Source organism: Phyllobates terribilis, unplaced genomic scaffold (assembly GCF_046119375.1).
Source record: "Phyllobates terribilis strain yellow unplaced genomic scaffold, ASM4611937v1 Scaffold_4__5_contigs__length_816908805, whole genome shotgun sequence".
Lineage (NCBI taxonomy): Eukaryota > Metazoa > Chordata > Amphibia > Anura > Dendrobatidae > Phyllobates > Phyllobates terribilis.
Genome location: NW_027362764.1, coordinates 372,810,598 through 372,954,776, shown reverse-complemented (window position 1 = coordinate 372,954,776; position 144,179 = coordinate 372,810,598). Strand labels below are relative to the sequence as shown.

General features: G+C 44.9%; 1 long non-coding RNA gene across 2 annotated transcripts; it reads left to right on the top strand.

Moving 5' to 3' along the window:
• The first annotated feature begins 46,371 nt into the window (after positions 1–46,371).
• LOC141265408 (uncharacterized) lies at positions 46,372–113,834 on the top strand. 2 transcript variants are annotated; one of them, XR_012320090.1, is made up of 7 exons: positions 46,372–46,532; positions 65,934–65,977; positions 101,435–101,600; positions 101,781–101,875; positions 109,947–110,071; positions 110,395–110,583; positions 112,273–113,834. It is a non-coding gene; the product is annotated as an uncharacterized lncRNA (long non-coding RNA). The 2 variants fall into 2 exon arrangements; XR_012320091.1 differs by lacking the exons at positions 46,372–46,532; positions 65,934–65,977 and adding an exon at positions 99,680–101,336.
• Positions 113,835–144,179: the final 30,345 nt, after the last annotated feature.

The window sequence follows — 144,179 nt, the reverse complement described above, 5'->3', positions numbered from 1 at the left end:
GGGGTCCATTATTCTGTATAGAGCATTATATGGGGTCTATTATTCTGTATGGAGCAATATATGGGGTCCATTATTCTGTATGGAGCAATATATGGGTCCTTTATTCTGTATGGAGCAATATATTGCGTCCCTTATTCTGTATGGAGCTATATATGGGGTCCATTATTCTGTATGGAGCTATATATGGGTCTATTATTCTGTATGGAGCATTATATGGGGTCCATTATCCTGTATGGAGCAATATATGGGGTCCATTACTCTATACAGAGCATTATATGGGTTCCATTATTCTGTATGGAGCAATATATGGGGTCCATTATGCAGCATGGAGCAATATATGGGGTACATTATTCTGTATTGAGCATTATATGGGGCCCATTATTCTGTATGGAGCAATATATGGGGTACATTATTCTGTTTGGAGCAATATATGGGTCCATTGTTCTGTATGGAGCAATATATGGGGTCCATTATTCTGTACCGAGCAATATATGGGTCCATTAATCTGTATGGAGTATTATATGGGGCCCATTAGTTTGTATGGAGCATTACATGGGGCTCATTATTCTGTATGGAGCAATATATGGGGTCCATTATTCTGTATGGAGCATTACATGGGGTCCATTATTCTGTATGGAGCAATATATGGGGTCCATTATTCAGTATGGAGCAATATATGAGGTCCATTATTCTGTTTAGAGGAATATATTGGTCCATTATTGTGAATGGAGAAATATATGGGTCCATTATTCTGTATGGTGCATTATATGGGGCCCATTATTCTCTATGGAGAATTTTATGAGGCCCATTATTCTGTATGGAGCATTAAATGGGGCTCATTATTCTGTATGGAGCATTATATGGGGTCCATTATTCTGTACGGAGCATTATATGGGCTCCATTATTCTGTATGGAGCAATATATGGGGTCCATTATTCTGTATAGAGCATTATATGGGGTCTATTATTCTGTATGGAGCAATATATGGGGTCCATTATTCTGTATGGAGCAATATATTGGTCCTTTATTTTGTATGGAGCAATATATTGGGTCCCTTATTCTGTATGGAGCTATATATGGGGTCCATTATTCTGTATGGAGCTATATATGGGTCTATTATTCTGTATGGAGCATTATATGGGGTCCATTATTCTGTATGGAGCAATATATGGGGTCCATTACTCTATACAGAGCATTATATGGGTTCCATTATTCTGTATGGAGCAATATATGGGGTCCATTATGCAGCATGGAGCAATATATGGGGTACATTATTCTGTATTGAGCATTATATGGGGCCCATTATTCTGTATGGAGCAATATATGGGGTACATTATTCTGTTTGGAGCAATATATGGGTCCATTGTTCTGTATGGAGCAATATATGGGGTCCATTATTCTGTACCGAGCAATATATGGGTCCATTAATCTGTATGGAGTATTTTATGGGGCCCATTAGTTTGTATGGAGCATTACATGGGGCTCATTATTCTGTATGGAGCAATATATGGGGTCCATTATTCTGTATGGAGCATTACATGGGGTCCATTATTTTGCATAGAGCAATATATGGGGTCCATTATTCTGTATGGAGCAATATATGGGGTCCATTATTCTGTTTGGAGGAATATATTGGGTCCATTATTGTGAATGGAGAAATATATGGGTCCATTATTCTGTATGGTGTATTATATGGGGCCTATTATTCTCTATGGAGAATTTTATGAGGCCCCTTATTCTGTATGGAGCATTAAATGGGGATCATTATTCTGTATGGAGCATTTTATGGGGTCCATTATTCTGTATGGAGCATTATATGGGGTCCATTATTCTGTATGGAGCAAGATATGGGGTCCATTATTCTGTATATAGCATTATTTGGGGTCTATTATTCTGTATGGAACAATATATGGGGTCCATTATTCTGTATGGAGCAATATATGGGTCCTTTATTCTGTATGGAGCAATATATGGGTCCATTATTCCGTATGGAGCATTATATGGGGACAATTAATCTGTATGGAGCAATATGTGGGGTCCATTATTTTGCATAGAGCAATATAAAGGGTCTATTATTCTGCATGGAGCATTATATGGGGCCCATTATTCTGTATGAAGCAATATATGGGGTCCATTATTATGCATCGAGCAGTATATGGGTCCATTATTCTATATGTAGCATTATGAGGGCCATTATTCTTTATGGAGCAACATACAGGGCCCATTATTCTGTATGGAGCAATATATGGGTACATTATACTGTATAGAGCAATATACAGGGTCTATTATTCTGTATGGAGCATTATATGGGGTCCATTATTCTGTATGGAGCAATATATGGGGTCCATTATTCTGTACCGAGCAATATATGGGTCCATTAATCTGTATGGAGTATTATATGGGGCCCATTATTCTGTATGGAGCATTATATGGGGTCCATTATTCTGTATGGAGCATTACATGGGGTCCATTATTTTGTATGGAGCAATATATGGGGTCCATTATTCTGTATAGAGCATTATATGGGGTCTATTATTCTGTATGATGCATTATATGGGGTCCATTATTCTGTATGGAGCAATATATGGGTCCTTTATTCTGTATGGAGCAATATATGGGTCCATTATTCCGTATGGAGCATTATATTGGAACAATTATTCTGTACTAGATGGTGGCCCGATTCTAACGCATCGGGTATTCTAGAATATGTATGCGGCCGACCGGGCGCAATTAGCAGAGCGGTGTTTAAATTTTGCGCCAAAATTGCTGATTGGTCGCGTTTGGCAACCGCGACCAATCAGCAAAGCGATGTTTAAATTTGGCGGCAATATCGGAGATTGGTCGCGGGCGGTGGCCGCGACCAATCAGCGAACCGTGTTAGTGAGAACTGGAGAGCGTGTTTAAATTTGGCACGAAAATCGCTGATTAGTCGCGACCAATCAGCAGAGCGTTGTTTAAATTTGGCGCCAAAATCGCTGATTGGTCGCGGATGGCGGCCGCGACCAATCAGCAGAGCGGTGTTTAAATTTGGCACCAATCTCGCTGATTGGTCGCTGGCGCTGCCCGCGACCAACCACCGATTTGGGCGCCAAATTTAAATATCGGCCGCGACCAATCACCGATCTTGGCTCCACATTTAAACACCACTGTTCTGATTGGTCGCGGCCGTTATTTAAATTTGGCGCCCAAATCGGTGATTGGTCGCGGGCACCGCCAGCTACCAATCAGCGATTTTTAACACAAATGTCCGGACCTTTGTAACACCATGCGGATACTGTGGGGACATCAGCGGCTAGGGTGTGAAGGGAGGACCGGGGAGCGGCGCTGCGGGTCCGGATATTTCTGCTGCGAGCGCCCGCTCATGTCCCGGGTTCTCGGAGCGGAAGTACCCGCACATGCAGCGCCGCTGACATCCAATTGGTCGCGGCCGCTATTTAAATCTGCCGCACAAATCGGTGATTGGTTGCTGTCTTGGCCCGCGACCAATCACTGATTTTGGCGCCAAAGTTAAACACTATTGTGCTGATTGGTCGCGGACGCTGACCGCAACCAATCACCGATTTGGGCGCCAAATTTAAATATCGGCCGCGACCAATCACCGATCTTGGTTCCACATTTAAACACCGCTGTGCTGATTGGTCGCGGCCGATATTTAAATTTGGCGCCCAAATTGGTGATTGGTCGCGGGCAGCGTCGGCGACCAATCAGCACAGCGGTGTTTAACTTTTGCGCTAAGATCAGTGATTGGTCGGGTCCGAAGACCGCGACCAATCATCGAATCGTCTTGGTGAGGACCGGGGAGCGGCGCTGCCTGTGCGGCTACTTACGCTGCGAGAACCCGGGACATATCCCGACCTGCAGCGCCGCTCCCCGGTGCTCCCTTACGCATGGAGGTCAGCGGCGCCGGCGGTCCTTCCGCTGCTACCGGTCGGGAGATGAGCGCCTCGCGCCGGTCATGTCACGGCTGCATCGCAGCTGAGCTCTGTCCCGCAAATGAGCAGCTAAAGGCCGGCATCTTTTTTCAGAAATCCCGCGGCGCTGATTGGCCGCTAGCGGACCAATGAGCGACGCGGGACTTCCTGGACAGACAGACACACAGACAGACAGACAGACAGACAGACGGGATAAGACGATTATATATATAGATGGAGCAATATGTGGGGTCCATTATTTTGCATAGAGCAATATAAAGGGTCTATTATTCTGTATGAAGCATTATATGGGGCCCATTATTCTGTATGAAGCAATATATGGGGTCCATTATTCTGTATGGAGCAATACATGGGTCCATTATTCTATATGTAGCATTATGAGGGCCATTATTCTTTATGGAGCAACATACAGGGCCCATAATTCTGTATGGAGCAATATATGGGTCCATTATACTGTATAGAGCAATATACAGGGTATATTTTTCTGTATGGAGCATTATATGGGGTCCATTATTCTGTATGGTGCAATATATGGGGTCCATTATTCTGTATGTAGCAATACATGTTTCCATTAATCTGTATAGAGCAATATATGGGGTCCATTATTCTGTATGCAGCAATATATGGGGTCCATTATTCTGTATAGAGCATTATATGGGGTCCATTATTCCGTATGGACCAATATATGGGACCCATTATTCTGTATGGAGCAATATATGAGTCCATTATTCAATATGGAGCAATATATGGGTTCCATTATTCTGTATGGAGCAATATATGGGGTCCATTATTCTGTATGGAGCATTACATAGGGTTATTTATTCTGTATGGAGCAGTATATGGGGTCCATTATTCTGTATGGAGCAATATATGGGTCCATTATTCTGTATGGAGCATTATATGGGTCCATTATTCTATATGTAGCATTATGAGGGCCATTATTTTTTATGGAGCAACATACAGGGCCCATTATTCTGTATGGAGCAATATATGGGTCCATTATACTGTATAGAGCAATATACAGGGTCTATTATTCTGTATGGAGCATTATATGGGGTCCATTATTCTGTATGGAGCAATATATGGGGTCCATTATTCTGTATGGAGCAATATATGTTTCCATTAATCTGTATAGAGCAATATATGGGGTCCATTATTCAGTATGCAGCAATATATGGGGTCCATTATTCTGTATAGAGCATTATATGGGGTCCATTATTCTGTATGTAGCAGTATATGGGTCTATTATTCAGTTTGGAGCAATATATGGGTCCATTATTCTGTATGGAGCAATATATGGGGTCCATTATTCTGTATGGAGCATTATATGGGGTTATTTATTCTGTATGGAGCAATATATGGGGTCCATTATTCTGTATGGAGCAATATAGGGTCCATTATTCCGTATGGAGCATTATATGGGGACAATTATTCTGCATGGAGCAATATGTGGGGTCCATTATTCTGCATAGAGCAATACAAAGGGTCTATTATTCTTTATGGAGCATTCTATGGTGACCATTATTCTGTACGAAGCAATATATGGGATCCACTATTCTGCATTGAGCAATATATGGGGTCCATGATTCTGTGTGGAGCAATATATGGGACCCATTATTCTGTATGGAGCAATATATTGGGTCCATTATTCTGTATGGAGCAATATATGGGATCCATTATTCTGTATGGAGCAATATATGGGGTCCATTATTCTGTATAGAGCAATATATGGGACCCATTATTCTGTATGGAGCAATATATTGGGTCCTTTATTCTGTATGGAGCTATATATGGGGTCCATTATTATGTATGGAGCTATATATGGGTCTATTGTTCTGTATGGAGCATTATATGGGGTCCATTATTCTGTATGGAGCAATATATGGGGTCCATTATTCTGTACAGAGCATTATATGGGGTCCATTATTCTGTATGGAGCAATATATGCGGTCCATTATTCTGCATGGAGCAATATATGGGGTACATTATTCTGTATCGAGCATTATATAGGGCACATTATTCTGTATGGAGCAATATCTGGGGTACATTATTCTGTATGGAGCAATACATAGGTCCATTATTCTGTATGTAGCATTATATCGGGCCCATTATTCTGTATGGAGCAATGTATGGGTCCATTAATCTGTATGGAGCATTATGAGGCCCATTAATCTGTATGAAGCAACATATAGGGTCCTTTATTCTGTATGGAGCAATATATGGGGTCCATTATTCTGTTTGGAGGAATATCTGGGGCCCATTATTCTGTATGGAGCATTGTATGCAGTCCATTATACTGCATGGAGCAATATATAGGGTCCATTATTCTGTATGGTGCAATATATGGGTCCATTATGCTGTATAGAGCAATAAAAAGGGTTTATAATTTTGCATGGAGCATTATATGGGGTCCATTACTCTTTTTGGAGCAATATATGGTGTCCATTACTCTGTATGGAGCAATACATGGGTCAATTATTCTGTATAGAGTATTATATGGGGTCCATTATTCTGTATGGAGAAATATATGGGTCCATTATTCTGTATGGAGCATTATATGGGGCCCATTATTCTGTATAGAGCAATATATGGAGTCCAATATTCTGTATGGAGCATTATATGGGGTCATTTATTCGGTATTGAGTAATATATGGAGTCCATTATTCTGTATGGAGCAATATATGGGGTCCATTAGTATGTATGGAGCAATATATGGGTCCATTATTGTTTATGGAGCATTATATGGGGTCCATTATTCTGTATGGAGCAATATATGGGGTCCATTATTCTGTATAGAGCAATAAACAGGGTCTATTATTCTGTATGGAGCATTATATGGGGCCCATTATTCTGCATGAAGCAGTATATGGGGTCCACTATTCTGTATGGAGCAATATACGGGACCTATTATTCTGTATGGAGCAATATATGGGGTCCATTATTCAGTATGGAGCAATATATGGGGTCCATTATTCTGTATGGAGCAATATATGGGACCCATTATTCTGAATGGAGCAATATATTGGGTCCAATATTCGGCATGGAGCAATATATGGGACCCTTTTATTCTGTATGGAGCAATATATGGGTCCATTATTCTGTATGGAGCATTATATGGGGCCCATTATTCTGTATGGAGCATTACATTGGGCTCATTATTCTGTATGGAGCATTATATGGGGTCCATTATTCTGCATGGAGCATTATATGTGGTCCATTATTCCGAATGGTGCAATATATGGGGTCCATTATTCGGTATGGAGCAATATATGGGTCCATTATTCTGTATGGAGCAATATATGGGGCCCATTATTCTGTATGGAGCAATATATGGGGTCCATTATTCTGTATGGAGCAATATATGGGTCCATTATTCTGTATGGAGCAATATATGGGGTCCATTATTCTGTATAGAGTAATATATCGGTCCATTATTCTGTATGGAGCATTATGAGGCCCATTATTCTGTATGAAAAAACATATAGGGTCCATTATTCTGTATGGAGCAATATATGGGGTCCATTATTCTGTTTGGAGGAATATCTGGGGCCCATTATTCTGTATGGAGCATTTTATGAGGTCCATTATACTGTATGGAGCAATATATGGGGTCCATTATTCTGTATGGAGCAATATATGGGTCCATTATGCTGTATAGAGCAATATATGGAGTCCATTATTCTGTATGGAGCTTTATATGGGGTCATTTATTCTGTATGGAGCAATATATGGGGTCCATTATTCAGTATGGAGCAATACATGGGTCCATTACTCTGTATGGAGAAATATATGGGGTCCATTATTCTGTATGGAGGAATATCTGGGGCCCATTATTCTGTATGGAGCATTGTATGGAGTCCATTATACTGCATGGAGCAATATATAGGGTCCATTATTCTGTATGGACCAATATATGGGTCCATTATGCTGTTTAGAGCAATAAAAAGGGTTTATAATTTTGTATGGAGTATTATATGGGGTCCATTACTCTTTTTTGAGCAATATATGGGGTCCATTACTCTATATGGAGCAATACATGGGTCAATTACTCCGTATGGAGCAATATATGGGGTCCATTATTCTGTATGGAGCAATATATGGGGTCCATTATCCTGTATATAGCATTATATGGGGTCCATTATTCTGTATGGAGCAATATATGGGTCCATTATTCTGTATGGAGCATTATATGGGGCCCATTATTCTGTATAGAGCAATATATGGAGTCCATTATTCTGTATGGAGCATTATATGGGGTCATTTATTCTGTATTGAGTAATATATGGAGTCCATTATTCTGTATGGAGCAATATATGGGGTCCATTAGTCTGTATGGAGCAATATATGGGTCCATTATTCTTTATGGAGCATTATATGGGGTACATTATTCTGTATGGAGCAATATATGGGGTCCATTATTCTGTATAGAGCAATAAACAGGGTCTATTATTCTGTATGGAGCATTATATGGGGCCCATTATTCTGTATGAAGCAATATATGGGGTCCACTATTCTGTATGGAGCAATATACGGGACCCATTACTCTGTATGGAGTAATATATGGGGTCCATTATTCTGTATGGAGCAATATATGGTGTCCTTTATTCTGTATGGAGTAATATATGGGACCCATTATTCTGTATGGAGCAATATATGGGGTCCATTATTCTGTATGGAGCAATACATGGGACCCATTATTCTGTATGGAGCAATATATGGGTCCATTATTCTATAAGGAGCATTATATGGGGCCCATTATTCTGTATGTAGCATTACACTGGGCTCATTATTCTGTATGTAGCATTATATGGGGTCCATTATTCTGCATGGAGAATATGATATGGGGTCCATTATTCAGAATGGAGCAATATATGGGGTCCATTATTCTGTATGGAGCAATATATGGGTCCATTATTCTGTATGGAGCAATTTATGAGGCCCATTATTCAGTATGGAGCAGTATATGGGGTCCATTATTCTGTATGGAGCAATATATAGGGTCCATTATTCTGTATGAAGTAATATATCGGTCCATTATTCTGTATGGAGCATTATGAGGCCCATTATTCTGTATGAAGCAACATATAGGGTCCATTATTCTGTATGGAGCAATATATGGGGTCCATTATTCTGTTTGGAGGAATATCTGGGGCCCATTATTCTGTATGGAGCATTTTATGAGGTCCATTATACTGTATGGAGCAATATATGGGGTCCATTATTCTGCATGGAGCAATATATGGGTCCATTATGCTGTATAGAGCAATATATGGAGTCCATTAATCTGTATGGAGCTTTATATGGGGTCATTTATTCTGTATGGAGCAATATATGGGATCCATTATTCTGTATGGAGCAATACATGGGTCCATTACCCTGTATGGAGAAATATATGGGGTACATTTTTCTGTATGGAGCAACATTTGGGGTCCATTATTCTGTATAGAGTATTATATGGGGTCCAATATTCTGTATGGAGCAATATATGGGTCCATTATTCTGTATAGAGCATTATGTGGGGCCCATTATTCTGTATAGAGCAATATATGGAGTCCATTATTCTTTATGCAGCTTTATGTGGGGTCATTTATTCTGTATGGAGCAATATATGGGGTCCATTATTCTGTATGGAGCAATATATGGGGTCCATTAGTCTGTATGGAGCAATATATGGGTCCATTATTCTTTATGGAGCATTATATGGGGCCCATTATTCTGTATGGAGCAATATATGGGGTCCATTATTCTGTATAGAGCAATACATAGGGTGTATTATTCTGTATGGAGCATTATATGGGGAGCATTACTCTGTATGAAGCAATATATGGGGTCCATTATTCTGTATGGAGCAATATATGGGACCCATTATTCTGTATGGAGCAATATATGGGTTCCATTATTCAGTATGGAGCAATATATGGGGTCCATTATTCTGTATGGAGCAATATATGGGTCTATTATTCTGTATGGAACATTATATGGGATCCATAATTCTGTATAGAGCAATATACGGGGTCTATTATTCTGTATGAAGAGATATATGGGATCCATTCTGTATGGAGCATTATATGAGGCCCATTATTCTGTTTGGAGCAATATATGGGGTTCTCTATTCTGCATGGAGCAATATATGGGGTCCATTATTCTGTATGGAGCAATATATGGGGTCCATTATTCTGTATAGAGCATTATATGGGGTCCATTATTCTGTATGGAGCAATATATGGGGTCTATTATTCTGTATGGAGCAATATATGGGGTCCATAATTCTGTATAGAGCAATTTACGGGGTCTATTATTCTGTATGGAGCATTATATGGGATCCATTATTCTATATGAAGCGATATATGGGATCCATTCTGTATGGAGCATTACATGAGGCCCATTATTCTGTTTGGAGCAATATATAGGGTCCACTATTCTGCATGGAGCAATATATGGGGTCCATTTATCTGTATGGAGCAATATATGGGACCCATTTTTCTGTATGGAGCAATATATGGGGTCTATTATTCTGTATGGAGCAATATATGGGGTCCATTATTCTGTATGGAGCAATATATGGGGTCCAATATTGTGTATGGAGAAATATATGGGGTCCATTATTTTGGATAGAGCATTATATGGGGTACATTATTCTGTATGGAGCAATATATGGGTCCATTATTCTGCATTGAGCATTATATGGGGTCCAATATTCTGTATGGAGCAATATATTGGGTCCATTATTCTGTATGGAGCAATATATGGGTCCCTTATTCTGTATGGAGCAATATATTGGGTCCATTAATCTGTATGGAGCAATATATGGGTCAATTATTCTGTATGGTGTATTATATGGGGCCCATTATTCTCTATGGAGCATTTTATGAGGCCCGTTATTCTGTATGGAGCATTAAATGGGGCTCATTATTCTGTATGGAGCATTATATGGGGTCCATTATTCTGTATGGATCATTATATGGGGTCCATTATTCTGTATGGAGGAAGATATGGGGTCCATTATTCTGTATGGAGCATTATATGGGGTCTATTATACTGTATGGAGCAATATATGGGGTCCATTATTCTGTATGGAGCAATGTATGGGTCCTTTATTCTGTATGGAGCAATATATGGGGTCCATTATTCTGTATGGAGCAATGTATGGGTCCTTTATTCTGTATGGAGAAATATATGGGGACAATTATTCTGTATGGAGCAATATGTGGGGTCCATTATTCTGCATAGAGCAATATAAAGGGTCTATTATTCTGTATGGAGCATTATATGGGGCCCATTATTCAGTATGAAGCAATATATGGGGTCCATTATTCTGTATGGAGCAATATATGGGACCATTATTCTATATGTAGCACTATGTGGCCCATTATTCTTTAGGGAGCAACATACAGGGCCCATTATTCTGTATGGAGCAATATATGGGTCCATTATACTGTATAGAGCAATTAAAAAGGGTCTATTATTCTGTATGGAACATTATATGGGGACCATTATTCTGTATGGAGCAATATATGGGGTCCATTATTCTGTATGGAGCAATACATGTTTCCATTAATCTGTATAGAGCAATATATGGGGTCTATTATTCTGTATGCAGCAATATATGGGGTCCATTATTCTGTATAGAGCATTATATGGGCTCCATTATTCTGTATGGAGCAGTATATGGGTCCATTATTTAGTATGGAGCAATATATGGGGTCCATTATTCTGTATGGAGCAATATATGGGGTCCATTATTCTGTATGGAGCATTATATAGGGTTATTTATTATGTATGGAGCAATATATGGGGTCCATTATTCTGTATGGAGCAATATATGGGTCCATTATTCCGTATGGAGCATTATATGGGGACAATTATTCTGTATGGAGCAATTTGTGGGGTCTATTATTCGGCATAGAGCAATATAAAGGGTCTAATATTCTGTATGGAGCATTATATGGGGCCCATTATTCTGTACGAAGCAATATATGGGGTCCATTACTCGGTAAGGAGAATTTGATGGGATCCATTATTCTGTATGAAGCGATATATGGGATCCATTGTGTATGGAGCATTATATGAGGGTCATTATTCTGTATGGAGCAATATATGAGATCCACTATTCTGCATGGAGCAATATATGGGGTCCATTATTCTGTATGGAACAATATATGGGACCCATTATTCTGTATGGAGCAATATATGGGTCCATTATTCTCTATGGAGCATTATATCGGGCCCATTATTCTGTATGGAGCAATATATGGGGCTCATTATTCTGTATGGAGTAGTGTTGAGCGAGCACTAAAATGCTCGGGTGCTCGAAGCTCGGGCCGAGCTCGCCGTGATACTCGGGTGCTTGACCCGAGCAACGAGCCCAAGGTTAGTCTATGGGAGACTCGAGCATTTTTGCGGTGGCACCCCCGGCAGTCTTTTAAAAGCCTAACAAGTGCCCAAAACGATAGTGACAGTGCTCAAATGACATGGGGACAGCATGGGGATCGCCCCAGGAAGCATTTCTGACCCCAAGGTCACTGCTGTCAACAACGTGGTCAGAGGTATTAAGCCACTTTTACGGGCTCACAATAAAACGTTCAAAAACGAAAGTGAAACTTTTTTCCTGTGAAATATGTTAAGGAACATCCTTTCCAGGGAAAAGACTTGTGTATAAGTTAAAATAAATGACCAAAAACAAAAATACTCCTCCACACCTTCGGCTATGTTCACAAGTAGCATTTTTTATGCGTTTTTGCACTTTTGTATTGCTTTCAACTATGACAAATGCATTCATCGGGAAATGTCATTTTAACATTTTACAACCTTATCTGGCCATGTGCTGTGTGACACATGCATAAAGTGCTGAAAAGACATGGGAACAGCATGGGGAAGACCCCTGGAAGCATCTCTGACTCCCAGGTCACTGTCTAAAAGTGTGCCCATCATAAGTGATCCTTGCCGCATCAGAAGATGCAGACTTGCAACTATCCCCATGCAAGTTCTAGTCCCAGGGCAGTGTTCAATTGTACCTCCCCCATTCCTTGCAATACAAGCGCAAGTATGCAGCCTGCCACCCACCCACCCCCAGGCTGCAATACCATACTGCTTGCTTGCTTGAATTTGAAATTGGGCCTTTTAGGCGTGTGGAGGCGGAATCTGGCCACCACGTCATGGCTGTGTTGGCGGCCTGGAATCCATACTCAGTCCCCAGCCGCCCGGCGGCCGTGTGTTCATATTCGGTCCCCAGCCGCCCCGCGGCCGGGTGTCCACACACGGTCCCCAGCCGCCTGGGGGCAGCCGGGTGTCCATAAACGGTCCCCAGCCGCCCCTATTTCTCCTTGGAACATCCCCCCACACACTTTTCTTATCCCGGCCTGCTTTAGGCAGCATTGGACGAGCCCACCAGAGAACCAGACTCCTCCGGTGGGCCCTGACTTCTCCATCGGTGGAGTTGAGAGTGCCAAGGTGAGGAGCATGATGATGATGACAGAAGTTAGCATCTGCTATGTTTTCTTTTAATGCAAGTGTAAGTGTGCAGCCTGCCACCCACCCACCCCCAGACTGCAATTCCATACTGCTAGCTTGCACTTGAAATGGGGCCTTTTAGTTTGGAGGAGGCCGAAGCTGGCCACTACCTCATGGCTGCTTCGGCAGCGAGGTATCCATGCTCAGTCCCCAGCCGCCCCTATTTGTCCTGGTTTGCCTTATACATAAGATTAAGCGCGTATACCAAAATATTACCTGTGCCCTCCCCAGTGCATTTAGTGGGAAGGAGAGCCTATTCTGCTGTAGTGTGTGCATGCCAAACCCCTGTTCATGGTACATGCGAAGATGCCTCCCACCTTGCACCTGTCGTTGCAGACTTGCAACTATCCCCATTCAAGTCCTTGTCCCAGGGCAGTGTTCAATTGTACCTCTCCCATTCCTTGCAATGCAAGAGCAAGTATGCAGCCTGCCACCCACCCACCCCCAGGCTGCAATACCATACTGCTTGCTTGCTTGCACTTTAAATTGGGCCTTTTAGGCATGTGGAGGCGGAATCTGGCCGCCACGCCATGGCTGTGTCGGCGGCCTGGTATCCATACTCAGTCCCCAGCCGCCTGGTGGCCGGGTGTCCCCGCTTGCTCCCCAGCCTCCAGGGGGTGGCCGGGTGTCCATACTCGGTCCCCAGCCACCCCTATTTTTCCCGGTAACCTTTCCCACACTTTTCTTAGCCTGGCCTGCTTTAGGGCAGCATTGGCCGAGCCCACCGGACTATCAGACTCCTCCGGTGGGCCCTGGCTTCTCCATCAGGGGAGTTGAGAGTGCCAAGGTGAGGAGCATGATGAGGATGATAGAAGTTAGCATCTGCTTTGTTTTGTTGCAATGCAAGCGCATGTATGTAGTAGCGGCTAGGCCTGAGGTGGTCAGCGTTTTGGCGCATATCCTACCTCCTCCGAGGATTGCTGGATGTTTTCCTGCTACTATCCAAGTTCTATGACTCTCGTTAAAACAAAGCTTCAGGTGATAAATGATGGATGAGGTAGTGGCAAAGGAGAAAGAGCAGGAGGAACAGGGACCATTCACATCAATATCAGGCCAGTCAACCATATATGTCTTGTAGGATATGTTTCTGTAACAAAAGGAGCGGTTCGGCTACACAGTTATAGGACATACAGTGAGTGCAATGCCTACCAAAAATTTCGAGGCACTCCAATGCCCCTTGGAAATGACATGGAGGTCAGAGGGCGTTAACTAAACCTTTTTTTCCATTTATAGCAACTGGGTCTCCTGTGCACTGTTGGCCTAAGCAGTGAATGGAAGGCTTTCCAAAAATTATGAGGAACTGCAATGCCCCTTACAAGAGCCATGTCTGGCACCCCAGGTGTCTGGTCACCACAGTAATAGAGATATTACGTCGGAGAGCAAGTGGAAGGTTTCCTGGTCAGGATCCCTTAAACTTGCAACATCCTCCTGCCCCAGTCCTTGGAGGGGAGAATTCTGCCCTTATAAACTGGATCTGGGGCGGGGTTGAGTGAGTCAGAGAACAGAGAACAGTCAGAGTCAGAGTGAGAGGAAGGGAAAGTAACAGCAAGGAGCTCTGTAGGAGCTAGGAGCTAAAGACCAAGGGCTGGAAGCTGAGCAGAGCTCGCCCTGGCAGAAGACAATAGGAACCGGACACAGGAGTCCGAGGCTGTGAGGACTTATATATCCAGCAGCAGAAACGAGCCGGCAGGGGATTCCAGGTCCTCTAGCCATAGAAGCCCGGAGGCTCAGTCACAAGCAAGGGACCAGCACCGCCGTCGTGGAGCGGAGGCTAACAGAAGGCCCCAAGTCACCAGCCATACGGGTGAGCACTACACGGTACACTCAAGGACGTGGGCTACTTCTACCCGCTTACAGCAAGGTAGCCAGGAAGAGTGCAGACAGACGGGGAGGCCTACAACTCCACCTGGCCAGGGGAACTCCTGCTTGCTCACAGACTGACCAGGCCTCTTATGCTAGCCAGTACTCCCAGGAGGGTCTACCTTATAATCATCAGTAAAGACCCTGAACTGCACTGCAAAGACTCTGAGTCGTTCCTGCTGCGCTCGTGCACCATCACCCCCATCATCCACACTCACTGCCCTGAGGCTATACTCCTCCCGTGGGGAGTTATCCCATTCTCTGCTGCGCACACAACACCAGCCTCAGCGGTCTGCCTTGCAGCGGTGGTACTCCCTGACCGCAATCTACGGGTGGCGCAGTCGGACAATTAACCTCAAAACCTAAGAAAGACTGCCACTGGTTTGACCAGCCTGAGCCACGGGACCGGGTCCCCGCCACGGAGACTACAGACCCCAGAGACCCGGCACCGGGTATCCCACACACGTGTACACAAGGCCCAGGGGGCGCGTCACATGCAGTACAGCATATTACAAACATAAGTCCCATTATTGGGGAGTGGGTGTCCCATAGTATTTGCTTATGCCTTGCAAGCAAAAGCTGCCAAAAATTAGGACGGAGCAACTTGCAATGCCCCTTACAAGAGCCATGCAGTACAGCATATTACAAACATAAGTCCCATTATTGGGGAGTGGGTGTCCCATAGTATTTGCTTATGCCTTGCAAGCAAAAGCTGCCAAAAATTAGGACGGAGCAACTTGCAATGCCCCTTACAAGAACCATGCAGTACAGCATATTACAAACATAAGTCCCATTATTGGGGAGTGGGTCTCCCATAGTATTTGCTTATGCCTTGCAAGCAAAAGCTGCCAAAAATTAGGACGGAGCAACTTGCAATGCCCCTTACAAGAGCCATGCAGTACAGCATATTACAAACATAAGTCCCATTATTGGGGAGTGGGTCTCCCATAGTATTTGCTTATGCCTTGCAAGCAAAAGCTGCCAAAAATTAGGACGGAGCAACTTGCAATGCCCCTTACAAGAGCCATGCAGTACAGCATATTACAAACATAAGTCCCATTATTGGGGAGTGGGTGTCCCATAGTATTTGCTTATGCCTTGCAAGCAAAAGCTGCCAAAAATTAGGACGGAGCAACTTGCAATGCCCCTTACAAGAGCCATGCAGTACAGCATATTACAAACATAAGTCCCATTATTGGGGAGTGGGTGTACCATAGTATTTGCTTATGCCTTGCAAGCAAAAGCTGCCAAAAATAAGGACGGAGGAACTTGCAATGCCCCTTACAAGAGCCATGCAGTACAGCATATTACAAACATAAGTCCCATTATTGGGGAGTGGGTGTCCCATAGTATTTGCTTATGCCTTGCAAGCAAAAGCTGCCAAAAATAAGGACGGAGGAACTTGCAATGCTGGCACCCTGGTGGTATAGTGGTGGTGGAGGCTGAGGATAAGAAGAAGAAGATAAAACAGCCGAAACGAGGAAGCGTATACCCATGTGTGGGTGTGAAGCGGTGCATGTGAATACACCTCCCGAAATAACACAGTGGATTTGACTTTATGTTACTCTGCTGTCATTTGGTGGTGATGAGAAGTCTGGCCCAATTCAGCCCTTGTTCATTTTGATAAGGGTTAGCTTGTCAGCATTGTCAGTTGACAGGCGAGTGCGCTTATCAGTTATAATTCCCCCAGCGGCACTAAAAACACGCTCCGATAACACGCTAGCGGCAGGGCAGGCCAGGACCTCCAAGGCGTACAGAGCGAGTTCATTCCAAGTGTCCAGCTTGGATACCCAATAATTAAAAGGCACGGAGGAATCACGGAGGACGCTGGTACGATCGGCAAGGTACTCCCTCACCATTTTTTGAAACTTTCCACTCCTTGTGAGAGTACCCTGCGCCTCAGGGCCTGTAAGCTGGGCGGGTGTCAGAAAACTGTCCCAGAACGTTGACAGTGTTCCCCTGCCTCTGCTGGATTGGAGTTGCATCTCTCTCGCCTGTACGCCTTGGTTGGGCAACGAACTGTGACCTCTGCCGCTAGCGTGTTCAGATGGGAATTTTTTTAAGAGTTCTGCAGCAAGGGCCTTCTGGTACTGCCCCATTTTTGTAGACCTCTCCACCTCAGGAATAAGAGAATGAAAGTTCTCCTTGTAGCGGGGGTCTACAAGTGTCACCAACCAGTAATGACTGTCACCCAACATTTTGACAACGCGAGGGTCACGGTTAAGGCAGCGTAACATAAAGTCAGCCATGCGTGCCAGACTGGTAACGGGCAAGATTTCCGTGTCCTCATCAAGATGACGACTGACCATGCTCTCCTCCTCCTCCTCCTCTTCCTCCTCCCCCCCTGTCCTCAGGCCACCCACGCTGAACCGACGGTATGACACTTGTACAGGTACTACCGTCTACAACGCATGATAGCAGCTCCTGTTCTTCCTCCTCCTCCTCCTCTCCCTCATTGTCCCCCAATGCACGTTGGGATGAGATGAGGCTGGGCTGTGTGTAATCGCCCGCTACGGCTTCTTGATCCATCTCATCATACTCTGGCTGCAATGCCTCCTCTTTAATTCTCTGCAGAGAGCGTTGCAAAAGACAGACAAGTGGGATGCTGACACTAATGATGGCGTCATCGCCACTCACCATCTTGGTGGCCTCCTCAAAGTTTGTCAGGATGGTACATATGTCAGACATCCAGGTCCACTCCTGAGGTCTTATGTGTGGAGTCTGACCTGAATATCGATGGCCTTGTTGCAGCTGGTACTCCACAACTGCTCTCTTCTGCTCACAAATCCTTTGCAACATGTGGAGGGTAGAGTTCCAACGTGTGGGGACATCACACACCAGTCGGTGTGCCGGAAGCTGCAAACGCTGCTGCAACACAGCAAGGGCGGCGGAAGCTGTAGCCGATTTGCAAAAATGAGCTGACAGGCGGCGTACTTTCACGAGCATATCTGGCAACTCGGGGTACGATTTAAGAAACCGCTGAACCACGAGGTTAAGCACATGAGCCAGGCATGGTACGTGTGTGATCTCACCTCGCCTCAGAGCCGCCACCAGGTTACGGCCATTGTCACACATGACCATGCCGGGATGTAGGTTCAGTGGTCTCAGCCACAGATCTGCCTGCTCTTTCACAGCTGTCCACAACTCACAAGCAGTGTGAGGTTTATCACCTAAGCTTATGAGTTTCAGCACAGCCTGTTGCCGCTTGGCGGAGGCAGTACTGCAATGCTTCCAGCTTGTAACTGATGTGGTGATATCTGAGATGGAGGCTGAACATGAGGAGAAGGAGGAGGAGGAGGATGCGCAGGAGCTGTACACTGTGGGGGCAACTCTGACTGACATAGGGCCCGCAATCCTCGGTGTGGGGAGGATGTGTTCCGTCCCAAGGTCCGACTGGGTCCCGGCTTCCACTTTGTTTACCCAGTGTGCCGTCAGAGAGATGTACCGTCCCTGGCCACAAGCACTTGTCCACGTGTCCGTTGTCAGGTGGACTCTCCCAGTAACTGCGTTGTTGAGGGCACGGCAGATGCTTTGGGACACGTGCTTGTGTAGTGCGGGGATGGCACACCGGGCAAAATAGTGTCGGCTGGGGACCGAGTACCGAGGGACAGCCACCGCCATAAGATTGCGGAAGGATTCCGTCTCCACCAGCCTAAAAGGCAGCATTTCCAATGCAAGCAGTCGTGAAATGTGCGAATTTAGGACTGTGGCCTGTGGGGCGTTAGCTGCGAATTTCCGCTTTCATTCAAAGGTCTGGGATATGGACAATTGAACGCTGCGGTGGGACGTGGACGTGGACGTTGATGCTGTTTCTTGAGAAACTGCCATAACAAGTGAAGACTGAGAGGAGGGGGCATCTTTACATGCAGTATGGACAGGGGATTGCCTTGCACACACAACAGGGGGTTCTATTGCACGCACAACAGTGGAAGAAGCAGTGGTGACACCCGCTGACACTGGTCGTGGACCCTGGGTTTCGCCCCACAAAGTCGGGTGCTTTGCTGCCACGTGCCTGATCATGCTGGTGGTGGTCAGGCTGGTAGTTTTGTCACCCCTGCTGATGCTGGCATGGCAGGTGGAACATATGGCTTTTTTGGGGTTATCAGCAGAGTCTTTAAAAAAATTCCAGACTCTGGAAGACCTACCACTTGTACTGGCAACGTCCCTCGTGTTGGTGTTACGGAGAACGGTTGCCTGCCTTCTGTCTGTGGCCACCACACTGCTTCTTCCTGCCTGTTGGGGTACTCTGCCTTCCTCCCCCTGTGTGCTGCTGGCCTCACTCTGCATGTCCTCCTTCCACGTTGGGTCAGTTACTAGATCATCCACCACCTCCTCCTCTTCCACTTGCGCACCACGATCCTCCTCCTCACTTCCTGGCAATTGTGTCTCGTCATCGTCCACCTCTTGTGACAGATTGCCAACGTCGACTTCCTGTGGCCGTGGCTGTTCAAATATTTGGGCATCGCAACATGGGATCTCCTCTTCCACCACTTCAAGCGTATCAGGCGAGGGGCCCAAATATGGAAATGGACCAGTGAACAGCTCTTCAGAGTGTCCAAGTGTGGGATCACTTGCTGTCTGACGACACTCGGCATGGTGGGAGGAAGGAGCATCAGGGTGAGGAGGAGTATGCGGTCGAGACTCACGGCTACTAAGAGTTGACCGTGTGGAATACAGACCGGAGGTGGTGGTGCCCAGGTAACTGGAAGTATTGTCTGCTATCCAATTAATAACCTGTTCACACTGATCAGTTCTCAATACTGGTGTTGTTCTGTGCTTCCCTAGTAATTCGGTCAAGAAGTGGGAGCGAGAAGATGTGGCTGTTGGTTGTGGCACATTTTCACCTTGGCCACGGCCCCGTCCTCTGCACAAACCATCACCAGAATGTCCACTTCCACGTCCCTTGCCACGCGCCTTGCCCATTGTAAATGAAGTAAAAGAGCTTACACTTGCACTATCAATGGAAAAAGGGTAATAAAGAGTAGATTAGAACCGTGGGATGGCAAAACCACAGTTATTGTTTACTGGGGTATACCACACTTTTTTAAATAGAGATATTTGCGGCTGAACAGTGAGCGACACACTCAAACTGCTTTTTTTTAAGATACCAAAGGCCCAAAACTGGATAGTACAGCGATTTGACCCGTGGAACTGCGAAACCACACTGGGATGTCGGGCCTACACAAGACTATTTTCAACAGATATATTTTTGTGTCACAACAGTCAGGAGACACTACTGTTTTTCTTTACAGAAAAAACTACCAAAACCTGAATAATAGAGATTTTTTACCGTGGGATGGCAAAACCACAGTTATTGTTTACTGGGGTATACCACACTTTTTTAAATAGAGATATCTGCGGCTGAACAGTGAGCGACACACTCAAACTGCTTTTTTTTTAGATACCAAAGGCCCAAAACTGGATAGTACAGCGATTTGACCCGTGGAACTGTGAAACCACACTGGGATGTCGGGCCTACACAAGACTATTTTCAACAGATATATTTTTGTGTCACAACAGTCAGGAGACACTACTGTTTTTCTTTACAGAAAAAACTACCAAAACCTGAATAATAGAGATTTTTTACCGTGGGATGGCAAAACCACAGTTATTGTTTACTGGGGTATACCACACTTTTTTAAATAGAGATATTTGCGGCTGAACAGTGAGCGACACACTCAAACTGCTTTTTTTTTAGATACCAAAGGCCCAAAACTGGATAGTACAGCGATTTGACCCGTGGAACTGTGAAACCACACTGGGATGTCGGGCCTACACAAGACTATTTTCAACAGATATATTTTTGTGTCACAACAGTCAGGAGACACTACTGTTTTTCTTTACGGAAAAAACTACCAAAAGCTGAATAATAGAGATTTTTTACCGTGGGATGGCAAAACCACAGTTATTGTTTACTGGGGTATACCACACTTTTTTAAATAGAGATATTTGCGGCTGAACAGTGAGCGACACACTCAAACTGTTTTTTTTTTTTAGATACAAATGGCCCAAAATGGATAATACAGAGGTTTGAACCGTGGAAGTGCAAAACAACACTTCTGTTTCTCTAGCCTACACCAGACTATTTTCAACAGTTATATTTGTGTCTGAAAAATCAGAGACACGCCTTTTTTTTGTGGGGGGGAGGGGGACACACCAAAAGGTTAATAAGACAGGTATTTGTACAGTGTGAAGGAGGAAAAAAAAAGGAGGATTTTGATGGAAAAAAAAGGATTTTTCCTGGCCCCCGACACCTGGTGCTAAGTCCAGCAATTTCAGCAACAGGAGCACACAGGACTGTAATGCAGCGTTTGCTGGTATAACCACTGTGTCTCCTATACAGCCTGCCTGCCTGGTATCTGGGATGGATATTAGTCCTGAAAAGGACTGTTTGTTTGTTCTGGCAGCCTTTACAGACCCTACACTAACTATTTCGCAGTTTATATCTCTCCCTAAATCAGCAGCGCTGTCCCTACACTGTCTAATCCGGAGCGACTGTGTCCAAGATGGCGGCGCCCCGTTTTAAATACTCGAGGTGACGCTGTGCGGCCAGCCAATCACTGTAATGCCCACAACCAACATGGCTGCAGCATTACAGTGACTGGCTGGCAATCCCTGCATGTTAATTGGCTCTGTAAAGAGCGCCAAACATGCAGGGCGGAGACCCGAGCTCCCGCCCGAGGAACCCGGAAATACTCGGTGCTCGCCGAACATCCCGAGTAGCGTGATGCTCGGGCGAGTACCGAGCAGTGTCGAGCATGTTCGCTCAACACTAGTATGGAGCATTATGAGGCCCAATATTCTGTATGAAGCAACATATAGGGTCCATTATTCTGTATGGAGCAATAAATGGGGTCCATTATTCTGTTTGGAGGAATATCTGGGGCCCATTATTCTGTATGGAGCATTGCATGGAGTCCATTATACTGTATGGAGCAATATATGGGGTCCATTATTCTGTATGGAGCAATATATGGGACCCATTATTCTGTATGGAGCAATATATGGGTCCATTAGTCTGTATGGAGCAATATATGGGGTCCATTAGTCTGTATGGAGCAATATATTGGGTCATTTATTCTGTATGGAGCAATATATGGGGTCCATTATTCTGTATGGAGCAATATATGGGGTCCATTAGTCTGTATGGAGCAATATATTGGGTCCTTTATTCTGTATGGAGCTATATATGGGGTCCATTATTTTGTATGGAGCTATATATGGGTCTATTGTTCTGTATGGAGCATTATATGGGGTCCATTATTCTGTATGGAGCAATATATGGGGTCCATTATTCTGTACAGAGCATTATATGGGGTCCATTATTCTGTATGGAGCAATATATGGGGTACATTATTCTGTATCGAGCATTATATAGGGCCCATTATTCTGTATGGAGCAATATCTGGGGTACATTATTCTGTATGGAGCAATATATGGGTCCATTATTCTGTATGGAGCAATATATGGGGTCTATTATTCTGTTTGGATGAATATCTGGGGCCCATTATTCTGTATGGAGCATTTTATGAGGTCCATTATACTGTATGGAGCAATATATGGGGTCCATTATTCTGTATGGAGCAATATATGGGTCCATTATGCTGTAGAGAGCAATATATGGAGTCCATTATTCTGTATGGAGCTTTATATGGGGTCATTTATTCTGTATGGATCAATATATGGGGTCCATTATTCTGTATGGAGCAATACATGGGTCCATTACTCTGTATGGAGAAATATATGGGGTCCATTATTCTGTATGGAGCAACATATGGGGTCCATTATTCTGTATAGAGCATTATATGGGGTCCAATATTCTGTATGGAGCAATATATGGGTCCATTATTCTGTATGGAGCATTATATGGGGCCCATTATTCTGTATAGAGCAATATATGGGGTCCATTATTCTGTATGGAGCAATATATGGGGTCCATCAGTCTGTATGGAGCAATATATGGGTCCATTATTCTTTATGGAGCTTTATATGGGGCCCATTATTCTGTATGGAGCAATATATGGGGTCCATTATTCTGTATAGAGCAATACATAGGGTCTATTATTCTGTATGGAGCATTATATGGGGCCCATTATTCTGTATGAAGCAATATATGGGGTCCACTATTCTGCATGGAGCAATATATGGGGTCCATTATTCTGTATGGAGCAATATATGGGACCAATTATTCTGTATGGAGCAATATATGGGGTCCATTATTCAGTATGGAGCAATATATGGGGTCCATTATTCTGTATGGAGCAATAAATGGAGTCCATTATTCTGTTTGGAGGAATATCTGGGGCCCATTATTCTGTATGGAGCATTGTATGGAGTCCATTATACTGTATGGAGCAATATATGGGGTCCATTATTCTGTATGGAGCAATATATGGGACCAATTATTCTGTATGGAGCAATATATGGGGTCCATTATTCAGTATGGAGCAATATATGGGGTCCATTAATCTGTATGGAGCAATATATGGGTCAATTATTCTGTAAGGTGTATTATATGGGGCCCATTATTCTCTATGGAGAATTTTATGAGGCCCGTTATTCTGTATGGAGCATTAAATGGGGCTCATTATTCTGTAGAGAGCATTATATGGGGTCCATTATTCTGTATGGAGCATTATATGGGGTCCATTATTCTGTATGCAGCAAGATATGGGGTCCATTATTCTGTATAGAGCATTATATGGGGTCTATTATACTGTATGGAGTAATATATGGGGTCCATTATTCTGTATGGAGCAATGTATGGGTCCTTTATTCTGTATGGAGCAATATATGGATCCATTATTCCGTATGGAGCATTATATGAGGACAATTATTCTGTATGGAGCAATATGTGGGGTCCAGTATTCTGCATAGAGCAATATAAAGGGTCTATTATTCTGTATGGAGCATTATATGGGGCCCATTATTCAGTATGAAGCAATATATGGGGTCCATTATTCTGTATGAAGCAATATATGGGTCCATTATTCTATATGTAGCATTATGTGGCCCATTATTCCTTAGGGAGCAACATACAGGGCCCATTATTCTGTATGGAGCAATATATGGGTCCATTATACTGTATAGAGCAATAAAAAGGGTCTATTATTCTGTATGGAACATTATATGGGGACCATTATTCTGTATGGAGCAATATATGGGGTCCATTATTCTGTATGGAGCAATACATGTTTCCATTAATCTGTATATAGCAATATATGGGGTCTATTATTCTGTATGCAGCAATAGATGGGGTCCATTATTCTGTATAGAGCATTACATGGGCTCCATTATTCTGTATGGAGCAGTATATGGGTCCATTATTCGGTATGGAGCAATATATGGGGTCCATTATTCTGTATGGAGCAATAAATGGGGTCCATTATTATGTATGGAGCATTAAATGGGGTTATTTATTCTGTATGGAGCAATATATGGGGTCCATTATTCTGCATGGAGCAATATATGAGTCCATTATTCCGTATGGAGCATTATATGGGGACAATTATTCTGTATGGAGCAATTTGTGGGGTCCATTATTCGGCATAGAGCAATATAAAGGGTCTAATATTCTGTATGGAGCATTATATGGGGCCCATTATTCTGTACGAAGCAATATATGGGGTCCATTACTCGGTAAGGAGAATTTGATGGGATCCATTATTCTGTATGAAGCGATATATGGGATCCATTGTGTATGGAGCATTATATGAGGCTCATTATTCTGTTTGGAGCGATATATGAGATCCACTATTCTGCATGGAGCAATATATGGGGTCCATTATTCTGTATGGAACAATATATGGGACCCATTATTCTGTACGGAGCAATATATGGGTCCATTATTCTCTATGGAGCATTATATCGGGCCCATTATTCTGTATGGAGCAATATATGGGACTCATTATTCTGTATGGAGCTTTATGAGGCCCAATATTCTGTATGAAGCAACATATAGGGTCCATTATTCTGTATGGAGCAATAAATGGGGTCCATTATTCTGTTGGAGGAATATCTGGGGCCCATTATTCTGTATGGAGCATTGTATGGAGTCCATTATACTGTATGGAGCAATATATGGGGTCCATTATTCTGTATGGAGCAATATATGGGACCCATTATTCTATATGGAGCAATATATGGGTCCATTATTCTGTATGGAGCATTATATGGGGCCCATTATTCTGTATAGAGCAATATATGGAGTCCATTATTCTGTATGGAGCTTTATATGGGGTCATTTATTCTGCATGGAGCAATATATGGGGTCCATTATTCTGTATGGAGCAATATATGGGGTCCATTAGTCTGTATGGAGCAATATATTGGGTCCTTTATTCTGTATGGAGCTATATATGGGGTCCATTATTCTGTATGGAGCTATATATGGGTCTATTGTTCTGTATGGAGCATTATATGGGGTCCATTATTCTGTATGGAGCAATATATGGGGTCCATTATTCTGTACAGAACATTATATGGGGTCCATTTTTCTGTATGGAGGAATATATGGGGTCCATTATTCTGCATGGATCAATATATGGGGTACATTATTCTGTATCGAGCATTATATAGGGCCCATTATTCTGTATGGAGCAATATCTGGGGTACATTATTCTGTATGGAGCAATATATGGGGTCTATTATTCTGTTTGGAGGAATATCTGGGGCCCATTATTGTGTATGGAGCATTTTATGAGGTCCATTATACTGTATGGAGCAATATATGGGGTCCATTATTCTGTAGGGAGCAATATATGGGTCCATTATGCTGTAGAGAGCAATATATGGAGTCCATTATTCTGTATGGTGCTTTATATGGGGTCATTTATTCTGCATGGAGCAATATATGGGGTCAATTATTCTGTATGGAGCAATACATGGGTCCATTACTCTGTATGGAGAAATATATGGGGTCCATTATTCTGTATGGAGCAACATATGGGGTCCATTATTCTGTATAGAGCATTATGTGGGGTCCAATATTCTGCATGGAGCAATATATGGGTTCATTATTCTGTATGGAGCATTATATGGGGCCCATTATTCTGTATAGAGCAATACATGGAGTCCATTATTCTGTATGGAGCTTTATGTGGTGTCATTTATTCTGTATGGAGCAATATATGGGGTCCATCATTCTGTATGGAGCAATATATGGGGTCCATCAGTCTGTATGGAGCAATATATGGGTCCATTATTCTTTATGGAGCTTTATATGGGGCCCATTATTCTGTATGGAGCAATATATGGGGTCCATTATTCTGTATAGAGCAATAAATAGGGTCTATTATTCTGTATGGAGCATTATATGGGGCCCATTATTCTGTATGAAGCAATATATGGGGTCCACTATTCTGCATGGAGCAATATATGGGGTCCATTATTCAGTATGGAGCAATATATGGGGTCCATTATTCTGTATGGAGCAATATATGGGTCTATTATTCTGTATGGAACATTATATGGGGTCCATTATTCTGTATGAAGAGAGATATGGGATTCATTCTGTATGGAGCATTATATGAGGCCCATTATTCTGTTTGGAGCAATATATGGGGTCCATTATTCTGTATGGAGCAATATATGGGGTCCATTATTCTGTATAGAGCATTATATGGGGTCCATTATTCTGTATGGAGCAATATATGGGGTCTATTATTCTTTATGGAGCAATATATGGGGTCCATAATTCTGTATAGAGCAATATATGGGGTCTATTATTCTGTATGGAGCATTATATGGGATCCATTATTCTGTATGAAGCGATATATGGGATCCATTCTGTAAGGAGCATTACATAAGGCCCATTATTCTGTTTGGAGCAATATATAGGGTCCACTATTCTGCATGGAGCAATAAATGGGGTCCATTTTTCTGTATGGACCAATATATGGGACCCATTTTTCTGTATGGAGCAATATATGGGGTCTATTATTCTGTATGGAGCAATATATGGGGTCCATTATTCTGTATGGAGCAATATATGGGGTCCAATATTGTGTATGGAGAAATATATGGGGTCCATTATTCTGGATAGAGCATTATATGGGGTACATTATTCTGTATGGAGCAATATATGGGTCCATTATTCTGCATTGAGCATTATATGGGGCCCAATATTCTGTATGGAGCAATATATGGGGTCCATTATTCTGTATGGAGCAATATATGGGTCCCTTATTCTGTATGGAGCAATATATTGGGTCCATTAATCTGTATGGAGCAATATATGGGTCAATTATTCTGTATGGTGTATTATATGGGGCCCATTATTCTCTATGGAGCATTTTATGAGGCCCGTTATTCTGTATGGAGCATTAAATGGGGCTCATTATTCTGTATGGAGCATTATATGGGGTCCATTATTCTGTATGGAGCTTTGTATGGGGTCCATTATTCTGTATGGAGCAAGATATGGGGTCCATTATTCTGTATAGAGCATTATATGGGGTCTATTATACTGTACTAGATGGTGGCCCGATTCTAACGCATCGGGTATTCTAGAATATGTATGCGGCCGACCGGGCGCAATTAGCAGAGCGGTGTTTAAATTTGGTGCCAAAATCGCTGATTGGTCGCGTTTGGCAACCGCGACCAATCAGCAAAGCGGTGTTTAAATTTGGCGGCAATATCGGAGATTGGCGGCCGCAACCAATCAGCAAAGCGGTGTTTAAATTTTGGGCCAAAATCGCTGATTGGTCGCGGGCGGCGGTCGCGACCAATCGGCGAACCGTGTTAGTGAGGACTGGAAAGCGTGTTTAAATTTGGCACCAAAATCGCTGATTAGTTGCGACCGCAACCAATCAGCAAAGAGGTGTTTAAATTTGGCCCCAATACTGCTAATTGGTAGCGGCAAGCGACAGCGACCAATCAGCAGAGCGTTGTTTAAATTTGGCACAAAAAACGAAGATTGGTCGCGGCCGGTGGTTGCGACCAATCAGCAGAGTGAGGTTTAAATTTAGCGCCAATACTGCTGACTGGTCACGGCCGACAACCGCGACCAATCAGCAGAGCGGTGTTTAAATTTTGCGCCAATACTGCTGATTGATCTCGGCCAGCGACCGCGATCAATCAACAGAGCGTTGATTAAATTTGTCGCCAATCTCGTTGATTGGTCGCGGCTGGAGTCCGCGACCAATCAGCAGAGCGTTGTTTAAATTTGGCGCCAATCTTGCTGATTGGACGCGTCCGGCATCCGCGACCAATCAGCAGAGCGGTGTTTAAATTTGGCGCCAAAATCGCTGATTAGTCGCGGCTGACGATCGCGACCAATCAGCAAAGCGTTGTTTAAATTTGGCGCCAAAATCGCTGATTGGTCGCGGCCGGCGGCCTCAACCAATCAGCAGAGCGGTATTTAAATTTGGCGCCAATCTCGCTGATTGTTCGCGGCTGGCGACCGCGACCAATCAGCAGAGCGGGGTTTAAATTTGGCCCCAATACTGCGAATGGGTCGCGGCAAGCGACCGCGACCAATCAGCAGAGCGTTGTTTAAATTTGGCACAAAAAACGAAGATTGGTCGCGGCCGGTGGTTGCGACCAATCAGCAGAGTGAGGTTTAAATTTGGCGCCAATACTGCTGACTGGCCACGGCCGACAACCGCGACCAATCAGCAGAGCGGTGTTTAAATTTTGCGCCAATACTGCTGATTGATCTCTGCCAGCGACCGCGATCAATCAGCAGAGCGTTGCTTAAATTTGGCGCCAATCTCGTTGATTGGACGCGTCCGGCATCCACGACCAATCAGCAGAGCGTTGGTTTAATTTGGCGCCAAGGTCGCTGATTGGTTGCGGCTGGCGTCCGCGACCAATCAGCAGAGCGTTGTTTAAATTTGGCGCTAATCTCGCTGATTGGACGCGTCCGGCATCCACGACCAATCAGCAGAGCGTTGGTTTAATTTGGCGCCAAGGTCGCTGATTGGTTGCGGCTGGCGTCCGCGACCAATTAGCACAGCAGTATTTAAATGTGGCGGCAAGATCGGTGTTTGGTCGCGGCCGCTATTTAAATGTGGCGCCCAAATCGGTGATTGGTCGCAGGCAGCGGCCGTGACCAATCAGCAGAGCGGTGTTTAACTTTAGCGCCAAGATCACTGATTGGTCGCGCTCTCCGCACGCGCCAAATCAGCGAATCGTATTGGTGAGGAGCGGCGAGCGGAATTGTATTAGTGAGGACCGGGGAGCGCCGCTGCCTGTGCGGGTACTTCCGCTAGGAGAACCCGGGACATGAGCGGGCGCTCGGATCAGAAGTATCCCGACCCGCAGCGCCGCTCCCCGGTCCTCCCTTCACACCCTAGCCGCTGATGTCCCCACAGTATCTGCATGGTGTTACAAAGGTCCGGACATTTGTGTTAAAAATGGCTGATTGGTCGCTGGCGCTGCCCGCGACCAATCACCGATTTGGGCTCCAAATTTAAATATCGGCCGCGACCAATCACCGATCTTGGCTCCACATTTAAACACCGCTGTGCTGATTGGTCGCCGACGTAGGGCGCGACCAATCACCGATTTTGGCGCCACATTTAAATAGCGTCCGTGACCAATCAGCACAGCGGTGTTTAAATGTGGAGCCAAGATCGGTGATTGGTCGTGGCCGATATTTAAATGTGGCGCCCAAATCGGTGATTGGTCGCGGGTAGCGTCCGTAGTGTTTAACTTTTGCGGCAAGATCTGTGATTGGTCGCGGGCCAAGACCGCGACCAATCACCGATTTGTGCGGCACTTTTAAATAGCGGCCGCGACCAATTGGATGTCAGCGCCGCTCCCCGGTCCTCCCTTCACACCCTAGCCACATGGATGTCAGCGGTGCTGCCTGTGCGGATACTTCCACTCCGAGAACCCGGGATATGAGCGGGCGCTCGCAGCAGAAGTATCCCGACCCGCAGCGCCGCTCCCCGGTCCTCTCTTCACACCCTAGCCGCTGATGTCCCCACAGTATCCGCATGGTGTTACAAAGGTCCGGACATTTGTGTTAAAAATAGGTGATTGGTCGCGGGCGCTGCCCGCGACCAATCACCGAATTGGGCGCCAAATTTAAATATCGGCCGCGACCAATCACCGATCTTGGCTCCACATTTAAACACCGCTGTTCTGATTGGTCGCAGCCGTTATTTAAATTTGGCGCCCAAATCGGTGATTGGTCGCGGGCACCGCCAGCGATCAATCAGCGATTTTTAACACAAATGTCCGGACCTTTGTAACACCATGCGGATACTGTGGGGACATCAGCGGCTAGGGTGTGAAGGGAGGACCGGGGAGCGGCGCTGCGGGTCGGGATACTTCTGGACAGACAGACACACAGACAGACAGACAGACAGACGGGATAAGACGATTATATATATAGATGGAGCAATATATGTGGTCCATTATTCTGTATGGAGCAATGTATGGGTCCTTTATTCTGTATGGAGCAATATATGGGTCCATTATTCCGTATGGAGCATTATATGGGGACAATTATTCTGTATGGAGCAATATGTGGGGTCCATTATTCTGCATAGAGCAATATAAAGGGTCTATTATTCTGTATGGAGCATTATATGGGGCCCATTATTCTGTATGAAGCAATATATGGGATCCATTATTCTGTATGGAGAAATATATGGGTCCATTATTCTATATGTAGCATTATGTGGTCCATTATTCTTTAGGGAGCAACATACAGGGCCCATTATTCTTTATGGAGCAATATATGGGTCCATTATACTGTATAGAGCAATAAAAAGGGTGTATTATTCTGTATGGAACATTATATGGGGACCATTATTCTGTATGGAGCAATATATGGGGTCCATTATTCTGTATGGAGCAATACATGTTTCCATTAATCTGTATAGAGCAATATATGGGGTCTATTATTCTGCATGCAGCAATATATGGTGTCCATTATTCTGTATAGAGCATTATATGGGCTCCATTATTCTGTATGGAGCAGTATATGGGTCCATTATTCAGTATGGAGCAATATATGGTGTCCATTATTCTGTATGGAGCAATATATGGGGTCCATTATTATGTATGGAGCATTATATGGGGTTATTTATTCTGTATGGAGCAATATATGGAGTCCATTATTCTGTATGGAGCTTTATATGGGGTCATTTATTCTGTATGGAGGAATATCTGGGGCCCATTATTCTGCATGGAGCATTGTATGAAGTCCATTATACTGTATGGAGCAATATATGGGGTCCATTATTCTGTATGGAGCAATATATGGGACCCATTATTCTGTATGGAGCAATATATGGGTCCATTATTCTGTATGGAGCATTTTATGGGGCCCATTATTCTGTATAGAGCAATATATGGAGTCCATTATTCTGTATGGAGCTTTATATGGGGTCATTTATTCTGTATGGAGCAATATATGGGGTCCATTATTCTGTATGGAGCAATATATGGGGTCCATTAGTCTGTATGGAGCAATATATTGGGTCGTTTATTCTGTATGGAGCTATATATGGGGTCCATTATTCTGTATGGAGCTATATATGGGTCTATTGTTCTGTATGGAGCATTATATGGGGTCCATTATTCTGTATGGAGCAATATATGGGGTCCATTATTCTGTACAGAGCATTATATGGGGTCCATTATTCTGTATGGAGCAATATATGGGGTCCATTATTCTGCATGGAGCAATATATGGGGTCCATTATTCTGTATCGAGCATTATATAGGGCCCATTATTCTGTATGGAGCAATATCTGGGGTACATTATTCTGTATGGAGCAATATAGGGGTCCATTATTCTGTATGGAGCAATATATGGGGTCCATTATTCTGTACGGAGCAATATATGGGTCCATTAATCTGTATGGAACATTATATGGGGCCCATTATTCTGTATGGAGCATTACGTGGGGCTCATTATTCTGTATGGAGCATTATATGGTGTCCATTATTCTATATGGAGCATTATATGGGGTCCATTATTCTGTATGGAGCAATATATGGGTCCATTATTCTGTATGGAGCATAATATCAGGCCAATTATTCTGTATGGAGCAAAATATGGGTCCATTATTCTGTATGGAGCATTATGAGGCCCATTATTCTGTATGAAGCAACATATAAGGTCCATTATTCTGTATGGAGCAATATATGGGGTCCATTTTTCAGTTTGGAGGAATATCTGGGTCCATTATGCTGTATAGAGCAATAAAAAGGGTTTAAAATTTTGTATGGAGCATTATGTGGGGTCCATTATTCTTTTTGGAGCAATATATGGGTCCATTATTCTGTATGGATCCTTGTATGGAGTCCATTATACTGTATGGAGCAATATATGGGGTCCATTATTCTGTATGGAGCAATATATGGGTCCATTATGCTGTATAGAGCAATAAAAAGGGTTTAAAATTTTGTATGGAGCATTATGTGGGGTCCATTATTCTTTTTGGAGCAATATATGGGGTCCATTATTCTGTATGGAGCAATACATGTGTAAATTACTCTGTATGGAGCAATATATGGGGTCCATTATTCTGTATGCAGCAATATATGGCGTCCATTATTCTGTATAGAGCATTATATGGGGTCCATTATTCTGTATGGAGTAATATATGGGTCCATTATTCTGTATGGAGCATTATATGGGGCTCATTATGCTGTATAGAGCAATATATGGAGTCCATTATTGTGTATGGAGCACTATATGGGGTCATTTATTCTGTATGGAGCAATATATGGAGTCCATTATTCTGTTTGGAGCAATATATGGGGTCCATTAGTCTGTATGGAGCAATATATGGGCCCATTATTCTTTATGGAGTATTATATGGGGTCCATTATTCTGTATGGAGCAATATATGGGGTCCATTATTCTGTATAGAGCAATAAACAGGGTCTATTATTCTGTATGGAGCATTACATGGGGCCCATTATTCTGTATGAAGCAATATATGGGGTCTACTATTCTGCATGGAGCAATATATGGGGTCCATTATTCTGTATGGAGCAATATATGGGACCCATTATTCTGTATGGGGCAATATATGGGGTCCATTATTCTGTATGGAGCAATATATGGGGTCCATTATTCTGTATGGAGCAATATATGGGTCTATTATTCTGTATGGAACATTATATGGGGTCCATTATTCTGTACGGAGCAATATATGGGTCCATTATTCGGTATGGAGCATTATATGGGGCCCATTATTCTGTATGGAGCATTACATGGGGCTCATTATTCTGTATGGAGCATTATATGGGGTCCATTATTCTGCATGGAGCATTATATGGGGTCCATTATTCTGAATGGAGCAATATATGGGGTCCATTATTCTGTATGGAGCAAAATATGGGTCCATTATTCTGTATGGAGCAATATATGGGGCCCATTATTCTGTATGGAGCAATATGTGGGGTCCATTATTCTGTATGGAGCAATATATGGGTCCATTATTCTGTATGGAGCAATATATGCGGACCATTATTCTGTATGGAGTAATATATCGGTCCATTATTCTGTATGGAGCATTATGAGGCCCATTATTCTGTATGAAGCAACATATAGGGTCCATTATTCTGTATGGAGCAACATATGGGGTCCATTATTCTATTTGGAGGAATATCTGGGGCCCATTATTCTGTATGGAGCATTTTATGGGGTCCATTATACTGTATGGAGCAATATATGGCGTACATTATTCTGTATGGAGCAATATATGGGTCCATTATGCTGTATAGAGCAATAAAAAGGGTTTGTTATTCTGTATGGAGCATTATATTGGGCCCATTATTCTTTTTGGAGCAATGTATGGGGTCCATTATTCTGTATGGAGCAATACATGGGTCCATTACTCTGTATGGAGAAATATATGGGGTCCATTATTCTGTATGGAGCAATATATGGGGTCCATTATTCTGTATAGAGCATTATATGGGGTCCAATATTCTGTATGGAGCAATATATGGGTCCATTATTCTGTATGGAGCATTATATGAGGCCCATTATTCTGTTTGGAGCAATATATGGGGTCCACTATTCTGCATGGAGCAATATATGGGGTCCATTATTCTGTATGGAGCAATATATGGGGTCCATTATTCTGTATAGAGCATTATATGGGGTCCATTAGTCTGTATGGAGCAATATATGGGGTCTATTACACTGTATGGAGCAATATATGGGGTCCATAATTCCGTATAGAGCAATATACGGGGTCTATTATTCTGTATGGAGCATTATATGGGATCCATTATTCTGTATGAAGCGATATATGGGATCCTTTCTGTAAGGACCATTACATGAGGCCCATTATTCTGTTTGGAGCAATATATGGGGTCCACTATTCTGCATGGAGCAAGATATGGGGTCCATTACTCTGTATGGAGCAATATATGGTACCCATTAGTCTGTATGGAGCAATATATGGAGTTCATTATTCTGTATGGAGCAATATATGGGTCTATTATGCTGCATGGTGCATTATATGGGGTCCATTATTCTGTATGGAGCAATATATGGGGTCCATTATTCTGTATAGAGCATTATATGAGGTCCATTATTCTGTATGGAGCAATATATGTGGTCTATTATTCTGTATAGAGCTATATATGGGGTCCATAATTCTGTATAGAGCAACATACGGGGTCTATTATTCTGTATGGAGCATTATATGGGATCCATTATTCTGTATGAAGCGATATATGGGATCCATTCTGTAAGGAGCATTATATGAGGCCCATTATTCTGTTTGGAGCAATATATAGGGTCCAATATTCGGCATGGAGCAATATATGGGGTCCATTATTCTGTATGGAGCAATATATGGGGTCCATTATTCTGTACCGAGCAATATATGGGTCCATTAGTCTGTATGGAGCATTATATGGGGCCCATTATTCTGTATGGAGCATTACATGGGGCTCATTATTCTGTATGGAGCATTATATGGGGTCCATTATTCTGTATGGAGCATAATATGGGGTCCATTATTCTGTATGGAGCAATATATGAGGTCCATTATTCTGTATGGAGAAATATATGGGGTCCATTATTCAGTTTGGAGGAATATATTGGGTCCATTATTGTGAATGGAGAAATATATGGGTCCATTATTCTGTATGGTGTATTATATGGGGCCAATTATTCTCTATGGAGTATTTTATGAGGCCCGTTATTCTGTATGGAGCATTAAATGGGGCTCATTATTCTGTATGGAGCATTATATGGGGTCCATTATTCTGTATGGAGCATTATATGGGGTCCATTATTCTGTATGGAGCAAGATATGGGGTCCATTATTCTGTATAGAGCATTGTATGGGGTCTATTATTCTGTATGGAGCAATATATGGGGTCCATTATTCTGTATGGAGCAATATATGGGTCCTTTATTCTGTATGGAGCAATATATGGGTCCATTATTCCGTATGGAGCATTATATGGGGACAATTATTCTGTATGGAGCAATATGTGGGGTCCATTATTTTGCATAGAGCAATATAAAGGGTCTATTATTCTGTATGGAGCATTATATGGGGCCCATTATTCTGTATGAAGCAATATATGGGGTCCATTATTCTGTATGGAGCAATATATGGGTCCATTATTCTATATGTAGCATTATGAGGGCCAATATTCTTTATGGAGCAACATACAGGGCCCATTATTCTGTATGGAGCAATATATGGGTCCATTATACTGTATAGAGCAATATACAGGGTCTATTATTCTGTATGGAGCATTATATGGGGTTCATTATTCTGTATGGAGCAATATATGGGGTCCATTATTCTGTATGGAGCAATACATGTTTCCATTAATCTGTATAGAGCAATATATGGGGTCCATTATTCTGTATGCAGCAATATATGGGGTTCATTATTTTGTATAGAGCATTATATGGGGTCCATTATTCCGTATGGGGCAGTATATGGGTCCATTATTCAGTATGGAGCAATATATGGGTTCCATTATTCTGTATGGAGCATTATATGGAGTTATTTATTCTGTATGGAGCAATATATGGGGTCCATTATTCTGTATGGAGCAATGTATGGGTCCATTATTCCATATGGAGCATTATATGGGGACAATTATTCTGTATGGAGCAATATGTGGGGTCCATTATTCTGCATAGAGCAATATAAAGGGTCTATTATTCTGTATGGAGCAATATATGGGGCCCATTATTCTGTATGGAGCAATATATGTAGTCCATTATTCTGTATGGAGCAATATATGGGTCTATTATTCTGTATGGGACATTATATGGGGTCCATTATTCTGTATGAAGAGATATATGGGATCCATTCTGTATGGAGCATTATATGAGGCCCATTATTCTGTTTGGAGCAATATATGGGACCCATTATCTTGTATGGAGCAATATATGGGGTCCATTATTCTATATAGAGCAATATATGGGTCCATTATTCTGTATGGAGCAATATATGGGTCCATTATTCTGTGTGGAACATTAAATGGGGTCCATTGTTCTGCATGTAGCAATATATATGTCCTTTATTCCGTATGGAGTATTATATGGGGCTCATTATTCTGTTTGGAGCATTATATGGGGCCCTTTATTCTGCATGAGCATTATATGGGGCTCGTTATTCTGTATGGAGCATTATATGGGGCCCTTTTTCTGTATGGAGCATTATATGGGGCCCATTATATTGTATGGAACATTATGTGGGGCTCATTATTCTGTATGGAGCAATATATGGGTCCATTATTCTGTATGTAGCATTATATGGGGTCCATTATTCTGTATGGAGCATTATATTGGATCCATTATTCTGTATGGATCAATATATGGGGTCCATTATTCTGTATAGAGCATTACATTTGGTCCATTATTCTGTATGGGGCAATATATGGGGTCCATTATTCTGTATGGAGCAATATATGGGTCCATTATTCTGTATGTAGCATTATATGGGGCCCATTATTCTGTATGGAGCAATATACAAGGTCTATTATTCTGTATGGAGCAATTTATTGGATCCATTACTCTGTATGGAGCATTATATGGGGTCAATTATTTTGTATGGAGCAATATATGGGGTCCATTATTCTGTATGGAGCAATATATGGGGTCCATTGTTCTGTATGGAGCATTATATGGGGTCCATTATTCTGTATGGAGCAATGTATGGGTCCATTATTCTGTATGGAGAATTATATGGGACAAATTATTCTGTATGGAGCATTAAATGGTGCTCTTTATTCTGTATGGAGCATTATATGGGGCTCATTATTCTGTATGTAGCATTATATGGGGTCCATTATTCTGTATGGAGCAATATATGAGTCCATTATTCTGTATGGAGCATTATATGGGATCCATTATTCTGTATGGAGAATTATATGGGACCCATTATTCTGTATCGCGCATTAAATGGGGCCCATTATTCTGTATGGAGCATTATATGGGTCCATTATTCTGTATGGAGCAATATATGAGTCCATTATTCTGTATGGAGCATTATATGGGGTCCATTATTCTGTATGGAGCTTTATATGGGGCCCATTATTCTGTATGGAACATTATATGGGGCTCATTATTCTGTATGGAGCATTATATGGGGTCCATTATTCTGTATGGAGCAATATATGGGGTCTATTATTCTGTATGGAGCAATATATGGGGTCCGTAATTCTGTATAGAGCAATATACGGGGTCTATTATTCTGTATGGAGCATTATATGGGATCCATTATTCAGTATGAAGCGATATATGGGATCAATTCTGTAAGGAGCATTATATGAGGCCCATTATTCTGTTTGGAGCAATATATGGGGTCCACTATTCTGCATGGAGCAATATATGGGGTCCATTTTTCTGTATGGAAAATTATATGGGACCCATTATTCTGTATGGAGCAATATATGGGGTCCATTATTCTATATAGAGCAATATATGGGTCCATTATTCTGTATGGAGCAATATATGGGTCCATTATTCTGTGTGGAACATTAAATGGGGTCCATTGTTCTGCATATAGCAATATATATGTCCTTTATTCCGTATGGAGTATTATATGGGGCTCATTATTCTGTTTGTAGCATTATATGGGGCCCTTTATTCTGCATGAGCATTATATGGGGCTCATTATTCTGTATGGAGCATTATATGGGGCCCTTTTTCTGTATGGAGCAGTATATGGGGCCCATTATATTGTATGGAACATTATGTGGGGCTCATTATTCTGTATGGAGCAATATATGGGTCCATTATTCTGTATGTAGCATTATTTGGGGTCCATTATTCTGTATGGAGCATTATTTTGGATCCATTATTCTGTATGGATCAATATATGGGGTCCATTATTCTGTATAGAGCATTACATTTGGTCCATTATTCTGTATGGGGCAATATATGGGGTCCATTATTCTGTATGGAGCAATATATGGGTCCATTATTCTGTATGTAGCATTATATGGGGCCCATTATTCTGTATGGAGCAATATACAAGGTCTATTATTCTGTATGGAGTAATTTATTGGATCCATTACTCTGTATGGAGCATTATATGGGGTCAATTATTTTGTATGGAGCAATATATGGGGTCCATTATTCTGTATGGAGCAATATATGGGGTCCATTGTTCTGTATGGAGCATTATATGGGGTCCATTATTCTGTATGGGGCAATGTATGGGTCCATTATTCCGTATGGAGAATTATATGGGATAAATTATTCTGTATGGAGCATTAAATGGTGCTCTTTATTCTGTATGGAGCATTATATGGGGCTCATTATTCTGTATGTAGCATTATATGGGGTCCATTATTCTGTATGGAGCAATATATGAGTCCATTATTCTGTATGGAGCATTATATGGGATCCATTATTCTGTATGGAGAATTATATGGGACCCATTATTCTGTATGGAGCATTAAATGGGGCCCATTATTCTGTATGGAGCATTATATGGGTCCATTATTCTGTATGGAGCAATATATGAGTCCATTATTCTGTATGGAGCATTATATGGGGTCCACTATTCTGTATGGAGCTTTATATGGGGCCCATTATTCTGTATAGAACATTATATGGGGCTCATTATTCTGTATAGAGCATTATATGGGGCTCATTATTCTGTATGAAGCAATATATGGGTGCTCCGCAGAATACTTCCCTTCCCAACCTCAAGAGGCAGTCTAGACGTGCAAGGCATAGAAGTAAACCGTCACGTCAGGTTCTGTCCTCCCAAAGACCTCCTGTTCTCCAGCCTGTAGAGGCAGCTACCCGCACAGAATCCATGAAGGTTGACCATGTTCGTCAGGCAAAGCAGAGGCCGGAACTCAGTCATAAAATCGGATTGTGGACCCGCTGCGGTTGTTTGGAACACCCTGACGGTCTTTGTCCAGCGAAGGTTGGAGAGTCCCAAGACATTAGGCCTGTAGGACAGGCTGCCCTTGGCGTTAGTGTTTCCTCTCCACAGATGACTGTGACTGTCTCTGTGGCAAGTGAAGGCCTCGGATTAACTGGAAATTTTGGGCTGAAAGCCGTGAAGAGTCGATGTGTGTTCCCCGTCCGACAACTCCAGAATCCGGTTTGGGCATTGTCAGGGGTAGGAAGAGCCCTACTCAAAAACAGTCAAAATGTGTCTGTACAAATCAAGCTCCAGATTGGAGCATTACACATGAAGAAGTTCCCATTCCAGGTGCTGTCTGGTTTACCCACAGGTCGTCCAGAGCCGAGAGCTCTAGTGCCCGCTCAGGTCTGGAGATCCTGCATGGTGCTTCCTGGGGGACTGCTGAGGTACAAGGAGTGACCAGTCCCCATATCTTCAGGACACTCAGCAATGTCGTCTTCTTCACCAGATCTGCTAGTCGCTGACTCGCTGTGCACTGAAGTCTCCTAAAGAAGGGAAGCGGAGGCGATGTCCCCACGAAGTCTCGACGATTGTACCAATGATCTGTCTTCAGGTACCGCCCCGCCTCTCAGACATGTCATCTAAGAGACCAGACTGAAGATGGTCCCGAAGCAAGGATCTTCCATCTTTAATAAGTCTGGCAATAAGTCCTTCAAGGCAGTGGCTACCTCCAAGTCTCTGCACCCCTCCAACCAGGCGGAGGACCTCCAGTTGTCTCTTGAAACCTCCGGGGTGCTACCTGATGTTAAAAAATGGAGAGACTTTCCTACACCCTGTACCTGGCACTTCGTCCACTTCATCCAGTAAGCTTGGCAAAGTGTACTTCAAAGCGGTGGCTACCCCCAAGTCTCTGCGCCCCTCCTACCAGGCGGAGGACCTCCAGTTGTCTCTTGAAGCTTCCGGAGTGCTACCTGATATTAACAAATGGACAGAGACTCTCCTACACCCTGTTCCTGGTACTTCATCCACTCCATGTGATGCTGAGGATGGCTCGGTGGGACGAAGCATCCTAGTCACCAGGATGGTGAGACCAGTCTTGTTTCCTCTAGTGGACAGAAGAGGTAGTCTTCTTGAAGACAAGTCTTGGGAATCCATTGTGAAGGATCGGCCTCAAACTTCTCTGCAGAAAATCCTTGCAGGCTTGAAGAAGAGGGGGCGTAAAGGGAGGGATACTGTAACATCACTGGCGGCGTGCTGGCATGGCTTGCCATCTCCCACCATGCAAGACCGCCAACTTACCTATCGGTCTAGGCTGTGCACTATACTCCTTTACTTGCTGTGTGCATGTCTCTTGTCTGCTGGCTTAGGGCGGCAGCGCTGGCACTTCCTGATTCTTAAAGTTACAGCGTGCGCAGTCCTAATGCATCCCCAGCCTATTGCTGTGAGTCACTGGATATTTAAAGCTCCTCCACCCAGTGGGAGGGACCTGAGCAACACTTTCTTTCAGTGTGTTCTGTGCAATTGAGTTGTCAGGTCCTGTCCTGTATCTTGTCTGTTTCCGCCACCCTGAGGGCTGATTACCCAGGCCCGTTACCTGTATCTGTGACTTCTAGTCTATTCCTGCCATCCTGGGGGCTGAGTACCCAGGCTCGTTCCTGTATCTTGTTCCGGTGTCAGTTCCTGTCTGAACTGTGTCCTAGTCTGTTACCTGTTTGTCTCTATGTCCGATCCTTCCCTTTTCCTGCTGTGTCTGAACCAGTACCTAACTCCAACTCATTGTCTCTGTACTTCTGTTTGTGAGGTTTGTGTCCACTCGCTACTTCATTGCAAGTACCTTGTGTGTATCTGGTTCTGCTTGTCCCGTTTCCCTGCCTCCTTTTCTACCTCCTGTGTTCTAGCTATCTTCCTGTGCTTCCCAGTCTGTTCCATGTGAACAGAGCTCTGTCCTGTCTGCCTGCACCTGTGGCTCTGCTCCACTCTGCTCTGCTTGTCCTCCGCACCTGCAGCTTTGCTCTGCTCTGCCCTGCCCTGCTTGTCCTCCGCACCTGTGGTTCTGCTCTGCTCTGCCTGTCCTCCGCACCTGTGGTTCCACTCTGCTCTGCTTGCCCTCTGCACCTGCAGCTTTGCTCTGCTTCTCCTCCGCCCCTGGGGTTCTGCTCTGCTCTGCTTGCCCTCTGCACCTGCGGTTCTGCTCTGCTGTGCTTGTCCTCTGCACCTGCAGTTCCGCTCTGCTCTGCTCCGCTTACCTTCCACACCTGCAGCTTTGCTCTGCTCAGCCCCGCTCTGCTTTTCCTCCACACCTGCGGTTCTGCTCTGCTCTGCTTGTCCTCCGCACCTGTGGTTCTGCTCTGCTCTGCTTGTCCTCCGCACCTGCGGTTCTGCTCTGCTCCGCTTGTCCTCCGCACCTGCGGTTCTGCTCTGCTCCGCTTGTCCTCCGCACCTGCGGTTCTGCTCTGCTTGTCCTCCGCACCTGCGGTTCTGCTTTGCTCTGCTCTGCTTGTCCTCCGCACCTGCGGCTCTGCTCTGCTAGTCCACCCCACCTGCGGCTCTGTTCCTGTATCCCAGTCTGTACTGGTCCCTCTCCAGCCTGTTTTCCTACCTGCCTGTACCGGCCCGTCTGCATACCAGAAGGACTTGCCTGTACCCGCCTGTCTGCATACCAGACGTGCCTGCCAGTACCCACCTGTCTGCTTACCAGCCAAACCTGCCTGTTCCTGCATTCCCCAGTGTGGGTCAACAGCTGGGACCGGGGTCTGACTGGAGTAGCACCTCGGCCACCTCCCACGTCCCTCTTCGGACCACTGAGTCGATTAAGCTGCAGTGTGTTTGTGGTCGGATCTGGCGAGGCCCCTAGTCGCGACCCTCCAGGCATTCCTCGGTTTGTGGACAAGTGGGACCACTAACCACGCTCACAGCAGTCAGTCCGGACGTGAGCGTAACACAGATTATGCATATGGCATACTTGCAGTTGCATGACTACCCTCTACTGCCACTGGAGACACCTGACAGCGCGCGCTGTGCGGATTCACGAGTCTGCAGTCACATACCTGTACAATCCCGTATGGTGACGTTCATATGTTCATATTTGGTGAGATTTTTACTTCAGTATTTGTAAGCCAAAACCAGGAGTGGGTGATAAATACAGAAGTGGTGACGTGTTTCTATTATACTATTCCTCTTATTGTTCCACTCGTGCTTTTGTTTGTTTTATTCTTCCTCCCAAAAGTCAGAATAGAAAGCGATCAAAAAATGTAATTTGCCCGAAAATGGTACCAATAAAAACGTCAACTTGTCCAGCAAAAAACAAGCCTTAACATGACACTATCAGCCGAAATATGGAAAAGTTATAGCTCACATAATATGGCGATGCAAACATTGTTTTTTTGCAAAAAAAATTATCTTTTAGTGTGTGACAGCTGTAAATCATAAAAACCTAATATGAATCTGGCATCGCTGTAATCGCACCGACTCAAAGTATAAAGTCGCCTAATCACTTTTATAAGGCACGAGGAACGTCGTAAAAAATAAATAAAACCAATTCACCTGCTGCTGCTGATTTGTTTATTCTGCCTCCCTAACATCAAAATATGGCTCGGCGCACATTTATACTGCGCTCTACGCTGAGCGCTTTCACAGGGCTTTCAATGTAAACCTCTGAAATAAGTGATTCAGACAGAACCCCTGACGGAAGGTTCCCTGTAATGAGGCAGATGGAGGCACTGTGGACTCCGTCTGACCTATGATTTGGCGGTGTCCATCTTTTTAGGCGTAGATAAAAGTGCGGTCGGCCACAGTTTGTGCACCTCTGAACAGAAGGACAACGCTGAACAGAGGTTAGACGGAGTCCAGAGTAACTCTGCTGCCTCATCTCATTATAGTGAATGGAGCCCTCAGGGGTTTCATCTGAATCACGTCATTCGGAGATTTAGTTTAAAACCCCTAAGTAAGTCCTCAGCGTAGAGCGCCGGATAAATGTGATCTAAAATGTTATGTAAAATGTTCCCAATAAAAGCTTCACATAAAAGCCCCCACTCAGGACTATCATGTGTTAATGGAAATATAGGGGGCTTCCACGTTACTGGTAGTACAAAACCACATTTAGTGTCCACATGTTTGGCAGGTGTATAATTTTCAAAATGGGGTCACTTGAGGGGGGATTCGGCTCTTCTAGCACTTAAGGGCTTTGTATATGGAGTCCGCAAACTATTCTAGGAAAATCTGCGCTCCAGCAGGTAAATAGCGCTCCGTCCCTCCCGAGTGTCGCCATGTGGCTAAGCAGTACTGTACAGCCACATATGAGGTATTACCACATTCAGCAGAAATTATGGGACAAATTTTGGTGTCATTTTTAATCATTATCCCAGTGTGAAAATGTAAAATCTGGGGCTAAAACAATTTTTTGCGGTAAAAATGTAATTATTTTTTCCTTACTGCCCAATGGTATAAAATTCTGTGACACACCCTTGGTGTCAGTATAATCACTGCACCCCTAGATGAATTCATTGAGAGGAGTAGTTTGTGAAATGGGGTCATTTATGGGGGAATCTGCTGTTCTGACACCTCGAGGGCTCTCCCAGTGGGTCATGTCACCTGCAAACCACAACAGTAAAATCTGCACTATAATATGGTGCTCCTTCCTTTTTGACCTTTGCACTGTGCCTCAAAAGTAGTTCCCAATTACATGTAGGGTATTGGCGTACTTAGGAGAAAATTGCACAACAAAATGAGAGGTCAATTTTTCTTCTAGTACCCTTGTGAAAATAAAAAATTTGGGGCTAAAAGAAAATTTTTGTGATTTTTTTTTTTATTTTCACGGCTCTACGTTGTAAACTTCTGTGAAGCACCTGGGGGTTCAAAGTGCTCACCACACATCTAGATAAGTTCATTGAGGGATCTAGTTTCCAAAATGGGGTCACTTGTGGGGGTTTCCGCTGTTTAGGCACATCATGGGCTCTCCAAATGCGACATGGCGTTTGCTGATTAATCCAGCAAATTTTGAATTCAAAAAGTCAAATGGCGCTCTGTCCCTTCCGAGCCCTGCCGTGCGCCCAAACAGTGGTTTTCTGCCATATATGGGGTATCAGCATGCTCAGGAGAAATTGCACAATACATTCTGGGGTCCATTTTTATCTGTTACCCTTGTGAAAATAAAAAAATGGGTCTAAATTTAATTTTTTGTGAAAAAAAGTTAAAGGTTAATCTTTTTCTTCCTCATTGCGTCAGTTCCTGTGAAGCACCTGAAGTGTTAATAAACTTCTTGAATGTGGTTTTGAGCACCTTGAGGGGTGCAGTTTTTGTAATGGTGTCACTTTTGGGTATTTTCTGTCATATAGACACCTCAAAGTCACTTCAAATGTGATGTGGTCCCTAAAAAAAATGGTTTTGTAAATTTTGTTGGAAAAATGAGAAATCGCTGGTCAACTGTTAACCCTTATAAGTTCCTAACAAATTTTTTTTTCCCAAAATTGCGCTGATATAAAGTAGACATGTGGGAAATGTTATTTATTAACTATTTTGCGTGACATATCTCTCTGATTTCAGGGCATGACAATTCAAAGTTTGAGAACTGCAAAATTTTCAAAATTCTCGCCAAATTTCCATTTTTTTTTAGCAAATAAACGCAAGTGATATCGAAGAAATTTTACCACTATCATGAAGTACAATATGTCATGAAAAAACGATCTCAGAATCAGCGGGATCCGTTGAAGCGTTCCAGAGTTATTACCTCATAAATTGACAATGGTCAGAATTGAAAAAATTGGCCTGGTCATTAACCTACAAAGTGGCTCGGTCCTTAAGGGGTTAATACAATTGTCAGCTCACCATGCAAAAAACAAGGCCTCACATAACTGTATCGACTGAAAAACGGAAAGATGACAGGTCTCGAAAAATGGTGACACAAACAAAACAATGTTTTATCTTTCGTACAAATTTCTGAATTTTTGTTTTCACCACTAAAATAATAACAAAAAAACTGCGGAAGTTTGATATTGCTGTAATCATACTGATGTAGATCGTAAGATTATTTTTACTGCAACATGAAAGCTGTAAAAACTAAACCTTAAAAACAATGTTGGAATTGTGTAGGTTGATGTTTGCATTTTCATTGCACTTAGGATTTTTTTCCCCTGGTTTCCAATACATTGTATGGTCAAATGATTGATGTCATTCCCATAAGAAAAATCCTGCAAAAAAAACAAGCCCTCATACGGCTATGTGGATTGTAAAAAAATAAAAAAATGATGGCTCTTGGATGAAAGGGAGGGAAAAAAACACAAAAAAGGAAAATTGTTGTATCAGGAATGGGATTACAAGAGATTTCTAGCGTGATTAGAAAAGCCTGCACTTGTCACTTTGTGTGTGAACACAGACTGACGACTAGCGACAATGTGCAATGCGCACATTGTCACCATTCTCCTGAATTGCCAGCACCAGAGGGTGGACACCAGACCACCATTTATATACTTCTCTCATGTCCCCACTACATTCTCTGGGGCTTTTCTCAATGCTTTCTTTATTGTTCTGCTCAGAAAATCCCCTTAATAAGAAGCTAGTTGCAAAGTTGTTTTTTTTACAAACACTTTGCAATTTATCCATAAAAGAATGTGAATAACATTTTAATGGATGAATTAGAACAACCAGTGAGTCAGTTCTTAGGGGGCTGTGTCTATACCTCCGCACTGTCTGCCAATATTATATCAGCATATTATATCAGCATACTGCTGTAGGAAGCCATTATGGCAGCACTCAGAGATGAGAGGACAGCCCCCCTCACACGTGTCACTGTACAGTATCCGCCCCCCTGTAATACAGCCTGGAGCTGTGAGGGGGTCGTCACTACAGCACCGACGAGCACTGTGGACGGAGGATAGACGGAACGGAAGGGTTTCCCCTCACAGCTCCTCACCATGTCTGGACGCCTGCTGACAGGAGCCTTCATGAGCTGGTGAGGAGCGGGAATGTGCGTGATATGGCTGACTAGTAGCTGGTTACACTGCAGCGCGGGGTAGAGACTGTTCCTGTAATTGGTTCTGCGCTCCTATTATTGTTGTGGGTGTATTAGAAAGGTTTTATTATGGCAGGAGTGAGACCTGCTCAGCAGAAGTCTGTTATGTCAGTGAGACAGCCGTCATGTCCGGGATGAGAACAGCGGAGTCCCACTGCAGCTGCCGGGACTACATACACTGTGGGGACTTTCGGCGGGAAACCACGAGGCTCCGCCCACTCACATAAAATGGCGGGAAGAGGGAAAGCTAAATGGCGCCACTGCGCCTCATCATTTATTATATAAAGAAATGAGCTGCAAATCCGATATATTATGGAAATAGCTACGTGCTGCTAATGTTCAGTACTTTTATGATTAATGGCTGGCTTTATATATTGCACTTCTACATATAAGGTGGAAATGAATGTGCAATGCTCTTGACACATAGTGCATGCTAAATGTAGTAAGCTTAGTAGAACAGTTACTGTAAAAAATAAGAGTAAGGCTGGGTGCCCACGTAGCGTTTTTCAAGCGTTTATGCTGTGGAATTTCCGCAGCGTAAACGCTTGTGAAACGCTAGGTAATCCGCACCCCATGGTCCCCAAGGGGATTCCGTATGTTCTATGCACATGCTGCGGATTTTTCCGCAGCGTTTATGCTGCGTACAAAAATCCGCAGCATGTCATTTAATTTTGCGGAAGCGCAGCGGAACTCCCGCCATTGACTTGCATTGAGACGCATAGAAACCGCGACTGTACATTTGTACAAGCGGCTTCTATGCGTCTCTATGTGCGGATGGTACCCAGTTCTGGAGGAGAGAAGACTCTGATCCAGACCTAGGTACCATTGTACCTGTAAAAAAAGAATAAAATAACAAATAAAGTTTATACTCACCTTTCCGAAGGCTTCTCTCTGAATGCCGGCATCGCTTGAGGACCTGCGGTGACGTCACAGTCATGTGACCGCAGGCCCTTCACCGCTCTGTCTCGCGATATGCCGGTATCCAGGAACGAGCGCTGCAGCCACGCCGGGGTCTCGGGGGTGAGTATAGCTTTATTTGTTTTAATTTTTACGGTTCACACTGTATAAATCCATGCTGTTTGCATGGATTTATGCAGTGTGACCTAGTTGTCAAGCACTTTCCAAGTGATGCTATCACCTGGAAAGCGCTTGTCAATCTGCATGTGGATCCGCATGTATTCTGCAGGAAAAACGCATGCACAATCTGCATGCGTTTTTTCTGCCAGGGAGATGCAGAAATGCTGCAGAAATTTTCTGCTTCATTTCTGCATCGTGGGCACATAGCCTTAGGCCATGTCATGCTGTGTTATGTGTAATAGAATGAGAGTCGCCCCATTTGTAAAATGTAATGTATCTTGTTTGAATGAAACATGTCAGAAGTCAGTCAGTTTGGCCCACGTACTGATTAGCAAGGTTCCTTCTCTGCCTCCTTGTCTCTCAGAGGTCGCTGTGCGGCTGGAAATTGTGGCATTTCCGTCACTTTTACCTGACAGGATTTTGGTCATTAGTGTTTAGATCTAGCATGTAACTCCCTTTCCAGACCTGGTGATTATTTGTTTGCGCTTTTGCTTTTTCCTTCTCTTCCAAGAGTCATATTTTTTAAAATTTTCAAGTAATTTGAAAAAAAATACAATTCTGCCATTGTTTTTAAAATTTTGTTTTTAGAGCATTTAGTGTGATAAAAAATACCTGGAACATGATTCTCCAGATCTGAACGATTACTGCAATAACCATTTTGTAATTTTATTTTTTATGCATTGGTATGTAAGGCGTTTGACAGAGGCATGTTCTGTTAGATTGCCTGACATTGTAAGGCTGCGTGCCCACTATGCGTTTTTCAAGCGTTTTTGCTGCGGAATTTCTGCAGCGAAAACGCTTGGTAAGGCTATGTGCCCACGATGCAGAAATGCTCAGGATTTTTTCCTGAGCGTTTCTGCATCTCCCTGGCAGCAAAGAACGCATGCAGATTGTACATGCGTTTTCCTGCCATGGACATGCGGAAATGGAGCGTTATCACTGACATTTCCGCATGCGGATTGACAAGCGCTTTCCAAGCGATTAGCATCACTTGGAAAGTGCTTGTGACAACTAGGTCACACTATATAAATCCATGCAAACTGCATGGATTTATATATAGTGTGACCCGAGAGAGTGGTACCCCTTAAGGACCAGAGCATTTTGCGTTTTTGTTTTTTGCTCCCCTTGTTTCCAGTGCCATAGCGTTTTTTTTTGGGGTCAATATGGCCGTGTGAGGGCTTATTTTTTGCGGGATGAGTTGTACTTTTCAACGCCATTACTAGTTTTACCATATCGTGTACGGGAAAACGGGAAAAAAATTACAAGTGCGGTGAAGTTGCAAAAAAAGTGCAATACCACAGTTGTTTTTTATTTTTATTTTTTTACCACGTTCACTGAATGCTAAAACTGACCTGCCATTCTTATTCTCCAGGTCATTACGAGTTTGTAGACACCAAACATGTATAGGTTCTTTTATATTTAAGTGGTGAAAAAAAATTCCAAAATTTGTTAAAAAAAAAAATAGCGCCATTTTCTAAGACCTGTAGCGTCTCCATTTTTCGGGATCTGGGGCTGGGTGAGGGCTTATTTTTTGCGCGCCGGGCTGATGTTTTTATTGATAACATTTTGGGGTAGATCCGATGTTTTGATCGCCCGTTATTGCATTTTATTGCAATTTTGCGGCGACCAAAAAACGTAATTCTGGCGTTTACAATTTTTTTCTCGTTACGCCGTTTACCGTTTGGATTAATTCTTTTTTTATATTGATAGATCGGGCGATTCTGAACGCGGCAATACCAAATATGTCTATGTAGGTTTTTTTTAAAATATTTTATTTTGAATGGGGCGAAAGGGGGGTGATTTAAACTTTTATATTTTTTATTTTTTTTTTATAATTTTAAAAATGTTTTTTTTTTTCACTTTTTGCATGCATCTATAGTCTCCATAGGAGACTAGAAGCAGCAACTATCCGATCGCCTCTGCTACATACAGGGGATCAGCAGATCCCCTGCATATAGCAGTATTGGTCCTGTGCTATGAGCGCCGACCACTAGGTGGCGCTCATAGCGACCAGCTCATGACAACCACAGGAGTCTGCTGCAGACCCTGGGTTGTCATGCCCACCCATCGGTGACCCCCGATTATGTGACGGGGTCGCCAATGGGCGGGGTTTAGGACGCGCCTCCCGGAAGCGCGCGTTAAATGCCGCTGTCGGAGATTGACAGTGGCATTTAACATGTTAACAGCCGCGGGTGGATCGCGATTCCACCCGCGGCTGTTGCGGGCACATGTCAGCTGTAAGAATCAGCTGACATGTGCTCGGTTCAGTGCGGGCTCAGTGCCGCAACCCTCACTGAACTGGGGGAGGAGTCCTATGACGTACTAAGACGTCATGGGTTGCAAAGGGGTTAAAAATAAAAAAATAAATATATACTTACCCTCCGATGGCCCGCGCTGGCTTGCTTCGCTCGGTGCCGGCAGCGGTGGATTGAAAGACCTGCCGACGTCAGCGTCGCGTGACCCGTCACATGACTCTGACTTCAGCGCAGGTCCTTCAATCCACTGCAAAGTGCCGGGAAGCAAGTAGGAGCGCAGCGTGGGCCGCCAGAAGGTAAGTATATATTTATTTTTATTTTATTCTTTTTTTACAGCTTTTTTTAATGGTACCTGGGTGTGGATGAGAGTCTCCTCTACACCCGGGTACCATCCGCATATTAGAACGCGCCAATTACGCAAGTACAGATGCAGTCTTGCGGAATTGGCGCGTTCTAATGCAAGTCAATGGCGGTGAAAACGCAGCATTTCCACAAAATAATTGGTAGTGCTGCGTTTTTTCCCGCAATGATACTCCGCAGCAGAAATTTCCGCAGCATGTGCACAGCACATGCGGATTATCATTGGGGAACATTGCTGCCCTTCTACCATGCGTTTTTAATGCGTTTCCGCAGCTGCAAAAACACATTAAAAACGCATCGTGGGCACACAGCCTAATACGTGCCCCATGGTCCCCAATGATAATCCGCATGTGCTGTGCACATGCTGCGGAAATTTACGCTGCGTTTTATCATTGCGGAAAAATACGCAGGATGTCCACTAATTTTGCGGGCACGCAGCTTAATTGCCGCCATTGACTTGCATTGAAACGCTTGATATCCTCATCACTACATGTGCACACGCGGATATGAAGCGATTCAATGTGCGGATGGTACCCAGGTCTGGAGAAGAGGAGACTCTCATCCAGACCCGGGTACCATAGTACCTGTAAAAAAAAAAAAGAATTTAAAATAAAAAATAAAGATTATACTTACCTTCCGATGGCCCCCGGTCTCCTCAGCAATGCGTCTGGTGTGTTGGGCGGCTCGCGGTGATGTGAGGACCTGACATGACGTCATTTAGTCATGTGACAGGTCACGCGACCACTGACGTCGGCGGTCGCGTGACCTGTCACATGACTCAGTGGCGTCATGGCAGGTCCTTTTACACAACCGCGAGACATCGGGGAGATCGGACGCATCGGAGAAGGAGACCGCGGGCCATTGGAAGGTAAGTGTAATGTTTATTTTTTATTTTTTACCATTCTTATTCTTTTTTTTAACTATTACTTGGTCACACTATATAAATCCATGCCGGTTGCATGGATTTATATAGTGTGACCAAGTTGTCAAGCACTTTTCCAAGTGATGCTAAAATCGCTTGGAAAAGCGCTTGATAACCCGCATGCAGAAATTCATGAAAAAACGCTTGACAAACGCTTCTACCTGGCAGGAAAAACGCATGTAATATCCGCATGCGTTTTTCCTGCCAGGGAGAAATGGAAAAAATATGCAGCATTTCTGCATCGTGGGCACTTAGCCTAAGACTGGGGCTAGTTACACTGTGACTTTGGCCAAGACCCAGGTCAGACGGCCAGAGATCACTATGTGCCGTTACTACGGTACGTCACAGCGTAATGCAGGTGAATGGGATTGCATTGCAACGCCTAGGATACCACAAGGAGCAAGTCACACAAAGGCTAACTGAGGGTGTGTGCAGACGATCCAGATCCGCTGCGGGTTTGACGCTGTGGACTTATGCAATGTCAAACCCGCAGCGGCCAGCTGTTACAGCATAGTGGATGAGATTTGTACAAATCCCATGTCCACTATGCGTCTCTGTTCACCCGTGGAAACTGACATGCAGCACGTCTTTCCAGACCGCAGCATGTCAATTTCTCATGCGGGTCCGCATGCGGACTTTCCCCATAGACCTAATCTCTATGAGGAAAGTCCGTAGGTAAAAAAAAAAAAAAGCGGAGCTCATTTGCATATCAGCTCCTCCGTAGCATCGGGGCCGCAGGCTGAGAGATACTTCTGCACATACCCTTAGACTTCTGCTTGTCGCGGTACTCAATGTCACTGCATTTTGCTGCGATGTTGCAGTGGCACAAAGCCATATTTGGGAGTGTAACCTACAGTGCCAGTCAAAATTTGGGGCTCACCTGTTCTTGAGACTCACAGATAATACACATAAAACTTATAATTTATTAGTATCAATTAAAAATATCAAAGACAAAAAATCCCTCAAAAAACAAAAGCCAGTATATAACCAAAACTGGATAATACAAGTGGATGGGGGGGGAGTTGGATACCTTACACTGGTCTATCCCTACCTGTCAGCGGAGGTTGGCACCCTCTTGAACGCAAATGGCGCCCCCGCTCCTCGACGGCTCTCACCAAAGGGTACCATTAGGCCCTGAGCTGATGGAAGCTGATGGGATTCCGTACAGAGGTGAGAGGGGCAGAAAAAAAGTAGCCAAACAGCTGATTCTGGACACCGCAACCAACTCACCACTGTACCTGCAGCATGCAGATGTGGTGAAAAATATCCAGGAAAGTCTGTGTGATATCCTGAGAACACTATTACCTCTTGTATATTCTATATTAGACAATAGTCCTACAACATACAGCACATAGTTGTTGTACATGTAGTAAATACCCATAAACGGACCACAAAAAAGCCGGGTGGGGTCTAGTGCTTTTTACTGCCATTTGGTGATATCTGCACCATTATTTGAACATTTGATCCAGAGGATGCATGAGGCACTTTATTAATAACACCACTGGTACACTGCGAAGGAGCATGCACAAGGCACTTTATCAAGAATGCCATTACAATCACCAAAAGCTAAATCGTCTTTTGATTCTACATCTTAGGAATTTATATGGTTTGTGACTCCTGATGAGCCGATTTGCAGGAGGAACGCGTAGAGCAGGGGACAGGAACCTTTTTGGCTGAGAGAGCCATGAACGCTACATATTTTAAAATGTAGTTCCGTGAGAGCCATACAATATTTTTAAAACTAAATACAAGTAAGGCTATGTGCCCACTATGCAGAAATGCTCCAGATTTTTCCGGAGCGTTTCTGCATCTCCCTGGCAGAAAAAACGCATGCGGATTTTACATGCTTTTTTCCTGCCAGGGACCAGCGGAAGTGAAGCGTTCTTCACATGCATTTCCTCATGCGGGTTGTCAAGCGCTATCCAAGCGATTTTAGCATCACTTGGAAAATGCTCGACAACTTGGTCACACTATATAAATCCATGCAACCAGCATGGATTTATATAGTGTGACCGTAAAAGAATGGTAAAAAATAAATATTATACTTACCTTCTGATGGCCCCCTGTGTCCTTATCCGATCCGTACTGGCTTGCCGGCAACTCGCGATGGTCTAAAAGACCTGCCCGGGTACCATCCACACATTGAACCGCATGATATCCTCATGTGCATATGTAGTGATGCGGATGTCATGCGGTCCAATGCAAGTCAATGGCAGCGAAAACGCCGCGATTCCGCAAAATAATTGGTAGTGCTGCGGATTTTTCCGCAATGATAATACGCAGCGGAAATTTCCGCAGCATGTGAACAGCACATGTGGATTATAATTGGGGAACATGGCAGATCTTCTACCAAGAGTTTTTTAAGCGTTTCTGCAGCAGAATTGCCGCTGCGGAAACGCTTAAAAAACGCATAGTGGGCACAGTTACTAAATGTGTGCATTTTATGCAAGACCAACACTTTAAAAGTACAATAAGTACCTGCTCTCTCCACAAAGGTGAATTCTTCTGTCCATTCCTGCTGAAAAGTACGATACTCCTCTTTTTTTTTCTTTTATCCATCTTCTTCAATAAAAGGGTTTCTGCAATTAGCTAGCTGACTACTTGATTAAAAGGAGGGAAGTTTACTTCCATATGCTGGAGGTGTCCCTGGCTAATTCCATGTGGGGAACAGAGATGGCGTCTTTGCTCTTAAGGGGAAGGGCAAACTGTACTCCCGAAGTACTGTGTATATACAGTACAGACCAAAAGTTTGGACACACCTCATTTAAAGATTTTTCTGTATTTTCATGACTATGAAAATTGTACATTCACACTGAAAGCATCAAAACTATGAATTAACACATGTGGAATTATATACTTAACAAAAAAGTGTGAAACAACTGAAAATATGTCTTATATTCTAGGTTCTTCAAAGTAGCCACTTTTGCTTTGATGACTGCTTTTCACACTCTTGGCATTCTCTTGATGAGCTTCAAGGGGTAGTCACCGGAAATGGTCTTCTAACAATCTTGAAGGAGTTCCCAGAGATGCTTAGCACTTGTTGGCCCTTTTGCCTTCACTCTGCGGTCCAGCTCACCCCCAACCATCTTGATTGGGTTCAGGTCTGGTGACTGTGGAGGCTTAGCACCCCATCACTCTCCTTCTTGGTCAAATAGCCCTTACACAGCCTGGAGGTGTGTTTGGGGTCATTGTCCTGTTGAAAAATAAATGATGGTCCAACTAAACGCAAACCGGATGGAATAGCATGCCACTACAAGATGCTGTGGTAGCCATGCTGGTTCAGTATGCCTTCAATTTTGAATAAATCCCCAATAGGGTCACTAGCAAAGCACCCCCACACCATCACACCTCCTCCTCCATGCTTCACGGTGGGAACCATGCGTGTTGAGTCCATCCGTTCATCTTTTCTGCGTCGCACAAAGACACGGTGGTTGGAACCAAAGATCTCAAATTTGGACTCAACAGACCAAAGCACAGATTTCCACTGGTCTAATGTCCATTCCTTGTGTTCTTTAGGCCAAACAAGTCTCTTCTGCTTGTTGCCTGTCCTTAGCAGTGGTTTCCTAGCAGCTATTTTACCACGAAGGCCTGCTGCACAAAGGCTCCTCTTTACAGTTGTTGTAGAGATGTGTCTGCTGCTAGAACTCTAATCTGAGCTGCTGTTAACTTGCGATTTCTGAGGCTGGTGACTCGGATAAACTTATCCTCAGAAGCAGAGGTGACTCTTGGTCTTCATTTCCTGGGGCGGTCCTCATGTGAGCCAGTTTCTTTGTAGCGCTTGATGGTATTTGCAACTGCACTTGGGGACACTTTCAAAGTTTGCCCAATTTTTCGGACTGACTGACCTTCATTTCTTAAAGTAATGATGGCCACTCGTTTTTCTTTACTTAGAAATTGTAATATGGCAAGAAAAAAGCAGCTAACAGTCTATTCAGTAGGACTATCAGCTGTGTATCCACCAGACTTCTGCACAACACAACTGATGGTCCCAACCCCATTTATACGGCAAGAAATCCCACTTATTAAACCTGACAGGGCACACCTGTGAAGTGAAAACAATTTCCAGTGACTACCTCTTGAAGCTCATCAAGAGAATGCCAAGAGTGTGCAAAGCAGTCATCAAAGCAAAAGGTGGCTACTTTGAAGAACCTAGAATATAAGACATATTTTCAGTTGTTTCACACTTTTTTGTTAAGTATATAATTCCACATGTGTTAATTCATAGTTTTGATGCCTTCAGTGTGAATGTACAATTTTCATAGTCATGAAAATACAGAAAAATCTTTAAATGAGAAGGTGTGTCCAAACTTTTGGTCTGTACTGTAGGTAACTGACGTCCCCCTAATTGACTAGTGGTATGAAGTAAGAGCGTTACCTGTATTCAGGCGCTCACTGACTGATGCGGCTGCTGATTCTTGCCAGTGGAGTTTAAAATGGCGCCGCCGCTTCTGATCCACACCACAGGAAGCCATCACTCCTATAAGGTGCCCGCTGTCCTGACAGCTAAAGCGGCGCTTGAGCGAGCGGAGCTCAGTTGCTGGTACGCTGGGGTGAGGAGAACGATGGCTGACAGCGCGGGAACTCCCTATACCTGCTGGTGAGCACGCCTCCGGTCTGCGCTTAATGATGACTCACCCCAGCGTAGCCGCAGCTGAGCTCTGAGCTAGGCAAAAAAGCATGCGGAAACACACAAAGAATGGGCATGCAGCGTTTTTTTCCGCACATGAAATCTGGTCAGGAAAATTTCTGATCATGTGCACGGAACTTGCAAAATGTCATAGGATAAGGTATGCAATGCGTTTTTGGCCCATTTCCGCTCTGAAAAAAAAACCGCACAAAAAACACACTGTGTGCACATAGCCCAAAGCATTTATTTAACTGAATAATGTTATACAGGGCTGGTTAGGCAAGGAATTTACTCATACATAGGTGAATGCTGCTGGTTTCGATGGGGGGGGGGTGTGACCTGTCACCAATATTAGGCTACATTCACACATTTAGGATTTGGTCAGTACTTTACATCAATATTTGTAAGCCAATGAGGAGTGAAACAATCAGAGGAAAAGTAAAATAGAAACATGTGCTCCACTTCTGCATTTCTCACCCAACCCTTGGTTTTGGCTTACAATATGGATGTAAAATACTGACCAAAAACTGAACGTGGCCTTAATGTTCCGATGTAGGGTCAATCTGTAGGTTAATAGCTTTACTAATCTGCCCGGTGCGCGCACTGAGCCGAACGCTATGGTGAGAAAATTAACTATTCTCCCCGCAGCGTTCCGGTTTCAGTCACGAGGGGTGGTGCCAGCAGTGACTTGGAACACTTGTATGAAATAAAATGCAGTCAATTTTTTTATTTTACTTTTTATACTGTTTGTGGAGTGGAATCTTATTTGTCCACCCATCAACAGGAGTGCTGCGCATCCTTTTTAAGACTGCACAGATGCGCTACATTGTGAGCTTTCCATCAAAGTAACAGGGCGTGCTTGGAATCTCAGATCACTGTTAATTAAGCGGTGACACGCTTCCATTCCGAACACGCCTTTATGACTCAAAGTCGGCGGCTTCTGGGAGAAATACAATTAATTTCATTCCAGTAATTGCACCTTCAGTGCGGCAGCTTTATAGCATTGTAATTATTAAAAGAAACCTGTCACATGCAAAAATAAGCTATTTAACTGCAGATCCAGGGTTAATCTGCAGGTTAATAGCATTCTGAACCTGCTCGGCGCCCACACTTTGAGCCTCATTTCCAGGATGAAATGAGCTTTATTCCACTCCCCCCCCCACCAGCGTTTGTTGTTCGATCATAGGGGTGGATCAGGCGCGGTTTCAATCAGTGCTTTATGTATAGAGATCGGCAGCTATGACCGAGCCCCCCCGCACTGACTGACAGCTGACCCTAATGTGGATCCTGTTGTCAGTCAGTTCCGAGGGTGTTGTTACAGCCGCTGCTCTCTATACACTGAGCGGTGACTGAAACTGCGCCAGCTCCACCCCTGTGACTGAAACCCAAATGCTTCCGGGGAAAAAAAGTTAATTTCCTCCCGGCATCGGGACTTTGAGTGCGGGCGCTACGTAGGTACAGAACGAGATTTACCCCATGTCTTCAGGTTAATAGCATTTTTTCACATGTTCCCTTCAACAGGCAGAATAAGAGCATGGACACACAGCCGTTTAACACGTGCGATGATCGCATCGCACTGAATGGACTGGCCGGCACCTCTCCTGACCTAAGTATGACAGCGTGATGGATTTCTATACAGCTGTCAAGCTCGGGTCAGGATAGGTGCTGGCCAGTAGGAGGTTTACCATGCGATACTCGCAGGAGAAATACGTCACGTGTGTCCCTGCTTAACCCCTTTAAAGCCCATGACGTACTAATACGCGTCTGTGCCATGGGCTTTAAGAGCCTGACCCATATTAGTACGTCATAGCGATCGCGCGCGCACACAGGATGTGCGGGCACGATCGCCGCCGGCTGTCAGCTGATTGTCACAGCTGACACCCGGTACAATGTGCAGGGAGCAGTCCTGCACCGCTCCCAGCACATTAACCCCCGCAATGCTGCGATCGAAGTCGATCGCAGCATTGCGGTGGCAAGGGGAGGTGATCTGTATACTCACCTCCTCTTCCGGCCTCCAGCGCTGTCTGCCGTGGCTTCCCGGGTGTTGCCATGACGACCCGATGTCGTCATGACAACATCCGGGTCACCAGACAGCAGTAAGATTGTTTGGAGATGCGCAGTGCAAATTGATTCGTAAAAATGAAAAAGTGTTTTTTTCCCACTTTTTCATTTTTACGAATCAATTTGTGAAGCACCTAGGGGTTCCAAGTTCTCACTATGCATCTAGATAGGTGCCTTGGGGGGTCTAGTTTCCAAAATGGGGTCACTTGTGGGGGGTTTCCACTGTTTAGGCACATCAGGGGCTCTCCAAACGCAACATGGCATCCGCTAATTATTCAAGCAAATTTTACAATCAAAAAGTCAAATGGCGCTCCTTCCCTTCCGAGCCCTGCCGTGCGCCCAAACAGTGTTTTTTCCCCACATATGGGGTATCTGCGTGCCCAGGGGAAATTGCACAACAAATTTTGGGGTCCATTTTTTCTTGTTACCCCTGCGAAAATAAAAAAAATTGGGTCTAAGTAACATTTTTGTGAAAAAAGTTAAATGTTCATTTTTTTATTCCACATTCCAAAAATTCCTGTGAAGCACCTGAAGGATTAATAAAGTTCTTGAATGTGGTTTTGAGCACCTTGAGGGGTGCAGTTTTTAGAATGGTGTCACTTTTGGGTATTTTCTGTCATAAAGACCGCTCAAAGTGACTTCAAATGTGATGTGGTCCCTAAAAAAATGGTTTTGTAAATTTTGTTGGAAAAATGAGAAATCGCTAGTCAACTTTTAACCCTTATAGCTCCCTAACAAAAAAAAATTTTGGTTCCAAAATTGTGCTGATGTAAAGTAGACATGTGGGAAATGTTAATGTTATTTATTAACTCTTTTGTGTGACATGTCTCTCTGATTTAAGGGCATAAAAATTCAAATTTTGAAAATTGCTAAATTTTCTAAATTTTCGCCAAATTTCCGTTTTTTTCACAAATAGACGCTAGTGATATCAAAGAAATTTTACCACAATAATGAAGTACAATATGTCACGAAGAAACAATCTCAGAATCGGGGATCCTTTGAAGCGTTCCAGAGTAATTACCTCATAAAGTGACAGTGGTCAGAATTGTAAAAATTGGCCTGGTCATTAACGTGCAAACCACCCTCGGGGGTAAAGAGGTTAATGGGAAGGTGCCTTTAAAAAAAATGTTTTTTAAACAATTGAAAAAAATTACCTCTTCTCCATTTGCAACAAAAAATCCTAATTTGATCTCCTTGACTTATCAGTAGGAGGCATCACCCCTTACACCTCATGAACAAGTGTTTGCTGTAACATCTCTCGAATGTTGTGCCTTGTATCTTTTGAATTCATTTGTAATATTGCCTGAGAAAGGAGCCTCTGTGCTCTGAAAGCTTGCATATATATTTTTTTTCTGGTTAGCCAATAAAGGTATCACTCTGAGAATACTTTTGTCAGTTTTGGGCATAAAAGTATTTACATCAATTAGAAAAAAAATAGTTTTTATTAACCCCTTTCTGGCCCAAGGCGTACTAATACATATCTGCTCCCTGGCCCTTATGGGCCTGATACGTATTAGTACGCCTTGGCGTGCGGGCGCGATCGCCGCAGGGTGTCCCGCACCACTCCCTGCACATTAACCCCCGAAATGATGCGATTGAAATCGATCGCAGCATTGCGGTGGCAAGGGGAGGTGATCGCGATACTCACCTCTCCTGCCGGTGTCCAGCGCTATCTGCCGCGGCTTCCCGGATGGGAGGAGGTAAGTGCAGATACTTACCTCCTCTCTGGCGTCCTGCGCCGTCTGAGTCCGGTCCCGGATGTTGTCATGGTGACCCGATGTCATCATGACAACATCCGGGTCGCCAGGAGGCAGGAAGTTACTTTGGTTCAAAATAACTTCTCCCAGTGCAGCACTGACAGGCTGCATAGCACAGGGATAGTGCTGCGTTCCTGTGCTACTATACAGCTGATCAGGCTGCAAAAAGTGAAAGTCCCATAGTGGAACAAAGTGTAAAAGTACGAAAAATGTCAGAAAGTGAAAGAAAAAAATTGTAAAGATATTAAAAAAAATTGTAAAAATACCCCCCCCCCCAAAAAAAAAATATATATTGTACCCACAAATAAATAATAATAATAACAATAAAAGTACACATATTTGGTATCGCCGCGCCCGGAACGACCTGACCTATAAAACTGCCCCACTAGTTAACCCCTTTACTGAACACTGTAAAAAATAAAAAACGAAGCAAAAAACTATACTTTATCATCATACTGCCAAACAAAACATGGAATAAAATGCGATCAAAAAGACGAATGTAAATAAAAATGGTACCGCTGAAAACGTCTCACAATAAATAAGTTGTCATACAGCTCCAACGGCCGAAAAATAAAAGTTATAGCTCTCAGAATAAAGCGATGCAAAAAACAATTCTTTATTCTATAAAATAGTTTTTATTGTGTAAAAGCGCCAAAACATTAAAAAAACAATATAAGGCTATGTGCCCATGATGCAGAAATGCTCCGGATTTTTTCCTGAGCGTTTCTGCATTTCTCTGGCAGAAAAAAACGCATGCGGACTGTACATGTGTCTTTTCTGCCAGGGACAAGCGGATGGGAAGCGTTCTTCACATGCATTTCCGCATGCGGCTTGTCAAGCGCTTTCCAAGCGATTTTAGCATCACTTGGAAAATGCTTGACAACTTGGTCACACTATATAAATCCATGCAAACGGCATGGATTTATATAGTGTGACCGAAAGAATGGTAAAAAATAAATATCATACTTACCTTCTGATGGCCCCCGGTGTCTTTATCCGATGCGTCCTGGCTTGCCGGCAGCTCGCGGTAGACTAAAGTACTGCCGACGTCAGTGGCAAGTCCACCGCGAGCTGCGGTCAAGCCAGAACGCATCGGATAAAGACACCGGGGGCCATCAGAATTTAAGTATAATGTATATTTTTTATTTTATTATTCTTTTTTTTACAGGTACTATGGTATCCGGGTCCGGAGGAGAGTCTCCTCTTCTCCAGACCCGGGTACCATCCGCACATTGAAACACATGGAATCCGCATGTACAGATGCAGTGATGTGGATTTCATGCGTTCCAATGCAAGTCAATGGCGGCGAAAACGCTGCGCTTATGCAAAATAATTGGTAGTTCTGCGTATTTTTCCGCAATGATAATCCGCAGCGGAAATTTCCGCAGGATGTGCACAGCACATGCGTATTATTTGTTTATTCTGCCTCCCAAAAATCAGAATAGAAAGCGATCAAAAAATGTCACGTGCCTGAAAATGGTACCAATAAAAACGTCAACGTGTCCCGCAAAAAACATGGCTGTCAGCCGAAATATGGAAAAATTATAGCTCTCAAAATATGGCGATGTAAAAACTAGTCTTTGCAAAAAAAACAGGGTTTTTTAGTGTGTGACAGCTGTCAATCATAAAAAACCGATATGAATCTGGTATCGCTGGAATCGCACCACCCCGAAGAATAAAGTAATCTAATCACTTATACCGCACGAGGAACGGCGTAAGAAATAAACTCTAGGGTTAGGGTTGTGCTAGGTTTAGGCTGCGTACGCACGATGCGGATTTAATGCGTTTTCGTGGCGCTTTTCCGCCGCAAAAACGCATTAAAAATGCATGTTAAGTTGTCTGCCATGTTTCCGAATGATAATCCGCATGTGCTGTGCACATGCTGCGGAAATTTCCGCTGCGGATTATCATTGCGATAAAATCTGCAGCACGACTATTAATTTTGCAGAATCCCGGCGAAATTGCGGCCATTGACTTGCATTGGACCGCATAACATCCGCATGACTACACGTACACATGCGGATATTATGCGATTCAATGTGCGGATGGTACCCGGGTTTGGAGAAGAGGAGACTCTCCTCCAGACCTGGGTACCATAGTACCTGTAGTTAAAAAAAAAAGAAAAAAAAAACAAAAAAACATATACTTACCTTCTGATGGCCCCCTGTCTGCTCCCGGCGGTGCTGCTGGCTCTTCGGCTGCTCGCGGTGGTAAAAGGACCTTCTATGACGTAATTTAGACATGTGACAGATCACGCGACCGCCAACGTCATGACTAAATGACGTCATGGAAGGTCCTTTTTAGAGCACCGCGAGCCGCCGAAGAGCCAGTGGCACAGGAGAAGGAGATCGGGGGCCATCGGAAGGTGAGTATAATTTTTTTTTTGTTTTTTCCAACATTTTTATTCTTTTTTTTACTATTGATGCTGCATTTGCAGCCTCGTAACTTGGTCACACAACATAAATTCATGCCGGTTGCATGGATTTATATAGTGTGACCAAGTTGTCAAATACTTTTCCAAGTGATGCTAAAATCGCTTGGAAAAGCTCTTGACAACCCGCATGCGAAATCGCATGTTCAAAACGCTTCACAAACTCTTCTACCTGGCAGAAAAAACGCATGTAAAATCCGCATGCGTTTTTTCTGCCAGGGAGATGCAGAAATAGTCCGCAGCATTTCTGCATCGTGGGCACTTAGGGTTAGGGTTGTGCTAGGGTTAGGGTTAAGCTAGGGTTAGGGTCGGGGTTAGGATTTTTTCAGAAGTAAAGAAAAAAAAATGATGATGATGTGGCGACTGGTGTTGAGCGCAAGTGCTCAGGTATGCACCGAGTATAGTGGGTACTCGAGTGACTTGCTTGAGTCTCTGTCCCATATGTTTTGCAGCTGTTATACAGCCAAAGAAACCTTGTGGGGATTGCCTGCCATGGACGAGTGATCCCCGCATGTTTTTTTTTGAGTGTCTAATAACCATGAAACATGCGGGCGGGGACTCGAGCACGTCACTTGAGCACCCGCGATACTTGGTGCATACCAGAGTACCCGATGCAAACTCTAGTAGTGAGCACTTGCACTCAAGACTAGTGACAACTTATTCAATATGATGACCTAATGTTATCAAATTCTATGTCGTACCTCTGGGTTCAAAATGTTCACTATACCCCTTGATAAAATCCTTGAGGGTTGTAGTTTCCAAAATGGAGTCACTTGTGGGGGGGTTTCCATTGTTTAGGCGCATCAGGGGGTCTCCAAACTCAACATGGCATCCGCTAATTATTCAAGCAAATTTTATATTCAAAAAGTCAAATGGCACTCCTTCCCTTTCGAACCCTGCCGTGCGCCCAAACAGTGTATTTTCCCCACATATGGGGTATCGGCTTACTTAAGGAGAAATTGCACAAGAAATTGCATGGTGCAATTTCTCCTGTTACCCTTATGAAAATGCAAAATTGGAGGCTGAAAAACATTTTTGTTGGAAAAATGTGAAAATTTTATTTTTACGGCTCAATGTTATAAACTTATGTGAAAGGGTGCTCACTACACATCTAGATAATTCCTTCCCTTTCCGAACCCTGCCGTGCGCCAAAACAGTGGTTTTCCCCCACATACGGGGTATCAGCATGCTCAAGAGGAATTGCACAACAAATTTTGGGTCCATTTTTTAATGATACCCTTGCGGAAATAAAAAAAAATTGGGGTCTAAAGTAACATTTTTGTGAAAAAAAAAAAAATGTTCATTTTTTTTCTTCCACGTGCCAAAAATTCCTGTGAAGCACCTGAAGGGTTAATAAACTTATTGAATGTGGTTTTGATGACCTTGAGGGGTGCAGTTTTTAGAATGGTTTCACTTTTGGGTATTTTCTGTCGTAAAGGCCCATCAAAGTCACTTCACATATGATGTGGTCCCTAAAAAAAATGGTGTTATAAAAATGAAAAATCGTTGGTCAATTTTTAACCCTAAAAGCTCCATAACAAAAATAAATTTTGGTTCCAAAATTGTGCTGATGTAAAGTCTCCTTATCCGATGCGTCCGGTCTTCCCGGTGTCTCGCTGTTGTGTAAAAGCACCTGCCATGACGTCATTTAGTCATGTGACGAGTCACGCGACCACCGACGTCAGCCGTCGCGTGACCCGTCACATATCTAAATGACGTCATGGCAGGTCCTTTTAGACCATCGCGAGATGCCGGAAAGCCAGGACGCATCGCTGAGGAGACTGGGGGCCATCATAAGGTAAGTATAATGTTTTTTTTTTTTTATTTTAATTCTTTTTTTTTATGGGTACTATGGTACCCGGGTCTGGAGGAGAGTCTCCTCTTCTCCAAACCCGGGTACCATCCGCACAGTGAATCGCTTAATATCCGCATATGCACATGTAGTCATGTGGATATTATGCGATTCAATGCAAGTCAAAAGCGGCGAAAACGCTGCGATTACGCAAAATAATTGTTAGTGCTGCGGATTTTTCTGCAATGATAATCCGCAGCGGAAAGTTCCGCAGCATGTGCACAGCACATGTGGAACTGCCGCTGCGGAAACGCTTAAAAAACGCATAGTGGGCATACAGCCTGAAATTTATTTATTTTTTCAAATATTATCATTTGTTTTTAAATAAGTAAAATATTTAACATAATTTTAAAAGTTTTTATATTTTCTCTTTTAGGCTGGGTGCCCACTTAGCGTTTTTCAAGCGTTTATGCTGCGGAATTTCCGCAGCGTAAACGCTTGTGAAACGCTAGGTAATCCGCACCCCTTGGTCCCCAAGGGAATTCCGCATGTTCTATGCACATGCTGCGGATTTTTCCGCAGCGTTTATGCTGCGTACAAAAACCCGCAGCATGTCATTTAATTTTGTGGAAGCGCAGCGGAATGGCCGCCATTGACTTGCATTGAGACGCATAGAATGCGCGTCTGTACATTTCTACAAGCGAATGCTATGCGTCTCTATGTGCGGATGGTACCCAGTTCTGGAGGAGAGAAGACTCTCATCCAGACCTGGGTACCATTGTACCTGTAAAAAAAAGAATAAAATAATAAATAAAGTTTATACTCACCTTTCCGAAGGCTTCTCTGCATGCCGGCATCGCTGAGGAACCTTCGGTGACGTCACAGTCATGTGACCACAGGCCCTTCACCGCTCTGTCTCGCGATATGCCGGCAGCCAGGAACCAGCCAGGAAGCAGCGCTGCAGCCACGCCGGGGCATCAGGGGTGAGTATAGCTTTATTTTATTTTTACGGTTCACACTGTATAAATCCATGCTGTTTGCATGGATTCATACATTGTGACCTAGTTGTCAGGCACTTTCCAAGTGATGCTATCGCCTGGAAAGCGCTTGTCAATCTGCATGCGGAAACGCATGTGAATCCGCATGTGGATCCGCATGTATTCCGCAGGAAAAATGCATGCACAATCTGCATGCGTTTTTTCTGCCAGGGAGATGCAGAAATGCTGCAGAAATTTTCTGCTTCATTTATGCATCGTGGGCACATAGCCTTAAACACTAGGGAGAGCAGCTGCTGAAATTTGCCATAAAAACCTAGTAGTGCCAGTTCACATTACAACTGCAGTGAATGTGGGCTGGATCTGCACACGTGTGGGACGTCACCCCTCCTCCTATTCTGAGTGTTTAGAAAAGGATAAGAAAGGATGAAGTTTAGGATCACAGTGTGGAGCCATTTTGTTAGTGACTGCAAAGTGTTACTGACAAGTACAGTGTCACAGAGGACAGCTGGCAGCATTGATTCTGTTAGTTGTTGCTTCTTTCTGTATCATAAGTTAAAGTTGTTAGATACATGGAGTGTATCGTGCTGCGATTAGATACGCTTAGAGTAACGCTGGAATTAGATACAGGGCCAAGTGTAGTGTATCACCTGATGGGATTAGACATTGAGCTCAGCGGAGTGTATCACACAGGATAGGATTAAATACACAGTATCTATTCTAATGTATATATTGTGTCTCCCCGCACAGTCCACTTCTATGGGAGAAGTGGTGTAATCAGCGACACCGCTCCATCCACTTCTATGCGAGGAGTGGTGTAATATGGGGTTATGCATTACACCACTACTCCCATAGAAGTAGACAGAGCTGAGTTACACATTAATTGCAACCACCCCCACTACCCCAAAAATAATAATATTCAGCGGGGTCACAGAAGAGCATAACTCATAACTTTGCAGCCCTTACAAAGTAATTTTCATTCTAGATTCCCATATATTTTAAAAAAACAACATAAATACAATTTAAAACAACATTCCCTTTAATGTTGTGCTTTGCTGTTGCAGGGAACCCAGGAACTACTCTTCATCTGGAAGCTACAGGCAGCAAGGTACGGATGAGCTTTCCTAATATCTCAGCATTTGGCTCATGTACTGAGTCATTAGGGTCAGTTCACATGGGACAGTTTTATTGCAAAAATATTGGCACCTTTCCCATTTATCTGATTTGGATTGTGTGGAAATCCATGGATCTGCATAAAAATAACCTCAGTCACATGTGTTTAATGGGTTTTTAAGTTGGAGAATTTATCATTAAGGGGATGTTTGTTTTGTTTGTAACCACTTTGCCGTAATTTACACCAGATTATTGAAGTGTTGCACAAAGTTGGATGATGAATTTTTTTTGCATCTTTAGATGACTGTTTAGAGCCCATTTTCTACTTTTTACATCATCCCCCTTTCTGGAGTGAGAATTCATGAAGTTGTCCGACCACAAAATCCAAATTTGTTTTTTAAGGTAATCTGTGCTGTTTTGTAATATACAATACCCCTATAAATTTTGTTTTTTGTTTCTGCCTTTCGTTCCTCCTGAATTTCAATTCATTCCCTCACCTACTTTGTTTAGCGGTGGCTCTACCAAACTTGACAGCTCCCTGTGCTGTATTATCTAACCTCATAGCCAGAGCTGGCCTCAGTGTCCAGCACTGCCCCCTGCCGGCCCACTGCACACTCATACCTGCCAGTATTGTCCCCAGCATCATCACTCCAGAATTGGAAATAACAGAGCAGTGTCCTCATCTAAGGAAGGCATGACAATCACTGCACTCCACACCACTTCTCCACATCACCTCTGGTATATGAGTACTGTGAAGTGAAAAGTCTATAGTGATGTGTGTGTGTGCAAGAATGCAAGTATACAGCTCTGGCAAAAATGAAGAGACCACTGAACAGTTTTCTATTGGAAAGCATGCCAAGACACATGAAAACTGTGATTAAAAATCATGGTTAGTCCACCAAATATTGATTTCTGAACTGTCCCTGAGTTAAGACATGAGTAATTTGAGGTCTGAAAGCACTGTTTCTTTTTTAGTATTTTGACGCTTTATCATTTGCTGTAAATAAATACAAAATTTTTAGCTTTGAATTTTGGAGACATGTTGTCAGTAGTTTATAAACTAAAACAACAATGTACATTTTACTCAAAAATATACCTAGAAAGAGAAAAATCAGAGAAACTAAAAATTTTGCAGTGGTCTCTTAATTTTTGCCAGAGCTGTATGTGTATATCTACATATATACAGCTGCTGCAGAACCTCGAAATATACACAGCAGGTGCTTTAGAACCTCATAATATGCCACAGCTGATGCTGAACCTCATACTGCACACCTCAGCTGCAGAACCTCATAATACACCTTGGAGGCTGCAGAACCTCATAATACACACCTCAGCTGCAGATCCTCATAATACACTTTAGTAGCTGCAGAACCTCATAATACACCTTGGCGGCTGCAGAACCTCATAATACACACCTCAGCTGCAGAACCTCATAATACACCTTGGCGGCTGCAGAACCTCATAATACACCTCGGCCGCTGCAGAACCTCATAATACACCTTGGTGGCTGCAGAACCTCATAATACACCTTGGCGGCTGCAGAACCTCATAATACACCTCAGTTGCTGCAGAACCTTATAATACACCTCGGCCGCTGCAGAACCTCATAATGCACCTCGGCAGATGCAGAACCTCATAATATATCTCGGCTACTGCAGAACCTCAGTCTATAGTGATGTGTGTGTGTGTGCATGAGTGTAAGTATGTGTGTATACACATAAATATACCTCATAATAACCTTATAATACACCTCAGCTGCTGCAGAACCTCGCAATACATCTTAGGCCTCCTTCACGTGTACGCGTGAAAGTGTGGCCTGGTCCATTTCTACCATGTATGTGTACATGTGTGCTGTCCGTGTGACACATACTGGAATAAAATGCATTCAAGAAATTACAGATTTTTATGTGTTAAAGAGAACCTCCCACTAGAAACAACGCTATTAGGCCTCTTCCACACGTCTGGATATTTCCGGTACTGGAAAAATCAGTACCGGAGATATCTATGTACGTGTGTCCATGTGTATGATACGTATGGCATATGTGTTGCAACCGTGTGCCGCCCGTGTGATGCATCAGTATGGTTATGTGTCCACGATGCAGAAATGCTCCTGATTTTTCCTGAGCGTTTCTGCATCTCTCTGGCAGAAAAAACGCATGCGGATTGTACATGCGTTTTTTCTGCCAGGGACCAGTGGAAGTGAAGCGTTCTTCACATGCATTCCGCATGCGGGTTGTCAAGCGCTTTCCAAGCGATTTTAGCATCACTTGGGAAGTGCTTGACAACTTGGTCACACTATATAAATCCATGCAAACGGCATGGATTTATATAGTGTGACCGTAAAGAATGGTAAAAAAAATTAAATCTATACTTACCTTCCGATGGCCCCCGGAGTCTTTATCTGATTCGTCTCGGCTTGCCGGCAGCTCGCGGTGGACTAAAGGACCTGCCGACGTCACCGGTCGCTTGACCTGTCACATGACTAAATTTCTTCACGGCAGGTCCTTTTCAGACCATCGCGAGTTGCCGGCAAGCCAGGACGCATCGCTATGGAGACCAGGGGCCATCAGAAGGTAAGTATAATATTTATTTTTTATTTTATTATTTTTTTTACAGGTACTATGGTACCCGTGTCTGGAGGAGTCTCCTTTTCTCCAGACCCGGGTACCATCCACACATTGAAACGCTTGGATTCTGCGGATGCAGTGATGCGGATTCCATGCGGTCCAATGCAAGTCAATGGTGGCGAAAATGCCGCATTTACTCAAAATAATTGGTAGTGCTGCGGATTTTTCTGCAATTATAATCCGCAGCGGAAATTTCCGCAGCATGTGCATAGCACATGCGGATTTATCATTGGGGAACATGGCAGACCTTCTAACAATTTTTTTTTTGTGTTTCTGCAGCAGAATTACCGTTGCGGAAACGCTTAAAATACGCATAGTGGGCACACTGCCTATCACATGTACCGGCGCCTGCGAATCAGCCGTACAGTTTGCGCTGTTCTCAAATGCCGGGTGCTGAACACTTCCCTCATCATTGTCCCCTGCTAGCGCTGTGTTCAGCGTCAGCAGGGGACAATGTTGAGAGTAGTATTCTGCTCCTGCTGTGTCCAACAAGTGTAAAAATAAGAATAAAATAAAAAAATCCTTATTCTCATCTCTGCTCCCTCTGTGTCTTACAAGTGTATAAATAAGAATGGTGCTGGTTAATCTGCAGGTTAATAAAATTACTAACCTGCCCGGTGCCCGCACTTTGCCAAACACTGCGAGGAGATAATGAACTTTATTTTCCCTGCAGAGTACCTGTTTCAGTCATGGGGGCGGTGCCGGTTCATTTATGGCTCTGAGAATACAGAGTGGCGGCTGTAACTGCGCCCCCGCACTGACTGACACTCGCTCTGCATTGGGGCTGACTGTCAGTCAGGGCCGGAGATTCTGCATATACAGAACGGTGACTGACCTTTGCCAACACTGCCCCTATGACTGAAACCAGAATGCTGCGGGGGGAATAAAGTTCATTTTATAAATTAAATAAAGTTTATGCTGTTGGCTGCGTGCAGGCTCTGGGCAGCATAATAACGATATTAACTTGCAGATTAACCACATATCGGCAGGTTATTACCGTTATTTCTGGTGATAGGTTCCTTTTAAGATGTGCAACGATAATAGATATCCGGCAGATATATTACTTCACAACGATAAAAAGCCCAGGATGGGTTTTCCGGTGGTAAGTTAAAAGGTCAGAGAATGCACCCCGGTGGCAGGCTGAAAGGGCCAAGTTGGGTGCCTCAGTGGTTGGCAAAAAAGCCATAGAGTGCAAAAAGGCAAAAGAAAAGGCACCCCGGTTTGTAGGCTAAAAAGCCCATGATGGGCGGCCCCGGTGGTAAGCAAAAAGGCCAAAGAATGCACCCCGGTTGTAGGCTAAAAAGCCCATGATGGGCGGCCCCGGTGGTAAGGAAAAAGGCAAAAGAAAAGGCACCCTGGTTGTAGGCTAAGAAACCCATGATGGGCGGCCCTGGTGGTAAGCAAAAAGGCCAAAAAATGCACCCTGGTTGTAGGCTAAAAAGCCCATGATGGGCGGCCCCGGTGGTAAACAAAAAGGCCAAAAAAATGCACCCCGGTTGTAGGCTAAAAAGCCCATAATGGGCGGCCCCGGTGGTAACAAAAAGGCACCCCGGTTGTAGGCTAAAAAGCCCATGATGGGCGGCCCCGGTGGTAAACAAAAAGGCAAAAGAAAAGGCACCCTAGTTGTAGGCTAAGAAGCCCACCATGGACGGCCCTGGTGGTAAGCCAAAAGGCAAAAAAATGCACCCTGGTTGTAGGCTAAAAAGCCCATGATGGGCGGCCCCGGTGGTAAGCAAAAAGTCCAAAAAAATGCACCCCGTTTGTAGGCTAAAAAGCCCATGATGGGCGGCCCCGGTGGTAAGCAAAAAGGCAAAAAAAAAGGCACCCCTGTAGTAGGCTAAAAAGCCCATGATGGGCGGCCGCGGTGGTAAACAAAAAGGCCAAAAAATGCACCCCGGTTGTAGGCTAAAAAGCCCATGATGGGCGGCCCCGATGGTAACAAAAAGGCACCCCGGTTGTAGGCTAAAAAGCCCATGATGGGCGACACCGGTGGTAAGCCAAAAGGCCAAAAAAATGCACCCCGGTTGTAGGATAAAAAGCCCATGATGGGCCGCCTTGGTGGTAAGCAAAAAGGCAAAAGAAAAGGCACCCCAGTTGTAAGCTAAAAAGCCCATGATGGGCGGCCCCGATGGTAAACAAAAAGGCCAAAAAATGCACCCCGGTTGTAGGCTAAAAATCCCATGATGGGTGGCCCCGGTGGTAACAAAAAGGCACCCCGGTTGTAGGCTAAAAAGCCCATGATGGGCAGCCCTGGTGGTAAGCCAAAAGGCCAAAAAAATGCACCCCGGTTGTAGTCTAAAAAGCCCATGATGGGCGGCCTCGGTGGTAAGCAAAAAGGCCAAAAAATGCACCCCGGTTGTAGGCTAAAAAGCCCATGATGGGCGGCCCCGATGGTAAACAAAAAGTCCAAAAAAATGCACCCCGGTTGTAGGCTAAAAAGCCCATGATGGGCGGCCGCGGTGGTAAGCAAAAAGGCCAAAAAAATGCACCCCGGTTGTAGGCTAAAAAGCCCATGATGGGCGGCCTCGGTGGTAAGCAAAAAGGCCAAAAAAATGCACCCCGGTTGTAGGCTAAAAAGCCCAATGATGGGAGGCCCCGGTGGTAGCAAAAAGGCACCCCGGTTGTAGGCTAAAAAGCCCATGATGGGCGGCCCCGATGGTAAACAAAAAGGCCAAAAAAATGCACCCCGGTTGTAGGCTAAAAAGCCCATGATGGGCGGCCTCGGTGGTAAGAAAAAAGGACAAAAAAATGCACCCCGGGTGTAAGCTAAAAAGCCCAAGATGGGCGGCCCCGGTGGTAAACAAAAAGGCAAAAGAAAAGGCACCCTGGTTGTAGGCTAAAAAGCCCATGATGGGCGGCCCCGGTGGTAAGCAAAAAGGCCAAAAAAATGCACCCCGGTTGTAGGCTAAAAAGCCCATGATGGGCGGCCCCGTTGGTAAGCAAAAAGGCAAAAGAAAAGGCACCCCTGTTGTAAGCTAAAAAGCCCATGATGGGCGGCCCCGGTGGTAAGCAAAAAAGCCAAAAAAATGCACCCCGGTTGTAGGCTAAAAAGCCCATGATGGGCGGCCCCGGTGGTAGCAAAAAGTCACCCCGGTTGTAGGCTAAAAAGCCCATGATGGGCGGCCCCGGTGGTAAGCCAAAAGTCCAAAAAAATGCAACCCGGTTGTAGGCAAAAAAGCCCATGATAGGTGGCCTCGGTGGTAAGAAAAAAGGCCAAAAAAAATGCACCCCGGGTGTAGGCTAAAAAGCCCAAGATGGGCGGCCCCGGTGGTAAACAAAAAGGCAAAAGAAAAGGCACCCTGGTTGTAAGCTAAGAAGCCCATGATGGGCGGCCCTGGTGGTAAGCCAAAAGGCAAAAAAATGCACCCTGGTTGTAGGCTAAAAAGCCCATGATGGGTGGCCCTGGTGGTAAGCAAAAAGGCCAAAAAAATGCACCCCGGTTGTAGGCTAAAAAGCCCATGATGGGCGGCCCCGGTGGTAAACAAAAAGGCCAAAAAAAATGCACCCCGGTTGTAGGCTAAAAAGCCCATGATGGGCTGCCCCGGTGGTAACAAAAAGGCACCCCGGTTGTAGGCTAAAAAGCCCATGATGGGCGGCCCCGGTGGTAAGCCAAGAGGCCAAAATAATGCACCCCGGTTGTAGGATAAAAAGCCCATGATGGGAGGACTTGGTGGTAAGCAAAAAGGGAAAAGAAAAGGCACCCCGGTTGTAGGCTAAAAAGCCCATGATGGGCGGCCCCGATGGTAAACAAAAAGGCCAAAAAAATGCACCCCGGTTGTAGGCCAAAAAGCCCAGGATGGGCGGCCCCAGTGGTAACAAAAAGGCACCCCGGTTGTAGGCTAAAAAGCCCATGATGGGCGGCCCCGGTGGTAAGCCAAAAGGCCAAAAAAATGCACCCCGGTTGTAGGCTAAAAAGCCCATGATGGGCGGCCTCGGTAAGCAAAAAGGCCAAAAAAATGCACCCCGGTTGTAGGCTAAAAAGCCCATGATTGGCGGCTCCGGTGGTAAGCAAAAAGGCAAAAGAAAAGGTACCCCGGTTGTAGGCTACAAAGCCCATGATGGGCGGCCCGGTGGTAAACCAAAAGGCCAAAAAAATACACCCCGGTTGTAGGCTAAAAAGCCCATGATGGGCGGCCCCGGTGGTAACAAAAAGGCACCCCGGTTGTAGGCTAAAAAGCCCATGATGGGCGGCCCCGGTGGTAAGCCAAAAGGCCAAAATAATGCACCCCGGGTGTAGGCTAAAAAGCCCATGATGGGCGGCCTCGGTGGTAAGCAAAAAGGCCAAAAAAATGCACCCCGGTTGTAGGCTAAAAAGCCCATGATGGGCGGCCCCGATGGTAAACAAAAAGTCCAAAAAATGCACCCCGGTTGTAGGCTAAAAAGCCCATGATGGGCGGTCCCGGTGGTAAACAAAAAGGCAAAAGAAAAGGCACCCTGGTTGTAGGCTAAGAAGCCCATGATGGGCGGCCCTGGTGGTAAGCCAAAAGGCAAAAAAATGCACCCCGGTTGTAGGCTAAAAAGCCCATGATGGGCGGCCCCGGTGGTAAGCAAAAAGGCCAAAAAAATGCACCCCGGTTGTAGGCTAAAAAGCCCATGATGGGCGGCCCCGGTGGTAAGCAAAAAGGCAAAAGAAAAGGCACCCCTGTTGTAGGCTAAAAAGCCCATGATGGGCGGCCCCGGTGGTAAACAAAAAGGCCAAAAAAAATGCACCCCGGTTGTAGGCTAAAAAGCCCATGATGGGCTGCCCCGTTGGTAACAAAAAGGCACCCCGGTTGTAGGCTAAAAAGCCCATGATGGGCGGCCCCGGTGGTAAGCCAAAAGGCCAAAATAATGCACCCCGGTTGTAGGATAAAAAGCCCATGATGGGCGGACTTGGTGGTAAGCAAAAAGGCAAAAGAAAAGGCACCCCGGTTGTAGGCTAAAAAGACCATGATGGGCGGCCCCGATGGTAAACAAAAAGGCCAAAAAAATGCACCCCGGTTGTAGGCTAAAAAGCCCAGGATGGGCGGCCCCGGTGGTAACAAAAAGGCACCCCGGTTGTAGGCTAAAAAGCCCATGATGGGCGGCCCCGGTGGTAAGCCAAAAGGCCAAAAAAATGCACCCCGGTTGTAGGCTAAAAAGCCCATGATGGGCGGCACCGGTGGTAAGCAAAAAGGCCAAAAAAATGCACCCCGGTTGTAGGCTAAAAAGCCCATGATGGGCGGCCCCGGTGGTAACAAAAAGGCACCCCGGTTGTAGGCTAAAAAGCCCATGATGGGCGGCCCCGGTGGTAAGCCAAAAGGCCAAAATAATGCACCCCGGTTGTAGGCTAAAAAGCCCATGATGGGCGGCCTCGGTGGTAAGCAAAAAGGCCAAAAAAATGCACCCCGGTTGTAGGCTAAAAAGCCCATGATGGGCGGCCCCGATGGTAAACAAAAAGTCAAAAAAAATGCACACCGGTTGTAGGCTAAAAAGCCCATGATGGGCGGTCCCGGTGGTAAACAAAAAGGCAAAAGAAAAGGCACCCTGGTTGTAGGCTAAGAAGCCCATGATGGGCGGCCCTGGTGGTAAGCCAAAAGGCAAAAAAATGCACCCTGGTTGTAGGCTAAAAAGCCCATGATGGGTGGCCCCGGTGGTAAGCAAAAAGGCCAAAAAAATGCACCCCGGTTGTAGGCTAAAAAGCCCATGATGGGCGGCCCCGGTGGTAAGCAAAAAGGCAAAAGAAAAGGCACCCCTGTTGTAGGCTAAAAAGCCCATGATGGGCGGCCCCGGTGGTAAACAAAAAGGCCAAAAAAAATGCACCCCGGTTGTAGGCTAAAAAGCCCATGATGGGCTGCCCCGGTGGTAACAAAAAGGCACCCCGGTTGTAGGCTAAAAAGCCCATGATGGGCGGCCCCGGTGGTAAGCCAAAAGGCCAAAATAATGCACCCCGGTTGTAGGATAAAAAGCCCATGATGGGCGGACTTGTTGTTAAGCAAAAAGACAAAAGAAAAGGCACCCCGGTTGTAGGCTAAAAAGACCATGATGGGCGGCCCCGATGGTAAACAAAAAGGCCAAAAAAATGCACCCCGGTTGTAGGCTAAAAAGCCCAGGATGGGCGGCCCCGGTGGTAACAAAAAGGCACCCCGGTTGTAGGCTAAAAAGCCTATGATGGGCGGCCTCGGTGGTAAGCAAAAAGGCCAAAAAAATGCACCCCGGTTGTAGGCTAAAAAGCCCATGATGGGCGGCCCCGATGGTAAACAAAAAGTCCAAAAAAATGCACCCCGGTTGTAGGCTAAAAAGCCCATGATGGGCGGTCCCGGTGGTAAACAAAAAGGCAAAAGAAAAGGCACCCTGGTTGTAGGCTAAGAAGCCCATGGTGGTAAGCCAAAAGGCAAAAAAATGCACCCCGGTTGTAGGCTAAAAAGCCCATGATGGGCGGCCCCGGTGGTAAGCAAAAAGGCCAAAAAAATGCACCCCGGTTGTAGGCTAAAAAGCCCATGATGGGCGGCCCCGGTGGTAAGCAAAAAGGCAAAAGAAAAGGCACCCCTGTTGTAGGCTAAAAAGCCCATGATGGGCGGCCCCGGTGGTAAACAAAAAGGCCAAAAAAAATGCACCCCGGTTGTAGGCTAAAAAGCCCATGATGGGCTGCCCCGGTGGTAACAAAAAGGCACCCCGGTTGTAGGCTAAAAAGCCCATGATGGGCGGCCCCGGTGGTAAGCCAAAAGGCCAAAATAATGCACCCCGGTTGTAGGATAAAAAGCCCATGATGGGCGGACTTGGTGGTAAGCAAAAAGGCAAAAGAAAAGGCACCCCGGTTGTAGGCTAAAAAGACCATGATGGGCGGCCCCGATGGTAAACAAAAAGGCCAAAAAAATGCACCCCGGTTGTAGGCTAAAAAGCCCAGGATGGGCGGCCCCGGTGGTAACAAAAAGGCACCCCGGTTGTAGGCTAAAAAGCCCATGATGGGCGGCCCCGGTGGTAAGCCAAAAGGCCAAAAAAATGCACCCCGGTTGTAGGCTAAAAAGCCCATGATAGGCGGCACCGGTGGTAAGCAAAAAGGCCAAAAAAATGCACCCCGGTTGTAGGCTAAAAAGCCCATGATGGGCGGCCCCGGTGGTAACAAAAAGGCACCCCGGTTGTAGGCTAAAAAGCCCATGATGGGCGGCCCCGGTGGTAAGCCAAAAGGCCAAAATAATGCACCCCGGTTGTAGGCTAAAAAGCCCATGATGGGCGGCCTCGGTGGTAAGCAAAAAGGCCAAAAAAATGCACCCCGGTTGTAGGCTAAAAAGCCCATGATGGGCGGCCCCGATGGTAAACAAAAAGTCCAAAAAAATGCACCCCGGTTGTAGGCTAAAAAGACCATGATGGGCGGCCCCGATGGTAAACAAAAAGGCCAAAAAAATGCACCCCGGTTGTAGGCTAAAAAGCCCAGGATGGGCGGCCCCGGTGGTAACAAAAAGGCACCCCGGTTGTAGGCTGAAAAGCCCATGATGGGCGGCCCCGGTGGTAAGCCAAAAGGCCAAAAAAATGCACTCGGTTGTAGGCTAAAAAGCCCATGATAGGCGGTACCGGTGGTAAGCAAAAAGGCCAAAAAAATGCACCCCGGTTGTAGGCTAAAAAGCCCATGATGGGCGGCCCCGGTGGTAACAAAAAGGCACCCCGGTTGTAGGCTAAAAAACCCATGATGGGCGGCCCCGGTGGTAAGCCAAAAGGCCAAAATAATGCACCCCGGTTGTAGGCTAAAAAGCCCATGATGGGCGGCCTCGGTGGTAAGCAAAAAGGCCAAAAAAATGCACCCCGGTTGTAGGCTAAAAAGCCCATGATGGGCGGCCCCGATGGTAAACAAAAAGTCCAAAAAAATGCACCCCGGTTGTAGGCTAAAAAGCCCATGATGGGCGGTCCCGGTGGTAAACAAAAAGGCAAAAGAAAAGGCACCCTGGTTGTAGGCTAAGAAGCCCATGATGGGCGGCCCTGGTGGTAAGCCAAAAGGCAAAAAAATGCACCCTGGTTGTAGGCTAAAAAGCCCATGATGGGCGGCCCCGGTGGTAAGCAAAAAGGCCAAAAAAATGCACCCCGGTTGTAGGCTAAAAAGCCCATGATAGGCGGCCCCGGTGGTAAACAAAAAGGCAAAAGAAAAGGCACCCCTGTTGTAGGCTAAAAAGCCCATGATGGGCGGCCCCGGTGGTAAACAAAAAGGCCAAAAAAAATGCACCCCGGTTGTAGGCTAAAAAGCCCATGATGGGCTGCCCCGGTGGTAACAAAAAGGCACCCCGGTTGTAGGCTAAAAAGCCCATGATGGGCGGCTCCGGTGGTAAGCCAAAAGGCCAAAATAATGCACCCCGGTTGTAGGATAAAAAGCCCATGATGGGCGGACTTGGTGGTAAGCAAAAAGGCAAAAGAAAAGGCACCCCGGTTGTAGGCTAAAAAGACCATGATGGGCGGCCCCGATGGTAAACAAAAAGGCCAAAAAAATGCACCCCGGTTGTAGACTAAAAAGCCCAGAATGGGCGGCCCCGGTGGTAACAAAAAGGCACCCCGGTTGTAGGCTAAAAAGCCCATGATGGGCGGCCCCGGTGGTAAGCCAAAAGGCCAAAAAAATGCACCCCGGTTGTAGGCTAAAAAGCCCATGATGGGCGGCCTCGGTGGTAAGCAAAAAGGCCAAAAAATGCACCCCGGTTGTAGGCTAAAAAGCTCATGATTGGCTGCTCCGGTGGTAAGCAAAAAGGCAAAAGAAAAGGTACCCCGGTTGTAGGCTAAAAAGCCCATGATGGGCGGCCCGGTGGTAAATCAAAAGGCCAAAAAAATACACCCCGGTTGTAGGCTAAAAAGCCCATGATGGGCGGCCCCGGTGGTAACAAAAAGGCACCCCGGTTGTAGGCTAAAAAGCCCATGATGGGCGGCCCCGGTGGTAAGCCAAAAGGCCAAAAAAATGCACCCCGGTTGTAGGATAAAAAGCCCATGATGGGCGGCCTTTGTGGTAAGCAAAAAGGCAAAAGAAAAGGCACCCCGGTTGTAGGCTAAAAAGCCCATGATGGGCGGCCACGATGGTAAACAAAAAGGCCCAAAAAATGCACCCCGGTTGTAGGCTAAAAAGCTCATGATGGGCGACCCCGGTGGTAAGAAAAAGGCACCCCGGTTGTAGGCTAAAAAGCCCATGATGGGCGGCCCCCGTGGTAAGCCAAAAGGCCAAAAAAATGCACCCCGATTGTAGGCTAAAAAGCCCATGATGGGCGGCCCCGGTGGTAAACAAAAAGGCAAAAGAAAAGGCACCCTGGTTGTAGGCTAAGAAGCCCATGATGGACGGCCCTGGTGGTAAGCCAAAAGGCAAAAAAATGCACCCTGGTTGTAGGCTAAAAAGCCCATGATGGGTGGCCCCGGTGGTAAGCAAAAAGGCCAAAAAATGCACCCCGGTTGTAGGCTAATAAGCCCATGATGGGCTGCCCCGGTGGTAAGCAAAAAGGCGAAAGAAAAGGCACCCCTGTTGTAGGCTAAAAAGCCCATGATGGGCGGCCCAGGTGGTAAACAAAAAGGCCAAAAAAATGCACCCCGGTTGTAGGCTAAAAAGCCCATTTAGGGGGCGGCCTCGGTGGTAACAAAAAGGCACCCCGATTGTAGGCTAAAAAGCCCATGATGGGCGGCCCCGGTGGTAAGCCAAATGGCCAAAAAAATGCACCCCAGTTGTAGGCTAAAAAGCCCATGATGGGCGGCCTCGGTGGTAAGCAAAAAGTCCAAAAAAATGCACCCCAGTTGTAGGCTAAAAAGCCCATGATGGGCGGCCCCGGTGGTAATTAAAAAGGCAAAAGAAAAGGCACCCTGGTTGTAGGCTAAGAAGCCCATGATGGGCGGCCCTGGTGGTAAGCCAAAAGGCAAAAAAATGCACCAGTGGTTGTAGGTTTAAAAGCCCATGATGGGCGGCACCGGTGGTAAGCAAAAAGGCCAAAAAAATGCACCCCGGTTGTAGGCTAAAAAGTCCATGATGGGCGGCCCCGGTGGTAACAAAAAGGCACCCCGGTTGTAGGCTAAAAAGCCCATGATGGGCGGCCCCGGTGGTAAGCCAAAAGGCTAAAAAAAATGCACCCCGGTTGTAGGCTAAAAAGCCCATAATGGGCGGCCCCGGTGGTAAACAAGAAGGCAAAAGAAAAGGCACCCTGGTTGTAGGCTAAGAAGCCCATGATGGGCGGCCCTGGTGGTAAGCCAAAAGGCAAAAAAATGCACCCTGGTTGTAGGCTAAAAAGCCCATGATGGGCGGCCCCGGTGGTAAGCAAAAAGGCCAAAAAAATGCACCCAGGTTGTAGGCTAAAAAGCCCATGATGGGCGGCCCCGGTGGTAAGCAAAAAGGCAAAAGAAAAGGCACCCCTGTTGTAGGTTAAAAAGCCCATGATGGGCGGCCCCGGTGGTCAACAAAAAGGCCCAAAAAATGCACCCCGGTTGTAGGCGAAAAAGCCCATGATGGGCGGCCCCGGTGGTAACAAAAAGGCACCCCGGTTGTAGGCTAAAAAGCCCATGATGGGCGGCCCCGGTGGTAAGCCAAAAGGCCAAAAAAAATGCACCCCGGTTGTAGGCTAAAAAGCCCATGATGGGCGGCCCCGGTGGTAAACAAAAAGGCCAAAAAAAATGCACCCCGGTTGTAGGCTAAAAAGCCCATGATGGGCGGCCCCGGTGGTAAATAAAAAGGCAAAAGAAAAGGCACCCTGGTTGTAGGCTAAGAAGCCCATGATGGGCGGCCCTGGTGGTAAGCCAAAAGGCAAAAAAATGCACCCTGGTTGTAGGTTTAAAAGCCCATGATGGGCGGCACCAGTGGTAAGCAAAAAGGCCAAAAAAATGCACCCCGGTTGTAGGCTAAAAAGTCCATGATGGGCGGCCCCGGTGGTAACAAAAAGGCACCCCGGTTGTAGGCTAAAAAGCCCATGATGGGCAGCCCCGGTGGTAAGCCAAAAGGCCAAAAAAAATGCACCCCGGTTGTAGGCTAAAAAGCCCATAATGGGCGGCCCCGGTGGTAAACAAGAAGGCAAAAGAAAAGGCACCCTGGTTGTAGGCTAAGAAGCCCATGATGGGCGGCCCTGGTGGTAAGCCAAAAGGCAAAAAAATGCACCCTGGTTGTAGGCTAAAAAGCCCATGATGGGTGGCCCCGGTGGTAAGCAAAAAGGCCAAAAAAATGCACCCAGGTTGTAGGCTAAAAAGCCCATGATGGGCGGCCCCGGTGGTAAGCAAAAAGGCAAAAGAAAAGGCACCCCTGTTGTAGGTTAAAAAGCCCATGATGGGCGGCCCCGGTGGTCAACAAAAAGGCCCAAAAAATGCACCCCGGTTGTAGGCGAAAAAGCCCATGATGGGCGGCCCCGGTGGTAACAAAAAGGCACCCCGGTTGTAGGCTAAAAAGCCCATGATGGGCGGCCCCGGTGGTAAGCCAAAAGGCCAAAAAAAATGCACCCCGGTTGTAGGCTAAAAAGCCCATGATGGGCGGCCCCGGTGGTAAACAAAAAGGCCAAAAAAAATGCACCCCGGTTGTAGGCTAAAAAGCCCATGATGGGCAGCCCCGGTGGTAACAAAAAGGCACCCCGGTTGTAGGCTAAAAAGCCCATGATGGGTGGCCCCGATGGTAAACAAAAAGGCCAAAAAAATGCACCCCGGTTGTAGGCTAAAAAGCCCAGGATGGGCGGCCCCGGTGGTAACAAAAAGGCACCCCGGTTGTAGGCTAAAAAGCCCATGATGGGCGGCCCCGGTGGTAAGCCAAAAGGCCAAAAAAATGCACCCCGGTTGTAGGCTAAAAAGCCCATGATGGGCGGTGCTGGTGGTAAGCAAAAAGGCCAAATGATGCACCCCGGTAGCAAGATAAAAGCCCAAAAGTGGTGCATCGGTGGTAAAACGGGAATGGATGTGCTCCGGTGGCATACCAACGGGAAAGGGTGTGCTCCGGTGGCACTCCCAACGGGAAAGGTTGTGCTCCGGTGGCACTCCCAACGGGAAAGGGTGTTCTCCGGTATCACTCCCAACGGGAAAGGCTGTGCTCCGGTGGCACTCCCAACGGGAAATGGGGTGCTCCGGTGGCACTCCCAACGGGAAAGGTTGGGCTCCGGTGGCACTCCCAACGGGAAAGGGTGTGCTCCGATGGCACTCCCAACGGGAAAGGGGTGCTCCGGTGGCACTCCCAACGGGAAAGGGTGTGCTCCGGTGGCACTCCCAACGGGAAAGGGTGTGCTCCGGTGGCACTCCCAACGGGAAAGACTGCTTCGGTGGCATTCCCAACGGGAAAGGCTGTGCTCCGGTAGCACGCCAACGGGAAAGCCTGTTCTCCGGTGGGGCGCCAACGGGTAAGGGTGTGCTCCGGTGGCACGCCAACGGGAAAGAGTGTGCTCCAGTGGCACGTCAACGGGAAAGAGTGTGCTCCAGTGGCACGTCAACGGGAAAGGGTGTGCTCCGATGGCACTGCAATGACAAAGGGAAGACTGGAGCCTTTTATATGGAGGGCTATTTGGGACCCCTTATATTGAATGGAGAGCTATGTTGGTGCCAATAAATTATAAGAAAATCTATGTGGGGCCTATTATATTAAATGGAGGGGTAGGTAGGACCCATTATATTATATATAAAGCTATGTGGTGCCCAATACATTCATAATTGAAGGGCTATGTGGAACCGACTATTAAATTGAGGGCAATGTGGTTCTCAATACATTAAATGGAGGGCTATGTGGCGCCCATTACAGTATATTAAATGATAGGGTATACGGGCCATTATTAAATTTAGTGCCATGTGGGGCCCTTGATTTTAAATGGAAGGCTATGTTGGTCCCGTGATATTATATGAATAGCTATATGGCGCCAATTATATTAAATGGAAGACTGTGGGGTCCATTATTTTTAATGGAGGGTTATACAGATCCCATTCTAATAAATAGAATGCTATGCAGATCCCATTATATTAAGTGGAGTTCTTTGTGGGACCCATTACATTAATGGCAGGACTACGTGGGGCCCATTGTATTACATGAAGGGTTTTGTGGGTCATAATGCATTTAATGGAAGGCTATGTAGGGCACATTATAATAAATGGGGGGCTATATGTAACCCCTTATATTGAATAGAGGAATATGTGGGTCCCAATATATTATAAAACCAATGTCCGTGCCCATAACATTAAATGGAAGGTTATATTTGGCCTATTATTTTATATGTAAAGAAAGCTATGTGGTGCCCATTACATTAATTGAAGGGCTATATCTGATCCATTATATTAGTTTGAGGGATATGTGATACCCATTACATTAAATGGAGGTCTATGTGGGTCTCATATTAAACTAAAGGGTATATGGGGCCATTATATTAAATTTAGTGCCATGTGGGACCTTTTATATTAAATGGAGAGCTATGTGGTACCCATTATATTATGTGGAGGGCTATATATGTGACCCCTTATATTAAATGGAGGGCTATGTTGGACTCAGTATATTAAATGGAGGGCTGTATGGGGCCCATTATATTAAATAGAGGGCTATGTGGGGCCTATATAATAAGTTGAGGGCTATGTGGGGCCATTACAATAAATTGAGAGCTATGTGGGGCACATTATATTAAATGAAGGATTTTGTGGGGCCCATATTATATGTAAAGCTATGTGGTGCCCATTACAATAAATAGAAAGTTATATAGGTCCTATGGAGTTCTTTGTGGGACCCATTATAGTACTTGCAGGGCTACATGGGACCCACTGTATTAAATGGAGGGTTTTGAAGGGCCCTTTATATTATATGTAAAGCTATGTGGGGCCCATTTTATTAAATAGAGGTCTGTGTGGGGCCCATTATATTAAAGGAAGGGTTTTGTGGGTTCCATTATATTAAAGGGAATGCTATATAGGGCATATTCCAATTAATGGAGGGCTGTATATGATCCTTTATATTGAATGGAGGGTTAGGTGAAAAAACGGTAAAGGGTGTGCTCCCGTGGCACTCCAACGGAAATGTGTGTTCTATGGTGGCACTCCAACGGGAAAGGTTGTTCTCCGGTGGCACTCCAGCGAGAAAGGGTGTGCTGCGGTGGTACGCCAGCGAGAAAGGTGTGCTCCATTGGGACACCAACAGGAAAGGGTGTGCTCCGGTGGCACGCCAACGGGAAAAAATGTGCTCCGATGGCACACCAATGGGAAAAGGTGTGCTCCGGTGGCATGCCAACGGGAAAGGTGCTCTGGGTGGCACTCCAATGGGAGAGGGTGTCCTCCAGTGTCACATCATTGGGAAAGGGTATGCTCTGATGGCACGCCAGTGGGAAAGGGTATTCTTCGGTGGCACTGCAATGACCAAAGGGAAGGCGATGTGTGGCCTCTTATATGGAATACCATGTGGGCTCATATTAAATGGATGGCGATGCGGTGCCCATTATAATAATTGCAGGGCTACGTGGGGCCCATTGTATTAAATGAAGGGTTTTGTGGGTCACATTTTATTAATTGGAAGGCTATGTGTGGCACATTATAATAAATGGAAGGCTATATGGAACCCCTTATTTTGAATGGAGGGCTAGGTGGGTCCCAATATATTATAATAAAATCCATGTGGAGCCCATAACATTAAATGGAGGGTTATATTTGGCCCATTATTTTATATGTAAAGCTATGTGATGCCCATTCCATTAATTGAAGGGCTATGTCGGATCCATTATATTAATTTGAGGGCTATGTGGTACCCATTACGTTAAATGGAGGGCTATGTAGGGTCCATTATATTAAATGAAAGGGTATATGGGGCAGTTATATTAAATTTAGTGCCATGTGCTATATAATTAAATGAAGAGCTCTGTGGCATCCATTATATTATGTGGATGGCTATATGTGACCCATTATATTAACTGGAGGGCTATATGGGGCCCATAAAATAAATTGAGGCCTATGTGGGGCCCATTACAGTAAATTGAGAGCTATGTAGTGCACATATTCTCCTTCCTGGCCATCACAGAGACATGGCTAACACCCTCTGACACTGCCTCCCCTGCTGCGCTGTGTTACGGTGGCCTCCACTTCACCCACACTCCTCGCCCTGGAAACAGACATGGTGGAGGAGTGGGTCTTCTCTCTAACAACTGCATCTTTAACCCTACTCCTCCTCTTCCCTCCCTTATTCTCCCTTCTTTTGAAGTCTTGTCCGCATTTACTCTCCCTCCAACCTCCAAGTGGCTGTCATATACCGACCCCCGGGCCCCATCACTGCCTTTATCGACCAATTCTCCACCTGGCTTCTTCACTTTCTCTCGGCTGACATTCCCACAATCATCATGGGCGATTTCAACATCCCTACTGACACTCGCCAGTCAGCAGCAACAAAACTCTTGTCGCTTACTTCATCCTTTGGACTTACTCAGTGGTCCTCCTCAGCCACCCACACAGATGGACACACACTAGACCTCATCTTCACCCGACTCTGCTCCCTATCTCACCTCACAGCCTCCCCCCTACCCCTATCTGACCACCACCTACTCACATTCTGTCCTCCTCACCTGTCACCCATGTCCAGCAACTAGCACACCCGCGCAGAAACCTTGCACATCTAGACACTCACACACTCTCTGACTCTGTTCTACCACTGACATCCATATCCTCACTCCATGACACAGACAGTGCCACTGCTTTCTACAATGCCACTCTCGCATCAGCTATTGACTCGGTTGCCCCTCTTCTGCATGGCAGAGCGCGACGAGTCAACAGGCAACCCTGGCACAACAACCTCACTAAATAGCTTCGACAAGCGTCCAGGGTTGCGGAGCGGCGTTGGAAGAAAACACATACTCAAGATGACTTCACTGCATTCAAACTAGCAACGCTCGCATTCAAATCAGCACTCACCTCTGCTAAACAGGCCTACTTCACAACCCTCATATCTTCCCTATCCTATAACCCCAAACAACTATTCAACACTTTCAACTCTCTCCTCCGCCCTCCACTGCCCCCTCCAACCTCCATCACCTCCGCTGAGGAGTTTGCAACACACTTCAAAAACAAGATTGACCAAACACGGCAAGTCTTTACCGTCCGACCACCACAACCCCTCTATCTTCCACACCACTTCCCCACCCCTATAACCTCCCTTCCCAACATCACGGAAAGAGAACTTACTCGTCTCCTCTCCAAATCACACCTCACCACATGTGCACTCGACCCCATCCCATCCCACCTCCTCCCTAATATCACTCCCACACTCGTCCCATCCCTAACCCATCTCTTCAACCTATCACTATCCTCTGGTACTTTCCCTGCTGTCTTCAAACATGCCACAATCACACCCATCCTCAAAAAGCCATCCCTCGACCCAACATCCCTGTCCAGCTATCGCCCCATTTCGCTGCTCCCATTTGCCTCCAAACTCCTTGAGCAACACGTCCACGCTGAACTTTCCTCCCACTTTTCATCTAACTCTCTCTTCGACATCCGACAATCCGGCTTCCGCCCCCACCATTCCACCGAAACTGCCCTTACCAAAATCACAATGACCTACTTACAGCCAAAGCTAACAGACAATTCTCTGTACTCCTTCTACTTGATCTGTCTTCTGCTTTCGATACAGTTGACCACTGCCTCCTACTGCAGATCCTCTCTTCCTTTGGCGTCAAAGACCTTGCTCTATCCTGGATCTCCTCATACCTTTCTAACCGCACATTTAGCGTCTCCCACTCCCACGTCACCTCCTTACCCATCCCCCTCTCTGTTGGAGTCCCTCAAGGCTCTGTCCTAGGACCCCTACTCTTCTCAATCTATACCCTTGGCCTGGGACAGCTCATAAAATCCTATGGCTTTCAGTACCATCTGTACGCTGATGACACCCAGATCTACCTCTCTGGCCCAGACGTCACCTCTCTGCTGTCCAGAATCCCAGCATGTCTAGCAGCCATATCTTCCTTCTTCTCCTCCCGCTACCTCAAGCTCAATGTGGACAAAACTGAACTCATTATCTTTCCCCCATCTCACATATCTTCCCCACCTGATCTATCTATCACAATAAACGACATCACTCTTTCCGCTGTACCGACAATCCGCTGCCTCGGAGTAACCCTGTCCTTCAAACCCCACATCCAAGCTCTCGCCACCTCCTGTCGCCTCCAGCTCAAAAACATCTCCAGAATCCGCCCTTTCCTCAATCCTAACTCTACTAAACTGCTTGTGCATGCCCTCATCATCTCCCGCCTCGACTATTGCAACATCCTCCTCTGTGGCCTCCCTGCTAACACTCTCGCACCCCTCCAGTCCATCCTCAACTCTGCAGCACGACTCGTTCATCTTTCACCTCGCTACTCCTCTGCTAAGCCGCTTTGCAAATCGCTTCACTGGCTCCCAATTGCCCAGCGCATCCAGTTCAAACTACTAACACTGACCTAGAAAGCCGTCCATAACCTCTCTCCTCCATACATCTCTGAACTAATCTCCCAATATATTCCCTCACGTAACCTCTGGTCCTCCCACGACCTCCTTCTCTCCTCCACACTTATCCATTCCTCACGCAATCGCCTCCAAGATTTCTCCCGAATATCCCCCATCCTATGGAATTCTGTGCCACAACACGTCCGATTATCCACCACATCCGGATCCTTCAGACGGAACCTGAAAACCCATCTGTTCAAGAAAGCTTACAGCCTGCAATGACCCCGCTGCCTCGTCAACAATGCCGAAGCTACTACTACTGCAACCCAACAACCTACTGTCTCCTCCCTATTCCTGTAGAATGTAAGCCCGCAAGGGCAGGGTCCTCTTCCCCCCTTACCAGTCTATCTTTGTTAGTTTGTTTACTGTAGTGATATTCTTATTTTGTATGTAACCCCTTATGTACAGCGCCATGGAATCAATGGCGCTATATAAATTAATAATAATAATAATAATAATATTAATTGAAGGGTTTTGTGGGGCCCATATTATATGTAAAGCTATGTGGTGCCCATTCTAATAAATAGAAAGCTATATAGGTCCTATTATAATAAATGGAGTTCTTTGTGGGACCTATTTTATTACTTGCAGGGCTACATGGGGCCCACTGTATTAAATAGAGGGTTTTGAAGGGCCCTTTATATTATATGTCAAGCTGTGCGGGGCCCATTATATTCAATATTGGGCTATATGGGACCCATTTTATTAAATTAAGGGCTACGTGGGGCCCATTATATTAAAGGAAGGGTTTTGTGGGTTCCATTATATTAAATGGAAGGCTATGTAGGGCACATTATAATAAATGGAAGGCTATATGGAACCCCTTATTTTGAATGGATGGCTATGTGGATCCCAATATATTATAATAAAATCCATGTGGAGGCCATAACATTAAATGGAGGGTTATATTTGGCCCATTATTTTATAGGTAAAGCTATGTGATGCCCATTACATTAATTGAAGGGCTATGTCGGATCCATTATATTAATTGGAGGGCTATGTGGTACCCATTACGTTAAATGGAGGGCTATCTGGGGCCCATTATATTAAATGAAAGGGTATATGGGGCAGTTATATTATATTTAGTGCCATGTGGGGCCCTTTATATTTAATGAAGAGCTATGTGGCATCCATTATATTATGTGGATGGCTATATGTGACCCCTTATATTAAATGGAGTGCTATGTTGGACTCAGTATATTAAATGGAGGGCTGTATGGGTCCCAGTATATTAATTGGAGGGCTATGTGGGGCCCATATAATAAATTGAGGGCTATGTGGGGCTCATTAAAGTAAATTGAGAGCTATGTGGTGCACATATTAAATGAAGGGTTTTGTGGGGCTCATGTTATATGTAAAGCTATGTGGTGCCCATTATAATAAATAGAAAGCTATGTAGGTCCTATTATAATAAATGGAGTTCTTTGTGGGACCCATTTTATTACTTGCAGGGCTACATGGGGCCCACTGTATTAAATGGAGGGTTTTGAAGGGCCCTTTATATTATATGTTAAGCTATGTGGGGCCCATTATATTAAGTATTGGGCTATATGGGACCCATTTTATTAAATAGAGGGCTACGTGGGACCCATTATATTAAAGGAAGGGTTTTGTGGGTTCCATTATATTAAATGGAAGGCTATGTATGGCACATTATAATAAACTAGATGGTGGCCCGATTCTAACGCATCGGGTATTCTAGAATATGTATGCGGCCGACCGGGCGCGACTAATCAGCGAAGCAGTGTTTAAATGGGTTGTGCACTACTTTAAAATTAACCCACCAATGTATCCCTCCGGGGCCCCTCCCGATGGCAAGTGTGAAGGGAGGACCGGGGAGCGAGGCCGCCGGTTGGGGTACTTCTGCTGTGTCGCTGATCTCCTGACGGTGGCCTGAATTTTTCAAATCCGGCGCCATTCAGAGAAGCAATGTTTTAAATTTGGCGCCAATATCGCTGATTGGTCGCGGCCATGACCAATCAGCAGAGCGGTGTTTAAATTTGGCGCCAATATCGCTGATTGGTCACGGCCGGTGGCTGCGACCAATCATGGAACCGCGTTAGTGAGGATGGTGGAGCGGCGCTGCCTGTGCTGGTACTTCCGCTGCGAGCAGCCGGGAGATGACCGGCCTCCCGGCTGCATCGCCGCTGACCTCCATGCGGCTACCATCAGGAGATCAGCAGCTAGGGCCGCTGATCTCCCGACGGCAAGTGTGAAGGGAGGACCGGGGAGCGGTGCCGCCTAGGCCGCCGGTCGGGGTACTTCTGCTGCGAGCAGCTGGGAGATGACCGGCTAGTGCCGGTCATCTCCCGGCTGCATCGCCGCTGACCTCCGTGCGGCAGGTGAGCCGCTAACGGCCGCCATCTTGTTCTAAAATCCCGCGTCGCTGATTGGCCGCGGCTGGACCAATCAGCGTCGCGGGATTTCCTGGACGGACAGACATACGCGATAAGCCGATTATATAGTAGATGGAAGGCTATATGGAACCCCTTATTTTGAATGGAGGGCTATGTGGGTCCCAATATATTATATGAAAATCCATGTGGGGCCCATAGCATTAAATGGAGGGTTATATTTGGCCCATTATTTTATATGTAAAGCTATGTGGTGCCCATTCCACTAATTGAAGGGCTATGCCGGATCCATTATATTAATTTGAGGGCGATGTGGTACCCATTAAGTTAAGTGCTGTGGCACGCCAATGGGAAAAGGGTGTGCTCTGGTGGCACACCAACGGGAGAGGGTGTGCTCCGGTGGCAAGCCAACGAGAAAGGGTGTGCTCCAGTGGCACGTCAACGAGAAATGGTGTACTCCGGTGGCACGCCAACGGGAAAGCGTGTGCTCCGGTGGCACTGCAATGACAAAGGAGAATGCTATGTGTGGCCTTTTATATGGAATGGCATGTGGGGCTCATAATAAATGGAGGGCTATGCAAGGCAGGGCTACGTGGGGCACATTGTATTAAATAGAGGATTGCGTAGGGGTCTTTATAATATAGGTAGATCTATGTGGGGCCCATTATATTAAATGGAGGGGTAGGTAGAATCCATTATATTATAAGTAAAACTATGTGGTACCCAATACATTAAATGAAGAGCTATGTGGGACCTACTATATTAAATTGAGGGCTATGTGGCGCTCAATACATTGAATGGAGGGCTATGAGCGGCCCATAACTGTATTTTTCGGACTATAAAGCACACTCTTCTCCAAAAATTTGGAGGAAAGTGGAGGGTGCGTCTTATAGTCCGAATGTGGTGTGTGTGTTTGTGTGGTGTGTATATATATATACATATACACACACACACACACTGCGGGGGGAGCGGCGGAGTAGCGGGCACAGTAGGCAGGGGCCGCTGCTGCAGCTCCTGCGTGTGCCTGCTGCTAAAGAAAATGAATATTCACTGCTCCCCACGCCCATGGGAGTGGGGAGTACTGAATATTCATTCCCCTTACTAGCGGGCACACAGTGTAGCTGCAGCGTAGCTCCTGCTGCTGCCAGGTGATCGCGTGTGCCTGCTATTAAAGAGCATTAATATTCACCCCTCTCCACGCCCATGGGCGTGGAAAGGGGTGAATATACGTGCTCTTTGATAGCGGTTACACGCGATCGCTCGGCAGCAGGAGCCACGCTGCGGCTACACTGTGTGCTGGCTATTAAGGAGTATGAAGTCACTGCTCTCCACGCACACAGTCCCAGCGTGTGGAGCAGTGACTATTCCGACAGCTGATCTCACCTTGTGAGGCGCGCGTGGAAGTGACGCCATGCCTGTCTCGCACGGTGAGACCAGTGCTTGGCAGTAGAGCAGGACCCAATGCTGGAGGAGAGAGAGGTGAGTATAATTGTTTATTTTTTTGTGTGCAGTTTGATAGGGATTAGGGGGGGGTGCATGCATACCAGGAAGAAGGATGGGGGGGCATGCATACCAGGAAGAGGGATGGAGGGAGCCATGCATACCAGGAAGATGGATGAGGGGAGCCATACATACCAGGATTAGGGATGAGGGGTGCTGTGCATACAGGGATGAGGGGTGCTATGCATATGAGAGGTGCCATGCATACAAGGATGAGGGGTGCCATGCATACCAGGATGAGGGATGCCTTGCATACCAGGATAGGGATGAGGGATGCCTTGCATACCAGGATAGGTATGAGGGGGGCCGTGCATACCAGGATGAGGTATGTCTTGCATACCAGGATGGGGATCAGGGTTGCCATGCATACCAGGATAGGGATCAGGGGTGCCATGCATACAGGGATGATGGGGGCCATGCATACCAGGAAGAAGGATGAGGGGGTTACCATACATACCAGGATGAGGGTTGGCACGCATACCAGGAAGAGGGATGAGGGGTGCCATGCATACATGGATGAGGGGTGCCATGCATGCCGGGATGGGGATCAGAGGTGCCACGTATACCAGGATGGGGACTACGTATAATAGGAAGAGCGGGGCCATATAGACCTGGATGGGGGGATATTAACATAATTGGGGTACATTTCCCCTATAACAGTGTCAGAAGCAGACCCCCTCCCCCTTAACAGTGCATGATGACCACATTTTTTGCTTAAATTTTTTTTCTATTTTCCTCCTCTATAACTTGGATGTGTCTCATGGTCCAATGCATCTTATAGTCTGAAAAATACGGTATATTTTATAATAGGGTATACTGGCCGGTATTAAATTTAGTGCTATGTGGGGCTCATTATGTTACTTGGAGACCTATATATGTCCCCTTATATTAAATGGAAAACTATGTGGGCCCCATGATATTATATGAATGGCTTATACTAAATGGAAGACTATGTGGGGTCTACTATATTAAATGGAGGGCTATGTGGGTCTCATAATAAATAGAATGCTATGCAGATCCCATTATATTAAATAGGGTTTTTTGTGGGACCCATTATATTAATTTCAGGGCTACGTGGGGCCCATTGTATTAAATGAAGGGTTTTTTGGGTCACATTATATTAAATGGAAGGCTATGTATGGCACATTATAATAAATGGAGGGCTATATTGGACCTCTTATTGAAAGGAGGGCTATGTGGGTCCCAATATATTATATGAAAATCCATGTGGGGCCCATAACATTAAATGGAGGGTTATATTTGGCCCATTATTTTATATGTAAAGCTATGTGGTGCCCATTCCAATAATTGAAGGGCTATGTCAGATCCATTATATTAATTTGAGGGCTATGTGGTACCCATTACATTAAATGAAGAGCTATGTGGGGCCCATCATATTAAATGAAAGAGTATATGAGGTAGTTGAAAAACATACAAAAAAGTTAATGTCTGCTCACCACCTCCTGGAGCGCACGGATCCTGCTGTGCGGCAAGTTTTCAGAACTTAGAAAGGAATAAGTCCAGCGCTATTAGTCCATTAAAAATCCATTCTTCATTTATTTCATAGCTTCAAATGGTATAAAATCCAGTAAGTCACAGTCCAGAAATTAAAAACATACGTGTTTCGACGCAAAGCAGTGCGTCTTAATCAATGATTATAATCAATGATTAAGACGCACTGCTTTGCGTTGAAAGGCGTTATATTAAATTTAATGCCATGTGGGGCCCTTTATATTAAATGGAGAGCTATGTGGTACCCATTATATTATGTGGAGGGCTGTATGTGACCCCTTATATGGAGGGTTATGTTGTACGCAATATATTAAATGGAGGGCTGTATGGGACCCACAATATTAAATGGAGGGCTTTGTGGGGCCCATTACATTAAATTGAGAGCTATATAGGTCCTATTATCAACTCTTTAAAAACCCAACATGTACTAATACGTACCTGCGCCCTGGGACTTTAGATCCAGGTAGGGAATAGTACCTCATGACGATCGCGCCCACACACAAGCTGTGCATGCGCGATTGCCGCCGGGTGTCAGCTGATTGTCACAGCTGACACCCAGTGCTATGTGGAGGGAGCGGTACCGCACCGTTCCCGGCACATTAATCCCCGCAGTGCTGCGATCGAAGTCGATCACAGCATTGCAGTGGCAATGGGAGGTGATCGCGATGCTCATCTCTCCTGCCGGTGTCCAATGCTATCTGCCGCGGCTTCCCGGATGTTACCTTGACGACCCGAGGTCGTCATGACAACATCTGGGTCACCAGACAGCAGGAAGATACTTTGGTCATGCGCAGTGCATGACCAAAATATCTTCTGCATCTGCAGCGCTGACAGCCTGTATAGCACAGGGATGGTGCTCCATCCCTATGCTATACAGGTGATCAGAATAAAAAAAAATGAAAGTCCCATAGTGGGACAAAGAATAAAAGTAAAAAAAAAGTATTAAAAAATTAAAAAAAAAAATTGTAAAAATCAAAAAAAAAAAATAAAAAAAAATAATCCACCAAAAATAAAAATATAATGTACCCATCAATAAATATTATGAAAAAAAATCCAAAACAATAAAAGTACACATATTTGGTATCGCCGCGTCCGGAATGACCTGACCTATAAAACTGTACCACTACTTAACCCCTTTAGTGAACATGGTAAAAAAAAAAAAAACGAAGCAAAAAACAATGCTTTATCATACCGCCAATCAAAAAATGGAATAACACACGATCAAAAAAACGAATATAAATAAATATGGTACCTCTGAAAATGTCATCTTGTCCCGCAAAAAACAAGCTGCCATACAGCTCCATCAACCGAAAAATAAAAAAGTTAAAGCTCTCAGAATAAAGCGATGCAAAAAAATTATTTTTCTATAAAATAGCTTTTATTGTGTAAAAGCGCCAACACATCAAAAAACTATATAAACGTGGTACCGCTGTAAACGTACTGACCCGAAGAAAAAAGCTACCTTATCAATTTTACAACATGCGGAACAGAATAAAAAAACAAAAAAAAACCAATTCCTGAATTGTTGGTTTTTGTTTATTCTGCCTCCCATAAATCAGAATGGAAAGCAATCAAAAAATGGCACGTGCCTGAAAATGGCACCAATAAAATTGTCAACTCATCCCGCAGAAAACAAGCCGTCACATGACTCTGTGGGCCGAAATATGGAAAAATTATAGCTCTCAAAATATGGCGATGCAAAAACTAGATTTTACAAAAAAATGCGTCTTTTAGTGTGTGACAGCTATCAATCATAAAAACCCGATATGAATCTGTTATCGCTGTAATCGCACCGACCCGAAGAATAAAGTCGTCTAATCAATTATACCGCACGAGGATCGGCGTAAAAAATAAACTCTAGGGTTAGGGTTGTGCTGGGGCTAGGGTTAGGGTTGGGTTAGAGTTAGGGCTGGGCTGGGGTTAGGGTTGGGGTTAGGGTTAGGGTTGGGGCTAGGGTTGGGATTTTTTTAAAAGTAAAAAAAGAAAAATGACGATATGGCGACTAGTGTTGAGCGCAAGTGCTCGCTACTTGAGTTTGCATCGGGTGCTTGGTTATGCACTGAGTATCGCGGGTGCTCAAGTGACATGCTCGAGTCTCCGCCCCATATGTTTCGCGGCCAAAAAAAACTTGCGGGGATTGCCTGCCCTGCACGAGCGATCCCCTCATGTTTTTTTTTTGGGGTGTCTAATAACCGTGAAACATGCCGGGCGGGGACTTGAGCATGTCACTTGAGCACGTGCGATACATGGTGCATGCCTGAGTACCCGATGCAAACTCAAGTAGCGAGCACTTGCGCTCAAGACTAATGACAACTTATTCAATATGATGACCTAATGTTATCAAATTCTGTGTCGTACCTCTGAGTTCAAAATGTTCACAATATCCCTTGATAAAATCCTTGAGGGGTGTAGTTTCCAAAATGGGATCACTTGTGGGGGGTTTCCACTATTTAGGCACATCATGGGCTCTCCAAACTCAACATGGCGTCCGCTCTCGATTCCAGCCAATTTTGCGTTCAAACAGTCACACAGTGCTCCTTCCCTTCTGAACTCTGCCATGCACCCAAACACTGTATTTTCCCCACATATGGGGTATTGGCGTACTCAGGAGAAATTGCACAATAGTTTTTGGGGCCCATTTTCTCCTCTTAACCTTGTGAAAAGAAAAAATAAATAGGGACTAAAACATAATTTTTGTGGAAAAAGTTAGAATTTTTTTATTTTCACGGCTCCATGTTATCAACTTCTGTAAAGCACTTGGGGGTTCAGGATGCTCACCACACATCTAGATAAGTTCGCTGAGGGGGGTAGTTTCCAAAATGGTGTCACTTGTCGGGGGTTTCCACTGTTAAGGCACATCAGAGGCTCCCCAATCGTAACATGGCATCCAATAATTATTCAAGCAAATTTTACAATCAAAAAGTCAAATGGCGCTCCTTGCCTTCCGAACCCTGCTTACTCAGGAGAGATTGCACAACAAGTTGCATGGTGCAATTTCTCCTGTTACCCTTATGAAAATGCAAAACTGGGGGCTGAAAACATTTTTGTGGGAAAAATGTGAAAATTTTATTTTCACAGCACCATGTTATAAACTTCTGTGAGGCACCTGGGGGTTCAAGGTGCTCACCACACATCTAGATAAGTTCCCGGAGGGGCCTAGTTTCCAAAATGGTGTCATTTGGGGGTTTCCACTATTTAAGCACATCAGGGGCTCTCCAAACGCAACATGGAGTCCGCTAATTATTTAAGCCAATTTTACATTCAAAAAGTCAAATGGCGCGCTTTCCCTTCTGAGCCCTGCCGTGTTTTTTCCCGACGTATGGGGTATCTGCGTGCTCGGGAAAATGCACAACAAATTTTGGTGTCCATTTTTTCCTGTTACCCCTGCAAAAACAGAAAAAATTGGGTCTAAAGTAACATTTTTGTGAAAAAAGTTAAATGTTCATTTTTTTCTTCCACATTCCAAAAATTCCTGTGAAGCACCTGAAGGGTTAATAAACTTCTTGAATGTGGTTTTGAGCACCTTGAGGGATGCAGTTTTTAGAACGGTGTCACTTTTGGATATTTTCTGTCATAAAGGCCCCCTCAAAGTCACTTCAAATGTGATGTGGTGCCTAAAAAAATGGTTTTGTAAATTTTGTTGTAAAAATGACACCGCTCCAAATCTACTCAGGCATTCATGTAGAGGAACAATTACAATGTTCTGGAATGGCCATCCCAGTCCCCAGACCTGAATATCATTGAACATCTGTGGGATCATTTGAATAGGGCTGTCCATGCTCGGCGACCATCAAACTTAACTGAACTGGAATTGTTTTGTAAAGAGGAATGGTCAAAAATACCTTCATCCAGGATATCATTAAAAGCTACAGGAAGCGACTAGAGGCTGTTATTTTTGCAAAAGGAGGATCTACTAAATATTAATGTCACTTTTCTGGTGAGGTGCCCATACTTATGCACCTGTCAAATTTTGTTTGAATGCAGATTGCACATTTTCTGTTAGTACAATAAACCTCATTTCAAGGCAGAAACATTACTGTGTCCAACAGTTATTACATATATCAAACTGAAATAGCTGTTGCAAAAACACCAATTTTTATAAAACATTAAGCTTAAGATTAATAGGGGTACCCAAATATAACTGTATATATATATATATTTATTTATACATGCATACATACACACACATACATACATACACACTGTGGGGGGAGCGGCGGAGGTGCGGGCACAGGAGACAGAAGCCTTTTGCTGAAGCTCCTGTGTGTGCCTGCTGCTAAAGAAAATGAATATTCACTGCATGGGAGCACTGAATATTCATTCTCCTTACTAGTGGGCACACAGTATAGATGCAGCGCGCCTTCTGCTGCTGCCAGGTGATCGTGTGTGCCTGCTATTCAAGAGCATGATTACTCACCCTTCTCCACGCCCATGGGAGTGGAGAGGGATGAATATTCATGCTCTTTGATAGCGGGCACATGCGATTGCCCGACAGGAGCCATTGCACAGCTACACTGTGTGCTGGCTATTAAGGAGTATGAAGTCACTGCTCCGCACGCACACAATCCCGGCGTGGGGAGCAGTGACTATTCCGGCAGCTGATCTCACCTTGTAAGGGCACATGGAAGTTACGCCATGCATGGCTCGCATGGTGAGACCAGTGCTGGCAGCAGAGCAGGACACAGCACTGTAGTAGAGAGAGGAGGTGAGTATTAGGCTGTGTGCCCACGATGCGTTTTTTAAGCGTTTCCGCAGCGGCAAAAACGCTGCAGAAACACTTAAACACATGGTAGAAGGCCTGCCATGTTCCCCAATGATAATCTGCATGTGCTGTGCTCATTCTGCGGAAATTTCCGCTGCGGATTATCATTGCGGAAAAAAACGCAGCACTACCAATTATTTTGCGGAAGTGCTGCGTTTTCGCCGCCATTGACTTGCATTAGACCGCATGGATTACGCATCACTACATACGTATGTAGATGCGCATTCCATGCGTTCTAATATGCAGATGGTACCCAGGTCTAGAGGAGAGGAGACTCTCCTCCGGACCTGGGTACCATAGAAAGCTGTAAAAAAAAGAATAAAATAAAAAATAAATATATACTTGCCTTTTGGCGGCCCGCGGTGCTCTCCTCCTCGCATGCCGACAGTTCGCGATGTACTGAAGGACCTGCGCTGACGTCATAGTCATGTGACGGGTCACGCGACGCTGACGTCGGCAGGTCCTTCAGTCTACCACAGCCTGGACGGTGAAGCGAGACAGCGCGGGCCATCGGAGGGTAAGTATAGATTTATTTTTTTATTTTTTGACATTCTCTCGGGTCACACTATATAAATCCATGCTGTTTGCATGGATTTATATAGTGTGACCAAGTTGACAAGCACTTTCCAAGTGATGCTAAAATCGCTTGGAAAGCGCTTGTCAACCCGCATGCGGAAATGCATGTGAAGAACGCTTCACTTCCACATGTCCCTGGAAGGAAAACGCATATACAATCCGCATGCGTTTTTTTCTGCCAGGGAGATGCAGAAACGCTCAGGAAAAAATCCTGAGCATTTCTGCATCGTGGGCACATAGCCTAATTGTTTATTATTTTTGTGTGCAGCGTGATGGGGATTGGGGAGGGACCATGCATACCAGGAACAGGGATGGGGGGGGCATACATACCAGGATGAGGGGGTGCTATGCATACCATGAAGAGGGATAAAGGGGCCATGCATACCAGGAAGAGGGATGAGGGGTGCTATCCATACAAGGAAGAGGGATGATGGGTGCCATGCATACCATGAAGAGGGATGAAGGGGCCATGCATACCAGGAAGAGGGATGAGGGGTGCCATGCATACCAGGATAGGGAAGAGAGATGCCTTGCATACCAGGATAGAGATGAGGGGGGCCATGCATTGTAGGATAAGGATGAGGGGTGCCATGCATACCAGGATTAGGGGTGCCTTGCATACCAGGATGGGGATCAGGGGTGCCTTGCATACCAGGATGGGGATCGGCGAGGGGGCATTCATACCAGGAAGAGGGATGAGGGGGACCATACATTTTAGGATGAGGGGTGCCATGCATATCAGGAAGAGGGATGAAGGGTCCACGCATACTAGGAAGAGGGATGCCATGTATACAACGATGAGGAGTGACATGCATACCAGGATGGGGATCAGCGTTGCCATGCATACCTGGATAGGGATGGGGACCACGTATAATAGGAAGAGCGGGGCCATATATTCCAGGATGGGGGATATTATTAACAGAATTGAGGGACATTACCCTTATAAGTGTCAGCCAGAGACCCCCTCCCCTTTAACAGCGCATCATGACCACATTTTTTGCTTCAATTTTTTTTTCTATTTTCCTCATCTAAAACCTAGGTAGGTCTTTTGGTCCAGTGCATCTTATAGTCTGAAAAATACGGTATATTAAATGATAGGGTATATTTGACAATTTAGTGCCATGTGGGGCCCATTATATTACGTGGAGGCCTATATGTGTCCCCTTATATTAAATGGAAGGCTATGTAGGTCCCGTGATATTATATGAATGGTAAGTGGCGCTCATTATAATAAATGGAAGACTACGTGGGGACCATTATTTTAAATGGAGGGTTATGTGGGGTCCACTATATTAAATGGAGGGCTATGAAGGTCCCATTATAATAAACTAGCTATTGAGCCCGTTCTACGCCCGGGTGGCGAGCATTTTTATTGATATATGGTCTCCTATCCTGGTATTTGTGCTGCCCCCATCCTGGTATTTGTGCTGCCCCCATCCTGGTATTTGTGCTCCTCAATCCTGTTCCCCCATCCTGTTATGTGCTGCCCTCATCCCTATCCTGGTATGCATGGTACACCTCATCCCTATCCTGGTTTGCATGGCACCCCTCACCCCCCAATCCTGGCACGCATGGCACCCCTTACCCTCAATCCTGGTATGCATGGCACCCCTCACCCTCAATCCTGGTAAGCATGGCACCCCTCACCCCCAATCCTGGTATGCATGGCACCTCTCACCACTAATCCTGGTATGCATGGCACCCCTCATCCCCCAATCCTGGTATGCGTGGCCTCCTCATCCCTCAATCCTGATATGCATGGTCCCCTCATCCCCCAATCCTGGTATGCATGGCACGCCTCATCCCTATCCTGGTATGCATGGCACGCCTCATCCCTATCCTGGTATGCATGGCACGCCTCACCTCCAATCCTGGTATGCATGGCACCCCTCATCCCCAGTCCTTGCATGCATGGAACCCGTCATCCCCAATCCTGGCATGTATGGCGCCCCTCATCCTGGTATGCATAGCTCCCTCATCCTGGTATGCATGGTACCCCTCATCCCTATCCTGGTATACATGGTACCCCTCATCCCTATCCTGGTATGCATGGCCCCTTATCCGAATCTTGGTATGCATGGCCCCCCCAGATCCCTATCCTGGTATGCATGGTAGCCCTCATCCCCCAATCCAGGTATGCATGGTACCCCTCATTCCCCTATCCTGGTATGCATGGTACCCCTCACCCCTCAATCCTTGTATGCATGGTACCCCTTTCCCCTCAATCCTGGCATGCATGTCACCCCTCTTCCCCCAATCCTGGTATGCATGGCACCCCTCTTCCCCCAATACTCGTATGCATGGCACCCCCCATCCCCTATCCTGGTATGCGTGGCACCCCCCATCTCCTATCCTGGTATGCATGGCACTCCTCATCCCCCAATCTGAAATGCATGGTACCCCTCATCCCCCAATCCTGGTATGAATGGTACCCCTCACCCCCAATCCTGGTATGCTTGGTACCCCTCATCCCCCAATCCTGGTATGCGTGGCCTCCTCATCCCTCAGTCCTGATATGCATGGTCCCCTCACCCCCTATCCTGGTATGCATGGTCCCCTCATCCCCCAATCCTGGTATGCATGGTCCCCTCATCCCCCAATCCCGGTATGTGTGGCCCCCTCATCCCTCAATCCTGGTATGTATGGTACCCCTCATCCACCCAATCCCGGTATGTGTGGCCCCCTCATCCCCCAATCCTGGTATGTGTGGCCCCCTCATCCCCCAATCCTGGTATGTGTGGCCCCCTCATCCCCCAATCCTGGTATGTGTGGCCCCCTCATCCCCCAATTCTGGTATGCATGGTACCCCTCATCCCCCAATCCTGGTATGTGTGGCCCCCTCACCCCCCAATCCTGGTATGCATGGTACTCCTCTGCACACATACAAACAAAAAACACTTATACTGACCTTTCTTCCCTGTACTCCAGCGCTGCTGTGTCCTGTTCTGCCGGGGGAGGAATGCGGCGCCAGAGCAACGCGCTGTCCGGCGTCATTTTGCTGAAGACACAATGCAATGTCTTCAGTAAAATAGCGCCAGATAGCGCTATGCGCATGCGGCGATTCCGACGCCTTCACTCCGCCCCCGGTCTCTGGCCAGAAGAGAGGCGCCGCGGCAACGCTCCTCCCGGTCAGGTAAGTATGTAAGTATGGCGCCGGAGATTGCGGTATGCGTTCAGTGTCTACGCATACCGCGATCTCCGGTGCCATACACTCCTCTTACCTGTAACGGCTCCATGCGTTCTTTTGTCTGGAGCCAGGACGCGCAGTCTATAGGCTTCAGACAGACGGACTCTCGGCCGGTTATATTATAGATAGAATGTTATGCAGATCACATTATATTAAATAGAGTTTTTTGTGGGACCCATTATATTAATTAAGAAAATCCATGTGGGGCCCATAACATTAAATGGAGCGTTATATTTGGCCCATTATTTTATATGTAAAGCTATGTGGTGCCCATTCCATTAACTGAAGGGCTATGTCGGAACCATTGTATTAATTTGAAGGCTATGTGGTACCCATTACATTAAATGGAGGGCTATGTGGGGCCCATCATATTAAATTAGAGGGTATATGGGGTCATTATATTAAATTTAGTGCCATGTGGGGCCCTTTATATTAAATGGAGAGCTATGTGGTACCCATTAATTTATGTGGAGGGCTATATGTGACCCCTTATATTAAATGGAGGGCTAAGTTGGACGCAGTATGTTAAATGGAGGGCTGTATGGGATCCATTATATTATATTAAAGAAAGGGTTTTGTGGGTGTGATTATATTAAAGGGAAGGCTATGTAGGGTGTATTCTAATAAATGGAAGGCTATATGGGATCCTTTATATTGAATGGAGGCATGCCAATGGGAAAAGGTGCGCTCCGATAGCACGCCAACGGGAAAGGGGGCACTGCAATGGAAAAGGGAAGGCTAAGTGTGGCCTGTTATATGGAGTGCCATGTGGCGCTCATTATATTAAATGGAGGGCTATGCGAGGTCCAATATAATAATTACAGGGCTACGTGGGGCCGATTGTGTTAAATAGAGGGTTTTGTAGGGCTCTTTATATTATAGGTAGATCTATGTGGGGTCCATTATATTGAATGTTGGGCTATGTGGGGCCGGTTATATTAAATGAAGGGTTTTGCGGTTACAATTATATTAAATGGAATGTTATGTAGGGCACATTTTAATAAATGGAGGGCTAATTGGGACCCCTTATATTGAATGGAGTGCTATGTGGCTGCCAATATATTATTAGAAAATCTATGTGGGGCCCATTACATTAAATGGAGGGGTAGGTAAGATCCATTATATTATATGTAAAGCTATGTGGTGCCCAATACATTAATTGTAGGGCTATGTGGGACCTACTATATTAAATTGAGTCAAACGGAGGTCCAGTATATTATACAAAAAGAGTCGCAAATACACCAGTTACCAGTGGACTGGTGTATCACGAAAACCTGCCGACTCAAGCAGTATGAGGACAAAGGAGAAAAGAGTGAGTAAAAAGAAGATGAATGAGGCATCCCTTTCAGAGATTGAAACTGAAATTGAGCAGCTTCAGATCCAGCTCAAGAGAGACTTAACTAGTGACGATCTGAAGAAACTAAATGACGACATTGACGCTGAATCCCAAAAGTGGGTCAAAGAAATTTATTCAAGTAAGACCAAAAATTACAACGTGATATACGGGATAAACAGACCTCGAGTGTTTATAGATGGAGGCTTCCATCTGAGACGTCACACTCTCTCATTTTAGGAACAGCAACTATTCCCGCTCACGTTCGGTATCAACAGCGTCATTGACGTCTACAGATGACCGTTTCCCTCTGGAACCATCAGGCTCTCATGCCAGACAACCCACCTACCCCCCACAAAGGGTCCAGACTAGACTCAACAGAAGGAAACAGACGACTCCATTCCAGGTTGGTGTATCCCAGGGGGGGCTCCGTATCATTAACCTATCTACACATACTGTATACTATGGTGGAAGTTCTTGGGAGAGGCCTATCATTTTCACCAACAAATGCCATTCTTTTTTTCACTGCTCTCAAGAGCCTCCACATGTTTGCCCGCAAACTGATTCTCCATAAACTCCATTCAAGGTTGCGTGGTGATGGAGACCCTATGAGCGCTGTGGAGGAAGAGGCCCTACAAAATTTAGAGGACTTCCTTTTGAAGCAGGGAACTCTTTCAACAGGTGGGTCATTACAATGCTTGTACCCTAAATCCACATGTTTCCCACCTTTGTCCCTCAGTCCGGCTGTGTAAATATTTGTGCGATTGGTCACGGAGGACCTTAGACGTCTCTCCACACGCCGGAGATTTGATAATTTGACACACTTCCAACATGTAGCCATTCAACAGTTGCAGTCTCTTCAAGACGTGTTCTTTAAACCGGCAGACAAGTGAGGGAACATAGTGGTATGGCCCTGTTCCAAATATGAAAAGGAGACACTTCGCCAATTACGGGGCTCAACATCTATACTAAATTATCTTTTAACCCAACAGCAACGTTCTCCGCGGTGCTCCAGGGGATCCTGGCTCATGCCTGTGAACAAGGAGTTATCAACAAGAAAACAGTGGAGGCTTTTACAATGCAGTTTCCAAAAACGGCTACCTTCTATCTCCTCCCCAAGATACACAAGGACGCTGTCAGCCCCCCGGGACGTCCGATTGTGCCTGGTTTGGGAGGCCTGTGCGAATTGATATGCAAATACATTGACAGACATCTCAGGCCCCTTGTTGAGTTTATCCACCATATATAAAGGACACAACGAACGTCCTTACTCGGGTTGATAGCGTCCTTGTGGAGGACGGCACTCTGATGGTGACGGCCAATGTTGAGAGCCTGTACACTTGTATCAGCCATGATCTGGGCCTGGAAGTGGTCCGCCTCTTCCTCGGAACCTCCGACCTGGACGGCCCATCGCTTGAATTTATCCTTGAGCTCCTTCACCTCGTCCTCTCACATAATTATTTTTTAATTAAAGATATGGTGTATCTCCAAAAGCGAGGCACAGCCATGAGGGCGGCCTGCGCGCCCTCGTACGCCAGCCTCTTCCTTGGGGCATGGGAGAGGGACCTCTTTGGTGATGAGGGCACGCGGGGCGTGGACCAGGTTGAGTCTTTGCTGAGATACATCGATGACATTTTATTTTTTTGGCGGGGGACGGTGAAGGAGCTTGATAATTTTATGGTGCGACTCATTTCTAACTCACTTGGGATCAAACTCACTTATACACATCATGCTAAATGCATTGATTTTCTTGACGTCACTCTGGAGGTGGATGCCCACTCCGCTATTCAGACTGACGTCTACCGCAAACCTATGGCAGTAAATGCTTTTAAACACTGAGTCCGCACATAATTCATCGAAGATTAGGGCAGTCCCGGTCGGACAGGATGAGGCGGATTTGCTCCACTGACTAAATTTGAGACACAAGCCGCAGATCTGGCTGATCGTTTTAGGAATCGTGGATATAGTAACAGGAGCATCGACCGTGGCTATCGGATGGCACGGGGAACTCCCTGTAACCAGTTATTATACCCAGCCTGTTCGGGGGAGGCGGTGAAAGAACAAGAAGGTACCCGCTATATTTCTACCTTCAATCACGAAAGGGACTCTATTCGGACGATTTTGACTAAACATTGGGGTATGCTTGGCATGGAGCCCTCCCTGCGAAGCCACCTTGGTAATCCCTCACTGATGAAGGCTCGGCGGGCCAAAAACTTGGGAGATCTCTTGGTGTCCACCAACTATGTTCCATCTCCATCAAACTCATTTCGAACCCACGGTGGTTTGCTTTCCCTGTGGCCACTGTCTTGCCTGCGCCAATTTCTTCCGAAGTGCATCCTTTGCATCATCTGACGGCTCTCTTGTATTACGAATTACATCTCGTGTGGTACCACCAATGTCGTCTATCATGCCACTTGTGGCTGCGGCCTGATAGACGGCGGATGATCCCGGGATCTCAACACATTACTACGCCACGTCCGGGCCGTACATAATTTGGACCCAAGGACATTGAAGGTGCATGGAATAGATGTGTTACATCTTGGCTCCCGGGGAGGCAATGCCGCAAAACTTCTGGCCCATAAAGAGGCCAGATGCATTCTTACTCTGGACTCCGCGGGGCCTAAATGAAGCTCTAAGCTTCGCACCCTTTTTATAAGCAAGGTCTCCTGAATGTATATACAGTACAGACCAAAAGTTTGGACACACCTTCTCATTTATCGATTTTTCTGTATTTTCATGACTATGAAAAATGTACATTCACACTGAAGGCTTCAAAACTATGAATTAACACATGTAGAATTATATAGTTAACAAAAAAGTGTGAAACAACTGAAAACATGTCTTATATTCTAGGTTCTTCAAAGTAGCCACCTTTTGCTTTGATGACTGCTTTGCACACTCTTGGCATTCTCTTGATGAGCTTCAAGAGGTAGTCACCGGAAATGGTCTTCCAACAATCTTGAAGGAGTTCCCAGAGATGCTTAGCACTTGTTGACCCTTTTGCCTTCACTCTGCTGTCAAGCTCACCCCAAACCGTCTCGATTGGGTTCAGGTCTGGTGACTGTGGAGGCTCGGTCATCTGGCGTAACACCCCATCACTCTCCTTCTTGGTCAAATAGCCCTTACACATTCTGGAGGTGTGTTTGGGGTCATTGTCCTGTTGAAAAATAAATGATGGTCCAACTAAACGCAAACCGGATGGATTAGCATGCCGCTGCAAGATGCTGTGGTAGCCATGCTGGTTCAGTATGCCTTCAATCTTGAATAAATCCCCAACAGTGTCACCAGCAAAGCACCCCCACACCATCACACCTCCTCCTCCATGCTTCACGGTGGGAACCAGGCATGTAGAGTCCATCCGCTCACCTTTTCTGCATCCCACAAAGACATGGTGGTTGGAACCAAAGATCTCAAATTTGGACTCATCAGACCAAAGAACAGATTTCCACTGGTCTAATGTCCATTCCTTGTGTTCTTTAGGCCAAACAAGTCTCTTCTGCTTGTTGCCTGTCCTTAGCAGTGGTTTCCTAGCAGCTATGTTACCATGAAGGCCTGCTGCACAAAGTCTCCTCTTAACAGTTGTTGTAGAGATGTGTCTGCTGCTAGAACTCTGTGTGGCATTGACCTGGTCTCTAATCTGAGTTGCTGTTAACCTGCGATTTCTGAGGCTGGTGACTCGGATAGACTTATCCTCAGAAGCAGAGGTGAATCTTGGTCTTCCTTTCTTGGGGCGGTCCTCATGTGAGCCAGTTGCTTTGTAGCGCTTGATGGTTTTTGCAACTGCACTTGGGGACACTTTCAAAGTTTGCCCAATTTTTCAGACTGACTGACCTTCATTTCTTAAAGTAATGATGGCCACTCTTAGTTTTTCTTTACTTAGCTGCTTTTTTCTTGCCATAATACAAATTCTAACAGTCTATTCAGTGAGACTATGAGCTGTGTATCCACCTGACTTCTGCACAACACAACTGATGGTCCCAACCCCATTTATAAGGCAAGAAATCCCACTTATTAAACCTTACAGGGCACACCTGTGAAGTGAAAACCATTTCCGGTGACTACCTCTTGAAGCTCATCAAGAGAATGCCAAGAGTGTGCAAAGCAGTCATTAAAGCAAAAGGTGGCTACTTTGAAGAGCCTATAATGTAAGATATATTTTCTGTTGTTTCACACTTTTTGCCTGGGCATGCTCCTGATGAAGTTGTGGATGGTCTCCTGTGAGATCTCCTCCCAGACCTGGACTAAAGCATCCGCCAACTCCTGGACAGTCTGTGGTGCAATGTGACGTTGGTGGATGGAGCGAGACATGATGTCCTAGATGTGCTCAATCGGATTCAGGTCTGGGGAACGGGCGGGCCAGTCCATAGCTTCAATGCCTTCATCTTGCAGGAACTGCTGGCACACTCCAGCCACATGAGGTCTGGCATTGTCCTGCATTAGGAGGAACCCAGGGCCAACCGCACCAGCATATGGTCTCTCAAGGGGTCTGAGGATCTCATCTCAGTACCTAATGGCAGTCAGGCTACCTCTGGCGAGCACGTGCAGGGCTGTGCGGCCCTCCAAAGAAATGCCACCCCACACCATTACTGACCCACTGCCAAACCGGTCATGCTGAAGGATGTTGCAGGCAGCAGATCGCTCTCCTGGTAGCGCCTCCAGCCTCTGGACACTACGCTGACAGACCTCAAAATTTCTTGCCACAGCTCGCATTGATGTGCCATCCTGGATGAGCTGCACTACCTGAGCAACTTCTGTGGGTTGTAGAGTCCGTCTCATGCTTCCACGAGTGTGAAAGCACAACCAACATTCAAAAGTGACCAAAACATCAGCCAGAAAGCATTGGTACTGAGATGTGGTCTGTGGTCCCCACCTGCAGAACCACTACTTTATTGAGGGTGTCTTGATAATTGCCAATAATTTCCATCTATTGTCTATTCCATTTGCACAACAGCATGTGAAATTGATTGTCAATCAGTGCTGCTTCCTAAGTGGACAGTTTGATTTCACAGAAGTTTGATTTAGTTGGATTTATATTCTGTTGTTTAAGTGTTCCCTTTATTTTTTGAGCAGTGTATATACATACATACATACACACAAACACTGTGGGGGAAGCGGCGCAGGAGCTGACACAGGAGGCAGAAGATGGCTGCTGCAACTCCTGCGTGTGCCTGTTGCTAAAGAAAATTAATATTCACTGCTCCCGACGCCCATGGGAGTGAGGAGCACTGAATATTCATTCTCCTTACTAGCGGGCACACAGAGAAAAGAGATAGTTATATTATAGATGGAGATTTTTGTGGGACCCATTATATTAATTACAGGGCTACATGGGGCCCATTGTATTAAATGAAGGGTTGTGTGGGTCACATTATATTAAATGGAAGGCTATGTAGGTAGGGCACATTATAATAAATGGAGGGCTATATGGGACCCCTTATATTGAATGGAGGGCTATGTGGGTTCCAATATATTATAAGAAAATCCATGTGGGGCTCATAACATTAAATGGAGGGTTATATTTGGCCCATTATTTTATTTGTAAAGCTATGTGATGCCCATTACATTAATTGAAGGGGTATGTCAGATCCATTATATTAATTTGAGGGCTATGTGGTATCCATTACATTAATTGGAGGGCTATGTGAGGCCCATTATATTAAACTAGCTATTGAACCCGTTCTACGCCTGTGTGGCAAGCATTTTTATTGGTATATAGTCTCCCATGCTGGTATGTGCTACCCCCCTCCTGGTATTTGTGCTGCCCCCATCCTGTCCTGGTATGCATGGCACCCCTCACCCCTATCCTGGTATGCATGGCACCCCTCACCCCTATCCTGGTATGCATGGCACCCCTCACCCCTAACCTGGTATGCATGGCACCCCTCACCTCCAATCCTGGTATGCATGGCACCCCTCACCCCCAATCCTGGTATGCATGGCACCCTTCACCCCCAATCCTGGTATGCATGGCACCCCTCACCCCCCAATCCTGGTATGCGTGGCCCCCTCATCCCAATCCTGGTGTGTGTGATACTCCTCATCCCTATCCAGGTATGTGTGGTACTCCTCATCCTATCCTGGTATGTATGGTACCCCATCCCTCATCCCTATCCTGGTATGTATGGTGTTCCTCATCCTGGTATGCATGGCACCCCTCATCCCCAATCCTGGTATGCATGGCACCCCTCATCCCCAATCCCGGTATGCATAGCACCCCTCATCCCCAATCCCGGTATGCATGGCACCCCTCATCCCCAATCCCAGTATGCATGTCCCCCCTCATCCCCAATCCCGGTATGAATGGCCCCCCTCATCCCCAATCCCGGTATGCATGGCTCCTTCATCCCCAATCCCGGTATGCATGGCACCCCTCATCCCCAATCCCGGTATGCATGGCACCCCTCATCCCCAATCCCAGTATGCATGGCACCCCTCATCCCCAATCCCGGTATGCATGGCACCCCTCATCCCCAATCCCGGTATGCATGGCACCCCTAATCCCCAATTCCGGTATGCATGGCACCCCTCATCCCCAATCCGGGTATGCATGGCACCCCTCATCCCCAATCCTGGTATGCATGGCTCCCTCATCCCCAATCCTGGTCCTGGTATGCATGGCTCCCTCATCCCCAATCCTGGTATGCATGGCACCCCTCATCCCCAATCCTGGTATGCATGGCACCCCTCATCCCCAATCCTGGTATGCATGGCACCCCTCATCCCCAATCCTGATATGCATGGCACCCCTCATCCCCAATCCTGGTATGCATTGCACCCCTCATCCCCAACCCTGGTATGCATGGCTCTCTCATCCCCAACCCTGGTATGCATGGCTCTCCTCATCCCCAATCCTGGTATACATGGCACTCCACATCCCCATCCTGGTGTACATGGTACCTCTCATCCCTATCCTGGTATGTATGGTACCCCTCATCCTTGTATGCATGGCACCCCATCCCTCATCCTGGTATGCATGGCACCCCTTATCCCTATTCTGGTATGCATGGCACCCCTCACCCCCCCAATCCTGATATGCATGGCACCACTCTCCCCCCAATCCTGGTATGCATGGTACCCTCACCCCCCAATCCTGGTATGCATGGTCCCCTCACCCCCCAATACTGGTATGCATGGTCCCCTCACCCCCCAATCCTGGTATGCATGGTACCCCTCCTCCTGGTATGCATGGTCCCCTCATCCCCCAATCCTGATATGCATGGTCCCCTCACCCCCCAATCCTGATATGCATGGTCCCCTCACCCCCCCAATATTGATATGCATGGTCCCGTCACCCCCCAATCCTGGTATGCATGGCACCCCATCATCCCCTAATCCTGGTATGCATGGTCCCCTCACCCCCCAATCCTGGTATGCATGGTCCCCTCACCCCCCAATCCTGGTATGCATGGTCCCCTCACCCCCCAATCCTGGTATGCATGGTCCCCTCACCCCCCAATCCTGGTATACATGGTACCCCTCATCCTGGTATGCATGGTCCCCCCAGATCCCTATCCTGGTATGCATGGTCCCCTCACCCCTCAATCCTGGTATGCATGGTCCCGTCACCCCCTCAATCCTGGTATGCATGGTCCCCTCATCCTGGTATGCATGGTCCCCCCAGATCCCTATCCTGGTATGCATGGTCCCCTCACCCCCCAATCCTGGTATGCATGGTCCCCTCATCCCACAATCCTGGTATGTGTGGCCCCCTCATGCCTTTCATGCTGTACACACATACAAAAAAATAAACACTTTATACTCACCTTTCTTCCCTGTGCTACAGCGCTGCGGTGTCCTGTTCTGTCGGATGCCGGGGAAGGAGTGCGGCGCCGGAGCACCACACTGTCCGGTGCCATTTTGCTGAAGACGTAAAATGGCGCCGGATAGCACTATGCGCATGTGCCGATCCGATGCCTTCACTCCGCCCCCGGTCTCCGGCAAAGAGAGACGCCGCGGAATCGCTCCTCCCGGTCAGGTAAGTATGTAAGTATGGCGCCGGAGATCGTGGTATGCGCTCAGTGTCTACGCATACCGCGAACTCCAGCGCCATACACTCCTCTTACCTGTAACGGATGGATGCCTACTTCTTTCTGGAGCCAGACTGCGCGTCGCGCATGCGCAGTCTATAAAGGCTTCAGACAGAGACACGCATCCCCGGTTATATTATAGATGAAAGGGTATATGGGGCCGTTATATTAAATTTAGTGTCATGCGGGGCCCTTTATATTAAATGGAGAGCTATGTGGTACCCATTATATTATGTAGAGGGCTATATGTGACCCCTTATATTAAACGGAGGGCTATGTTGGATTCAGTATATTAAATGGAGGGCTATATGGGGCCCATTATATTAAATGGAGGGCTATATGGGGTCCATATAATAAATTGAGAGCTATGTGGTGCACATTATATTAAATGAAGGGTTTTGTGGGGCCCATGTTATATGTAAAGCTATGTGGTGCCCATTATAATAAGTAGAAAGCTATAAAGGTCATATTATATTAAATGGAGTTCTTTGTGGGACCCATTATATTACTTGCAGGGCTACATGGGGCCCACTGTATTAAATGGAGGGTTTTGAAGATCTCTTTATATTATATGAAAAGCTATGAGGGGCCTATTATATTGAATGTTTGGCTATGTGGGACCTATTTTAGTAAATTGAGGGCTATGTGCGCCCCCATCCTGTTATATGCTACCTCCATCCTGCGACTTGATCAGTTAACAGCTTTGACGTATACATTTTTGCCAGAACTCTACTTTTCAAAAAATTGTTTCATAATGAAGATATACAGAAGCATTTTCCAATGCCAGAGGAACAGGAGACTTTGAGAGTTTTGGAGGGATTGGCGGCTGAACACAATATACCTTCTTTAGGTAAGGTTCCAATATCCATACGACCAAAATCAAAAAATTTTCCACCATTGTCACTATGTCCCAACGTTGACATCTTTGTTCAGCTGGTTTCTGAGGATTTATATAGCATACCTATCAATATACACAATGATAACCTTAGAATGTCTGAACACATCGGTTTGAAACGTCTTAAAGCAATAAAAGACGTTATATTCAAACCAGCTGACACGAGTGGCAACGTTGTGGTGTGGCCAACTAAAATGTATGAGGCAGAGGCAAATAAAATGCTTAAAGACCATCAGTGTTACAAAAAACTGACGTTCAATCCCTTATTATCTTTCAAGGATCAACTCAACAAAATCCTTTTAGCTGGGATAGAGAGAGGCATTATCACCAGGGAATTGTATGACACATTATTGGTGAAGGATCCATCTGTTTCAACGCTGTACTTGTTACGGAAGGTCCATAAAGATATGAAGACCCCTCTGGGTAGACCCATAATTGCTGGTATTGGAGGACTCACACAGAGATCAGTAAGTATGTGGATTATTTCTTAAACCTTTGGTGGAAACAATTCCCTCCTATCTACGTGATACATCTGATCTACAAAAAATTGACTCCACTCACATTGACAAGGATATGCTTCTTGTTACTTGTGATGTGTAGTCATTAAATACGAGTATCCGCCATGGTGATGGACTGAGAGCCGTTGCCCATTTCCATTCCATGTCTCAATTTACCTTTGATGAGAGAGACTTCATTCTAACACTGTTGGAGTTTGTACTCACCAAAAACTTTTTTGTCTTCAATGGGTCCTTCTTCCTGCAGCTCCAGTGAACAGCAATGGGGGCAGCCTGTGTGCCCTCTTATGCTAACTTGTTCCTGGGGCTGTGGGAGAGGGAGCTCTTCTCATCACATTGATGATCATCAATGGACCGGGTCATTTTTTGGACCCGGTACATTGATGATGTATTTTTGATCTGGCGAGGTACATCTGTAGAACTACTCAGTTTTTTTCAAGAACTGAATTCTAATGAACTTAATATCAGACTGACGTATAAATTCAATTATCAAAAGATTGATTTCTTGGATGTGACTATTAAAAGGGGTGAATCTGTCATTTTACAGTCTGATGTCTATCGGAAAGAGACAGCCGTCAATGCTGTCTTGCACGCCTCTTCTTCACATCCAAGACGTGTGGTTAGATCAGTTCCAATTAGTCAGTTTCTTAGAATCAGACAGATTTGTTCTATCATTGAAGACTTAGAAATGAGAGCAGAGGAAATGAAAGGGAGGTTTCTGGATAGAGGGTACAGTAAGAGAAGCATTAAGTACACCTACAATCGAGCGAAAAATGCTGCTCGTCAACAATTAATCTGTCCTAAGAGACAATCGGTGCAAGCCAATCCTGTGAGAATGGTGACTCAATACCATTCTCAATGGCAGAGGATGTATGACATTTTTAAAAAACATTGGCTCATCCTATTGGCTGATCGCACCCTTAAACAATAACTCCCTGCAAATCCATCTATCACTGCACGTAGATCTTTAAATTTACAGGACCATTTGGTTCGGAGCTATTATACACCGACTAATCAGTCACGGATTACGGATATAAAACCAACCGATAAGAAGAGGAATTGGGGCTACACTCCATGTGGCTCCTGTATAACTTGCCTTAATATTGAAAAGGCTAAGAAGTTTCTCTCTTCGACTGGAAAGGAGTTTGATATAACATACCCTAATACCTGTACAACACGTAACGTAATATATCATGCTTCGTGTCCCTGCTCCTTAATATATATAGGCATGACAACTAGGATGCTCAAAATTTGAGCGAGAGAACTTGTCCAGGACATCATGGCAGCTGCTACAGAAGACAATTTAGATCTATTAAAGACAATACCTAAACATTTTAAGCTCCATCACGCTTGTGATCCTTCGGGTTAAGGGGATAGACCACATATATTTGAACCTGCGTGGTGCCAATACCAGCCGACTCCTGGCCCAAAAAGAATCAAGATGGATCTGGACTTTGAAAACGTTACATCCCCATGGCCTTAATGAGGCCTTGACTTTTACTCCATTTCTCTAATCTCCCTCCCCTTTTTCCCCTCCAGACGTATTTTTGGCATCATGTTTTTATAATGTTTTAAACTAAAATTATTTTTAATTGTGTTTGTTGCTACAATCCTAATAATGTCCCATTTATCATCTTTTAGTATATACTTACCGTACCTTGATGTTGGCCCTTGCTTCTATCCATATTGAAGAGGATGTGGATGCCTCCTGGCATCATTTTGAAGAGGAGAAATAAGAGAATAGGATGAGAAGGCACCACTAGACAAGATGTGGACAATTAGGCTTTAACAGCCTATATCTACTACATCTGGACATCAATTTGTTTCATGTGGATATATACTATGTTCTTATTATATGCATATAACCAATGTTATTGACTTGTCCAACTTCATTTTAAATGACCTGCAGGTCCATTTTTCTGTATCTCTTTCAGCTTTATCCATACCCTTAATAGCTTTTGGATCCGGGTATTTGCTACAATGTCTTTTTCTCTTTCTGGGGCATTTTCCTTCTTTATCCTTATTGGGGTTACCTCCATGACATCAGGGCATGGCTCATATCACTGGCATCATTGGTACCATGTTGCCACCTGTGTTGAATTCATGTCCTTGATGCCCCGGGGGGTGCCCAATCTCCAACTTGGGATTTCCTTCCCTTTTTTGTTTCTTTCTTATCTGGTTCTCCCTGACCTATATCTTAAGATAGTATAAATTGTATAAGTTAAGATTGCATAAAACCTTTTTTGTTGATTCTTTACCATACAGGTCGTCACTGGACATACATATTTTTATGTCCAGGCTTTAAACCTCTTCTGTCCTACCTATATATCTATATATTCTCCATGTTTGGTAAAAGTTAATACTATATATTCTCCATGTCTGGTAAAAGTTATTACTAATTAGTACCCTGTTGTGCTACATGTCTGGGTTTACCTCTCTCTGAGCTGTTCTCTATTTTGACCTTTTGTGACAGGTTTTCGTATACCTAATTGTGACTTTCCATCTATGCGTGTGCCTTCCTCCCGTTCTCCCCCTACATCACTATTTGCGATTATGGGGGGCGTGCCTCTGAGCAACTGCTCCTCCGCTCATGTGACTTTTAGTGGGCGTGGCTTTAGGCTTCACACTCATTTAGTCTTGTCTTTCCGTTCATGTGACCCTCCGTGTGCGTGGCTTTTGACTGCACGTTTACTCTTACTTTCTCCGTTCATGTGACCTCAGTGGGCGTGGTGTTGGGTTGCACGCCTATTCTGATACACTAGGGAGGCGGCGTTCTTGCATTGACGTCGGCACAGGTCTGTCCTATCCTTAGCGCTGACTCGTTCCTCATAAATACTCTTTATTTTATGGTTGCTGCTATTGGTACCTTATGTTTATTTATGGGACACACACTGCTTATGATGCCACACCCCCGGAAGAAGGCACACGCCAAAACGCACATTGGGGCTGGCACTACTATTTGGCACTCACTAGTAAGTACTCTTCCTGTACCACTACTTTTGGTTCATCAATCTCTCTAGTGGGGACCATATATGGCTAATACTTTATGGACAGTTTGATTGTTGACATGCACAATGTACTTTAATTTGTTTGGTAAATATGTTAGCTATTCTTGTATGGTTACTGCACCTGTATACAGTTGTGCTCAAAAGTTTACATACCCCGGCAGAATTTTTCCTTCTTTGGCCTTGTTTCCGAGAATATGAATGATAACAAAAAAACTTTTTGCCCACTCATGGTTATTGGTTGGGTGAAGCCATTTATTGTCAAACTACTGTGTTTTCTCTTTTTAAATCTTAATGACAACCGAAAACACAGTAGTTTGACAATAAATGGCTTCACCCAACCAATAACCATGAGTGGAGAAAAAGTTTTTTTGTTATCATTCATATTCTCTGAAACAAGGCCAAGAAAGCAAAAATTCTGCCGGGGTATGTAAACTATTAAACACAACTGTAGCTTTCTATTTATTTATTTCTATTTATTATAATGGGCACCACATAGCTTTACATATAATATGGGCCCAACAAAACCCTTCATTTAATATAATTTGCCCCACATAGCTCTCAATTTAATGTATTGGGCCCCACATTTAATGTAGTGAGTCCAACATAGCCCTCTATTTAATATCATGGGCCCCACATAGCTATCCATATAATATCACGGGACCCACATAGCCCTCCATTTAATATAAGGGGTCACATATAGCCCTCCACATAATTTAATGGGTACCACATAGCTCTACATTTAATATAAAGGGCTCCACATGGCACTAAATTTAATATAACAGCCCCATATACCCTTTCATTTAATATAATGGGCCCCACATAGCCTTCCATTCAACATCAGGGGTCCATATAGTCATATATAGGTGAAAAAATGGGAAAAGATGTGCTCCGGAGGCACGTCATCGGGAAAGGGTGTGCTCCAGTTGCACGTCAACTGGAAAGGGTGTGCTCCGGTGGCAATCCAACAAGAAAGGGTGTGCTCCAGTGGCACTCCAATGGGAAAGGGTGTACTCTGGTGGCACGCCAACGGGAAAGGGTGTGCTCCAGTGGCACGCCAATGGGAAAGGGTGTTCTCCGGTGGCACTGCAATGACAAAGGGAAGGCTATTTGTGTTATATGAAATGCCATGTGAGGCTCATTATATTAAATGGAGGGCTATGCAGGGTCCATTATAATAATTGCAGGGCTTTGTGGGGCCCATTGTATTAAATGGAGGGTTTTGTAGGGCTTTTTATATTATAGCTAAATCTATGTAGGGTCCATTATATTGAATGTTGGGATATGTGGGGCCGATTATATTAAATTTAAGGGTTTTGTCGTTCCAAATATATATTAACCCTAGAATGCGTGACGTCTGAAATATACACTTTCACATAACCCGGGCCTTTTAGGCTCTTGTACAAATCATATGGAGGAACTCAAATAAATAACTTTTACACGTTTATTTCAAAATTGCAAAGTAAGATATGAAAAATGCACAACATTGTAATTATAATTGTTTGCAGAAAACACCAAAAAAATAAGTACATGGGCCTAAAAGGCCCGGGTTACGCATTCTATGTGATTAATCCTTTTTATCATGTAACGATTTTTTTTCAAATTTCAAACAAAGACATGAAAAACACACTAACATGGGTATATAAATGTTGAAGTAAACTAGCTGCAGCTACTTTTCTTTTCCAACTTTTCCTTTTTGAATTTTATTGATCTTCCGCACAAGTTACATGTTATCTTTTGTGAAGAATGTTCTTTACAGATATTTTCTCCACAAATGATATAGTAACACTCAGTTTTCCTGTCTTTCTTTGTTGGAGAAATAAAACCACGCTTTTGTTTTCTTTCTCCTGGCTCTGGAATTGCCTGAAAATGGAATACGCCACACCATTTGATAGCTTTTCTAGTTTGCTTTGGCAAGCATTTTATGTTGCTTCGCTGCATCATGTGAGGCATTACAAGTTGATGGCAAAGGAACTTGAAGAATAGGCATCTACTGTCCTTCCTACTAGCATGGAAATGGGGATTAGTTTCAGTATAAATAATGTAGGAATTAAGGGTTGATACATCAAGCATATTTGAAAAAATTACTACAGACCAACATTTTGTTTGCCTCTGTCATGAATATTTTCCAACCATTTCACCCATTTTGTCCACACCTCCTTTAGTTTTATTATAGTTCAGGATGATTTCTGGTTTCTGTTTCCTGACAATACTGGAATCATGATGCATGGTGCTGAGTAATATAAAGGATTTTTCCTTCTTCACTTTGTAAGACACAATTGTTGCTTTGTTGCTGAAACCAAAGACACTATCATAAAGTGATTGCTGTGGAATGTGCTTCATCACCGAAGGAATATCTTGTCAATTTGGCTTCATAGTACGCTGTAAGACCTTTTTCATGCAAAAAAATTGCCCAGTTCAACATTAGTAAAGTAATTGTCCATTGCAGTGTTTCTACCAGAATTATAAATTGGTACAGCAAGTTTTTTTTACAATGTCTGAACCTAGGTCTTTCTACACTGGAGTGCCAAGTTCTTTGCCACAGTAGATAAGCCCATTCATCCTATAATAATTTGCAGAATCACACATCCAGAATATTTTTATTCCATACTTGGCTGGTTTACTAGGCATATATTGAATGAACTTGCAACGTCCTCTGTAGGCTACAAGTTGCTCATCCACTGTTACATTAGCACTAAGATTGTAGAGCTTGGTGCAATCCTTGATAAAAATATTCCAGATGTAACTGATAGGTGCTATTTGATCCATTTCCAACCTCGCAGGACGAGTTCGCTTATCATCAAATCGAAGGCTTCTCCGAATTTTCTCATATCTATCCACTGACATTGTTACTTTGTAGTGTGGATCAGAAAGTGGGTCCAGAAATATTTCTCTGATAGGAACATCACAAGGTTTTTTACAACCTGCCAGAAGTGTTAGTCCAATATAATTATTAATCCATGTCCATAAATGCAGAAAGGTGCACTAGACACTGCAATAACTTTATCTAGATATACAGTACAGACCAAAAGTTTGGACACACCTCATTTAAAGATTTTTCTGTATTTTCAGGACTATGAAAATTGTACATTCACACTGAAGGCATCAAAACTATGAATTAACACGTGGAATTATATACTTAACAAAAAAGTGTGAAACAACTGAAAATATGTCTCATATTCTAGCTTCTTCAAAGTAGCCACCTTTTGCTTTGATGACTGCTTTGCACACTCTTGGCATTCTCTTGATGAGCTTCAAGTGGTAGTCACCGGAAATGGTCTTCCAACAATCTTGAAGGAGTTCCCAGAGATGCTTAGCACTTGTTGGCCCTTTTGTTTTCACTCTGCGGTCCAGCTCACCCCAAACCATCTCGATTGGGTTCAGGTCTGGTGACTGTGGAGGCCAGGTCATCTGGCGTAGCACCCCATCACTCTCCTTTTTCAAATAGCCCTTACACAGCCTGGAGGTGTGTTTGGGGTCATTGTTCTGTTGAAAAATAAATGATGGTCCAACTAAACGCAAACCGGATGAAATAGCATGCCGCTGCAAGATGCTGTGGTAGCCATGCTAGTTCAGTATGCCTTCAATTTTGAATAAATCCCCAACAGTGTCACCAGCAAAGCACCCCCACACCATCACACCTCCTCCATGCTTCACGGTGGGAACCAGGCATGGTGGTTGGAACCAAAGATCTCAAATTTGGACTCATCAGACCAAAGCACAGATTTCTGACGCTGGTGACTCGGATAAACTTATCCTCAGAAGCAGAGGTGACTCTTGGTCTTCCTCTTCTGGGCCGTTCCTCATGTGAGCCAGTTTCTTTGTAGCCCTTGATGGTTTTTGCAACTGCACTTGGGGACACTTTCAAAGTTTTTCCAATTTTTCGGACTGACTGACCTTCATTTCTTAAAGTAATGATGGCCACTCGTTTTTCTTTACTTAGCTGCTTTTTTCTTGCCATAATACAAATTCTAACAGTCTATTCAGTAGGAGGACTATCAGCTGTGTATCCACCAGACTTTTGCACAACACAACTGATGGTCCCAACCACATTTATAAGGCAAGAAATCCCACTTATTAAACCTGACAGGGCACACCTGTGAAGTGAAAACTATTTCCAATGACTACCACTTGAAGCTCATCAAGAGTGTGCCAAGAGTGTGCAAAGCAGTCCTCAAAGCAAAAGGTGGCTACTTTGAAGAACCTAGAATATAAGACATATTTTCAGTTGTTTCACACTTTTTTGTTAAGTCTATAATTCCACATGTGTTAATTCATAGTTTTGATGCCTTCAGTGTGAATGTACAATTTTCATAGCCATGAAAATACAGAAAAATCATAAATGAGAAGGTGTGTCCAAACTTTTGGTCTGTACTGTATGTCTAAGCCCCTATCGTAAAGACACAACCCCGGAAGAAGCTTAATTGCGAAATGGCGTAGGAGAGGTGAAGCTGCCCCACATGGTTTATCTCTGGTCATAAGCCTAATCAGGTATTGATTTTTATACATCTCCTTTGCCTAGTGCTATAGTGGTTGGTGTGTCCATTTATTGATTACCTTATAGTCAGGTCATAGGGGTTTAATTATATAGCACTTTATATTTAATATTAACCCTATAGCTGGCATCTTTAGTCTTAAATACGACATTTTTTTGCACCCCCAGCACTTTTACATTTGTGAGGCATCATTAATTATCCTCCTTTTTGTTGGAAATGGAGATATGAATCAGCTTACATTTCACTTCTCTATTGTGGAGGTCCCCTGTATTTTATATTGTGCATGTTTTTTAAATATAGGTGTTTCAATAAAATCATGTTTTTAAATTCTAACTAGAGTCTCTCTTATCCTGCTAGTGTTAATACATCTAGCTGGTTTAAGTGAATATTGTTAGTCCAATATAAGCAAACCATTCCTCTTTTGAGATATTTTGCCATGTTTTTTTTTCCAGAAGAAATGTCATGGCCTTATGATGCTGGGAAGGCGGAGTCAGCCCCCCTTCCAAGATCACATGGCCATTACATCATCACAGGTCTTTCAACACACAGCCATGATACACCCCCCTCCCCAGCAACCCTGACTACAATAACACAGTAACTTGAGACACAAACACTGATGAGTACAAGGCCCGGTATAGGCCCGGGTTCTATAAATATGGGGTTTCCCCAAAAACGCTTTCTTATACCAAAATGCCTATCACATAAAATTATATGTACAACTGGATATTACCAACAACGACATACTTGAGGAATACCTAGAGTTTCAAAATTTTAAAGTAATTTTGCAGAAAAAAGCAAAAAAGTAAGCTACCGGGCTTAAAAGGCCCAGGATACACATTCTAGGGTTACATGGAATGCTATGTAGGGCACATTGTAATAAATGGAGAGCTATTTAGGACCCGTTTTTTTGAATGGAGGGCTATGTGGGTCCCAATATATTATAAGAAAATCTATGTGGGGCACGTTATATTAAATTGAGGGCTTGGTAGGACCCATTATATTATATGTAAAGCTGTGTGGTATTCATTACACTAATTGAAGGGCTATGTGGCACCTACTATGTTAAATTGACTGCTATGTGGTGCTCAATACATTAAATGGAGGGCTATGTGGGGCCCATTATATAAAATGAAAGAGTATATGGGGCCGTTATTAAATTTAGTGCCATAAGGGGCCCATTATATTATGTGGAGGCTTATATCTTTCCCCTTACACTAGATGGAACGCTATGTGGGTCCCGTGATATTATATGAATGGCCATGTGGCGCCCATTATATTAAATGGAAGACTATGTGGGGTCCATTATTTTAAATGGAGGGTTATGTGAGGTCCATTATATTAAATGGAGGACAATGCGGATCCCATTATAATAAATAGAATGGTATGCAAATCCCATTATATTAAATGGAGTTCTTTGTGGGACCCATTATATTAATTGCAGGGCTACATGGGCCCCATTGTATGAAATAGTGGGTTTTGTAGGGCCCTTTATATTATATGTAAAGCTATGTAGTGCCCATTACATTAATTGAAGGGCTATGTTGGACCCACTGTATTCAATTGAGGGCTATGTGGTGCTCAATACATTAAATGGAGGGCTATGTGGGGCCCATTATATTAAATGAAAGGGTATATGGGGCCATTATTAAATTTAGTGCCATGGGCCCATTATGTTATGTGGAGGCCTATATGTCACCCCTTATATTAAATGGAAGGCCATGTGGCTCTCGTGATATTATATGGATGGCTATGTGGCGCCCATTATATTAAATGAAAGACCGTATGGGGTCTATTATTTTAAATAGATGGTTGTGTGGGGTCCACTATATTAAATGAAGGGCTATGCGGGTCCCATTATACTAAATAGAATGCTATGTAGGTTCCATTATATTAAATGGAGTTCTTTGTGGAACCCATTATATTAATTGCAGGGCTATGTGGGGCCCATTGTATTAAATAAAGGGTTTTGTGGGTCACAGTATATTAAATGGAATGTTATGTAAGGAGCATTATAATAAATGGAGGGCTATGTGGGACCCCTTATGTTGAATGGAAGGCTATGTGGGTCCCAGTATATTATGAGAAAATGTGGAGCCCATAATATTAAATGGAGGGCTATGTTGGACTCATATTAAATGGAGGGCTGTGTTGTGCCCGTTATAATAAATAGAAAGCTACAGTTGTGTTTAAAAGTTTACATACCCCGGGAGAATTTTTGCTTCTTTGGCCTTGTTTCAGAGAATGAATGATAACAAGAAAACTTTTTCTACACTCATGGTTATTGGTTGGGTGAAGCCATTTATTTTCAAACTACTGTGTTTTCTCTTTTTAAATCTTAATGACAACCAAAAACATCCAAATGACCCTGATCAAAAGTTCACATACTCTGGTGATTTTGGCCTGAAAACGTGCACAGAATTTGACACAAATTCCTGTGACATGTTTGCTTGTAATCAGAGTGTGTGCATAAAAGCTGAGTGAGTTTCTGGGATCCAGACGTCTTTCAACCAGCCACTGACGTTTCTGGATTGTGAGTCATGGGGAAAGCAAAAGAATTGTCAATGTATCTATGGGAAAAGGTAGTTGAACTGTATAAGACAGGAAAGGGATACAAAAAGATATCCAAGGAGTTGATAATGCCAGTCAGCAGCATTCAAACTGTGATTAACATGGAAAATCAGGGGCTCTGTAAAAACCAATCTACAGTTAGGTAGACCAACAAACGTTACGGCCACAACTGCCAGGAAAATTGTTCTGGATGCAAAGAAAAACCCACAAATAACATCAGCTGAAAATCAGGACTCTCTGAAAACTAGTGATGTGGCTGTTTCAAGATGCACAATAAGGAGGCACTTGGAACAAAAATGGGCTGCATGGTCGAGTCGCCAGAAGAAAGCCATTACTGTGCAAATGCCACAAAGTAACTCGCCTATAATACGCCAAATAGCAGAGACAAGCCTCAAAACTTCTGAAACAAGGTAATTTGGAGTGATGAGACCAAAATTGAACTTTTTGGCCACAACCATAAACGTTACATTTGGAGGGAGGTCAACAAGGCCTATGATGAAAGGAACACCATTCCTACTGTAAAGCGCGGAGGTGGAAACTTGGTAAAAGTTAACCGGTTCCCGAACGCCCACTGTAGATAAACGTCGGCGCTTGCTGGGCTCTGTGCAGCGCCGACGTTTAAAAACCCCCAGGGTCCTGCAAGTGCTGTGATTCCGGTGCAGAGCGACAGCTCTGACAGGGGACATCATCGGGACCTGATTGGATCAGGTCCCAATGATGTTAACCCTTTGCTATCTTCTATATGCCACGATCTATAGTGATCGCGGCATATAGAAGATAGAGGAGAGGGGGTCGTCTTACCTCTCCGACGACCCCTGATACCTTCCAGGACCTGGCGTTGCTATGGCAGCTGGAGGTCACATGACCGCCTCCAGATCTGCCATATATGGTGTCCTCCCTGGCTCAGCCTGCAGCTGAAGCCTGGCAGGAGACTCTGCCTGTGAAACAGTCAGCGAAGATCTCATGTAATGTAATACATGTCTATTACATTACATGAGATCAGTGATCAGAAAAATAAAAAATTAATGTCCCATACAGGGACTAAGTAAAAATGTAAAAAAAAAGTAAAAAAAAATGTTTTTAAACTGTTAAAAAAAATCACAAAATAAATAAAAATAAATAAATAAAATATTAAACCAATAAATCCGTATATTTATGCAAAACCAAAAAAAGTACACATATTTTGTATCGCCGCGTCGAAAAAAAAACGCTCTATAAAACTGTCACACTAACTCCTGTGCACACCGTAATAAAAATAAATAAAAAATGGAGCAAAAAAACTATGCTTTTTCATCATATCGCCAAACAAAAAGTGGAAAAAAATGCGATCAAAAAGCAAAATGGAAATAAAAATGGTACCGCTGAAAACGTCATCTTGTTCCGCAAAAAAAGCCGCCATACTGCTCCATCAGCCGAAAAATAAAAAAGTTATAGCGCTCAGAATAAAGCAATGCAAAAAAAAGATTTTTTCTATAAAATTGATTTATTGTGTAAAAGCGCCAAAACATAAAAAAATATACAGTAAGTGTAGTATCGCTGTAAACGTACTGACCCGAAGAATAACGCTGCGTGATCACTTTTACCACACGCAGAACGGCATAAAAAAAACCTCAAAAAACAATTCCTGAATTGTTGGTTTTTGTTAATTTTACCTCCCAAAAAACAGAATAGAAAGCAATCAAAAAATGTCACGTACACAAAAATGGTACCAATAAAAATGTCAACTCGTCCTGCAAAAAACTAGCCGTCACATGACTCTGTCGGCCGAAATATGGAAAAATTATAGCTCTCAAAATATGGCGATGCAAAAACTAGATTTTGCAAAAAAAGCGTCTCTTAGTGTGTGACAGCTGTCAGTCATAAAAATCCGATATAAATCTGGTATCTCTGTAATCGCACCGACCCGAAGAATAAAGTAGTCTAATCAGTTATATCACACGAGGAACGGCGTAAAAAATAAATAAAACCACTTATTCACCTGCTACTGATTTGTTTATTATGTCTCCCAAAGATCGCAGTAAGGCTCTGCTCACATTTATCCTGCGCTCTGCGCTGAGCACTTACACCAGAGTTTCCGTGTAAATCTCTGAAATACGTGATTCAGATGGAACCCATGACGGAAGATTCCCTGTAATGAGGCAGATATAGGCCACTGTGGATGCTGTCTGGCTTGTTATCCCACGGTGTCATTTGTTTTAGGCGTGCATAAAAGTGCGGTTGGCCACAGTTTTGTGCACTTCTGAAAAAAAGAACACCGCTAAACAGAGGCCAGACGGAGTCCAGAGTAACTCTGCTGCCTCATTACAGTGAATGGATCCCGCAGGGGTTTCATCTGAATTACATCACTTTGAAATTTAGATGGAAACCCCGATGTAAGTGCTCAACCTAGAGCGCCGGATAAATGTTACGTAAAATGTTCCCAATAAAAGCTTCAACTCAGTCCTCAAAAAAAGCTAGTCCCCACTCAGGTCCGTCATCTGTTAAAAATATAAGGGACTTCCAAGTTACTGGTAGCAGAAAGGCTCTGGAAAAGCGAAATGCCCCTTGCCCCCCAAAAGAAATTCAGAAAATTTTGTGCTCCCAAATCCAAATGCCTATTCTACAATAATTTGTTCTCCAATTGTCAAATAGCGCTCCGTCCCCCCCAGCCACATATGGGGTATTGACACTTTTAGAAGAAATCGTGTGACACATTTCAGCACCATTTTTACCCATTGCCCTGTGTGAAAATGTAAAATCTGAGGGTAAAACATTTTTTTGTGGTAAAAATATAATTATGCTTTTTTCACTGCCCAATGGTATAAATTTAAAAATTAAAAAATACTCACCACTTCCCTAGATTAATTCCTTGAGAGGTATAGTTTACAAAATGGGGTCACTTGTGGGGGTTTCTGCTGTTTCGGCATGTCAGCGACTCTTCAAATGTGACATGGTGTCTGCAACCTATCCCAGCCAACATAGCGCTCCTTTCTCTTCCGAACCCTGCCGTACACCAAAGCAGTGGTTTTCCCCCACATATGGGGTATCGGCGTACTCAGGAGAAATTACACAACAAATTTCATGGTGCAATTTATCCTGTTACCCTTATGATAATGCAAAATTAGGGAATGAAAAAAAATTTTTGTGGGAAAAATGTGAAAATGTTATTTTTACAGCTCATTATTATAAACTTCTGTGAAGCACCTTGGGGTTCAAGGTGCTCACCACACATCTAGATAAGTTCCCTAAGGGGTCTAGTTTCCAAAATGGTGTCACTTGTGGGGGGTTTCCACTGTTTAGGAACATCAGGGCTCCCCAAATGCAACATGGCGTCCGCTAATTATTCAAACAAATTTTACATTCAAAAAGTCAAATGGCGCTCCTTCCCTTTCAAACCCTGCAGTGCGCCCAAACAGTGGTTAGCCTCCACATATGGGGTATCGGCGTGTTCAGGAGAAATTGCACAACAAATTTCATGGTGCAATTTATCCTATTACCCTTATGATAATGCAAAATTAAGGGATGAAAAACGTTTTTGTGGGAAAAATGTGAAAATTTTATTTTTACAGCTCAATATTATAAACTTCTGTGAAGCACCTTGGGGTTCAAGGTGCTCACCACACATCTAGATAAGTTCCCTAAGGGGTCTAGTTTCCAAAATGGTGTCACTTGTGGGGGGTTTCCACTGTTTAGGAACATCAGGGGCTCTCCAAACGCAACATGGCGTCTGCTAATTCAAACAAATTTTATGTTCAAAAAGCCTAATGGCGCTCCTTCCCTTCTGAACCCTGCAGTGCGCCCAAACAGTGGTTTTCCCTCACATATGGGGTATCAGCGCGCTCAAGAGAAATTGCACAAAAAATTTTGGGGTCCATTTTTTCCTGTTACCCCTGTGAAAATAAAAAAAATTGGGTCTAAAGTAACATTTTTGTGAAAAAAGTTAGATGTTAATTTTTTTCTTCCACATTCCCAAAATTCCTGTGAAGCACCTGAAGGGTTAATAAAGTTCTTGAATGTGGTTTTGAGCACCTTGAGGGGTGCAGTTTGTAGAATGATATCACCTTTGGGTATTTTCTGTCATAAACACCCCTCAAAGTGACTTCAAATATGATGTGGTCCCTAAAAAAATGTTTTTGTAAATTTTGTTGGAAAAATGAGAAATCGCTGGTCAACTTTTAACCCTTATAGCTCCCTAACAAAAAAAATTTTGGTTCCAAAATTGTGCTGATGTAAAGTAGACATGTGGGAAATGTTATTTATTAACTAGTTTGTGTGACATATCTCTCTGATTTAAGGGCATGAAAATTCAAAGTTTGAAAATTGCAAAATTTTCAAAATTTTCGCCAAATTTCCGATTTTTTCACAAATAAACGCAAGTGATATCGAAGAAATTGTACAACTATCATGAAGTACAATATGTCACGAAAAAAACAATCTCAGAATTAGAGGGATCCGTTGAAGCGCTCCAGAGTAATTACTTCATAAAGTGACAGTGGTCAGAATTGAAAAAATTGGCCCGGTCACGAAGGCAAAAACCGGCTCTGGTGCGAAGTGGTTAAAGGAAAGATTAATGCAGCATGTTATCAGCAAAGACTGGAGGCAAATTTGCATTCAACAGTCCGAAAGCTGCGCATGGGACGTACTTGGACGTTCCAACATGACAACGCTCCAAAACACATGGCCAAATCGACCTGTCATTAGCTACAGCAGAACAAAGTGAAGGTTCTGGAGTGGCCATCTCAGTCTCCTGACCTCAATATCACTGAGTCACTCTGGGGAGATCTCAAGCGCGCAATTCATGATAGACAGCCCAGGCATTTACCAGAACTGGAGGCTTTTTGCCAAGAAGAATGAGCAGCTTTACCATCTGAGAAAATAAAGAACCTCATCCACAACTACCACAAAAGACTTCAAGCTGTCATTGGTGTTAGAGGGGGCAATACACGGTATTAAGAATTGGGGTATGTGAACTTTTGATCAGGATTATTTGGATGTTTTTGGTTATATTAAATGAAAGGTTACGTTGGACCCATTATATTATATGGAGGGCTATGTTGGACCCACTATATTAAATGGAGGGCTATATGGGGTCCATTATATTAAGTATAGGGCTATGTGGGGCCCATATATTAAATGGAAGGCTTCATATATTAAATGAAGTGGTTTTGTGGGGTCCATATTACATGTAAAGCTATGTGTTGTCCAGTATAATAAATAGAAAGCTATATACAGTACAGACCAAAAGTTTGGACAAACCTCATTTAAAGATTTTTCTGTATTTTCATGGCTATGAAAATTGTACATTCACACTGAAGGCATCAAAACTATGAATTAACACATGTGGAATTATATACTTAACAAAAAAGTGTGAAACAACTGAAAATATGTCTTATATTCTAGGTTCTTCAAAGTAGCCACCTGTTGCTTTGATGACTGCTTTGCACACTCTTGGCATTCTCTTGATGAGCTTCAAGAGGTAGTCACCGGAAATGGTTTTCACTTCACAGGTGTGCCCTGTCAGGTTTAATAAGTGGGATTTCTTGCCTTATAAATGGGGTTGTGTTGTGCAGAAGTCTGGTGGATACACAGCTGATAGTCCTACTGAATAGACTGTTCGAATTTGTATTATGGCAAGAAAAAAGCAGCTAAGTAAAGAAAAACGAGTGGTAATCATTACTTTAAGAAATGAAGGTCAGTCAGTCTGAAAATTGGGCAAACTTTGAAAGTGTCCCCAAATGCAGTTGCAAAAACCATCAAGCGCTACAAAGAAACTGGCTCACCTGAGGACCGCCCCAGTAAAGGAAGACCAAGAGTCACCTCTGCTTCTGAGGATAAGTTTATTTGAGTCACCAACCTCAGAAATCGCAGGTTAACAGCAGCTTAGATTAGAGACCAGGTCAATGCCACACAGAGTTCTAGCAGCAGACACATCTCTTCAACAACTGTTAAGAGGAGACTTTGTGCAGCAGGCCTTCATGGTAAAATAGCTGCTAGGAAACCACGGCTAAGGACAGGCAACAAGCAGAAGAGACTTGTTTGGGCTAAAGAACACAAGGAATGGACATTAGACCAGTGGAAATCTGTGCTTTGGTCTGATGAGTCCAAATTTGAGATCTTTGGTTCCAACCACCATGTCTTTGTGCACTGCAGAAAAGGTGAATGGATGGCTCTACATGCTTGGTTCCCACCGTAAAGCATGGAGGAGGAGGTGTGATGGTGTGGGGGTGCTTTGCTGGTGACACTGTTGGGGATTTATTCAAAATTGAAGGCATACTGAACTAGCATGGCTACCACAGCATCTTGCAGCGGCATGCTATTCCATCCGGTTTGCGTTTAGTTGGACCATCATTTATTTTCCAACAGGATAATGACCACAAACACACCTCCAGGCTGTGTAACTGCTATTTGACCAAGAAGGAGATTGATGGGGTGCTACGCCAGATGACCTGGCCTCCACAGTCACCAGACCTGAACCCAATCAAGATGGGTTGGGGTGAGCTGGACCGCAGAGTGAAGGCAAAAGGACCAACAAGTGCTAAGCATCTCTGAGAACTCCTTCAAGATTGTTGGAAGACCATTTCCGGTGGCTACTTTGAAGAACCTAGAATATAAGACATATTTTCAGATGTTTCACACTTTTTTGTGAAGTATATAATTCCACATGTGTTAATTCATAGTTTTGATGCCTTCAATGTGAATGTACTTTTTTCATAGTCATGAAAATACAGAAAAATCTTTAAATGAGAAGGTGTGTCCAAACTTTTGGTCTGTACTATATGTCACATTGTATTAAATGGAGTTCTTTGTGAGACCCATTATAATAATTGCATTGCTACATGGGGCCCATTGTATTAAATGGAGGGTTTTGTAGGGCCCTTTATATTATATGTAAAGCTATATGTAATGTGGGGCCCATCATATTGAATACTGAGCTATGTGGGACCCATTTTATTACATTTAGGGCTATGTGGGGCCCATTATATTAAATTAAGGGCTTTGTGGATCCCATTATATTAAAGGGAAGGCTATGTAGGGCGTACTATAATGGAGGACTATATGGATCCCCTTACATTGAATGGAGGGTTATGTGAAAAAACGGGAAAGGATGTGCCCCAGTGGCAGGCCACTAGGAAATGATGTGCTCTGGTGGCACACCAACGGGAAAGGGTGTGATCCAATGGCACGCCAACAGGAAAGGGTGTGCTGCGGTGGCAGGCCAACGAGAAAGTGTATACTTCGGGGGCACACCAATGAGAAAAGGTGTGCTCCGGTGGCACGCCAACGGGAAAGGGTGTGCTCCGTTGGCATAGAAATTGGAAAGGGTGTGCCCCGGTTGCATGCCAACAAGAAAGGGTGTGCTCTGGTGCCACTGCAATGGCAAAGAGAAGGCTATGTGTGGCCTGTTATGTGGATTGCCATCTGGGACTCATTATATTAACCCATTTCCGACATGCGCTGTATATGTACTGAGCTAAACCGCCGTACTTATACTTCCTGATGTTCGTGTGGACTCAACCTGAGTGCCACCACGATCAAGTGCAGGTGTCAGCTCTATATGAGAGATGACATCCTGCAGCAACACCCATGATAGGTGTTAGCTCCAACCTCAGGTGTTTAACCCTGCTGTTAACAGTGACAGCAACATCGATGGGCATCGCTAAGGTAGGGAGCTCCCTCTGTGCTCCCATCGACACAATGTGAGTGTGATTGTATTGTGCTAATGCTCTCCATGGTGACCCCAGAGCACCGATCTCAGGCGGTTAACCCTGCTGTTAATAGTGACAGCAACATCGATGGGCATCGCAGAGGTAGGGAGCTCCCTCTGTGCTCCCATCGACACAATGTGAGTGTGATCTCATTGTGCTAATGCTCTCCATGGTGACCTCGGGCTTTAAGATGGCCGTGGGGTCAGCCAGGGACGGTGGTCTGGTATCTCCTGCTCAGAGCAGGAGCTGACACTGCTCCTCCCTGCCTGTGTTGCACTGTCCTAATGCCATGCAATGCAAAAGCATTGCAGAGTATTAGATCAGAGATCAGTCCATGGAAATTTGATGTCCCATACTGGGAAAGAATAAAAGAGTTTAGAAAAAAAATTGTAGAAAATAATGTTACTCATTTATGTAATAACAAAAGTAAACATAAAAAAGTACACATATAGTACACGTATTTGGGATCGCGTCCAGAACAACCAGACCTACAAACTGTCCATCTAGTTAAATCATTCAGTGAACACAGTAAAAAAAAAAATGTATGCTTTATCATCATACCACCAAACAAAAGTGGAATAAAACACGATCAAAAAGTCGAGTGTAAATAAAATCTTGTCCCACAAAAAACAAGCCGCTATATAGCTCCTTCAGTGGAAAAATTAGAAGTCCATTTTCTCCAGTTACCCTTGTGAAAAAAAAAAATTGGGGTTCAAAGTAAAAATTTTGTGAAAAAAAGTTAAATGTTAATTTTTTCCTTCCATACTAATAATGAAGAGTGCATTTCCTTCCACACTGCAAGAATTCCTGTGAGGCACCTGAAGGCTAACGCGTCGGCACATCACAGATCAACCTGTTAACTGACATGGAGAAAGACCAATGTATTGATGCGAATGGTGGAAGTGAGCACACAGCTTCCGTACTTTCTGAAGCAGCTTATCCAGGCCGGGAGAAATCGCTGTACCTCCAGATTGAAGACGTGAGCTGTGCAAGGCACGTGTGTGAGTTTGCCTCGGCGTGGGGCCGCAAACAGGTTTGCACTAGTGATGAGAGAGCATGCTCGCCTGAGCATCTCACTGCTCGAGATGCTCGGCGTTTGCCGAGTCTTTCCGGGTTGCTTGGGCGGGAACTCGGGTCCCCTCCCTGCATGTTTGGCGCTCTTTAGAGAGTCAATGAACATGCAGGGATTGCCTGCCATGCACTGTAATACCGTAGCCATGTTGGTTGTGGGCATTACAGTGATTGGCTGGCCGCACAGCGTCATCAGGTCTATATCAGACCTGGCGCCGCCATGCTCGTCACAGTCACTCCGGATCAGACAGTGTAGGGAGAGCTGCTGCTGCGTCAGGGATAGATTTGCTTGTGTATTAGGTAGTGTAGGGAGAAAAAACGTACATTACACATATCCATCTTAACAAACAGTCCTTCTGAGGACTAATCCATCTGCAGAGATATCAGGCAGGGTGTATAGGCAAGCAGTTTATATAGCAGACTGCAGAGCATATAGCACAAGAGGCTCCATTCCAATTTTGCCTTCTGCTGCTGTTAGATATTTTCATACAAAGGCTCAAGTCTCAGGGTCCAGGAATGCTTTTTTTGGATCTTAATCCTTATCATTTGCTTAAAAAGCAATCCAAAGAACACAGTTTTTCTGCACCATTTGCTTGTTGGCACTGCAGAATACAGCCAGGTCCTTTCCATATTACAGCGCTAGAAATCCAGCTATTCAAAACTGTGTTTTCTCCGTCAAACGCATCACATATACGTTGTCAGAAAATACTGCCATTTCTGGCCTCCATTAAAAATTTCCTTTAGTGTCAGTGAAGCAATTCACAGCAGTTTGCTGTTCAAACTACTTACCTACAGGCCAGGTATTTAAAACCCTGTTTTCTCCATCACACGGATCACATATACGTTGTCAGAAAATACTGCCATTTTCTGGCCTCCTTTAAAAATTTCAGTGTGTCAGTGAAGCAATTCACAGCAATTTGCTGGTCAAACTACTTACCTACAGGCCAGGTATTTATAACCCTGTTTTCTCCGTCACACGGATCACATATACGTTGTCAGAAAATACTGCCATTTTCTGGCCTCCATTAAAAATTTCAGTGTGTCAGTGAAGCAATTCACAGCAATTTGCTGGTCAAACTACTTACCTACAGGCCAGGTATTTAAAACCCTGTTTTCTCCATCACACGGATCACATATAAGTTCGCTCCAAACTCAGTCATTTGTAGTGAGCGTGGAAGATACTGTCCTCCATTTAAAATGGGCAAGGCACGTGGCAAAGGACGGGGAAGTGGACATGATGGTAATGGTGCAGGCAGAGGCCGAGGACAAGGCCGTGGCAAGCCGAAATTGTGCCACAAACAAACCTCTTCTCGTCTGACCTTCCTGTCCCAATTTCTAGGGGACCGCAGCACACCACTATTGAACCCAGAGCGGTGTCAAAAGGTTGTTGGTTGGATAGCTTATAATGCTTCCAGTCACTTAGCCACCACCACCACCACCACCCTGTCTTCCACTTGGTCAAGTCTCAGTAGCCGTGAGTATGGACCACATATTCCTTACCCTGATCCTCCTTCCTCCTACCATGCCGAGTACCCAGAGACAACTTATCCCACTTGAAGCGGGGCAAGAGGAGATTGCATGTAGCGATGCCCAAATATTTGAGCAGCCACGGTCACATGAAGGCGACGGTGGGAAAGTGTCACAAGAGGTGGACGATGATGAGACACAATTGCCAGAAAGTCAGGAGGAGGACCAGGGTGCGGAAGTGGAAGACGAGGTGGTGGATGATATAGTAACTGACCCAACCTGGCAGGAGGACATGCAGAGCGAGGACAGCAGCACACAGGGGGAGGGAGGCAGAGCACCCCAACAGGCAGGAAGAAGCAGTGTGGTGGCCGCAGACAGAAGGCAGGCTACCGTTCCCTGTAACACCAACACAAAGGAAGTTGCCAGTACATCTGGTAGGTCTTCCCGAGTCTGGTTGTTTTTTAAAGACTCTGCCGATAACCCCAAAAAGGCCATTTGCACCACCTGCCAGGTCAGCATCAGCAGGGGTGGCAAAACGGCCAGCCTGACCACCACCAGCATGATCAGGCACATGGCAGCAAAACACCCGACTTTGTGGGCCGAACCCCAGGGTCCAGGAACAGTGTCTGCGGGTGGCACCATTACTTTTCCGCTGTTGTGCATGCAAGCCAATCCCCTGTCCATGGTGCATGCGAAGATGCTTCCTGCCCTGTACCTGTCGTTGCACACTCTTAAGTAGCAGTATCAGGAAGCACGTCCATGTCCTTGTCCCAGCGCAGCGTTGTTCATACCCCAGTCCTTGGAACGCTAGCGCAAATATGCCCCACAAGCCACACTACTAAATTCTCACATTTCACGACTGCTTGTGTTCGAAATGTTGCCATTTATTCTCGTGGAGACAGAAGCATTCCGCAACCTGATGGTGGTGGCCGTCCCTCGGTACTCGGTCCCCAGCCGCCACTATTTCTCCCGATGTGCCGTCCCCGCATTACTCAAGCACGTGTCCCAATACATTAGCCGTGCCCTCAACAACGCAGTTACCGGTAAAGTCCACCTAACCCCGGACACGTGGACAAGTGCAGCAGGGATGGTACATCTCCCTCACGGCACACTGGGTTAGCATAGTGGAAGCCGGGACCCAGTCGGACCTTGGGACGGAACACGTCCTCCCGACGCCAAGGATTGCGGGCCCTAGGTTAATCAGGGTTGCCCCCACAGTCTACAGCTCCTGCACCTCAGCCTCATCCTCCTCTTCAGCCTCCATCTCCGAAATGACCACATCAGTCACAAGCTGGAAGCACTGCCTCTGCCAAGCAGCAACAGGCTGTGCTGAAGCTAATATGCTTAGGTGAAAAAACACACAATGCTGAAGAGTTGTGGACAGCTCCGAAAGAGCAGGCAGATCTGTGGCTCACACCGCTGAACCTACAGCCAGGCATGGTTGTGTGTGACAATGGCCAGAACCTGGTGGCTGCTCTGAGGCGAGGAAAGCTCACACACGTACCATGCCTGGCCCATGTGCTTAACCTCGTGGTTCAGCGGTTTCTCAAATCCTACCTTGAGCTGCCGGATCTGCTTGTTAAAGTATGCCGCCTGTGTGCCCATTTTAGAAAGTCAGCTACAGCTTCCGCCGCCCTTGCAGTGCTTCAGCAGCGTTTGCAGCTTCCGGCTCACAAACTGGTGTGTGATGTCCCCACGCGTTGGAACTCTACACTGCAGATGTTGGGAAGGATTTGTGAGCAGAAGAGGGCAGTTGTTGAGTACCAGCATCAACAAGGCCGTCGGTATTCAGTTCAGACACCACACATAAGACCTCAGGAGAGGACATGGGTGTCAGACATATGTACTATCCTCCAAAACTTTGAGGACTCCACCAAGATGGTGAGCAGCGATGACGTGATAATTAGCTTCACCATCCCGCTTCTCTGTCTTCTGAAATGCTCTCTGCTCACAGTCAAAGAGGATGCATTGAAGGCGTAGCACAATGAGATGGAGCAAGGAACCATACAGGGTGATTACACACAGCCAAGCCTCGTCTTATCCCACCGTGGATTGGGTGACAATGAGGAAGAGGAGGAGGAGGAAGGACAGGAGCTAGTTTCATGCTCCCTGCACAGCTGTCATACCGTCTGTTCAGCGTGGATGGCCAGAGGAAAGAGAGGAAGAGGAGGAGAAAATGGTCATTCATTCTCTTAGTGAGGACACAGAAGTCTTGCCTGTTAGTAGTCTGGCACGCATGGCTGAGTTTATGTTACGCTGCCTTTCCCATGACAGTCATTACTGGTCGGTGACACTTCTAGACCCATGCTACAAGGAGAACTTTATATCTCTTATTCCTGAGGCGGACATGTCTACAAAAATGCGGCAGTACCAGAAGGCCCTTGCTGCGGAACTATTAAAAAAATTCCCATCTGAAAACGCTGGCGGCAGAGGGCACACTTCGTTGGACAACCAAGGAGCACAGGCGAGAGAGACACAACTTCAATCCAGCAGAGACAGGGGAACACTGTCAAAGTTCTGGGAGAGTTTTCTCAGACCCTCTCATCGCACAGGCCCTGAGGCGTGGGGTACTCTCACAAGGAGTGCAAAGTTTGGGAAGATGCTGAGGGAGTACCTTGCCGACCGTACCAACGTCCTCCGTGATTCCGCTGTGCCTTATAATTATTGGGTATCCAAGCTGGATACGTGGAATGAACTGGCTCTCTATGCTTTGGAGGTCCTGGCCTGCCTGGCCGCCAGCGTTTTATCAGCGGGTTTTTAGTGCCGCTGGTGGAATTATAACTGATAAGCTCATCCACCTGTCAACTGAAAATACTGGCAGGCTGACTCCTATAAAAATGAACAAGGGCTGGATTGGGCCAGACTTCTCAGCACCACCGAATGATAGCAGCGTAACATAAACTCAAATCCAGTGTCTTTTCTTGAGAGGTGTATTCCCATGCACCTTTTCACACCCACACATGGGTATACGCTTCCTGATTTTGGCTATTTGCTCTTGTCCTCCTCCTTCTCCTCATCCTCCACCACCATATCACAAGGGTGACCGTGGTCAGTGATGGAACACCCACATAATTTTTTTAAAGGGTGTTTATGATGCCCGTAAAAAATTTTTTTTATACAATAGGTTCGTATATACCCCCCAGGGGTAAATGTTTGTCAGCCCATACACTTAGTGCATGGGCAATACAAGTATAGGAGGCCCGCTCCTTTCTAATGGGAACATTTTTTTATGAGGCCCTCCTCCACGTCTCTTCCAAGGGGCATTGAAGTGCCTCCAAATTTTTGGCATCCCTTGCATTCACAGAAAAGACCAACACTATGGGAGACTCTCTCCTTTCTAATGGGAATTTGTCATTACAATGCCCCTGCACTATGTGTCTTTAAATTCTTAGTGGTGTTTTTACTAAAATTGGTCAGCCGTTGGACTCACTGCATACCCTATAACTGTATAGCAGACTGTCTCCTTTCTAATGGGAACATGTCGTACTTTGTTACTGTGGCCCTGCTCCATGTGTCTTTAAATTCTTAGTGAGGTTTTTCCTAAAATTGGTCAGCCGTTGGACTCACTGCATACCCTATAACTGTATAGCAGTCCCTCTCCTTTCTAATGTAAACATGTCGTACCTTGTTACTGTGGCCCTGCTCCATATGTCTTTAAATTCTTGGTGGAGTTTTTCCTAAAATAGGTCAGCCGTTGGACTCACTGCATACCCTATAACGGTATAGCAGACTCTCTCCTTTCTAATGGGAACATCTCGTACTTGTTACTGTGACCCTGTTCTGTGGGTCTTTAAATTCTTAGTGGGGTTTTTCCTAAAATTGGTCAGCCATTGGACTCACTTCATACCCTATAACTGTATAGCAGACCCTCTCCTTTCTAATAGAAACATGTTGTACCTTGTTACTGTGGCCCTGCTCCATATGTCTTTAAATTCTTATTGGGGTTTTTCCTAAAATTGGTCAACCGTTGGACTCACTGTATACCCTATAACTGTATAGCAGACCCTCACCTTTCTAATGGAAACATGTCGTACCTTGTTACTGTGGCCCTGCTCCATGTGTCTTTAAATTCTTAGTGGTATTTTTACTAAAATTGGTCAGCTTTTGGACTCACTGCATACCCTATAACTGTATAGCAGACCGTCTCCTTTCTAATGGGAACATGTCGTACATTGTTACTGTGGCCCTGCTCCATGTGTCTTTAAATTCTTAGTGGGGTTTTTCCTAAAATTGGTCAGCCGTTTGACTCACTGTATGCCCTATAACTGTATAGCACACTGTCTCCTTTCTAATGGGAACATGTCGTAGCTTGTTACTGTGGCCCTGCTCCATATGTCTTTAAATTCTTGGTGGGGTTTTTCCTAAAATTGGTCAGCTGTTGGACTCACTGCATACCCTATAACTGTATAGCAGACTCTCTCCTTTCTAATGGGAACATGTCGTACTTGTTACTGTGGCCCTGCTCTGTGTGTCTTTAAATTCTTAGTGGGGTTTTTCCGAAAATTGGTCAGCTGTTGGACTCACTGCATACCCTATAACTGTATAGCAGACCCTCACCTTTCTAATGGAAACATGTCGTACCTTGTTACTGTGGCCCTCCTCCATGTGTCGTTAAATTCTTAGTGAGGTTTTTCCTAAAGTTGGTCAGCCGTTGGACTCACTGCATACCCTATAACTGTATAGCAGACCCTCTCCTTTCTAATGGAAACATGTCGTACATTGTTACTGTGGCCCTGCTCCATATGTCTTTAAATTCTTGGTGGGGTTTTTCCTAAAATTGGTCAGCCGTTGTACTCGCTGCATACCCTATAATCAGGGCCGGCGTCAGCACCCGGCGTACCCGGGCAAGTGCCGGGGCCCTGGAAAATCAGAGGGGCCCACCGCCCACTCACTGTCGGGACCCTGGCCGCTTCCTCGGCACCTGTTCAGGGACGCAGGCGCTGTTTGATTGCCGGCACTCCCCCAGACATGGCCGCGCGCTGTCCGGCTGTGTCTGCTAGTAATGACGCAGCAGGGTCGACGGCACTGCACCTTTAATTGTGCTTGTGTGTCGCCCCCGCCGCGTCATTACTAGCAGACATAGCCGCACAGCGCGCGACCATGTCTAGGGGAGTGCCGGCAATCAAACACCGTCGGAGCGGAGGTCCTGCACAGATGGGCAGGAGGGGCCCAGACCCGACCGCAAGTGGGCCCCTCTGATGTTCCAGGGCCATGAAGTCTGTGACACGCCGGGGGCCCTGCACTGCCCCATACTTGAGGAGCTGCTGGACAGGACACTGGACCGGGGACAGGTGAGTGAGGCTTCCCCAATCACCATATTAAAAATATTTGTAATGGGTCTGTGTGAGTGCATGTATGTGAATGTCAGTGTGTATGACTGTGTATATATATATTTGTCTGCTTTATATATGTTTTTAAGAATTTGTGTAAAAATGTGTGTATGTCTGTATGTGTACATGTCTGTGTACCATGTGTGCGTGCGTGTCTGCAAACCGTGTGTGCGTGCATGTGTCTGCGTACCGTGTGTGCGTGCATATGTCTGCGTACCGTGTGTGCGTGCATATGTCTGCGTACCGTGTGTGCGTGCATATGTCTGCGTACCGTGTGTGCGTGCATATGTCTGCGTACCGTGTGTGCGCGTGTCTGCATATGTGAAGGATGAGGGGGCAGGCTGGGCCCTGTGTACTATATATATATTTCTCCGCCGTATCTGTGCATCATGAATCGTGGTATGTGTTAAAAGGGCCCACTGAGACTCTTTCGCCCGGGGCCCAGAAAAACCTGGAGCCGGCCCTGCCTATAATGGTATAGCAGACTCTCTCCTTTCTAATGGGAACATGTCGTACTTGTTACTGTGGCCCTGCTCTGTGTGTCTTTAAATTCTTAGTGGGGTTTTTCCTAAAATTGGTCAGCCATTGGACTCACTTCATACCCTATAACTGTATAGCAGACCCTCTCCTTTCTAATGGAAACATGTTGTACCTTGTTACTGTGGCCCTGCTCCATAGGTCTTTAAATTCTTAGTGGGGTTTTTCCTAAAATTGATCAACCGTTGGACTCACTGTATACCCTATAACTGTATAGCAGACTCTCTCCTTTCTAATGGGAACATGTTGTACTTTTTACTGTGGCCCTGCTCTGTGTGTCTTTAAATTCTTAGTGGGGTTTTTCCTAAAATTGGTCAGCCGTTAGACTCACTGCATACCTTATAACTGTATAGCAGACCCTCACCTTTCTAATGGAAACATGTTGTACCTTGTTACTGTGGCCCTGCTCCATGTGTCTTTAAATTCTTAGTGGGGTTTTTCCTAAAATTGGTCAGCCGTTTGACTCACTGCATACCCTATAACTGTATAGCACACTGTCTCCTTTCTGATGGGAACATGTCGTAGCTTGTTACTGTGGCCCTGTTCCATATGTCTTTAAATTCTTGGTGGGGTTTTTCCTAAAATTGGTCAGCCGTTGGACTCACTGCATACCCTATAACTGTATAGCAGACCGTCTCCTTTCTAATGGGAACATGTTGTACTTGTAACTGTGGCCCTGCTCTGTGTGTCTTTAAATTCTTAGTGGGGTTTTTCCTAAAATTGGTCAGCCGTTGGACTCACTTCATACCCTATAACTGTATAGCAGACTCTACTTTCTAATGGAAACATGTCGTACCTTGTTACTGTGGCCCTGCTCCATATGTCTTTAAATTCTTGGTGGGGTTTTTCCTAAAATTGATCAGCCGTTGAGCTCACTGTATACCCTATAACTGTATAGCAGACCCTCTCCTTTCTAATGGAAATATGTCGTACCTTGTTACTGTGGCCCTGCTCCATATGTCTTTAAATTCTTAGTGGGGTTTTTCCTAAAATTGGTCAACCGTTGAACTCACTGTATACCCTATAACTGTATAGCAGACTCTCTCCTTTCTAATGGGAACATGTTGTACCTTGTTACTGTGGCCCTGCTCTGTGTGTCTTTAAATTTTTAGTGGGGTTTTTCCTAAAATTGGTCAGCTGTTGGACTCACTGCATACCCTATAACTGCATAGCAGACCCTCTCCTTTCTAATGGAAACATGTTGTACCTTGTTACTGTGGCTCTGCTCCATATGTCTTTAAATTCTTGGTGGGGTTTTTCCTAAAATTGGTCAGCCGTTTGACTCACTGCATACCTTATAACTGTATAGCAGACTCTCTCCTTTCTAATGGGAACATGTCGTACTTTTTACTGTGGCCCTGCTCTGTGTGTCTTTAAATTCTTAGTGGGGTTTTTCCCAAAATTGGTCAGCCGTTGGACTCACTTCATACCCTAAAACTGTATAGCAGACCCTCTCCTTTCTAATGGGAACATGTCGTACTCATTACTGTGGCCCTGCTATATATGTCTTTAAATTGTTAGTGAGGTTTTTCATTTTGGCAGCCCTTGCAGTCACGGCATGGGCATTACCACTATAGGAGACCAACCCCTTTATAATGGAAACATTTTCTTTACTGAGACCCTCCTCTATGTCTCTTCAAAGGGGTATTGGGTTGCGTCCAAATTTTTGGCAGCCCTTGCAGTCACTGGATACGCAATAACAGTATAGGAGACCCACTTGTTAATAATGGGAACAACAAAGCATAACCGGCTGATGGCTCTCTAACAATAGCGAGGGCTGACTGCTGGCCTATTAAGAATAGTAAGGGCCATCTGATGGCCCTATGAAAATAGGCTTTATGACTTTCAGAGTCCCTACATCATAAATAAAACAGGATGTGTCTGATGATGTGTCACATACCACATTGCCAGATAAGGTTGTAAAATGTTAAAACGACATTTCCCGGTGAATGCATTTGTCTTACAAAATAACGGAAAAAAAAACAAAACAATAGGATCTTTCTTTAGTATAAAAACAGCGTCACCAATTTAACCTCAATGTTAATCACATTGTTCAGCTGCGGCACCTCCTCCTCCATCTCCGAAATGACCACATCAGTCACAAGCTGAAAGCACTGCAGCACTGCCTTGGCCAAGCTGCAACAGGCTGTGCTGAAGATAACATGCTTAATGCTAAGGTTTCAAACCGCCCAACGCTGCATAGTTGTTGAAAGCTGTAACACAGCAGCCTGATCTGTGGCTCTCACTGCTGAACATACAGCCAGGAATGGTCGTGTGTGATAATGGGCGGAACCTGGTGATAGAGAAATGACAGCCGGAGTAGATACGGTTATATATATACGCACATACACACATACACACACACATACACACACACATATATATACACATATATACACACACTGCGGGGGGAGCGGCGGAGTAGCGGGCACAATAGGCAGGGGCGGGCTCCTGCAGCTCCTGCGTGTGCCTGCTGCTAAAGAAAATGAATATTCACTGCTCCCCACACCCATGGGAGTGGGGAGAACTGAATATTCATTCTCCTTACTAGCGGGCACACAGTGTAGCTGCAGCTTGGCTCCTGCTGCTGCCAGGTGATCGCGTGTGCCTGCTATTAAAGAGCATGAATATTCACCCCTCTCCACGCCCATGGGATGGAGACCAGGATGGAGATCAGGGATGCCTTGCATACCAGGATGGAGATCAGGGATGCCTTGCATACTAGGATGGGGATCAGTGTTGCCATGCATACCAGGATAGGGATCAGGGGTGCCATGCATACAGGGATGAGGGGGGCCATGCATACCAGGAAAAAGGATGAGGGGGTTACCATACATACTAGGATGAGGGATGGCATGCATACCAGGAATAGGGATGAGGGGTGCCATGCATACATGGATGAGGGGTGGCATGCATCCCAGGATGGGGATCAGGGGTGCCACGTATACCAGGATGGGTACTACGTATAATAGGAAGAGCGGGGCCATATATACCTGGATGGGGGATATTAATATAATTGGGGTACATTACCCCTATAACAGTGTCCGAAGCAGACCCCCTCCCCCTTAACAGTGCATCATAACCACATATTTTGCTTCAATTTTTTTTCTATTTTCCTCCTCTATAACCTAGGTGTGTCTTATGGTCCGATGCGTCTTATAGTCTGAAAAATACGGTATATTATATGATAGGGTATACTGGCCAGTATTAAATTTAGTGCAATGTGGGGCCCATTATGTTTTTGGAGACCTATATATGTCCCCTTATATTAAATGGAAAACTATGTAGGCCCCGTGATATTATATGAATGGCTAAGCGGCGCCCATTATACTAAATGGAAGACTATGTGGGGTCTACTATATTAAATGGAGGGCTATGCGGGTCTCATTATAATAAATAGAATGCTATGCAGATCCCATTATATTAAATACTGAAGGGCTATGTTGGATCCATTATATTAATTTGAGGGCTATGTGGTACCCATTACATTAATTGAAGGGCTATGTGGGGCCCATCATATTCAATGAAAGGGTATATGAGATAGTTGAAAAACATACAAAAAAGTTAATGTCTGCTCACCACCTCCTGGAGCGCACGGATCCTGCTGTGTGGCAAGTTTTCAGAACTTAGAACGGAATACGTCCAGCGCTATTAGTCCATTAAAAATCCATTCTTTATTTATTTCATAGCTTCAAATGGTATAAAATCCACTAAGTCACAGTCCAAACATTAAAACCATACGACTTTAGACGCAAAGCAGTGCGTTTTAATCAATGATTATGATCAATGATTAAGACGCACTGCTTTGCGTCGAAAGGCATATGTTTTTAATGTCTCGATTGTGACTTAGCTTCAAATGGAATAAAATCCACTATGAAATAAATGAAGAACGGATTTTTAATGGGCTAATAGCACTGGACTTATTCCTTTCTAGGTATATGAGGTCGTTATATTAAATTTAATGCCATGCGGGGCCCTTTATATTAAATGGAGAGCTATGTGGTACCCATTATATTATGTGGAGGGCTATGTGGGGCCCATTACATTAAATTGAGAGCTATATAGGTCCTATTATATTAACTCTTTAAAAGCCCAAGACGTACTAATACGTACCTACGCCCTGGAACTTTAGAGCCAGGTAGGGAATAGTACGTCATGGCGATTGCGCCCGCGCACAAGCTGTGCGTGCGCGATTGCCGCCGGTTGTCAGCTGATTGTCACAGCTGACACCCAGTGCTATGTGGAGGGAGCGGTCCCGCACTGTTCCCGGCACATTAATCTCCGCAATGCTGCGATTAAAGTCGATCACAGCATTGCGGTGGCAAGGGGAAGTGATTGCGATACTCACCTCTCCTGCCGGTGTCAACGCTATCTGCCGCGGCTTCCCGGATGTTGCCTTGACAACCCGATGTCGTCATGACAACATCTGGGTCACCAGACAGCAGGAAGATACTTTGGTCACGCGCAGTGCATGACCAAAGTATCTTCTGCATCTGCAGCGCTGACAGCCTGTATAGCACATCCCTATGCTATACAGGCGATTAGAATAAAAAAAAAGTGAAAGTCCCATAGTGGGACAAAGAATAAAAGTTAAAAAAGTATTAAAAAGTGAAAAAAAAAAAAAAATTTGTAAAAATGCTCTGTAATCGCATCGACCCAAAGAATAAAGTCGTCTAATCAATTATACTGCACGAGGAACGGCGTAAAAAATAAACTCTAGGGTTGTGCTGGGGCTAGGGTTAGGGTTGGACTAGGGTTAGGGTTGGGATTTTTTTCAAAAGTAAAAAAAAAAGATCCTAGTTACTTACCGGTAACGGGATTTTACAGAGCCCATGACAGCACCACCTGAGAGAGGGTATCCGCCCACCAAGGACAGGAACCTACTGAATAAAAAGGCGGTACCTCTCCTCCGCATCAGTTTTTTGTTTCAGAGCATGAGAGGGCCTCCGAAGACAGGTTAATACATAACCACCACCTCAACATATGTACTAAACACCTTAAAAAAAGTGCACACCACAGTGATAAAGGGGAGGGAATTAATAGGGTGCTGTCATGGGCTCTGTAAAATCCCGTTACCGGTAAGTAACTAGGATCTTTTCCCCTTCTCCCATGACAGCACCACCTGAGAGATTTATAGAGATTAAATACCAGAGGGAGGGATCACCGCTTGCAACACCCTTCTACCAAAGGACAGATCAGTAGAAGAGGAAAGGTCAAGACGGTAATGTTTGTAAAATGTAGCAGGGGATGACCAAGTTGCCGCCTTACATATAATGTCGATGGGCACATCCGCCTTCTCAGCCCAGGAAGCAGCTACCGCTCTGGTGGAATGGGCCTTCAGGTTCTCAGGAACCGGCAGATTGCTAGAAGAGTAGGCTAAGGTAATAGTATCCCTGACCCATCTAGCTATGGTCCCCCTTGTAACCTTAAGTCCTTTCCTAGCCCCCTGAAAGGATATAAATAAAGCGTCACTCTTTCTCCAGGCTTTTGTCACTTCCAAATACTGGACTAACACCCTCCTAACATCTAAGGTGTGAAGCTTATATTCCTCAGAATCCCTAGGATTAGGATAGAAGGAAGGGAGAGTGATTACTTGCGTCCTATGGAACTTGGAGGCTACCTTTGGAAGATAGGCCGGGTCTGGTCTTAAGATTACTCTATCCATACATACTTGAGTGAATGGATGGTTAATGGATAGTGCGTGTAAGTCACTGACTCTACGAGCTGATGTCAGGGCCACCAATAGCGCAGTCTTTAAAGTTAAGATTTTTTCTGAAACCTTCTCTAAGGGCTCGAAGGGAGGTTTGGTTAATGCTTCCAGAACTAAATTAAGGTCCCAAGGAGGCATTCTTGGAACAGGAATAGGTCTGGATCTATGACAGGCTTTAATAAATCTAATGATCCATCTATTTGCTGCCAAGTCATAATTATACAGTGCCCCCAGAGCAGATACCTGTACCTTAAGAGTACTGGTAGCTAGTCCCATGTTTAACCCCTTCTGGAGGAATTCTAGTATGGCCTCAATAGGAACCCTCCCTTTGGCAGACTGACCCGAGGTAGACAAGAACTTAGCCCAGGTTCTACCATAGATTCTAGTTGTTATCGGCTTTCTACTTGCTAGAAGGGTAGTAACAAGATCTGGAGAAAACCCCCTTTGCGTCAATAGCGACCTCTCAAAATCCAAGCCGTCAAATGCAGGCCAGCTCTTTGGGGATGACAGACTGGGCCCTGCCTGAGGAGATCCGGGATGTCCGGAAGAACCCATGGATCTGCTTGGGACATTCTCTTCATCCAAGTGAACCATGGTCTCTTGGGCCAGAACGGGGCGATCAATATAACCCTCGCCCGTTCCTCTCGGATCTTCCTCAGGATAGTAGGGATCAGTACTAAAGGGGGAAAGGCATAAGCTAGAGTGAAATCCCACTGAATCTGCAGCGCGTCCACCGCAAACGCCCCCTCTTTTGGATTCAGGGAGCAAAAGGTTTCGGTCTTCCGATTGTGTCTGTTTGCAAACAGATCTATCTGGGGCTGTCCCCACCGATCCACAATCTGCTGAAAAACGGCTGGATTCAACTCCCACTCTCCTTGTTTCAAGATGTGACGACTCAAGAAATCGGCCTTTATGTTCTCTTCCCCTTTTATATGCAGTGCCGAGAGCGTAACCAGCCGACTCTCGGCAAACCTGAAGATCTGATCCGCTATTAACATCAGAGGGAGAGACCTGGTACCCCCCTGATGATTGATGTAGGCGACTGTTGATCTGTTGTCTGACATTATCCTGACGTGAGGACCCTGAAGAACAGAACTGAATTCTTTTAGCGCGTTTCTGGCTGCCAACAGCTCTTTCATGTTGGAAGAGAGGCTTGTCTCGCTGTCCGACCAGAGGCCTTGTACAGAACGATCCCTTAGGTGAGCTCCCCAACCTTCCGCACTTGCGTCTGTTGTAATTGTATCCGACACCTGGAAGGTCCAAGGAACCCCCAAAGATAGGTTGACCGGAGATGTCCACCAGTCCAGGGAGTTGATCACAACATCTGGAAGAGATATTTTCCCATTCAGGCGACCTTTGAGCCGCCTGTCCGCTGCCAGAATCTCCTGTTGAAGACATCTGGAATGGTGCTGGGCCCACTGAACCGCCGGAATGCAAGACGTCATTGTACCCAACAGAGACATTGCACTCCTCAGGGTGATGGTCGGATTGCTGACAATCTGAGATGTTAGGGATCTGATCTTCAGTTTCTTTTCCTCTGGCAGAAGACAGGTTTGGTTTTCCGAGTCCAGAATGAGACCCAGGAAAGACTGAACCCTCTTTGGTTCCAGCCTTGACTTCTCCAGATTTAACAGCCAACCTAGGCGTCTTAGACTGGCCATGACGTCCGCCAGGGCTAG